This window comes from Salmo trutta, chromosome 31 (assembly GCF_901001165.1).
Source record: "Salmo trutta chromosome 31, fSalTru1.1, whole genome shotgun sequence".
In the NCBI taxonomy this organism is placed as follows: Eukaryota; Metazoa; Chordata; class Actinopteri; order Salmoniformes; family Salmonidae; genus Salmo; species Salmo trutta.
The window spans coordinates 1790555-1897316 of record NC_042987.1 but is presented as its reverse complement, the minus strand read 5'-3'; the positions used below and the strand labels follow the sequence as shown (position 1 = coordinate 1897316).

The 106762-nt window shown below is 43.9% G+C and overlaps 1 protein-coding gene and 1 long non-coding RNA gene across 2 annotated transcripts; both read right to left on the bottom strand.

Moving 5' to 3' along the window:
- Positions 1 to 25390: 25390 nt before the first annotated feature.
- svilb (supervillin b) lies at positions 25391 to 75944 on the bottom strand. Its single transcript, XM_029724823.1, has 43 exons — positions 75701 to 75944; positions 73839 to 73902; positions 71740 to 71831; positions 71487 to 71544; positions 69695 to 69849; positions 68360 to 69230; positions 67152 to 67244; positions 59893 to 61131; positions 59230 to 59409; positions 58735 to 58772; positions 58292 to 58356; positions 57914 to 58047; positions 57486 to 57581; positions 52701 to 52886; positions 52167 to 52320; positions 51522 to 51590; positions 49778 to 49998; positions 48953 to 49572; positions 47382 to 47868; positions 46207 to 46351; positions 44667 to 44723; positions 42782 to 42859; positions 41684 to 41837; positions 38569 to 38661; positions 38208 to 38294; positions 37694 to 37871; positions 37235 to 37407; positions 36979 to 37134; positions 35764 to 35900; positions 34727 to 34874; positions 34316 to 34461; positions 33327 to 33502; positions 32966 to 33113; positions 32507 to 32703; positions 32051 to 32285; positions 31678 to 31783; positions 31097 to 31304; positions 30658 to 30791; positions 30385 to 30540; positions 29971 to 30114; positions 29541 to 29662; positions 29245 to 29418; positions 25391 to 27281 (listed from the first exon to the last, which is right to left on the bottom strand). Exons 1-43 carry the CDS (start codon positions 75762 to 75764, stop codon positions 27195 to 27197), a joined length of 8325 nt encoding a protein of 2774 aa, XP_029580683.1. The 5' UTR covers positions 75765 to 75944; the 3' UTR covers positions 25391 to 27194.
- On the bottom strand, positions 39994 to 40845 carry LOC115169321 (uncharacterized). Its single transcript, XR_003870843.1, has 2 exons — positions 40532 to 40845; positions 39994 to 40495 (listed from the first exon to the last, which is right to left on the bottom strand). It is a non-coding gene; the product is annotated as an uncharacterized LOC115169321 (long non-coding RNA).
- Positions 75945 to 106762: the final 30818 nt, after the last annotated feature.

The window sequence follows — 106762 nt, the reverse complement described above, 5'->3', positions numbered from 1 at the left end:
GAATTGCTATGCTTTATCATGGCCAGGTCGCAGTTGCAAATGAGAACTTGTTCTCAACTAGCCTACCTGGTTAAATAAAGGTGAAATAAATAAATACAAATAAATATGCTGTTCTGCTATTCCAAGGATGTGTAACCGAAGTGAGATGCCACGAGTGGACACAGAACACCAACTGGGATGGATCCTGAGGCAAATGTGGCTTACCAGTGAACCTCCAGATGTTCATCATTAATACTGTGTCTCAGAAGTTTCTGTCCATGACTGATGCAACACGAAAAAGTATTAAAGGCAGAGTTAATGAGTACTTGAGGTCACTGAGAAAGTCTGGACATGGCCTGCTCTCCCTTACGTAAGGAATTGGGCACTTTACCATGTACTGTAGGCTAGGTTTACTTGTTAGACTGCACAGTAGCTTAATAAACATACAGTATCTCACAAAAGTGAGTACACCCCTCACATTTTTGTAAATATTTGAGTATATCTTTTCATGTGACAACACTGAAGAAATGACACTTTGCTACAATGTAAAGTAGTGAGTGTACAGCTTGTATAACAGTGTAAATTTGCTGTCCCCTCAAAATAACTCGACACACAGCCATTAATGTCTAAACCGCTGTCAACAAAAGTGAGTACACCCCTAAGTGAAAATGTCCAAATTGGGCCCAATTAGCCATTTTCCCTCCCCGGTGTCATGTCACTCGTTAGTGTTACAAGGTCTCAGGTGTGAATGGGGAGCAGGTGTGTGAAATTTGGTGTCATCGCTCTCACACTCCCTCATACTGACTTGTCACTGGAAGTTCAACATGGCACCTCATGGCAAAGAACTCTCGCTCTACATAAAGATGGCCTGGGCTATAAGAAGATTGCCAAGACCCTGAAACTGAGCTGCAGCACGGTGGCCAAGACCATACAGCGGTTTAACAGGACAGGTTCCACTCAGAACAGGCCTCGCCATGGTCGACCAAAGAAGTTGAGTGCACGTGCTCAGCGTCATATCCAGAGGTTGTCTTTGGGAAATAGACGTATGAGTGCTGCCAGCATTGCTGCAGAGGTTGAAGGGGTGGGGGGTCAGCCTGTCAGTGCTCAGACCATACGTCGCACACTGCATCAAATTGGTCTGCATGGCTGTCGTCCCAGAAGGAAGCCTCTTCTAAAGTTGATGCACAAGAAAGCCCACAAACAGTTTGCTGAAGACAAGCAGACTAAGGACATGGATTACTGGAACCATGTCCTGTGGTCTGATGAGACCAAGATAAACTTATTTGGATCAGATGGTGTCAAGCGTGTGTGGCGGCAACCAGGTGAGGAGTACAAAGACAAGTGTGTCTAGCCTACAGTCACGCATGGTGGTGGGAGTGTTATGGTCTGGGGCTGCATGAGTGCTGCCGGCACTGGGGAGCTACAGTTCATTGAGGGAACCATGAATGCCAACATGTACTGTGACATACTGAAGCAGAGCATGATCCCCTCCCTTCGGAGACTGGGCCGCAGGGCAGTATTCCAACATGATAACGACCCCAAACACACCTCCAAGACGACCACTGCCTTGCTAAAGAAGCTGAGGGTAAAGGTGCCATCACCTTTACCCACACCTCCAAGACGACCACTGCCTTGCTAAAGAAGCTGAGGGTAAAGGTGATGGACTGGCCAAGCATGTCTCCAGACCTAAACCCTATTGAGCATCTGTGGGGCATCCTCAAACGGAAGGTGGAGGAGTGCAAGGTCTCTAACATCCACCAGCTCCGTGATGTCGTCATGGAGGAGTGGAAGAGGACTCCAGTGGCAACCTGTGAAGCTCTGATGAACTCCATGCCCAAGAGGGTTAAGGCAGTGCTGGAAAATGATGGTGGCCACACAAAATATTGACACTTTGGGCCCAATTTTGATATTTTCACTTAGGGGTGGGTGTACTCACTTTTGTTGCCAGCGGTTTAGACATTAATGGCTGTGTGTTGTGTTACTTTGAGGGGACAGCAAATTTACACTGTTATACAAGCTGTACACTCACTACTTTACATTGTAGCAAAGTGTAATTTCTTCAGTATTGTCACATGAAAAGATATACTCAAATTTACAAAAATGTGAGGGTGTACTCACTTTTGTGAGATACTGTATATATATATATATTTTTTTTTTAAATCATCGAACTCAATAATATATTTGTACCACTATAGATGCTGTGTTTTTATTTACCGTAGTTATGTACAGCTGGAGGCATTTTTTTCACAAGTATTTGTGAACTGCAAACAACGTGTCCCCTTGATGGACTACCAGCAGGACAATAGACTCTTGCCGAGTTTAGGGACTTTAAATGTACAGTATTAATGGAGGACCGAGCACGCCCCGATTCTCATCGACGGGGCGTTAGTGGAGCAGGTTGAGAGCGTGAAGTTCCTTGTCGTCCACATCACCAACAAACTAACATGGTCCAAGCACACCAAGACAGTCGTGAAGAGGGCATGACAAAACCTATTCCCCCTCAGGAGACTGAAAAGGTTTTACAGCTGCACCATCGAGAGCATCCTGACGAGTTGCATCACTGTCTGGTATGGCAACTGCTCGGCCTCCGACCGCAAGGTACGACAGAGGGTACTGCGTACGGCCCAGTACATCACCGGGGCCAAGCTTCCTGCCATCCAGGACCTCTATACCAGTCAGTGTCAGAGGAAGGCCCTAAAAACTGTCAAAGACTCCAGCCACCCTAATCATAGATTATTCTCTCTGCTACCGCATGGCAAGCGGTACCGGAGCACCAAGTCTAGGTCCAAGAGGTTTCTAAACAGCTTCTACCCCCAACCATAAGACTCCTGAACAGCTAATCAACTGGTTACCCAGACTATTTGTATTGCCCCCCCCCCAACAATCTTCTACGCTGCTTCTACTCTCTTATCTATGTATAGTCACTTTAATAACTCTTCCTACATGTACATATTACCTCAATTACTTCGACACTGGTGCCCCCGCACATTGACTTTGTACCGGTACACTCTATATATAGCCCCGCTATTGTTATTTACTGCTGCTCTTTAATTATTTGTTATTCTTATCTCATACTTTTTGGGGGTATTTTGGTAACCCCATTGTTGGTTAAGGGCTTGTAAGTACACCCTTAGGCCGACATCGGCTTCAGTAAGAAATGCATTTCATTTTTTTGGAATAGAAACACATTGTACAGTGCCATATTTATCAGGTATGAAGGTAAGACCCAGATGCAGACGTCAAATTGACAATGGTTTAATAATCCAACAGGGGCAGGCAATAGACAGGTCAAGGCAGGCAGGGGTCACTAAACCAGAGGTGGGGCAACGGTACCGGACAGCAGGCAGGCTCAGGGTCAGGGTAGGCAGAGGTCAATAATCCAGAGGTGGGGGAAAGGTACAGGTCAGCAGGCAGGCTCAGGGGCAGGGGCAGGCAGAATGGTCAGGCAGGCGGGCTCAGAATCTGGACAGGCAAGGGTCAAAACCAGGAGGGTGAGAAAAAGAGACTGGGAAAAGCAAAAAATGCTGGTTGACTTTATAAGCAACAGACAAACAGAGAACACAGGTATAAATACACAGGGGATAATGGGGAAGATGAGCGACACCTGGAGGGGGGTGGAGACAATCACAAAGACAGGTGAAACAGATCAGGGTGTGACAATATTTTCCTAATGGAAACCCTACAGTACATCGGCTACAGTAAGAAATGCATTTCTGTTTTTCTTGGAATAGAAACACCATAATATTAAACAAATTAATTAATCTACATTTCTAAAAATATATCCCATATAGTCTGTTCTAACAAAAAAAATTCAAAGTCTAGTACAGCCAAAATTAAAAACTGTCAAATGTATTCTTTAATTAAATCGCTTTAGCTATGATTGTAAAATTAATCAAGGCTCCCTTTGTTATTTAGTTTTATAACTAAAATGCTTGACTGTATTTAAAGACATGGATGACTTGTATGCTGTGTGATGACATGCACAAATTAATGAGCGATTTAATAACTTAGCTTCTCAAAGATGCCCTCTGGTGGGCTAACTAGCCCTAACAACCATTAATGACAACAGTGGCTGTCGGCCTCCAGTCCAGAGACGGCCTCCAGTCCGGAGCCGCCAAAGTCGGCCTCCAGTCCGGAGCCGCCAGAGTCGCCCTCCAGTCCGGAGCCGCCAGAGTCGCTCTCCAGTCCGGAGCCGCCAGAGTCGCCCTCCAGTCCGGAGCAGCCAGAGTCAGTGCCCAGTCCGGGGTCGGCGGTGAGGGTCCCCGCTCCAGAGGCGCCACCGAAGTGGGCCCCGTGCCAGAGGTGGAGTGGGGTCTGCGTCCCTCACCGGAGCCGCCACCACGGAGAAAAGCCCACCCAGACACTCCCCTATAGGTTCAGGTTTTGCGGCCGGAGTCCGCACCTTTGGGGGGGGCGGGGTACTGTCACGCCTTGGCCATAGAGAGGGTTTTATTCTCTATTTTGGTTAGTCCAGGGTGTGACTAGGGTGGGCATTCTATGTTCCTTTTTCTATGTTCTTTATTTTCTATGTTTTGGTCGGGTATGGTTCTCAATTAGGGACAGCTGTCTATCGTTGTCTCTGATTGGGAACCATACTTAGGTAGCCCTTTTTCCCTCCTTGGGTTGTGGGAAGCTGACTTTGTTTAGGGCACATAGCCTTTAGCTTCACGGTTTGTTGGGTAGAGTTAATTGTTTTGTTCGGCGTCTTTCCAATAAAGAGAATATGTACACTCACCACGCTGCACCTTGGTCCTCTCCTTTCAAACGTCGTTACAGAAATAAATGATGAAGTACATCTCTGAAGAGACGGTAGTTGCAGGCTCATATCTATCAGTTTACTAATACATTAGTTCTAGTAGCTACAGTTGAAGTCGGAAGTTTACATACACTTAGGTTGGTGTCATTAAAACTAGTTTTTTAAGCACTCCACAAATTTCTTGTTAACAAACTATAGTTTTGGCAAGACAGTTAGGACATCTACTTTGTGCACGACACAAGCAATTTTCCAACAATTATTTACAGACAGATTATTTCACTTATAACTCACTGTATCACATTTCCAGTGGGTCAGAAGTTTACATACACTAAGTTGACTGTGCTTTGAAACCTCTTGTAAAATTCTAGAAAATGATGTCATGGCTTTAGAAGCTTCTGATAGGCTAATTGACATCATTTGAGTCAATTGGAGGTGTACCTGTGGATGTATTTCAAGGCCTACCTTCAAACTCAGTGCGTCTTTGCTTGACATCATGGGAAAATTTAAAATAATCAGCCAAGACCTCAGAAAGAAAATTGTAGACCTCCACAAGTCTGGTTCATCCTTGGGAGCAATTTCCAAATGCCTGAAGGTACCACGTTCATCTGTATAAACAATAGTACACAAGCATAAACACCATGGGACTACGCAGCCGTCATACCGCTCCTAGAGATGAATGTGCTTTGGTGCGAAAAGTGCAAATCAATCCCAGAACAACAGCAAAGAAACTTGTGAAGATGCTGGAGGAAACAGGTACAAAAGTATCTATATCCACAGTAAAACGAGTCCTATATCGACATAACCTGAAAAACGCTCAGCAAGGAAGAAGCCACTGCTCCAAAACCGCCATAAAAAAAGCCAGACTTCGGTTTGCAACTGCACATGGAGACAAAGATCATACTTTTTGGAGAAATGTCCACTGGTCTGATGAAACAAAAATAGAACTGTTTGGCCATAATGACCATCGTTATCTTTGGAGTAAAAAGGGGGAGGCTTGCAAGCCGAAGAACCCCATCCCAACCGTGAAGCACAGGGGTGGCAGCATCATGTTGTGGGGGTGCTTTGCTGCAGGAGGGACTGGTGCACTTCACAAAATATATGGCATCATGAGAAAGTAAAATTATATGGATATATTGAAGCGACATCTCAAGACATCAGTCAGGAAGTTAAAGCTTGGTCACAAATGGGTCTTCCAAATGGACAATGACCCCAAGCATACTTCCAAAGTTGTTTCAAAATGGCTTAAGGACAACAAAGTCAAGGTATTGGAGTGGCCATCACAAAGCCCTGACCTCAATCCTATAGAAATTTTGTGGGCAGAACTGAAAAAGCACATGCGAGCAAGGAGGCCTACAAACCTGACTCAGTTACACCAGCTCTGTCAGGAGGAATGGGCCAAAATTCACCCAACTTATTGTGGGAAGCTTGTGGAAGTTAACCCAAAACGTTTGACCCAAGTCAAACAATTTAAAGGCAATGCTACCAAATATTAATTGTGTGTATGTAAACTTCTGACCCACTGTGAATGTTATGAAAGAAATAAAAGCTGAAATAAAAGCTGAAATAAATCATTCTCTCTACTATTATTCTGACATTTCACATGCTTACAATAAAGTGGTGATCCTAACTGACCTAAGACAGGGAATTTTTACTAGGATTAAATATCAGGAATTGTGAAACTGAGTTTAAATGTATTTGGCTAAGGTGTATGTAAACTTCCGACTTCAACTGTATGTTGACTATGACGTAAGCTAATATGGTGACAACTATGTAGGCTGTGTGTAGCAGTTAGCGGTTACTGTTTGGCTTGGAGAGTTTTTTTTTTAGCCTGGTCACAGACATCTGTTGTGTTGTGTACTGAAGTCCACAAGCCAAAAGAAAATGGTGAGAAGAGGACTGCGTAGATGCGAGAAGGAATTATACAACGATTAAAGTGATGATGCTGTTTGTATGTGGCTGCAATGAAAGTGAACTTTGTATGCGGGTGGTCAGCGGTGTATTCATTCCACATATTCTGCTGAAAAACGCTTCTTAAATGGAATCAAAATGGGGATAGACCTACCTGAATTTGTCCAATAGAAACTTTTGTTATGTTGTGATCATGAGATAAATAAGTTGTGATCTTGACACAACAATGTTTTTAAAGATGTTATCATATGTCCTTTTTGGACTTCCATAAAAATCATCTAGACATTATCTCCTATTTATTTTAGAGCTGCAATTGGCTTTCAATAGCGGATATTTGTATAAACCTGTCACGACTTCCTCCGAAGTTGGTCCCTCTCCTTTTTTATTTATTTATTTTATTTCACCTTTATTTAACCAGGTAGCCAAGTTGAGAACAAGTTCTCATTTACAATTGCAACCTGGCCAAGATAAAGCAAAGCAGTTCGACACATACAACACATGGAGTAAAACAAACTTACAGTCAATTATACAGTAGAAAAATAAGTCTATATACAATGTGAGCAAATGAGGTGAGATAAGGGAGATAAAGGCAAAAAAGGCCATGGTGGCAAAGTAAATACAATATAGCAAGTAAAACACTGGAATGGTAGATTTGTAGTGGAAGAAAGTGCAAAGTAGAAATATAAATAATGGGGTGCAAAGGAGCAAAATAAATAAATACAGTAGGGCGACGTTCGGCGGTCGACGTCACCGGTCTTCTAGCCATCGCCGATCCACCTTTCATTTTCCATTTGTTTTGTCTTGTCTTCCCACACACCTGGTTTCAATTCCATCAATTACATGTTGTGTATTTAACCATCTGTTCCCCCCATGTCCTTGTCCAGTATTGTTTATTGTAAGTGCTTGTGCACGTTATGTCTGGTGTGCGTCGGGTTTTGTACCCATTTATTGATTGTTCTGTTTTCAGGTGGGTTTTTATTATCAAACTACGCCGTTGGTAACAGTTTTTGCTCTCCTGCGTCTGACTTCTCTGCCGCCATTAGGCACCCCTTACAAAACCTTGCTGTCTGTCTCTCTGACATTTGCAACATTCTTTCAGTATTGAAATTCTATCTCCAGCTCTCACATAGTAATGAACTTGTAGGAGTCGGGATGAGACAGACAGGCAGGCAGCTTTTCTCAGTCAGTCGAAATCATGAATCAGCATCATTATATATATATATACATATATATATACATATACATATATATATACATATACATATATATATACATATACATATATATATACATATACATATATATATACATATACATATATATACATACATATACATACATACATATACATACATACATACATACATATACATACATACACACACACACACACAACAGATAAATACAAAGAAATGTTAATAGAAAACACATCAAATTAACAAGTGCAGCTGGTTTGCAGGCTTTCCAGCTTCAGTTTGAAGCAATTGTGTTAGCTGTGTTGTTGGCTAGCTCCTCTGAACAACAGAACAGTGTCCTGATGAGAGAGCACACTTTCTATGCCAGGTGAAATCACGCATAGTTAGCTCATTGTTATGGATATATCCAAATAAATGTCACTAGAAAACAGCTTAAACAAATGCATGGAAGGATGAAATGGCACAAATAAATTAATCAAAATAAAGTTTGTAAGGATAATATGTAAAAAGTTATTTGAATATGTCGGTAACCCATTGTATAAAAGTGATAATGCCTTCGAAGCCAGTGTTTGGTGGATATATTGGCACGGTTTGCTTCGTCTTGGGCTTAACAACAACCGTGCCAATATATCCTCCAAACACCAGCTTCTCGGGCATTATCACTTAAATAATCTACTCCTATAACTCTTTTTCACGTTGACAAATACTGTAGTTGGTCATTTTGGGACCATTTTATACTAGTGCTGGCTAGCATTATGCGTCCAGAGGGGGAAAAGGGTGTGAGACCACCAAGAGAGAAGAGGCCTGACCCCACAAGGACCTAGTCTAAATGTGGGTTAATAACTCCAGCGTTATAGTTAGAGTGCCATCCAGCATGGAGGCAGTAGGGAAGCTATTCATCAAGTCTTTTTCTCTCATGAATCATCTACAGTGTGGTCTTTCTGAAGAAAATGATCTGTATTGCAGTGTATTTCACAGGGAGGAGAAACATCAAACCTATTGTATATAGGGATTAGGGTGCCTTTTGGGACACAGACCATGTGATCAAGCAGAAGGGAACTGTATCAGAGGACAATTAGAGATACAAGAAAGTAGCCAGACATGCAGCATGTTAGCATCAGCCAGCTACATTGATGATGTGTTTGGGTCTATACAGAAGAGCATATGGCATGTGTCACAGGACTGATGATTATTGATGTCTTTGTCATGACTTGTTATGGAAAGCAATTATGCTCATCAATCAACTCCCCCAGGTATCCGACATTAAAAATATGTTTAGAAACATAGGAGGAATGCACAATTTAGTAATAGGAAAATGTAATTAAGAAACAGTATCTTGCATATTTCCCCCAAATAAGTTGAACACATCACACTAGGCCCACACTGGTTGAATCAACGTTGTTTCCACGTCATGTCAATGAAATTATGTTGAACCAACGTGGAAAAGACGTTGAATTGACGTCTGTGCCAGTGCGATTCTTCTGTTTTATATTTTATTTCACCTTTATTTAACCAGGTAGGAGTTGAGAACAAGTTCTCATTTACAACTGCGAGCTGGCCAGGACAAAGCAAAGCAGTGTGACAAAAAACAACAGAGTTACACATAGGATAAACAAAAGTACAGTCAATAACACAGTAGGAAAATCTAGATACAGTGTGTGCAAATGGCGTGAGGAGGTAAGGCAGTAAATATGCCATAGTAGCGAAGAAATTACAATTTAGCAAATTAACAGTGGAGTGATAGATGTGCAAATGATGATGTGCAAGTTGAAATAATGGTGTGCAAAAGACCAAAAAAGTTAATTAAAACAATATGGGGATGGAGGTAGGTAGTTGGGTGGGCTATTTACAGATTGGCTAGCTGCAGCGATCGGTTAGCTGCTCAGATAGCTGATACTTAAAGTTAGTGAGGGAGATGTAAGTCCCCAACTTCAGCGATTTTTGCAATTCGTTCCAGTCATTGGCAGCAGAGAACTGGAAGGAAAGGCGGCCAAAGTGGGTGTTAGCTTTGGGGATGACCAGTGAGATATACCTGCTGGAGCGCATGCTACGGGTGGGTGTTGCTATGGTGACCAGTGAGCTGAGATAAGGCGGAGCTTTACCTAGCAAAGACTTATAGATGACCTGGAGCCAGTGGGTCTGGCGACGAATATGTAGCGAGGGCCAGCCAACGAAAGCATACAGGTTGCAGTGGTGGGTGGCATATCAAATTTATTTTGATCAAATCTAATTTATTTATAAAGCCCTTCTTACATCAGCTGATATCTCAAAGTGCTGTACAGAAACCCAGCCTAAAACCCCAAACAGCAAGCAATGCAGGTGTAGAAGCATGGGACTTTGGTTACAAAATGGATGGCACTGTGATAGACTGCATCCAGTTTGCTGAGTAGTGTTGGAGGCTATTTTGTAAATGACATCACCGACATCGAGGATCGGTAGGATAGTCAGTTTTATGAGGGTATATTTGGCAGCATGAGTGAAGGAGGCTTTGTTGCAAAATAGGGAACCGATTCTAGATTTCCTTTTGGATTGGAGATGTTTTATATGAATCTGGAAGGAGAGTTTGCAGTCTAGCCAGACACCTAGGTATTTGTAGTTGTCCACATATCCTAAGTCAGAACCGTCCAGAGTAGTGATGCTAGTCGGGCGGGCGAGTAGCGATCGGTTGAAGAGCATGCATTTAGTTTTACTAGCGTTTAAGAGCAGTTGGAGGCCACGGAAGGAGTGTTGTATGGCATTGAAGCTAGTTTGGAGGTTTGTTAACACAGTGTCCAAAGAGGGGCCAGATGTATACAGAATGGTGTCATCTGCGTAGAGGTGGATCAAGGAATCATCAGCAGCAAGAGGGACATCATTGATATATACAGAGAAGGTAGGCCAGGGTGCACAGGGTGCACAGAATTGAACCCTGTGGCACCCTCATAGAGACTGCCAGAGGTTCGAACAACAGGCCCTCCGATTTCACGCACTGAACTCTATCTGAGAAGTAGTTGGTGAACCAGGCGAGGCAGTCATTTGAGAAACCAAGGCTATTGAGTCTGCCGATAAGAATGTTGTGATTGACAGAGTCAAAAGCCTTTGCCAGGTTGATGAAGATGGCTGCACAGTACAGTCTTTTATCGATGGCGGTTATGATATCGTTTAGGACCTTGAGCGTGACTGAGGTGCACTCATGACCAGCTCGGAAACCAGATTGCATAGTGGAGAAGGTACGGTGTGATTCAAAATGGTCGGTGATCTGTTTTTTAACTTGGCTTTCGAAGACTTTAGAAAGGCAAGGCAGGATGGATATAGGTCTATAAAAGTTTGGGTCTAGAGTGTCTTCCCCTTTGAAGAGGGGGATGACCGCGTCCTCTTTCCAATCTTTGGGGATCTCAGACAATACGAAAGAGAGGTTGAACAGGCTAGTAATAGGAGTTGCAACAATTGTGGCAGATCATTTTAGAAAGAGAGGATCCAGATTGTCTAACCCAGCTGATTTGTAGGGGTCCAGATTTTGCAGCTCTTTCAGAACATCAGCTATCTGGATTTTGGTGAAGGAGAAAGGGGGCTTGGGCAAGTTGCTGCGGGGGTTGCAGAGCTGTTGGCCGGGGAGGGGTAGTCAGGTGGAAAGCATGGCCAGCCGTAGAAAAATGCTTATTGAAATTCTCGATTATCATAGATTTATCGGTGGTGACAGTGTTTCCTAGCCTCAGTGCAGTGGGCATCTGGGAGGAGGACCTCTTATTCTCTTATTCTCCACAGTGTCCCAAAACCTTTTTAAATTTGTGCTACAGGTTGCACATTTCTGTTTGAAAAAGCTAGCCTTTGCTTTCCTAACTGACTGTGTCTAGTGGTTCCTAACTTCCCTGAAAAGTTACATATCGCGGGGGCTATTCGATGCTAATGCAGAACGCCACAGGATGTTTTTATGCTGGTCAAGGGCAGTCAAGTCTGGAGTGAACCAAGGGCTATATCTGTTCTTAGTTCTACATTTTTTGAATGTGGCATGCTTATTTGAAGAATAGCCAGGCATCCTCTACGGACGGGATGAGGTCAATATCCTTCCAGGATACCCAGGCCAGGTCGATTAGAGAGGCCTGCTTGCTGAAGTGTTTTAGGGAGTGTTTGACAGTGACGAGGGGTGGTCATTTGACCGCGGACCAATTATGGACACAGACAATGAGGCAGTGATCGCTGAGATCCTGGTTGAAGACAGCAGAGGTGTATTTAGAGGGCAAGTTGGTCAGGATGATATCTATGAGGGTGCCCGTGTCCACGGATTTGGGGTTGTACCTGGTAGGTTCCTTGATAATTTGTGTGAGATTGAGGGCATCTAGCTTAGATTGTAGGACAGCCAAGGTGTTAAGCATATCCCAGTTTAGGTCACCTAACAGTACGAACTCTGAAGATAAATGGCGGGCAATCAATTCACATATGGTGTCCAGGGCACAGCTGGGGGCTGAGGGGGGTCTATAACAAGCGGCAACAGTGAGAGACTTATTTCTGGAAAGGTGGATTTTTAAAAGTAGAAGCTCTAATTGTTCGGGCACAGACTATCTCTGCAGTAGATTGCAACTCTGCCCCCTTTGGCAGTCCTATCTTGATGGAAAATGTTTTAGTTGGGGATGGAAAATTCAGAATTTTTGGTGGCCTTCCTAACCCAGGATTCAGACACGGCTAGGACATCAGGGTTGGCGGAGTGTGCTAAAGCAGTGAATAAAACAAACTTAGGGAGAAGGCTTCTGATGTTAACATGCATGAAACCAAAGCTTTAACGGTTACAGAAGTCAACAAATGAGAGCGCCTGGGGAATAGTTGTACATCACCAGAGGAACAGAGGAGGAGTAGGATAAGGGTACGGATAAAGGTTATAAGAACTGGTTGTCTAGTGCATTGGGAACAGAGAATAAAAGGAGCAGATTTCTGGGCATGGTAGAATAGATTCACATGTTAGCAAAATATTTTTTTATGCCACACAAACTACCAAAATTACAGATTATTAAGAATGGACAGAGAGATAGTCCTCGAATGTGTTCAAGTCATCATATTTCTTCAATGTCAAATCGGTGTCTTGTTTGTAACGAAACTGTGTCTCTGTTTACAAATAATTACATCTGAGACATCATCTGGGAATCTGAGCATTGTACTTTCAAAAGTTAGAGTAGGCTGTTTAACTGTCAAAAGACCGAGTAGGCTTACCAACATAGAAAAATGTAAGATTTAACTGCAGGCTACGCTTCTTCTGTGGCTTAACCCAACGAGAGAGGGTCTCAAGTGTTTCCATAAAGGCTGTCTAGGTTTAAACATCTTCTGTTGTACAGAAAGTGAATAGCTTAATCAATTGATAGTGAGAATAAGATTACTTCCCAAGCTTCTCAAATCTGGCTTATTGTGAGGTCAATAACTACATCATGGGCAAGGAAAATTGTTTTTGATCAAATCAATTATAGTAGTAGGAAGCTATCAAAGTTGACCTCCGGTCCTCCTTCTCATCTTTAAGTTCTCCTCAAACTGAACAGAACATGGGCTATAGGCTAGTCCGCATGCAGTACTTTTCGGAAGAAGCCTTTGACACTCCTCCTGAACTGCCACAGTAGGACTGCACAGCACAGCCATTGGTTAGGCAGCACACAAAAACGGTTTCGCGGAGCAGGCCAGGGCTCAGTGTTGAAATAACAATTTGCAGTGTGTAATGCGGCCTAGTTTAATTTAGACCCTCCCAGCAGCTATTTTAGAAATATAACTTTTCTTTGTGCTTCTTGAACATGCACGTTGTAGCCTATAGCCTATAGGATATGGATCATTTGATTGAGACCACACTAAATAGCCTATAGGCGCACTTGATATTGCACGCCCAGCGGGAAATCAGAAATTCACAGCATTGGGTCAGAAATGAGGGACGGCATCAGGCACACATCGATATATATAGCCTAATAAGCAAATAATTCTAAAACACTGAAAAATATTGACATTTCATCAATTACAAATTACATGACCCTCCCTTGGACCACATTTAAAAAATACGAAACCCTCCGCTTGACTGAATTGAAAAAGCACGACCCTCCCCCATTTTCCTCCAGATACCCATAATGTATATTTCAATCCATCCCCTACTCCGTCCCAACGTTGTGAATCTTCCAACCAGGATTTGTGGAAAATCTGGGAAAGTTACCAGAATTTTGCAATCGTACTCAGGAGCAGGGTCAGAGTGGTGCACTGTAACCAGCACCTCAACCGAGTCAATCCCCTTAGGCACTCCAATCCTCTCCACACAGCTATTTGTCGGTATGGCATTTTATTCTCATACATTATTCACTTACACTCACTCTCACTCAGGCGTGGTGGGGTCTTTGAAAACATGCTGGCTGCATTTCCTCTTTTCTCTCCATCACTTTGTTTGTAAATGACTCCAGTGTGGTGGTGAGATCTTTGGCAGCTGTAATGGAGTAGACTCTCGGTTGCGTCAGAAATGGCACGCTACCCTATTCCCTACATAATGCACGACTTTTGACCGTAGCCCTATGGGCCCTTGTCAGAAGTAATGCACTATATAGGGAATAGAGTACCACTGGGGACGCACTCTTGGACATGTGGATAACCTTTTAAGGGCTGCTATTTTTTGTTGCCTTCACAATTATGTATGCATGCATGGTTGCAATCTACCTGGGCCTTCTCTGTTTCCTGGCCCGGTTGAGGTGTTGGTTACAGTGTACCACTCTGACTCTGCTCAAAATGGCCAGAAACAAAGAACTATCTTCTATAACTTGTCAGTCTATTCTTGTTCTGAGAAATGAAGGCTAATCCATGCGAGAAATTGCCAAGAAACTGAAGATCACGCACAACGCTGTGTACTACTCCCTTCACAGAACAGAGCAAACTGGCTCTAACCAGAAGAGATGAGGAGTGGGAGGCCCCGGTGCACAACTGAGCAAGAGGACAAGTACATTAGAGTGCCTAGTTTGAGAAACAGAGGCCTCACAAGTCCTCAACTGGCAGCTTCATTAAATAGTACCCGCAAAACACCAGTCTCAACGTCAACAGTGAAGAGGCGACTCCGGGATGCTGGCCTTCTAGGTAGCATCCCGGAGAAGGTGGAAAGCTTCAAGTTCTCTGCGTACACATCACTGACAATCTGAAATGGTCCACCCACACTGACAGTGTGGTGAAGAAGGCACAACAGCGCCTCTTCAACCTCAGCAGGCTGAAGAAATTCAGCTTGGCCCCTAAGACCCTCACAAACCTTTACAGATGCACAATTGAGAGCATCCTGTCGGGCTGTATCACTGCCTGGTACGGCAACTGCACAGCCCGCAACCACAGGGCTCTCCAGAGGGAGGTGCGGTCTGCCCAACGCATCACCGGGGGCACACTGCCTGCCCTCCAGGACACCTACAGCACCCAGTGTCACAAGAAGGCCAAAAAGATCATCATGGACATCAACCACCCGAGCCACGGCCTGTTCACCCAGCTACCACCCATAAGGCGAGGTCAGTACAGGTGCATCAAAGCTTGGACGGAGAGACTGAAAAACAGCTTCTATCTAAAGGCCATCAGACTGTTAAATAGCCATCACTAGCCGGCTACCACCCGGTTACTCATCCCTGCACCTTAGAAGCTGCTGCCCTATATACATGGACATTGAATGACTGGTCACTTTAATAATGGAACACTAGTCACTTTAATAATGTTTACATATTATTTTACTAATTTAATGTATATGCTGTATTCTATTCTACTGTATTTTAGTAAATGCCACTCCGACATTGCTCGTTCTAATATTTATATATTTCTTTATTCCATACTTTTACTTTTAGATGTGTGTGTATTGTTGTGAATTGTTAGATACTACTGCACTGTTGGAGATATGAACACAAGCATTTTGCTACATCTGCAATAACATGTGACCAATAAAATTTGATATACATTTGAAGATGATCCCTGGACTTTGATGGACAGTAAAAGGGTTGCAGAGGAGGTGAAGGTGATCAAGCATGGTGCACAAAGACCACTATCTCACAGTCAATCCATAGCCAACCATTAAAAAAAAATCACATACAGCAAGTTTTACCATCCTAAACTGGCTCTTCCCGCATAAAAAATACTATAGTGTATAAATGGTAGGAATACTATAATATTCACTGTAGTGTTTTTACGGACATTACAGTGAATACTTTAGAATTTATGTTATTTACAGTTTACTATAATATAAATACTGTAGCAAAAAAAATGGTATATACTATAGTAATTACTGTAGTGTTTTTGAGGACTGTAGCATACTGTAGTATTTTCTGTAGTGTTTTGGTATATGGGGGAGAGGAATGGGCAGGGTATATGCAAATTAAGTACTGTAGTAAAAAAATGTTTTTCCAGACTAGTGTTTTTGCAGATATTTCTGTAGTATTTACTACAGTGGTTTTTGTGTGGATAATACTGTGGTATTTACTATAGTAGTACAACACATGATCAAGGGTGTCACGACTTCCACCGAAGGTGGTTCCTCTCCCTGTTCGGGCGGCGCACGGCGGTCGGCGGCGCCGGCCTACTAGTCATCACCGATCTCTTTTTCCTTTTCCGTTTGTTTTGTCTGTGGTGCTTTCACATCTGTTTTTCATTTGCCTTAATTTCTGTTTGTATAATTACCCGTTTGCCTGCCTAGGTGTGTGCGGGATTGTTCTTGTGATGTTGTTGGCTAACCTTATTGGTTCTTATGTACAGTGGGGGGAAAAAAGTATTTGATCCCCTGCTGATTTTGTACGTTTGCCCACATACAAAGAAATGATCAGTCTATAATTTTAAAAGTAGGTTTATTTGAACAGTGAGAGACAGAATAACAACAAAAGAATCCAGAAAAATGCATGTCAAAAATGTTATAAAATGATTTGCATTTTAATGAGGGAAATAAGTATTTGACCCCTCTGCAAAACATGACTTAGTACTTGGTGGCAAAACCCTTGTTGGCAATCACAGAGGTCAGACGTTTCTTGTAGTTGGCCACCAGGTTTGCACACATCTCAGGAGGGATTTTGTCCCACTCCTCTTTGCAGATCTTCTACAAGTCATTAAGGTTTCGAGGCTGATGTTTGGCAACTCGAACCTTCAGCTCCCTCCACAGATTTTCTATGGGATTAAGGTCTGGAGATTGGCTAGGCCACTCCAGGACCTTAATGTGCTTCTTCTTGAGCCACTCCTTTGTTGCCTTGGCCGTGTGTTTTGGGTCATGCTGGAATACCCATCCACAACCCATTTTCAATGCCCTGGCTGAGGGAAGGAGGTTCTCACCCAAGATTTGACGGTACATGGCCCCGTCCATCGTCCCTTTGATGCGGTGAAGTTGTCCTGTCCCCTTAGCAGAAAAACACCCCCAAAGCATAATGTTTCCACCTGACGGTGGAGATGGTGTTCTTGGGGTCATAGGCAACATTCCTCCTCCTCCAAACACGGCGAGTTGAGTTGATGTCAAAGAGCTCAATTTTGGTCTCATCTAACCACAACACTTTCACCAGTTGTCCTCTGAGTCATTTAGATGTTCATTGGCAAACTTCAGACGGGCATGTATATGTATTCTTGAGCAGGGGGACCTTGCGGGCACTGCAGGATTTCAGTACTTCACGGCGTAGTGTGTTACCAATTGTTTTCTTGGTGACTATGGTCCCAGCTGCCTTGAGATCATTGACAAGATCCTCCCGTGTAGTTCTGGGCTGATTCCTCACCGTTCTCATGATCATTGCAACTCCACGAGGTGAGATCTTGCATGGAGCCCCAGGCCGAGGGATATTGACAGTTCTTTTGTGTTTCTTCCATTTGCGAATAATCGCACCAACTGTTGTCACCTTCTCACCAAGCTGCTTGGCGATGGTCTTGTAGCCCATTCCAGCCTTGTGTAGGTCTACAATCTTGTCCCTGACATCCTTGGAGAGCTCTTTGGTCTTGACCATGGTGGAGAGTTTGGAATCTGATTGATTGATTGCTTCTGTGGACAGGTGTCTTTTTTACAGGTAACAAGCTGCGGTTAGGAGCACTCCCTTTAAGAGTGTGCTCCTAATCTCAGCTCATTACCTGTATAAAAGACACCTGGGAGCCAGAAATCTTTCTGATTGAGAGGGGGTCAAATACTTATTTCCCTCATTAAAATGCAAATCAATTTATAACATTTTTGACATGCATTTGTCTGGATTTTTTGTTGTTGTTATTCTGTCTCTCACTGTTCAAATAAACCTACCATTAAAATTATTATATAATTATACAATTATTTTTTTCCCCCCACTGTATTATACATAGTGTGTATAAGTTTAGGAGTGTTGTTTTTTTTGTTTCCCTCCTTCCGTGAGTAACGGGTTTTCTCTGTTGTTAAGAGCATTTGTTTTTGGTATTGTACCTGACCTTTATGTTTATGGGAATTGCCTATTAAATACGCATCTCGGACATCTCTGCTCTCCTGCGCTTGACTCCTTCACCTACCTCTACACAATCTCGTCACAGAGGGATACTACAGTGTGTAGTATAGTATGCTACATTTTACTTCAGACTTCTACAATAAGTATAAACAGAATTTATCTAGATCGTGGTTACAATGTTCTCAGAATATACAACATTCTAGACACGTTTTATGTGACGTTGCAAGAACATTTGTGTCCAGTTTTCTGAGGATTAATCCATAAGTCTATTGAATAAAAGTATGAAGGTAGTTTTGTGGCAACAAAAAGAATTGGTTAAATACTATATGTATCCAAAAAACTAAAATATTTCCTATATCTCCTAGATATCGGACAGAAACTTCAAAACGTTATTCCTTATAATTATTTTTTTGACAATTTTTTTGCCATTCATGAATGTGTTATTGAATACGTATAGGCTATAGTAATAAAGGCCAAATTGCATATTTTATCAAATAATTTATTTTGGACGGGTACCTAAAGGGTCCTAAAATTACAAATCAAATAGCTAAATGATCCATGGTCTGACCATCTTAAAACAATTCCGGATGTCAGGTCAGTAGAACCTCCCCAACCGCTTCGACTTTTAGAGGTTTAACATAGTGTTTTCAACTTAGATATTAGACACACTTGATTACATTTTGCATGTTAATTTATACAGTAATTATTAGTCAACATGTCCTTACCTGGGATATAAACTCACAACCTCTTGGTTCACAACATTCAGATCTTCCTGCTGTCACCATGTCTGCATCAGTTATTTCATTTGACTATTTCTCATCATTAACTTCATTCACTTATTTAAACAATTTAAGGGCTTTCTGTATAGTTGTCTGTTGGTGGGGCGTATTAACCTATATTAATGATACTCTTGAATCACCATGATCAATAAAAACAATTATTGAGTGTACTTTTAATAGAGCTGAGCTTTACTTGAAAATCCATTCACCCTATTCTTACACATATACCGTTTTTTCAGATCTACTCAAGTGCCTAAGGAGGAGGGGTTAGGGTTTCTTCTGGACAGGTCCTCACTATACTGGGCCAATAAGCAAACAGTATGCCCTAGAGATATCCCTTATTGAGACAGTGGTTAGGGTGTTTGACATTGGTGCTGGTAGCCTTGGCTCAAGACCTGCTAGTCTCACATTCTTGGCAATATATGTTAATGTCATTGTTTGGTAACAGTTACAAGAGACCTACAATATCTGATCTAATTCAAATTAGTTTCTCATTAAAAGATGGGAATCGGTAGAATTCTAGATAGCTGAGCATCTGAAAGTGAATTCTCTATCTTTTTTTTTTTAATCTTTTTTTTTTCACACCACATGTACCATGTAGAACAAACATGTCTCTGATTAGGAATCACATCAGCTCTCGTTATTGTGTTATCTGTAACATTTGTTGCCGAAACTTGGCCCAGGTGGTAGAGTTGCTTCTGATAGAAACACACCCAGAACATGGATGCCATATTCTCATGTGTATATTTACAGTAGCATGTCTGTACTTTTTCACATTTGCCATTTAAGCAATGATAATGCCAGTTATACCAAAACAATACACCACACGGAATTCCATCTCCAAGTTTTAATGTGGAAAAAGACATTCGGGACAAATCACAATATGTTAAAGGGGCTAGGAGGAGTTCTGAAAGACACTCATGGGGGTTTCCACTAAAAGTTGATCAGCAACAAAAAACTGGGACCTAAAAGACAACCACCATGAACACCCTCTAAATTTGCCCAAGAAGAGGCAAACAGAAAATCCCACATCAAACTTAAAGACAGGAAGCAAACCAAAAAGTGGAGCAAAACAAAAACAGGGAAGATCAGATAAAGGATTGTTTTTCAGAAATCTAAAAGGTGGTAACCCTCCACATCTCTCAAGCTAAATGGAGCACTGGGCCAGCCACTCTTAAATATCACCTGTAACAGCACAGGTGAAACACCTTCTGACTAACGAGATGACAAGCCAGCACAGGTGTAACACATACTGACTAACCAGGTGACACCAAACCAGTGTGCCCAACATGCAACCTCAAAATATAAATGGAAAAACCAAAGCCTGTAACACCTTCCCCCTTAAAACAAATATATTCCATATTTGTGTTCAACAAGTTTGCTCACAACCAACAGTAAACAACTTCCATATCCCAACATAATCAACGAATGCATCGCCTTCTCCAATATAAACATGGTGTCTACTGGCTGTCAACAATTAAATACTTGGCACAACTTTTTTATATAATGTATATATTATGTATCCTTGTAAAATTATAATTTTTACAATGTTTTTCTTATATTTTCCCCCTTTTTTGTATATAGTTTTCTTTCAATTGCTGCCTAAAACTGACGTTTTGAGAAACGGGTAAAATTAAGTATGTTTCCATAACTCTCATCCTCTTGGAACGAGCCCAACCAAAACAAAACTCATCTCGAATAGAGCAAAACTTGCAGTCAAAACAAAATTTGTGCCAGGGCTACACACAGGCTAAACGCTACACAAAGGCTTGACTGTCCACCATTGAACGACAATCAGTAACCAAGTTGTCCTTACCACGGACATGTCTGATTTCAAGGGGAAACTCCTACAAAATGAGACTCCAGCAAAGGAGTCGGTGATTCGTGGAACTCGTCTTTTGCAGGAAAACGAGAGGGTTATGATCGGTATAGACCACCAGAGGAGTAGAGTGCTGAAGAGCCAGCACCAAAGCAAGTCTCCTTCTCGATAGTCGAGTAGGGTTTTTGAGGCCAATATCTTTGAAAAGTATCCCACAGAGTGCTCAACATTGTTATGGATGACGGAAATCCGGAGCAGCTAGCACCAGTGCAGAGACCAAAAGGGTCTTAGCATTTTGTAACCTGAACGGAAACAGATTATAGTCAGGAGTTACAAAAGCAGGCAACTCATTGGCGTGCTCAGTTAGAGGGATCTGCCAATATCCCTTCAGTAGATCCAACTTGCTAACGTACATAGCAGCGCCAACGTGGTCCACACAATTGTCGACCCTTGGTAAAGGGTACGAATCCGACTTAGTAACGGCATTGAGTTTCTGAAAATCGGAAACAACCCGCAGAGACCCATCCGCCTTAGGTACTAATATACAGGGTGAACTCCACTGACATTTGCCATGCTGTGCAATGCTGTGCTCAAGCATGAACTCCACCTCACAACGGAGTTTCTTTGGGTTTTCAGGATTCACTCAATAGGCATGTTTGATTGGGGCAGAGTCCACAATGTCAATGTCATGCTCTAGTACATTTGTCTGAGTTGGCACATCTGAGAAAAAAACCCTGATATTCTAAAAGCAGAAATGTTTCCTTTTTCTGGAGATAAGTGTGCCAAAAATACATGAAGGCTTTCTAGAATCTCTGAGTTACTCAGCCGTCCCACAGGCACAGGGAGTATTGGGCTTTCTTTGCTTTCTTGAGGAAGACTATAGTCAATGGTGACAGCAGTGGCTACAGGCAGAACATCACCACCGGTTTCCCCTGACTTCTTCGCTAGCAGGTGAAGTATGGTTTCAACATGTTGACATGACACAGCCAGGTTTCTTGCGCTCCGGTGTAATCTAGATGACACATTCATTTCACTATGGGGTAAAGGCTTGAAAAGCAAGCTTGCAATGGTGACCCCAGAATGGGCAACAAAACCAGGACTTGGTCACCCACATCAAAAGTGCGGCTTCGGGTTTATCGATTGTGCCACACGTTTTTGTTCGCGCACTCTCCAGATTCTTACTGGCAAACTCACAGGCGCGGTGCAATCTGTATCGAAAAGTGCTAACATGCTCCAACAGATTTGTTTTGGTGTTTAAAGTGTCGCCCTGCAACAACCTCTTTCTCAGCAAGCTCAAAGGACCTCTAACATGATGTCCAAACACAAGCTAATTCGGACAAAACCCGAGAGATTCCCGAACAACCTCCTGCGCTGCAAACATCAAAAGAGGAACCCCTTCATCCCAATCTTTATAAAACTCGAAGCAGCAAGCTCTCAACATAGACCCTTGGTGGTAGGCACTAGAGGCAACGGGTAACGCCCAACTTTAGCAGCAATTGCTGAAATTCAAAACTTGGTCTGATTGCACTACTCACAGATGTCCAAACATTTAAAATAATTTCACCAGGGCCTTAAAAATACTGGGAACCGTGATTTTCCTCAGTGGAATGGCCTCAGGGAAACGAGTGGCAGCACACATGACGGTTAAGAGAAACTGGTTAACACTCTTATTTGGGCAAAAGAAAAACACAAGCCACTTGCGGATACAAAAAACCAGTTTTCTGCCAATCCTTATCTTTTGGCACTGTAGAAAAAGACAAACCTCAGTACAGGTGTAACTTCTCAGGATTGCTTTCACATTAGTACTTTACCGAACAATTGTCCGTAGGCATCTGGGACCAAATCATAAGCCCAAAGGATAGGAGCTTTAACAGTGTCATAATCTGAGATCATAAAATGGCTTATACTTTAAGCTTTTTCCACAAGGAGGAGCAATGACCAAATATTTTGTGGCCATTTTAGGGTGGTGGCAATCCGCTCAAACAAAGTAAAATATACGGCCTCCTCTTTTTTGTTGAAAGGTCAGTACAAGTTGGCTGTTCTGACCAAGATCAAACTCTGTTGAGGGGTGCAGGACAGCCTGACTGGATTCAGTGTTTCCAGACCCAGCTCTCTTAATCAAATGGCATGCTCACATTCCTGTTCTTGTTGTCTGTCTGCATGTTCTCTTTCCTTGTGCTCAAGCTCTAATTTCTGTTCCCATTTCGCCTTTAGTTCTACCTCTCGCAGTTGCAAATCTATGGGGTCTACTCTACACACTGTAGGACACATTGTATCATACTCCCTCTCCGGAAGGATTTCTTCCTCCACCAAAGCAGTATAGACTAACTGACTACTGCTTTCGAATCGTCATGTGCAACTTTGATGTCATAAAGCTTAGTAATGATGAACAGATTCACCTTCGTACATATAGCTAGGGTTTTCCACAAATGCTTCCAACTTAAATGATTCCAACAATCTTATAACCCCTTCGGGTGGAAGTCAGTGACAAACTAACACAAATGCGTATTTTGAAAACTCATATCTGGGCACAGCAGAGCTTCAGAGTAGGTGATTAGAGCGGCTGCCATACTCATGGGAAACAATATCCCGGACGAGACCCCCCTTTGTTACAAAAACAGAGAAGAGGATTGTTTTTTTCAGAAATCTAATCGGGAGTGCCAACTAAAGGCATTAACCCTCCACATCTCTCAAGCCAACTAGAGCACTGGGCCAGCCAGTGTTAAATATCACCTTTGACAGCACAGGTGAAACACCTTCTGACTAACGAGATGACAAGCCAGCACAGGTGTAACACATACTAACTAACGAGGTGACGCCAATCGGTGTGCCCAAAGTGTTAATGTCAACCTTAAAATATGATTGAAAAAAATAAAGCCTGTAACAATCTAAAACAACTTGATAGGTGTAAGCAATAGGGTGAATGGACTTTAAAGTAAATCTCAGTTCTGTTAAAAGTACACTCAGAAAATATTGGATTGATCATAGTGATTGAATAGTATCATTTAAACCGGTTAATATGCCCCACCAACATTAGATAACCGTACAGGAAGCTCTTAAATTGCTGAAATCTGTACATAAAATCAATAAGTGAATAGTCAGATTAACTGATGGCATAGCAGGAAGATCGGAGTACTGTGAACCAAGAGGTTGTGAGTTCAAATCACAGGTGAGGAATAATAAATCCTGATTAATTGAACATTCACAATGTAATCATATGTCAAATATGTAAATTGAAAACACTATCTTAAAAGCACGGTGTTCCCATGCGTTTGATGCCATTCCACTTGCTTAGTACCGGCCATTATTATGAGCTGTCAGCCTCCACTGGTGTAATAGTATTATTTTTTGTGACACATATTTTTTCAAAGTTCCCATTAAACGTGTCTAGAACATTAAAATCATATGTTTTGAAAACATGGCAATCATGTAATGTGTACATTTGGTGGGATGTTGATGGAATATTTTCCTAAAACATATTCCTTGCACATCACAGGAACATTCCTATGAAAACGTTAGTTAAAGACCTAATGAGACTCTTCAGGGAACGATCACTAAAGTTGTGGGAAAGTTAATTGTTAGCTGGGTCTACAGCCATACACCAACTCAACTACTTCCTGCTCTCTCCCAACAATTAACCAACATAAATACAGCATATTAGTTGCTAGGTAGATAATGAATTAACACTTGTACAATTCACAACAACTAGTTCTCCATAGTACTACACAGCAGTCACTAAGAAAATAATATCTCTCGTACAATCTTAATATGCTTGGCAAATGTATACATGACACACAGAACTGGAAACGGTTCAGAACTTAAAAGGCCAGTGCAGTCAAAAACGTGATTTTCATGTATAAAAAAATATATATATTTCCACACTACGAGGATGAAATAACACTCTGAAATTGTGAAAGTGATGATAATGGCCTTTTAGTGTAAGAGATGGAAAAAATAAACACCTGGAAGTTCAGGTGTGTTTGAGTTTTTGGCCCATAGCTTGACATCACAATCTGGTCTGATTATTCTGACCACTCATCTTTTATTTGCACATGTATCCTCCTACTTTGAAGGGGTAAGCAGGGTAGGCTCTAGACTAGAGTAGACGATCTTATTCGCCAATCAGGGCTGTGTATGTAAATATATTTCAATTTCTATCAACACGCCCACACGATCAGGAGGCAAAAGGAGGCTCAGGGAAATAAATGATACAAAATATATGTGTAGTTATTTTCATAAAATAAACATACACAGGGATTTATTAGACATACAGTGATCATTTAAAAATAAAAAAGACTGCATGGGACTTTAAGGGATGTTTGGCCTGAACGAACAAAGAGCACCATCTGCTGGGCATAAGACAAACCGCTACAAAGTCAAGCAAGTTTTAGAGTGAATCTCAATTGTATTTCCTAGGGAGAATCTCAGTTGGTTTTGCTCCAGAGGCGGTGAGGACAGGGAACGTGGAAACAAAAAAAATTAGACTCTTGCATGTCACCAGGCAAATTATGTTTACAGGGTTGGAATCGCAAAATAAACGTGTAATGTGTTAGCTAGTTGTGCGAGACATTTTATAGATTTGTTTTTTTTTTAAATGCGTGCATGCTTTTGTCTTCTGAGAAAAAACAACAGCTGATTCAAAGGGGATGTGGTGCATTGTACAACACATCCCCGCTAGGTCCTGGTGGGATTATTTTGTGCATCCTCTGCTGAACTAGGTAATAGAGGAGGGAAGCACACTCTCCGGTTCACCTACTAACGAATTGACACTCTCCTCTACCACATGGGTTTCCGGGTCACAGAGGAGAGGACGAGGGAAGAGTCGAGGAGAGGACAGACTGTTTCCCCAAATGAGAATCTCCCCTAGATTCCTTGCGTTCTCTCTTCGTCTCTTTCTCAAAACACATTGGAGGATAAGGTCAGAGGTCAGAGGTCAGAGGGGAGGAACCACAGATCTTCTACTCCAATGTGATTTTGAAAAAGTGACGAGGAGGGAGAATGTGAGTATTCAAGAAAATACAATTGAGATTCACTCAAATTAATACAAACTAACATGTATTTGGATTTTGGGATTTTCATTGTTGTTTATTTACTATTTATTTTATCACAAAGAAAGTCTTCGAAATGCAGACTAGAATTTCTGTATATAAACTGTACACAAAAGCAAGGCACTATACATTCAACATTCATCAAGGTTTTTTTCACAAAGAATTCCATGCCTTTAAAAATACAACCGTTTGTCATTTCTCAGGTACCTGTAAAGGTTAGATGTCATTATGACAGCCCCAGGCAGGTACCATATCTGAGAACGCAAAACAAAAAAGGTACATACTTGGCATGTTTACACCTTTTGACAAGGAAAAAAAAACACTCCTACTGACAGATATTACACAGTACTTTCAAGTTGAATACATTGTCCTTCTACCAGATTTTTTTTTTTTTAACATAAATACAAATTCTTCTAAATACTTCACAAACACACACACAACAGTTAAAACATCACACCCAGAGACCACATCAGTGTGTATGTCATTCATATGTCCATGACATGAAACTCTGCCCTCTTTCATTGTTCTTCTATCTGTTAAACCCTGATGAAGGCTACCGACCAATTTAAACGTGTTGGTTTATTTTAACATTAAACAAGCCTTTTTATCAACTTCCACTGTCCTCGAAGAGTTGCTGAATTTCCTCTTCACTTCATATGGCATGAGCGGTGTCATAATAAGTGGAGACTTGTAGTACAGTATGAAGCAGAGAGAGAAAGCGAGAGAGAGTGCAGGTCCTGCTTTGTACAGTACCTGATAAAGCCACTCGCATACAATGTGCTTAGCAGAATTTTCATTTTCCTACATAGTTACATAACTGAAAGGTAAAAACAATATGCTACATGACGCTAGCACACCTCAGCAGATCCTCCACCCCAGCCTCCTTTCCTTTTTCCCCCCTGTGACCCACTCAGAGAAGCTGTCCCTGAGAGTGTGTTCAGCAGAGGAAACTGGTGAGGGGTGGATATCTCATAATAATGACCGGAATGGAGTGGATGGAATTGTATCAAACGCTTGGAAACCATGAGTTTGATACTTTTCCAATGATTCCATTCAACTGAAATGATGAGCCCATCCACTGATTTAAAGTACCACCAGCCACTACTGGGGTTCAGTCACACCGCTGGGAAGGAAGTGCTGAGGGGGACAGCTTGGTGGCCTCCATCATGTCAACAGTCTCTGTGTCCTCTCTCTCCACAACCAACCTGATGAAGGCTAGGAGCCAAAACACGTTGGTTTTAACAACAAAGCAGCATTTTTATCAACTTCCACTGTCGTCCAAGAGTTGCTGAATTGAATTTCTCTCCACAATCATCATCAGCTTAACTTAACACTAAAACAGTCCTTTAGCTTTCTTTAAGTTCACTTGCTTCCACCCTGGTAATCCTTCGTACTCCTCTCGCTTCATGTCCAATGCTTTCTGCATGGGGGAAAGAAACAGCTCCAATTATTGCACTGCCAGAGTGAGAGAGGAAGAGACTCAATATGTCACCAGGGGTGGTCAATATATAGTCACATTGGCTGAATTCAAAACAAAGTAATGTCAAATAATGAACCATCATTGATTATCATGCTCTGGTCTCAGCAAAGTTCAAAGTCAAATACGTTTTACGCAGAAGTACACTCTTAGAAAAAAAGGATCTATTAGAAGTTACTAAAAGGGTTCTTCGGCTGTCCCCACAGGAAAACCCTTTTGAGTTCCAGCTAGATCCCTTTTGGGTTCCATGCAAAACCATTTCCACAGAGGGTTCTACATGGAATCCAAAAGAGTTCCAACTGGAACCAAAAAGGGTTCGCCTACGGGGACAACCGAAGAACCCTTTTGGAACCCTTTTTTCCAAGACTGCAGTAAACCGCCTGAGCCCATGCTACAAAGACGTGAAGTGATCCACTGTGCTCCACCTTGCTGTGGAGGAAGAAAGAAAAGACAGGTGGAGAAGGCAAGCAGGACAGCCCAGAGGAAGAGGGGAAAAGAAGAGTGAACAAGCGTGGTCAGAGGTTATTACCGTGAGTGAAGATGCTGTGTGCTTGAAGACAAGTAAAATCGCCAGTGCTCATTTATCATAGTCTGCGTCATAAATAACTCATCTTACCTGAATCCCCTAGAACCCAGCCTGAAAGGTGAGGGGAGAAGTTAGCCTGGACTAAGAGTTTATTACAGCGCTATTAGACATTAACAGGGAGCTGAAAGTAATGACGGTAAGATAATCACAAATTACATCAGTAGGTATCAACCATCTCAGAGTAGGAGTGCTGATCTAGGATATCTGTCCATGTAATCTTATTCACTGTGATCTAAAAGGCTAAACTGATCCTAGATCACCACTCTGAAATGCTTGATATATACAGCCCCTGGTTTCTCTGCCATTGGCATGTTACAGACCAAAGACCAAGCATCTCTCCGGGCCCTCTGTCCTCATTGTAACCATGGTCACACTATTTGAGGAGGGGAGTTGACGCCCAAGGAGAGCGAGAACTCATTTCCTGAGTACACAGAGTGAGCTCTGACGCTGGAACCACTCTGTCCTCCTCCAGTGTGTGTTCGTGTGTGTGTGTGTGTTGAATTCTGTAAATAGAGATAAACACAAACGGAGAGGGCCTCTCTCTTGTTGAATGGTGGGAGAGAAGAGGAGTGCACCCAGATTGAGGTAATGTATGAAATGGAGGGTGACCTGACTGGGCCAGTCTGTCTCTCCATCGCCAATGGCATCCTATTCCCTATATGGTGCACTCCTTTTGGCCAGGGCTCATGTCAAAAGTAGTGCACTGTAAAGGAATAGGGTGCTATTTGGGATGCACCCGCTGTCACTATCAGTACATGTACAGGACACAGTGTGACAGATACAGCTCTTATTCCAAGCCGCAGTCAGGAAGCAAGGTGCTGCTTCTCACAGGTTCTGCTTTTGTGTTGAGCTTCTTATCTGTGGAAATCCTTTTGACCTTTTCATCCATCACAAACAGAGGGGATCACACACACACCTCACACGAACGCACACACATACTGTGGTTTATGTTTAACATGGACATACTGCATGCATCAGATATGAACATGACTACACTGCATTGATTTCAACAAAACAACATTTCGAATGATTTCCCAGACAAAGATTTAGCCTAGTCCTGGACTAAAAAGCTTTCTCAATTAAGATTAGCTTTTTAGTCTGGGACTAGGCCTAACCTTTGTCTGGGAAACCAGCCCATTCAGTCTTTAATCAAGGTTTACTTTTCTCACAGGGTGTGTTGGTGCTGAATGGTGAGAGGGGTGGTCTCACCACATTGTGTATTTAATACAAACTGCAACTGGACTACTTTAATCTGTTAATATCAACTATTTTAGAGAGGGTTTGCCGTTAGATAAATAAAAACATTGGACTTAAACTCACTTCAAAGTCCTGGTCTGATAGGTAGATCTCCAGGCTGAGGGGGTCGACGCCCCCAGGTAGGGGGCGTGCCAGCAGCTCAGCCAGGGGATAGGTGTTCTGACACAGCCTGGCCAGCACATCCTCCACCAAGATGATCTGGTTACACACCTCCGCCTCCTGACTCACACACACACACTGTTATGGTCCCAAGAAAAAGGACATAAGAGCACTGCACACGTGTGTGTGTGTGTGGCCAGAGTATGTGTGTGTAATGTACAAGGGGGCTGTCAGATCAGGGTGTGTGGCGTATAACCCACCCTCTCAGTGATCTCTGCGATGTCCTCTCTGTGCTCCCAGCTGGGAAACATGTTGGTAAATGTGAGAGGCTCCAGACCAGCATGAATCAGATACGACTTCTGAGGCTTCTTCTCATTCTTCTCTGTAGGAGGAAGTCAACCCATTTAGGATGCGGCCCTAATGGCGCCCTATTCCCTATATAGTGTACTACATTTGACCATAGCCCTGAGGACATCAAAACTAGGGCACTATTTTACGGAATGGGATGCCATTTGGGACACACTTCAGTAACAAATCCTAACTAGAGAGAGGCTTGCCCTTAGTGAAAAGCGTTGCACGTTAACAGTACAATGAAACTAAATGGTCTTGAAAGATAAACACCAGAGATTACATCATATTTAAAGTGTAATATCACACTGATGTCAAACAGATGACATTATCACATTCTACCTTTGCAGTACCGCAGCACCGTTTCCATGGCGCACTTCCTGTCCATGTCCCATCGGATCCTGGCGGAGCCGGGGCTCTCGCTGTCCTGGGGCCACCAGCCCTGCCACAGGTACACCTCATGGAAGTTATCCACCAGGAACAACGCTACAGGAAGAGAAAGTCATTTTAGATCAGCTATTTCCAATAGTAAGGCCACAGTGAGAGCAGAGGGACGGTTGATTCCTCAAGATGAATGTGGACCTAACTTCATGGTACTACTGGGGAACAATCAAACAAACAGGCTCTGACATTTGATTGCAAGTAAATCAGCCTCAAGGCTGATATACAGTATTTGTGTTGTGTTGCACTGCATTGCAATGTGTTGTGTTGTACTGTATGGTATGGTATGGTACTGTATTGTATTGTAGGACTCACCAGGCTGGGAGGCTTGGTACAGATCCTCCTGAAGGAAGGGCAGAGAGCTGACCAGGTCCGGAACTCTGGAGGGGTGGTAGAACTCTATGGCTACAAACTCCCCTGAAGAACTGCTCAGCTGGAACAGCCGAGGGGTGAAGTTAAATTTACCCGGATCTGAAACAAATGAATAATAGTCAGAAGTATGATGAATAACTGGAGTGCTCTTGTGAATGAGTCATTTCACTGCAATTGTGTGTGTGTGTGTGTGTGTGTAATAGGACTATACTGTACCTTGCAACATACAGTCGTAGGCCTTCCTGTCTTTCCTACCGACCGCATCCCAGAATCCAGTGGGCTCTGATCCCTCGTCACACTCGGTGATGGTCACCTTACTGCTGCTATGGAGCCCCGCCTCCAACGGACATCTAACAGACAACACATGGTTCATATCCTCCACATACAATATACAGGTTGTCCCCCAAATTCTACCCTATTCCCCATATAGTGCCTTATGGGCCCTTGTCCAAAGTAGGGCACTATATTGGGCATAGGGTGCCATTTGGGACGCAAGCATCCCATATTACACATTTCATTATACATTTCATGACTAGGGACAAGAGTTTTTCCTGGTCAACTACTGGCATAGTAAATTATCAAGAAAAAGAGTAGGCCCTGGTCAAAAGTAGTGCACTATTTTGGCAATATGGTGCCATTTGAGACAGAGACTCACTGTTCTTTGATCCTCTGTGCGGCGGTGAGGCCCACCAGGCGTGTGCGTTGCTGGGCCTTGCAGCCGTGCCACAGGTAAATGAGGGCCTTGTTAACATTCAGGAGGATCATGGAGCTCCTGGAGCGCAGGCTGCTGCAGTGACACACTACCTCCAGGAGGTGGCCCTCTACTGGGACGTCCCCTCGCACGCAGTACAGACGCCACTCAGCTGGAATACATTAGAATAACAGTCAGGAGACCTCCCTTCTCACACAGTACAGACGCCAATCAGCTGGTAACAGACGGACACGCACGGTCAGTATGATACATACACTAGTACTACTACTCCTGATCACAGACACACAGGTACACAGTCAGAAGACCCTCTAACATGGCACACATTCACAAATATGGTTGCACAATTCCTGTAACTTTCCAACCAGGATTTCTGGGAAACCTGGGAATTTGGGGAAAGTTACTGGAATTTTGTAACTCTATTCACACAACAGCGCTCCTAATAATACAGTAGAGCTGCATCTAACTGCTTAAGCAACTGTTCTGAGGGCTATGACGTCATACTGCTAACCAGAAGAGATCCCTACTCTGTGTGTTCTCCTCTTCCTCCTCTCTCTTCCCACAGTGTATGATCATCCCCCCGTTGAAACACTGGAGGAAACAAGGGAGCTCCTTCCCCTGCTGTACCTGGACCTGTTGGGGGAGAGACAGAGGGACAACGCTCACCCAGGTCATATGCATCTAGGGCTGCTCTCAGATCAGTGACAGTAGATACATGTATGCATGGATTTAGGCTCCATCCAAAATGACACCCTTTTCCTTATATAGTGCACTACAAAAGTGTATTTTCTATATAGTGCTCTCTGGTCTGGTATGGGGGCTTAGTTTAAAAGGAGTGCAATATATAGGGAATAGGGTGCCATTTGAGATGCAGCCTTAGTATTTACAGGTTGACAGTACCTGTGCCCCTCTCTCCTCATCCAGCTCCACTGTCATCAGTGCTGACGTTCCTTTCTCGCTCACGGTGGAGTTCCGTCCCTGCCAGAAGAAGTAGCAGCACTTTTCTTTGCCAGGGCCCGCACTCCTCAGCTCTGGGTTCTGCCTCCTCCCAACTGCTGCGCTCACCATGTACTTCCACTTCACAACATACGCGTCTCCCTCATGGAACTGGCCTATACTCTGCTTGGGTAGCCGGCTGGAATAAGAAGAATATCGATTTGATTTATATGGCATTTTTCCACCGTGCGTTGCACTTTAAATAGTAAGGACCACAATGGAAATTGTGGTAGACTTGATTGTGCTTTTAATCCTAGATCATTTTAATGTATGTATTGTTGTACTCTAATGGCTGAGGTAGTTCTATATGAAATTTAAAATATGTCAAATCAAATTCATTCATTTTTGGGGGAAACTGACCTGTAGTCAAACTCCAGGATGTGCCAGACATCCACCGACACCGTGCTGATCTCTAGAGTCCTCATCCTGTCCTCTCCTTCTATAGAGCCGTGGCCTCGGCCCACGTTCATCCCATCCAGCACAGTGCTGACTGCTGTCTGGAGTACAGGCAGCATCAATGCTGCATCATACGGCCTGCACTCCCGCCCCGGCGTCTCCTGAGAGAGAAAGGGAGAGGGAGATAGAGAGGGGGGAGGGGTGTAGAGAGAGAGAGTGTAATTCAGAAAACTCTTGGGTCATGGGGTCTGATGTGAAAACAGATAGCGAAAGAAGAATGAAAGGGATAGAGAGAGAAAGAGAGAAGGCAAAGAGAAAGAAGGGTAGACAGAGAGCGAAAGAGAGAGAGAAAGAGAGACAAAGGGAGCGAGAAAGAGAAAGATCAGGAATGAGAGAGAGAAGGAGAGAGTCAGGAGGACATACCTTCTGCTCACTGACTTGCTCATTGGTGTTCTTCGGTTGTGGTTTCTTAGTGTCTGCCCAGTCCAGGAACTTCTCTTTGAACAGGGTAGTCTCATTGTGCTCTGTCAGCCGGCCGAATATGGCCCAGTCAGGACGGCCCTGGCCCTTCCTGTAGACACACACACACGCACAGAACAAGAGAGTGAGAGCACAGGCTTTAGCACAAGGCCTATACACAAAACAATCTAGGACAAACAGTCCCTGAGGTGATGATTTGAGTTGAGTAAGTGGTGGAGAGTGTGTGTGTGTGTGTGAGTGTGAGAGAGAGAGAGAGAGAGAGAGCGTGCCTGCGCGCGCGTGTGTGTGTGTGTTGGTTGCCTGCCTGGGTATGAGTGTATTGCATCCTCCAGGGTCCAGAGGGTTGATATCGCAGCAGGTGTAGTCAAAGGTTCCATTCCACAGGTGTTTAGCCAGCTGGAAGGCTACTTTCCTCTGGGCCAGAGTCACCTCCTTACCATGCCATACATACACCTCACTGCCAAAGTCAAACACCAACACCTGCAGGGGGGCACAAAAACAACAGTGTGCCAGTGTGGCATCAGAATGGGCACAGAGCAACAGCTAGGGCACAATGATGGCCATTCCGGTAAACATTTGGCTGCAATAATATGAAGTTCATTGATAGCAGAGGAGGCTGGTGGGAGGAGCTATAGGAGGACGGGCTCATTGTAATGGCTGGAATGGAATCAATGGAACGGTATCAAACTACGTCCAACATACGGAAACCAGAGCCATATATTTAGAGAGTTAGGACCATAGAATTGGGAATTAATTTAATACGATCTCCATGGTTAGGACCATAGATTTAGGAATTAGAATACTAGCATGGATATTAAGCTTCTTATGATGGGATAAAGGTCAGCCATTTTGGTCAGGGAGTTGGTCAACCATGGTTTGCCAGTGCTGTGATAAGATATTGTATAAAATAATGAAGTTGAATAATTTATCTGCACTCTATGTTTGTTATCTAGCTAGCCAGGAAGTTTTAGAGGAAGGATTCCATTGATTAAAACAATGCAGTCAATCCACAGCCACACACTGGCTGAAATCAGCTGATGACGGGACTTAGACAAGTCGTAAATGCAACAAGTACTGATATTGTATCATACAAGAGCACTCACAGCTTTCCAAGGAAACTAAAATTAAAACATGTCTGTTAACATATATTTTAGAAGCTATTTATACAGAAAAAGTGTATCAAACCCATATAAACTATATTAGAATTATATGACAATATTTTCGGTTGACAATCATTCTATTACATCATTTCTGATACATCACATGCCTTACTTGATCAGTCCAATCACGTACCTCTTTGGACTCCAGTAGATTGCTGTGAGGAACCTTCCCCCACTGGTCATCATCAGGAACCAGCTTGTCATCCAGCAGACGGAAGATACAGTTCGTCTCCACTATGGCACTCTCAAACAGCTCATCCTCCTCTGGTGGCCCGGCAGCTGTACGAGGACACACACAAACATATTAGATATCAAGATAAAGGCTTCTGATGACGCGTAGCTACATCTTTTCAATGAAGTTAGTCCCAATTCTGCACTCTTTCCCAAAGTGTGCACTTGCACACTTCCCGTCATGACTTAACAAATGGTGGAAACTCCCTCCATCCAGCGACTCCGCCAATGCTTTTCAAACAAAGTGTGCAAGTACACATTTTTGGAGGTGGAGAATTGTGACACAGCCATGGCCTCTGATGCTGTTGCTTACACTGGTAGGTTTGCTCTCCTCTCAGGATCTTCCAGAACTCTGTGGCCGCAGGGCTCTGGGGGTTGACCCCCTCTTCGATGGTCTGGATCTGGCTCGCTCTGCAGCCCAGATCCTTCTTAGTCTGGATGAACAATGCCAGCTCAGAAGCCTACAGTACGAGAGAGATACACACAACAACAGAGAACATTTCACTAACGGAAATACATACACTGTACATGTCAATACCGTACATACAGTACAATACCAATACTGTCAGCCCTGAAAGGGGCTTAGGTCAGCATTAGATTTACTTGCAAAGGCCAATGTCAGAGCCTGCTAGTTTTGTCCTACCAGTAGTATTTTATGTTATAATGATGAGGCATTGTTCATCTTGAGAGATCAAGGGTCTCCATGCTCTAACTGTGGGCGCACTGTAATTCGATGTCTGCCTAATGATACCCAAGTTGATACCAGTTAAAAATACTGTAGCCAGTAAAATAAATATCAGGGTTGAAAAAAACGATGTAGCCTAGGGGAATCAAGCTCAATTCACTGTGTGTCTGAAACGGTGTACTATACACAAACAGGACACTTTCCATAGGGAATGGGAGCTGCTGTAGGAACAGATGGGACAGCTCTCTCTTCTACAATGAGAGAACAGCACAAATGAACGGTGTGTCTGTGGCTGAATCCCAAAGGGGACCCTATTTCCTATAAACTGCACTACTTTTGACCAACGGGAAAACACGACAACACATCACCAGCTGTTGCCTGTGTGGGAGACATTAAAGTACATAAAAGCCCATCCAAAAGGCCTTATTAAACATTTGCCTGCACCCTAAAATAACCCCCAAGCTTTTAAATCACAAATTATAGCTAACCCAACCCTAGAGGACTGGGATTAACACACAAGACATTTCCTTAATCCTGGAAGTCGTTTTTCACACTGACACAGTTGGAGAGACGAGGACTCGCTTTGCCTTTCTCGCCCATCATCATGCCCACACACACACAAACACACACACACACACACGCACAGTCAGGAAACAGGGACTCACTTTGGCTTTCTCGATGACATTAGCGAACTCTCCCATCCAAACAAAGCAGTGTTGAGGAGTAACCAGGAGGAAGCAGTCGCCACTGTTCAGGGTGGAGGCTCTGGGCTCCACTAGTCTGGTCTGGACGTGACGGCGGCCTGGGTAGATAAGAGAGAGGGTGAGATTGTGTCTGAAATGGCACCCTATCCCCAATATACTGTAGTGCACTACATGGCACCATATTCCCTGACAAAAGCTTCAAGGGAATAAGGGCCCATAGGGCTCTGGGAATAGGGTGACATTTTGAACGCAACCTGAGGCTCAGGATACAATTCATTCTCTGTCATGATCCGAGCAACTCTGCTATTCTGGGCTTGATTATTTTAGTCTAGAAGGTGGACACGGTCACATCTGCACAGGAAATCACATTCTTGATTTGGTGTGAGTGTGTGTGTGCGTATGTGTGTCAACCACATGTTTTAACTATCCCAACATGACCCTCTCTTTCCAACTCTAATCTATTTCCTCCTTATCTTTCCCCTTTGCAAGACTGGCCCTAATATCTTGTGCTCTCTAGCAGGTTGAACACACACACACACACACACACACACACACACACACACACACACACACACACACACACACACACACACACACACACAAAGGTTAGCAGACAACACAGGTTAGCAGACAACACAGGTTACCAGACAACACAGGACCACAGGACCCTGCCTGCATACCAGACTCTGATGGATAATCAGAGAAAGAAATTCAGGGTGCATCTCAAATGGCATCCTATTTCCTAAAAGTGCACTACTTTTGACCAGAGCCATATGGGCCGTGGTAAAAAGAACTGAACTATGAAGGGAATAGGGTGCCGTTTGGGTACAACATCCTACTTCGATGACGCAGAGTTCTCCAGAAATAACTTCATTTGTTCTCTTTACCTGTCCTCACCTGTCCTCATTCAGGAACAACCTGGCTGTGGAATATTCTCTGTCCTGTTCATATGTTCCTATGACATTGGTCAATGTCAAAATAAATGCTGGTCTTGAATTGATACAGCTCACCTCAAAACCAAAGTTTGTCAGACGTTTTAAGACCTTAAAAGTGGGTGCGATGAGAATATATCCCATTAGGTATGAAACGAAAGAAAACTGACAGAAACAGGGAGGTACTGTATCTACATTTTGAAACAATGTGCAATAAAGCTCAGTAATGCAGTAGGCATCTCACCTTTGACCTGCATCAGCATGACGTTCTTGTAGGGCACAGCGCTGTTGTTGGACATCTGCTCTGAGATGTTGACGCTCCTCAGACTCACGTTGCTGAAGTTCTCCTTACTGGCCAGTCCAGCCAGGGCCGCGTCCGAGTACTCCGAAGTCTTATTCACTAAAACTCACAGGACAAGGAGCGTGTGAGTGCTAGACACTATGTGTGACACACAGGCACACACACACTCACTCTGACTTGCACACACACACACACTCACTCTTCTCATCCTTGATCCTCTTGCTCTCTATGAGGCCGATGTTGAGTCTCTGCTCAGTGTACTCGTGTCTGATGTCCTCCCTGGCCGCCAGCATCTTCAGAGGGTTCTTAGACGCCTGGACGTTCCTAGATGGTCTCACTGCTCGTTTGTGCTGCGCAATGGCTGAGGTCAACCTGCATAGGGAGGGACAGAGGGCAGGAAGAGAGGGGGTGAGGGAGAAAGGGACAGGAAGAGGGGCAGAGAGGACATGTAGATGTAGTGAAACTCCATGCAATGGAGCTACACCCAATGCCACATGTCTGCTCCGACCAAAGTAGGCTTGCAGAAATCCTGTAACTCCAGAATTCCTCCTGATTCCAGGAATATTAGAACCAGGATTTCTGGAAGATGTTTGGGAAAGTTAACAGAATGTTGCAACCCGAGAGCAAAGACATCATTATTTGGTAAATCATTGCTTACTTGGGCGCCTGAGTGCCGAAGATGGCATCAAAGTCCTCGTCGATCTCGATCCTGCTGGGCATGCGTGGGAAGTCAGCCACATGACGGTAGAACTTGGAGAAGATCTCATCATCCATCCTCATCACCTCCTTCACAGCCTTCTCTGTCACGGTCAGAGTGGTCTCCTGAAGACCTGCCACTAGGGGGAAACATAGTAAAGTAAGCCTTGTCCAAGCCAGAGCAGCCCATACGGCAGGAGCCCATCTGCTCCCTCTCTGTCACTGTTAGGGTGGTCTCCTGAAGACCTGCCACTGATAGAAACACAGTAAAGGTTCAATCACTACTGTAAATGACTACTGTAACAGACTTCACGATGCTTGATTAACAGAATAGCTTCCTTCCTCACAAGCCCACACTGGTATTCGATATTTGATCTTCTGTCTCACAACACTCTTGAAACATCTTTCGCCAGCTACGCCACTGTAAAGCATTTGCTGGTGTGGGTAGAGGCAACTGAAAAACTATTAGCACCAACCTTTACTGTTCAGACGTCCCAAAAATGTCTCCAATTTATCCAGCTTTTTATCCGACTCCAAGTTCATCTCTGGTCTGGCTTCGATTTCTGGTGGATAAAACACCAGACCAGACAACAGAGTTACAAATAATCCTGACAAATATACTATGGTCATGTTGTGATTGTATGTTTTCGTAGAATTGTGATTAGGGTTAAACAATTCTGGTAATGTTCTCCAAATCTCGGCTGGAAGATTCCTTGAACCAGGAGGGAATAAGCAGGAAATCCATGTATCCTCCAACCAGAATTTCAGAAAAATTGGGGGAAAGTAATTGGAATTCTGCAATCCTACATTGCATCTTTCATTAAGTGTATGACTGACCCTCCTGCGGTTTGATGACAGGCACGTTGCTCTTGAGTTTGGTGGAAACAGGAGACAGGATGGGGCTGATGGCTGAGGAGGAGGCTGCCAGACCTGCAAACACAACCACACACACACACACACACACACTCTGAGAGGAAAGAAAATCATACTATCCTCTAGGGTCCAGAAACCTTTCTTGTGATTTCACTTGTTTTTATAAACTTACCCCAAACAGCGAATCACTTTCTCATCCTTGTTGTGCAATATGGGGGCCCTGAAAAAACACGAAAAAACACCCTATACGTCCTTTTAGAAACAGCAAAGATCTCAGCATAGTGATGCAGGTCTTCAGATATTGTACAAATGAAACTGTGTCATTCTGAACTTTATCCGCAACGTTATATTCACTACTTTTGTGCGACTCGAGCCGTTTCCCCTATCCAGCTGTTCCATTCTCTGTGTAGCCTGCTGCTACAGGTAACTGCCAAAATAAAGGAAACACCAACATAAAGTGTCTTAATAGGGCTTTGGACCACCACGAGCCACCAGAATAGCTTCAATGCGCCTTGGCATATATTGTACAAATGTCTGGAACTTCCTGTGTGGATGCACTTGCTTTCAATATTCTTTGTATCCCTCATTTTCTCAAGTTCTCCTTTATTTTGGCAGTTGCCTGTAGAATGGACAGAGAGGTATCACTCGAGTTTCAACAAAATTGAATATAACCTTGCGGATAAAGTTAGGAATGGCACAATTTCATGTGTACAACATTTAAAGATCTGCATCACTATACTGAGAGATTTGACATTTCTAAACGCAATGTTTTTGGAGCCTTTGATCATGTTTTTTCAGTGGCCCCATACTGCACAACGAGGATGAGAAAGGTGAAAAAAGGTGTCTGAACCCTTCTAGAACATGCCATTTACTTCAAAAATAGAGATTTGGTTTTCTAAAAGAAAATGTCTCATTTAAGATCTATTGGTGTGTAGTTGTTGTGATCATCTCATATGTTGTTTGTTATGTATGGTGGTTATATATGTGCCATCCTGCCTATTAATTCCCCTTGTGAAATAAATAGTGTTTTGATATTATTTTTATTATATTTTTTTTATGTAGTTGGGGAGTTGGGTAGCCTCAGTGGACTTGCACATACCTTGGTTTGGCTGGCGCCTAGCCGAATTCCACTAGTGTCACGCCCTGACCATAGAGAGCCTTTTTATTCTCTATTTTGGTTAGGTCAGGGTGTGACTAGGGGGGGTGTTTCTATCTAGGTGTTTTATGTCTATGTTGGCCTGGTATGGTTCCCAATCAGAGGCAGCTGTTTATCGTTGTCTCTGATTGGGGATCATATTTAGGCAGCCATTTCCCCACTGTGTTTTGTGGGATCTTGTTTTGAGTTAGTGCATGTAGCACCGCTGATGTTACGGTTAGTTGTTTTTTTCCTTTTGTTTTGTAAGTTTCACTAAATAAAATATGTGGAACTCAGAGCACGCTGCGCCTTGGTCTGTCTCTCCACACAACCGTGACAGCTAGGCAAAACGAACAAGTGTGCTCGCATATCTTCGACCTTCACTTGAAAAACGAGAAAAAAGCTGCAATAGTACCGTTTGTCCACCTTGAGACACCGTAGCCAGTATACACTTCCTCAAAATAGTCAGAATTAATCTAAGATAACCAAGAAATCTGTCGTTCATTTAGAAGTTTTTGCCCAGGAGATCTTAGACGTGCAATTTTACATCTAACTAGGATGTTTGGTGCAGTATTCTGAAGTGAAAAAAATTGCATGAAAATGAGTCGTCTATCGTTGACAAAGACAACCTACACTTAATTGAAGAATTCCTACTGTTGCCCAATCACCGACAAAGGTGCGTAGACTTTGGCTTAGGAACTTCGGTTTGCCTCGAACATATTTTGTGTGCACGAACAGCTGAACAGCTGTACTAACCTTTCTTGACCATGCGTGCAGCCCCTGTGAACTAACCTTTCTTGACCATGCGTGCAGCCCCTGTGAACTAACCTTTCTTGACCATGCGTGCAGCCCCTGTGAACTAACCTTTCTTGACCATGCGTGCAGCCACGGTGTACTAACCTTTCTTGACCATGCGTGCAGCCCCTGTGAACTAACCTTTCTTGACCATGCGTGCAGCCCCTGTGAACTAACCTTTCTTGACCATGCGTGCAGCCCCTGTGAACTAACCTTTCTTGACCATGCGTGCAGCCACGGTGTACTAACCTTTCTTGACCATGCGTGCAGCCCCTGTGAACTAACCTTTCTTGACCATGCGTGCAGCCCCTGTGAACTAACCTTTCTTGACCATGCGTGCAGCCACAGTGTACTAACCTTTCTTGACCATGCGTGCAGCCACAGTGTACTAACCTTTCTTGACCATGCGTGCAGCCACAGTGTACTAACCTTTCTTGACCATGCGTGCAGCCACAGTGTACTAACCTTTCTTGACCATGCGTGCAGCCACAGTGTACTAACCTTTCTTGACCATGTGTGCAGCCACAGTGTACTAACCTTTCTTGACCATGCGTGCAGCCACAGTGTACTAACCTTTCTTGACCATGTGTGCAGCCACAGTGTACTAACCTTTCTTGACCATGCATGCAGCCACAGTGTACTAACCTTTCTTGACCATGCGTGCAGCCACAGTGTACTAACCTTTCTTGACCATGCGTGCAGCCACAGTGTACTAACCTTTCTTGACCATGCGTGCAGCCACAGTGTACTAACCTTTCTTGACCATGCGTGCAGCCACAGTGTACTAACCTTTCTTGACCATGCGTGCAGCCACAGAGTACTAACCTTTCTTGACCATGCGTGCAGCCACAGTGTACTAACCTTTCTTGACCATGCGTGCAGCCACAGTGTACTAACCTTTCTTGACCATGTGTGCAGCCACAGAGTACTAACCTTTCTTGACCATGTGTGCAGCCACAGAGTACTAACCTTTCTTGACCATGCGTGCAGCCACGGTGTACTAACCTTTCTTGACCATGCGTGCAGCCACAGTGTACTAACCTTTCTTGACCATGCGTGCAGCCACAGTGTACTAACCTTTCTTGACCATGCGTGCAGCCACAGTGTACTAACCTTTCTTGACCATGCGTGCAGCCACAGTGTACTAACCTTTCTTGACCATGCGTGCAGCCACAGTGTACTGGGTGGAGTCGTTGGCCACCCCCTTGCCTTTAGACACCCAGGACTCCTCCCGTGTTGAGATCATCTGCTTCCTCTCCTCTATGGACATCTGAGCCTGGTTCTCCATCTCCTCTCCCATCCTCTGAACACACACAGTTACACAATGTTACCTACTGGTTAGTACAGGGTTTCACATAGGGTTAAATGCTGTACAGTAAGGTCACCAGTGATGTATTGGTTAATAAATAGGTGGGTAAACGTTGATCACCGTTCGCTGTGACTAAAGTAACGCTCCCTATACTTTAAATGCATTTTTTCAGCAAAAGGTGGATAAATGCTCACGCAAAATAAAAAAGGTGCGTAAACAGTGTTTACCCTCCACTACACCACTGAAGGTCACTGTATCACTCTGATAATATGAGAAGAACAAAAAAAGTGGAAATCAGTAGTGGCTGGTGAACGGAGGATGACTCATAGCCATTAGGCTGGAATTGTATCAAACACGTAAAAACCATGCCGTTCCAACAATTCCATTCCAGCCATTATAATGAGTCCATCCTCCGACTTAAAGTGACACCAGCCACAACTGCTCTGATTATACGAGGACAAAACCATGGAAATGATAGCAACACAGGTCAGTAGCTTTGTCTTTGTAGGACAATCCCATAGAAGTGTAATACTACTCATGCACACAAAACAAAGAGGCAGAGTACAGTAAGTAAGTAGCAATAGGGGGAGGGGTTCTAATTGTGTGCACACTCATTAACGTAACTAAATTAGATTTTAGTGGACAGGGAAAAGACACATGCATAATCACCTAACCTTTCAATGACATGCATGAAGGGATAATGGAAGACCACCGGCTGAGTCTTAAATGACACCCTATATAATGCCCTACTTTTGAACAGGCCCCATAGGATTCTGGTCAAAAGTAGTTCCCTAAATACGGGATAGGTGACCAGAGCCCTATGTGCCCTGGTCAAAAGTAGTGCACTATATAAGGAATGGGGTGCAATTTGAGACACAGCCCAAGCTTCCAGTACAGGCAGAACAGTGAAACATGGCAGTTCCGGTGCGTGTTCTTACCTGACTATGAAGGTCAATAACTTGGCACTTATGGCCAAGGGAGATTGGAGGAAAATATGTGGAGGAAAAGACAGGCTCCTAAGGACAGAGGTGATTGGATACGTGGATAAGAGGAGAAGAGATGTGGAGGGAGGAAATAGAGAGGGATAGGGAAGAAAGTTACAATCAGGCAGACATATACAGAGGGATGCTAGAGAATAGGGTTGGGCAGCCAGGTATATGATCATACCGTATACCGGGGTATTTTGAAGGTATGAAAATCTGGATACCGCCCCAACGCTACTGGAGAAAGGATGCAAAGGAGAGAGACCATACCATTCCAAACCAGAAATGATAATTGTGACAAAGAGACCCAGAGCGAGATACTGAGAGCCACTGAGGGACAACTCACAGAGATTATTTTGGATAAATCAAGTCTGAAGTCATGATGATGTTTCCATGGCTGAAGCAGACTGAGCCGGCGTTCCCCGGTCAAACGTTTATCTGCTTCACAGTGTATTTTCCCCTTTAAACAGAGACAACATCTCCAGAGCACCATCACCTGAGCCCTCACATCCATACACTTCACATGAAATGCAAAGACATGCAACAGTGGAGTCTGGTGAGGGGAGGGGAGGACGGCTCATAGCAATGGCTGGAATGGAAAAAAATGGAACAGTATCCAACTCATGGAAACAATGTCTTTGATGTGTTTGATACCATTGCATATATTCCGTTCCATCCATTACTGTGAGCCCGTCCTCCGATTGAAAGTCCCACCAGCCACCACTGGCGTGCAAGTGTTAAGTGTTTAATCATGAACATATACAGAGGTGCTTGAATACGAATTCATCGGTAACTGGCAATGCACATTGCAGCTGCTGTACCCAATACCCATCACACAGCTGATACAAATAACCCACTCATCATCATGCTTTGATTATTTGAATCAGCTGTGGGGTGCTAGGGCAAAAAACTAAACGTGCACACAGGCGGGACCCCAGAACCGAATAAGGGAAACCCTGGTCTAGACAAGCACAGTGACTGTCTCAGTGACAATCTGTGATACAGTCATGAAGAGAGGCCAATTGTTCTGTCACTACTGACTTACAGTGGTTCTTCCTTTAAAAGTTGCGGCGTACTGCAGCACAGCTTGCGGGGTGCCGCAGAATTCTATGGCATGTCATTTAAGTGTCAGCCATTGTTGCCAGAATGACGCAATTTACCACAATCTGCCACCATCTACCACAAACGGTTGCGGCATAAGCTCAAAACGTTTAAAGGAAGAACCACTGTATGTAATGAATCTTCATTTATTTTGTTGAATCAAGTCTCTCTCCATCACTACTATGCAATGTGCAGTTCAAAAAGCAAACATTTAGAGGCGAAGAACAAGCAGTGACTGGCAGCAACGTAGTCACAAACACATCGCATCTTATCTCTGAACACTATAGCGTAGCTAGCTATATTGACTTCAAACCAAGCAAAAGTGCAAGAAGTTCAATCGAAAGCTTAGAAAAAGAAGCAGTCAAGTCCATCACCAGCATCCCATAACACAGCCACAAACCATCAGAGGTAGGATAGGATCAGACCACAGCAGCACTGAAGAGCAGTGAAAAGCAACACTGAACAACTAGAGTAGCAAATTTCTGGTAATTTGCCCAAAATTTCCAGGTTTTCCAAGGAGGGAATAAGTAGGAAAATCGGGGAATTCTTCAGCCGGGATTTCTGGAAAACCTGGGAATTTGGGGAAAGTTCAAAATATTTTGGAACCGTCATCAGACCACAGCAACACTGAACAGCAGTGAACAACAGAACAGAAGAGACTGAAAGAAGCAGCAGGCCACACACAGAGCTTAGTGGACCACCGTTGGCACTGGGGCACAGCACCGTCGTCAGGCCTTACCCACAGCTGGTCAGACACAGTGACAGCAGCGAACTCATCAATAACCATCCCTTCCTCCTGAAGACAGGGGAAACACAGAACACGTTCAAAGGGAGAAGGCTAGTGCTAGGCTAGCCTAGTAGAAAATGTGCCAAACAAGACAGAAATGTTGTCTTGTCAAATATCACGTGACATATATTTTGGAATCTTGGCTAGTAGAATGTCACCTTGGCTAGTAGAAATTGTGGTCTACTAGCCCAACTGGCTAGTGCCCAAAATCTTTCAATTACAACCCTAGCCCCAACCCATTACTGTTGCTACTGTAACATTAGGCTTAGGAGAAGTGTGATCAACGGGAGGATTTAACATGAAGTATTAAGTACACAAACAGACAGGATTTGACCCAGATTACAGCACAATGGGGTGCATCATTAACAGAAAGGAGGGGCGATTAAATTATTCCAAGAAGTCAGTGTCTCTGTTTTAGATATAATCTGAATTGAATATGCTCAGTTAAACCAGAATTTTTGTGAAGTGGCATAGAGTAGACTAAATCATTAATTCACCGTAATACTGTACCTTAAAAAGACAGTACATTAAACAATACATATAATCACATGCCATTCTGTAACCATATTGTCAAATTACATATTGGTGGCATTAGCACTAGTTTAAGTGAAACTGAATCTTCAATCAGAGTGAGCAATTTTGACTTGCTCTTGTCCCAGTGTAAAGTAGAAAATAGATTTCTCCAAAGGCCCCAGATTGCTAATTCCACAGGGAGACTTGCCCATATGTTCCATGCAGGGCTGTGTTGGCCCCAGGCACTGGTCCCATATAGCACCCTATTCCCTATATTCGTCTTTTGATCAAGGCCCATAGGGCTGTGGTCAAACTATGGTCAAAAGAAGGGCACACTAGGGAATAGGGTGCCAATTGGGACACAAGGGGGCACCAGCCCACTAAGCTGAGCTGATCTCACACTGGAGCAGATGGGGCTGATGAATGGCAAGGGGGAAATGAAAGGCACCCCTCATATAAAGACCACGAGAGGCCCCTTTAAAATGGCAACCAGGAAGAGTGCCCTAATGAACCTACATAAAGATTGTAAGCACAACAAATGTGTAGCATGTCACGAAACGGATGACGTAGTGCACAAAAAACAGGGCCCACTTTTGGAAGGTGAGCATCACTTTCGTTAACAAAAAGTGTATCTTTAACTTAAAGTATAACAAAAACAATGAGCACACGAACGGTTTATGTGAATGCATCTAAATCCATGTTACTGTAATCATTTTGTACTGTATGGGTAACGGGTTGAGTAATGATGGTTCAGTATGACAAAGTCTGGGTCGTTGAAACACATTTCATTCATTATCACATGATCTCAATAGACATTTTGTGAGGTGTGGGGATGCTGCTTGTTTTACTGTTGTACTGTTGTAGTTATAGTGCAGTACAGTGAACCTCCACAGAGTGTGTTTGTTTGTATCTCTTTGAGCCCACAATGGGGCTTCTCTTTCCAGATTCAATTTGGAGGTCCAGCTGTGTGTAGTCTCACCTTCTTCTTGTAGGTCTGCTCTGCCTCCCATCCCTGTCCTTGTACTGTGGAGTGTCTCTCAGTCACAGCCACCTTTACCACTTCCTGCTTCTTATTGATCCTGTTCCTCCAGTCCTCTTCACCACTCTTCTTCAGCAGGGCCAGCCTGACAGAGACAGGACACATAGGTACATGAAATCTTAAGCTAAAAAGTACATTTTGCATGAACTACATCATCATGCACTGACTTTTATACACAACAAGTCCGTTTGGTGGAAACATACCGCTGGTGGAAAAATGCGCATATTTTCTTTTTGCGGATTTTAGAATATTCGCATGAAAATCTGTCGCCAGTTGCATGGAAACCGAGCTACTAACAGTCTGACAGGGCCAAAATGAGAGCAGTACTGTAGAACAGTAGCTAAATCTACTGAAACAGCTTTTAATCTCTAAGGCTGCATCCCAAATGGCACCCTATTCCCTTTATAGTTCACTACGTTTTGGGGGGTAGGGGGTGGCAGAGTGGGATTTGGGATGCAGTCAGGTCATAAGTAGTGCAATATATAGGGAACAGGACACGGGTGCCATTTGGGACACAACCTAAGGATGTCTACAGACCGCAGCCTGCTCTCCGTCTCCTACGTCCCCTCTCTCCAGGAACAAAGAGGGAAAATGCACAGTGGCCAGAAATAAATCACTTTCACCTCAAAGAGAGGCAGAAACTTAGATCCCACAAGGACACAGAGGGACTCTGTGGGTGCCCCAAATGGAAGCCTATTCCCTATATAGTGCCCTTTTTCACAAGAGCCTTATGAAAGTAGTGCATTATGTAGGGAATAGACTACTATTTGGGAACAGGCAGAGGCTCATTCACCACCGCCTCATTCTGTCTCATATTCTTTACATTGTCACGTTTTACAGAGACAACAACGCAAATCAAGGTGAAATCTTTGGCAAGCCGCTATGTCGCCTGAATAATACCTGCATCTTTCACAACAGAGAGCCCATTCAGACAATTACAAAATTCCGGTAACTTTCCCATAAATATAGAAATGATGGTTGGAAGATTCCCGGCATCAGAAGGGAATAAGCAGGACATTTTCTGGAAACGTATGTACAGTACAACACCCTGCCATGTAACCACCCCCATTTGAACTACAGTTGCAATTGTTACAGAAACCCAGGCACAGACTAACCTTTCTTTGATGGACATCTGTTTGGAGGACATCTCTGAGAGTTCTGTTTCGCTGGGGGAGAGGAGGTCGGAGACACTGCGTCCTGCGATGTCGTCACTGTAGTCCAGAGGCAGGGACTGAGACTTGACCAGCGGCTGAGGGAAGGACGTGGGCTTGGGCAGAGTCTGGGGGGCGGTCTGGGGAGGAGGAGGCTGGGATAAGGACTGGGGTCTGGGTTGAGTGTGAGGGGTTAGCTGAGAGTAAGGCTTGGGTAGTGGCTGGGTGAAGCTCCTCTCCCTTTCCTGGGGCTTGGGCTGGGATTGGGCTGGAGGTTCCTGGGTGAAGTGCTGGTGAGGTTTGGAGTATGGCTGGGGCTCAGTTTGTGGGGGAGACTGGGTGAAAGACTGGATCTGCTGCTGTTTCTGCTGGCTACTGGAGGTGTGAGAGACACTCCTGGGCGCTGCCGCTGTTGTCACAGTTCTCAATGACACACTGGTGTGCTCGGTGTCTGTAGACATATAGACAGCCACAAACACGCACACATGCACACAGAAATTGCATTGTAATAAATCCACAGTGTAATCAATACTCACACGGGGGGAGAAGCAGACCTCAATAGCAGCCCCTCGTAGCACACATGCACGCATACGCACGTGCGCACACCGCGTACAGACACACATTGGCGACTGCCAAGATTTTGCATACAATCGTCATGATCAGTGTTCAGTTCACATGGTCTCTAATGCTCAGCCGTTGTCTATAATGTCCGTGCTCATTCATGCACAGACAATTGTTCTCCGTTCCTTTCAGGGTTCCTTCCCATTGTTCTCTACGAGTGTTCTCTCTCTCTCGCACGCTTTGATATAAGACGACCCTGCATCCTCTGGACACAATGTATGCTGACAGTCATCCAGACACAAGGACGGATGGGCCAGCCGTGTTACACTGTCTATCTGCACTGTCTGTCTACCCTACCGGCACGGCGGAGCACAATGCCAATGCGTAAACCAAAGCCTGCAACACTGACGTCCATCCATGACATCCACAAAAAACATATCCACACCTCAATCATACTTGATTTCCATCTGGAATCACAATTACAGACAACCTGGCAGTAAGAGTGGTCCTACATTTGCAGACAAAGGGAGCCGCGGGGACAAATGTATGTAGAAATATGCTAATTAGATTCAGCTGAAGCCGTGTCTCTAGTCTTCCTGTCTGTCAGATAGTGTCCGTGATGTGATGAGCACAGACGCATTAGGCGTTAAGACAAATCAAACCGCCGACGGAGGCAGTGTGTAGCCAATGGAAAGAGGCATGCAATTAACATACTGCATAATCCATGAGACAATAAGATATTTCCCTTGTCCTCTCTGTCTCTGGTCTGCATCCCAAATGGTGCCATATGCCCTATATAGTGCACTCTTCTGAATTGAAAAAAAACGTCTTGAGTGCATCAACCGTCCGTATAATGAATGCATAGAAATATTCCTCTAATCTACATGCATGTTTGTTTAGCATTGGTCAAAGTAGTGTGCTACGTAGGGAAAAGGATGCCTTTTGGGAGGTATACAATGGTCTGTGTTTCCTACCTGAGAGGAGTTCCCTGCTCCTGCTGCTCCGTGTGCTCTCTCTGTCTGCTGTGTGCTGCAGCTCTGTGTGTCTCTCTGAGCTGTGCGTCTCTCCCAGGTAGCTCCCGTGCTCTTTCCTCTCCAGGGTGATGCTGCTGCTACTGCCGTATTTATCTCTGTCTCTCTCTCTGTCTCTGTGCTGCCTGGGCTCCACCAGCAACTCACCCCTCCCGTGCCTCAAAGAGGGAAGCTCGATGGACTCCCGCTGGCTACTGTTGGCGTGCCGCGGCTGGGGCTGGGGCTCTGGGGCTGGGGGCTGATAGCGCTGCTGTCTGCTGTCCCTGTCGGGGGAGTGGAGCCTTCCCTTACTGCTGCTGCCTCCAGCACCACTACTACCACAGCTCTCCCTCTCCTCTCTGCTGGCCCCTCCTCCCCACACATCCTCCTCCTCCTCTCTCTCTCTGTGGCCAGTGAAGGAGCGACTGGCTCCAGGAGCTCCGCCACTGTCTCCTCCTCTCTCTCCGGCTCCTCTACCGTGAACCTGCTGCTGCGGTTGCTGCTCTGAAAGGGGAGGGCCAGGGGAGTACAGATCTGGTTCAGGGAAACTGGAGGAGTCACCGCCCTTGGTCAGGCTGAAGTACCTGAGAGAGAGGTGGGTGGGGGGGGGGACAGAGAGAGAGAGAGAGAAACAGTCAGACAGACAGACACAGACAGACAGAGAGACAGAGAGAGAATGAGAGAGACAGACAGACACAGACAGACAGACAATTCATGGTTTCAATACCAGTGAAGGCTGAATTATTTGACACCATTTTCAAATGTCATAACATGAGGAAACACACACACCTCACCCCTCCCCTCTCCTGGGTGGTGGTGGTGGTGGTGGTGGTGGTGGTGGGGGGGTGGTTGTAGGGAACGGCAGTAGATTTTCCAAGGTGGACGTTGCTGCCGCTGGAAGTCGCCGTGGTTACCGTGGCGACCGAGACCTGGGAGGTGACGGCTGCCACGGAGCGGACCAAAGAGGCAGACAGCGGCTCCAGCTTGACCCCTCCTCCTCCGTTCTGCAGCTGCAGGAAGCGAGAGAAGGGATGGAGGGATGAATGAACGAATGAATGAATGAATGAATGAATGAATGAATGAATGAATGAATGAATGAATGAATGAATGAATGAATGAATGGACGGATGAATTGAGGGGGACACGGAGGGATAAAGGGATGGAGGGATAAAGGGATGGGGAAAGGACAACATGCAGTCAGAACAGATACAGTAAGAGATGAAACCGATCAAGCAGAGCAGCTCTTCACATTTGGTCATACAAAAACACTTTTGCCAAATCTAAACAAAACATGCCTTAGACAAGGCATGGGCAGTGGTGTAAAGTACTTAAGTAAAAATACTTTAAAGTACTACTTAAGTAGTTTTTGGGGGTATCTGGTTTGGGGTATCTGGTTTGCTTAATATAAGGAATACTTTTACTTTTGATACTTAAGTATATTTTAAACCAAATACTTTTAGACTTTTACTCAAGTAGTATTTTACTGGTTGACTTTCACTTTTACTTGAGTCATTTTCTATCAAGGCATCTTTACTTTTACTCAAGTATGACAATTGGATACTTTTTCCATCACTGGGCCTGGGCCATGAGGTAATTCAGAAAACAACATATACCTGTCATACAAATAATATCCCAATTCACAAGTCATTGCCTCTGACCATATCCCATTTACCCCATTCATAATAAATGACCAATGGAAAGCACTGTAAGAGGTCATTTTCTTTAGGAGTGCATAATCATAGTATTAAAATGTTATGCATTATAATTCATCCTGCTTTTTAGGAGTGATTCTCTTCTGTGATGTTCACCTGAAAGTGAGCACTTACCCTTTACCATTCTTAAAATGACCTTCACCTTCAGTGCAACCTTAGAACCAAGCAGCATGCATGAACACAACTTCCCTACCATCTTTGATGACGGGTTGAAATGTGATGTCCTCTATCGACTTAATCAACATTAATTAAACCTATAACATTCCAGACAAATCTGTATGTATTCACCTTTACTGTACACTCAAGACAAGACAGCATTTGCACAAGAACCAACCTTGCATGCATCTGAGTCTAATACATTCCTAGAAGTATTATTACTAAAGTGTTCATGCATACTTATTCAGCCATTGGATAAGCATTTTAGAAGAGCAGAACTCTCTTGCTAACACGATACTAAAGCATCTCGTGGCAGAACATCGTTGTATTCACTAAACACTACGGCGCTTCCACGCCAAAGTTTTCTGCAAGCCAGCACAACGTAGCAGCATAATGTGACGACATACCGTAGTCCTTCGTGACTATATGAATGACGCGCGATGCGGTCACGTCATATTTTCAAAGTGAACGCCTTCATGAAAATCATGGACTCTATGAGGGCTGAGCATTCCGACATCTTCATGAACATAGCCGTAACACCAAGCCATACCGTTAACGGGGCACCAAGGCTCGCCGAACGAACGCATGCAAGCTTTTAGAATGCTATGAGCAAGGCACTACCAGTCAGCAGCAATGTTTAGGCAGGTTGCTAGGCAGGCTCCTACTTGTTCTCTCTTAGTCAACGGAGGAGGAGGAGGAGGAGGAGGAGGAGAGGTAACCATAGGATCTATCTCCTGTACGGACACAGCATTACTTCACTTACAGGGTTGTTTTATACTAGTTCGCATGAATGTTTCAGTTCAATATTAGGCTGCTTTTCTGGAATATTTTCTTGAGACTTGGATCACTTACTAATTGCGTGGTTGTGTAAGTTCTTTAGTGTTTACACAGAATGATCAACCTGGAGCTGTATCAGGGCAACGAGAAACTAGTTTGTGCATAACGACATACTACTCTCAGGAATTCCAAAAATATGGAGAATCTCCATTGGTGGTGTTTTAGTCCAGGACGAGGCTTAATTTGGGTTAGGGAAACTGGCCCTCGGTGTAAGGCTTGACACTTAGAGGCTACAGTTTTGAAGAGCAAGAGAAAGGAAGCCCATCATGTTTTGGTCCCGATTCTCCACCGTTATCCCTAGGTGTGCACTTGCACACTATCGCGCATGGATTTAACAATGGTGGAACCTCCATCCAGCCACTGCTTAAATCAATCCTATGCTTTAAAACCCATGTGCACACTTCTGGACAAGGGTGGATAAGTGAAACATGTCCATTGTCTATCTGAGTTGAGAGAGGGGCAGGACTCTATACCTGATCCACCTCTCCCTGGGTAATAGGCTGGGTCTGGAAGCGGCTGTTGGCTCTGCGCTGGCGGGTGTCGCCCCTGGAGGCCCCGGCCCCCTCTGCAGCAGGCTTTGAGGGCTGCTGGGACAGCTGGTTGAACAGGGCCATCTTCTCTGCAAGGCTGTGAGGGGAAAGGTAACATACTGTATGTCAGTGTGTGGTCTGTCACTAGGGTCTATGTCCCCATCACTTCCATTACATGTTAGCTAGCGGTAAGTAAAGTTAGCTGAGGTTTTTAGTGGCTATTTAAAGAAACATGGATTACAGTTTTTCCTGGCCCATAGACTTCTTTCAGGGTGAGGACCCATCTTAAATCAAGTTGTAAAATTTAAGACATGTTGCCATGAGTTCAAAGACAATTAAAACCAAGCTTCAATTGCAACTTATGAAGTGAATGCTGGCTTTTTGCCATTTCTTTCAATGTGATCTATTTTTGCTTCCAAACACCCTTTAATGTGTTTACATAAGAGGATAAGAGTTGAGCACATTCTCTCTTTTTACCTGAGAGTTGAAAGGTCGGGCTCATCTGGACCCAGGTCAACCATTATCTCCCCAGGCCCAGGCCCAGGCCCAGGCCCAGGCCCTGCTCCATCTCCTTTAGGCTGGGCCTCCCTCTCCCTTTCTTTCCCCCCATCCTGCTCTCCAATGCTCCGCACCATAGAGCTGTGCTGTGATGCCTCCTGCAGGCTGGGAGGAGGAAGCACACACACACACACACACACACACACACACACACACACAGGGGATGAGTGCAGATTGTGCTGCTATGGGTTAACAGCTGTAGGGCCATATGTAACACCGTATTATAATGTACCATACTGTACAATTGCCGGACAATATCTAGCAAGGGCATGTCAACATGCTAGATGATCAATTAGGTAATCAAAACACATTCTGTGAAGTAGCAATACTACATTGTTAATAGTCAGACCAATCTGAAGTTTGCATTGAGCTCAACCACATGAACGCAATAATGCTTAAGCCCTGGTGATACTTGTGATCAAACTAACTACTCATCTCCATAAAGCATGTACAGTAAGTATCCTGTGAACAGCATCACGTTAAATAATTGATATTCCTGATCAGAACATGATACCGAAACACTGCATCCCGATTCTCCACCCTTCTCTCAAAGAGTGCAATTATACACTCCCTGTCATGGATTTAAAAGCAGAGGAGAGTAGAGCACTCAGGATGGTGGATAAGGGTAGTAAGCATTGGCAAGTGCATACTTTTAGAGAAGGGTGGAGAATCAGGATGTAGCCATTGGGCGGCAACAGGAGTTATAAGTAGAGATAATCATGGTGCTCGTGCAGTCGGCCATCTGTACTACAGGATATGGACGGTTGGTTCTCTCAGCATGTTAAGTTTAACCTCAGTCGGTAAACAAACCCCGTGCTACACGCTCGCCCTACACGTGAACCTGACACACTGAGCTTTAACTGGCTTTACCTTTGACCTTTTCTCCCTCAGTCATAGCTTTAGAAGACGTGTGACACATTTCAACATAGGAACTTAAAGGGATAGTTCTCACCCGCATTACAAAATGACATGGCTAGGTAAACAAAACCAAAATTATACCCAAAACCAAAGACAGCATGGATTTCTGTCTTATCTTGTCCGCGGACTGTTTACAAGGAATCCCAGTATGTCATTTTGTAATTTAGGTGAACTATCCCTTAAAGAGTACAAACAACACTGAAAGCAGTAGGGGAGAGTGGGGTACGTTGAGCCACCCTTTCTTTCTAGGAAACCATACACAAAACGAATCACGTGACCAAATATTTAGGAAGAGGTCATCATTTCATTGTTTCCGCTAGATAGCCCAAACACAAAGTCAAAATTGGCTATTGTAAAAAGTCATGAAAACAATAATGTGCTTTTTGGTCGTAATTGAAAGTTAGCGTTAAGCATAATGTTATCAGTGCGGTTAAGGTGTGGGTTAGGTTTAAAATGTGATTTTAAGAGGACAGATTGTAGAAACAGGCAGGGTTTATGACTTCGTGACCATGTTAATTAGTGACAACCTCATTTCATGGAGTCTGTGAAGGAAGAAACCACATGGAAAAAGTATTTATTTCGATTTAAAAAAATGTAATTTGAATTAATTGTGTTATAGGTTTCATGATGCTTGTATCGAAACCAAAGTAGATCGTTGTAAGATTTGGGGTCTCTATAAGCTACAATATGAGGTCCTAAACCTAACATGAAAGTGCATCCTTGTAAGTGTGTGGGGTAATATAGTCAAAATGTTTGCCTTAGGGTAAATTGAGCCAATGGCCATGGGGTAAACTGAGCCAATGGCCACCATACTCCATACAAATGATGATAACATTTTGTCTGTTTTATGCATAATGGGGGGAATTCAGATCCGAGTTACATGTGCGTCAATTAAACTTAATTCCCTTTTTATGCATCCTTCTCTCTACAGGTACTCTGACCTTGAACTTAAGTATGGGCAAATGCATCTGTCAGCCAGGTATTTGTTTGCGGTGGAGATCACAGAAATGGAGGTGTGTCTACAGATATGCTATATTTTGACCTTGACTTAATTCCCTCATAATTCCACCATGCGCAAGGAAACCTTGAATAAAGTCGAGCAACATGCCAGATCCAAGTGGAAAAACGTCAACTTTCTTTTTTCCGATAGAATAATCTCCATGCATTGTAATTTATAAATTGATAAGAGCTAATCCGTTTGGATAAGTGGATTGTAAATGGAAATGACAATTGTTTTAGATCTAGTTTAGCTTATGATCGCTGGATGTAAATGTGAAAGCAGTCATATTTCAGTAAAACGGAAAAGCATGTCAAAATGACAGGTATTTTGGCCTCTTTTCAAGTCTGCCCAGACTTTTCTGTTATTTTTAACCATTTCTCTCATATGAATATTAGCCACTATTGGTAGCCACCGTCAGTAATACCCACCTACATAACAACAGTCACTTGTGTGAAATGACTGTTAGTTTCCTACAATTTGTAGCCTACATTTTGCATCATACCATTACATCGTTAGTTTACCTTTCTTTCCACTGTCACATCTGTGTGGTTGTTCCTGATGGTCGCTACAAATAGTGGATCAGATTAGGATAAAGTATTACAAGTTGTGCAATCATTTGGGACACGTAGCTTATTTGAATCATTATGGAACGCAGACCATACCTAGCAGTTTAAACCTGGAGCTTGGCGCACGTTTCACGACAATTGGACCTTTTGTCATCACAGTTCTGTGATTAGTGAAGATTAGGGTAGCCTTATAGGACTATTGTACACTTCTCACCTTCCAATATGTCATGGATTGAACAATTTTAATATGGCAACTTTCAGGATAAATTAAACCACTGTATTTTTTATTGACTAATATATTTTGTGTGCAAAGGCTGTCCAACTCTGTTTATGTATGATTCATAAATACTTCCTATACCCTAAATAATCTACAAGATCAGAATATTTTTTTATCTACCAATTGGTGCTGAAAAGGAGACGAATATGCAGGTATTTCGATGGCTTTCTTTCATTGATCCCAATTCTGAACATGTCCCTCGATGAACAGTATATTCTACTGAATCTGTCGAGAATTTTTTTGAAATTAAAGGTACACCATATTTAAAGGGAAGGCTTTACATAAATGTACTGAAAACCCTATTGAATAAAAACTCCACAAGAAAATCTGTTGGCTAGCAAGTGGGAGGGTTTTCAGCAGTTTAATTGAATTTATTTAGTGTGCGCAAGGGAGCCACTCCTGCAAAACCCATTACGCACATGCATACGGTAAGTCTGAATACCAACTACTAAGAAGTGCTTAAATCAAAACGTGTAAAAAAAATAAAATACATTTCCTAAGTCTGAATCGGGACCAGTATGCATAGTAATTTGCCGTGTGTCATGCATATGAACTCAGGATAGCCGTTTGTATTGTTACAGAGCAGACATCATCATGCCCCGTGTATACAAATGTAAAACAGGCAGGGGTCTAGCTCCCCTTGAGGTTCTTGAGAAAGCAGCCAAGGAAGTTTTGGATGAAAAAATAGACAATGACACTGAAGAGTTACAATGACAAAAAAAAGAAAACAAACATGTACCTGTACGAATGAGAGGCTTTGATAGAGTATCAGAGACATACAAGGTCTTATCTGACGACACGGATTCTGAGCTTGCTAATCAAGAATTTTGTGAACCAGTTGCATGGACCTCAAATGCAGAGAACTTGCCTACAAATTGTCACTTCGAAACAGCATCCATGTCCCAGACAACTGGTCAATAAATGGAAGGGTAAGTAATATTGAACAGAGAAATCTATATCTGAATATAGCATACATATTATTTAAGATATATAATATACCAAACCCCCATTCCATGAAAACTTTGTCCTAACCAGCACCATCACCCACTTACCCCAAGGTGGCTCAACATACCCTGTCCCTATGCTCAACTTACCCCATACCAGGGGGTCACTTCTTTTCAAATAAAAATGGTTATGTTTACATGAATTCTGATTATTTTCAGGGATACACAACATCCTGAAATATATGTAGAGTTCTTTGTTAGAGAGAATACTATATTTCCCTGGATGTAGTGATGCTGAATGTAAAAAAGGGCTCAACTTACCCCACTCTCCCCTAATGCTTGCAGAGTTGAAATGTACTAAAGAATCTATTGTGTTAAAACAAGTTTATTCAGCCTATAAGGTTCAACGTCACACAGCTATTCCGAGAAAACAAGCAAGCAGCATGTGAGTGGGCACTATGAACACTATAAACAGCAGAGGGCACTGTAGAGCAGATGTCTGCCTGCCAAGTACATTCCACCTGTAGCTCTAGACAACAACAACTACAGATTTTCTTTATTTTACCTTTATTTAACTAGGCAAGTCAGTTAAGAACAAATTTTTATTTTCAATGACTGCCTATGAACAGTGGGTTAACTATCAGATGAATTAATGAAGTTGCAAAATGACGGTAACTTTCCCCAAATTCCCATGTTTTCCAGAAATCCCAGTTGGAAGATTCCTTGAAACACAGGGAATAAGAAGGACATCCGGAATCATCCAACTAGGATTTCAGAAATGTACTGTAATTTTTTGAAACACTATGAATTAATCAATAATAACTTAATATCCATGCATTGCCACTCAAGAAAATGTAAAGCTAAATGGAAGATGAAAAACATCAGTCTTGCATGGAGTAAGAGAAGAGAGGAGGCATGCCAGGTTTAATTGTATATCAATTAGGTAAACCCATGGTAAGCCCATGTCTTGAGCTCACACAGACACACACACACACACACCTGTAACTGGTCGTGGTGGTGCTGACTACAGTGGGGCTGGGGATACGCGCTACTGTGGTGTGGACCGTCACCGATTGTGAGGACAGAGCAGAGACACTTTATATGTGCAGAAAAGTGTCCCACATAGACAGGGACAGTCACATAGGGAAAGGAGTCACAGAGAGATAGAGAGAGAGTGAGAAAGAGAGAGAGATAACGAGAGAGAGAGAAAGAGATAAAGCGAGAGAAGTCACAAAGCAGCAGACGAGAGAATCAGAGGGAAAAAAAGAAGTAGACAGGGGAAAAGAGTCAAACAAGAACATCACAAGAAGAGAGATTGGAAAGAGTATCTTTATATTGACCGAGTGTTGTAATTTTTTTACCCTTCCATTGTAAACAAAATGACGGCAAGGCAGCACTTAGTAATGATCAGAGAGTGACGGACGTACGTGTGAGCGATGTCCACTTCCTCATTGGTGATAGGCTGTGTGTGCGCACGGTCCTGGACTCGTCTCAGGCGCCTCTCCACGGCAGGGTTACGGGACCGCGGTTTGGGGACGCTATCTGTGGTCTTCTCCAGCTCCTGTGGAGGAGAACGAAGAGAAACATGCTTATAGTAAATCTCTGCTCATCAACAACATGCATCAAACCATGGGAATATACTATTTGCGACGGTTTCCCGACACAGATTAAGCTCAGTCCTGGACTGAAAGCATGCTCAATGGAGAATATCAATTGAACTCTTTTTAGTTCAGGACTAGGCTTAAATCTGTGTCTGGGAAACCGGCCCTCAATGTAAACAACTACACACAAGGCAGATACTGTACCCTAAATAGTGACCTCTTAGCAGCCACACTCATCTTAGCTCTCTCGTCAAGCTTCTCTTCGTCAGCTGCAAAAGGTAAGGGCGAACAATTGTCAGTCCACAACACATCCACAATACTAAGGTAAATCCACTGAGGAGTGCAATTAATGGGTTGAATTTAATTCATTTCAGAAATTACGAATTGACCCCAACCCTGGTGTGAATGTATTTCCTTGACCTCAAACACATGTTACCTAAAATCACCCTGCCTGACACAGTAAATGAATCTAGAGGAGGTTTGTTTTTTGTTCAACACCTTTCTAATCTTTGTTAACCTCAACAAATCCCTCAGACACATCCATCCATTGTGTTGTCAGATGGTGAGCATTCTGGCTAATGAATAGTTATTCAATTAAGAGTGGTGTTGGTAACTAAATAAAGCAAATAATCTCCACTGTTACTTGCCTTCTGGGTTCTGTAGCTCGGTTGGACTCAGACGAGACCTGGGGGAGAAAACAAACAACAAAACAAACAAGACATTGATCCAAATAGACTCAAGAATGGTCTTTTGCTATACGGCACAAGAGACACATTTATTGAGAGCTTAAAATCCCCATGGTCTGTACCATGTATCCCACAAACTCCAGGAGAAAAAAGAAAAGCCACTGTCCACAGTACACCCACTGGTGATCTTAGCAAATGTATTCTGTGTACCTTTTCTGAGAGACCTGTCCCCCAGGGCCTTCAATACCTATCAGACTCTGCAGAGGTTATGGACTGTCCTAAACCTCTCACCTATCAGACTCCAGCCGCTCTGCAGAGGTTATGGGCAGAGTCCTAAACCTCTCACCTATCAGACTCCAGCCGCTCTGCAGAGGTTATGGGCAGAGTCCTAAACCTCTCACCTATCAGACTCCAGCCGCTCTGCAGAGGTTATACGCAGAGTCCTAAACCTCTCACCTATCAGACTCTAGCCGCTCTGCAGTGGTTATGGGCTGCGTCCTAAATCTCTCAGAGGACTTGCGGATGTCTCCAGGGGTGATGTAGCGCCGCGGCCTCCGCGCTGTGCCACGCTCCCGATCAGCGCTCCCAGCAGCCGGATCTTCTTCCATGGCAGTAAGCTCTACTTTAGTTGGCTCTCTTTGTAGGGTCACGTGTTGGGATGGATAGAGTGATGAAGGCAACAGAAAAGGAGGATAATAGTGAGAGAACGAATGGCAAGGTCAGTTTTCTTCCACAGCAATCCAGACATCCAGGTTAGAGGTGGTGAAGTCACGCACAAGACGATCACACCGCAAAAATTAACTGTCCCCAAAATGAGGGTTTTGTCACCAACCCAATTGTGTCTGAACCCACACACAGCACAACATGCAGCAACAAACCCCTCAACTTTGCCTAACAGGCTGACAATAACAGAATATGTCCAAGCAGCTGGCTAAACAAATAATACAAACCCATACTGGTTTAGAAGATCTCTTGATATCACGTTTGATTATGCAATATACTGCACTCAAAAAACACACAAGCACAAACATCTCAAGCCTCATATTAGGATGAGAGTCTATATTAGTGTTAGGCAAAGCAAACTGATTAAAGAGTCAGTAAACATGCTGTTCCACCTACAGCTCCGGCTTCCTGTTGGCGTTCTCCAGATATGAGTGTCGGAGCTGGGCCACAGAGACCCTGGTATCCAAGGTCCCCACCTCCCCATTGGGCAGTACCCCTACTGCCACCCCTCCCTCCCTGGCCAGGTGGGCTGCCATGGTAGCCTCTCTGCTGGCGGCTGCCCTCTCCACGCTCCTATAGGCAGCTGAGCGCTGACTTACGCCGATGTCGGACATGGAGCGCGTGCGGACCTTGAGCTTGGGGGGCCCAGCCTGCCCGGCTGGCTCCATGCTCCTGTGTCTGGCCTGAGGGAGGTAGGCACCCCTCTGGAGGTAGACGGCCGAGTCACCCTGCTGCTGGTCCTGCAGGCCGTGTTGACCCTGGATTCCCTGCTGACTCTGGGGCTGCGGATGCTGCTGGAGTTGCTGGTGCTGGTGGAGAGGCTCAGGAGCCTGTTGCTGCTGGCTGGGCTTGGAGTGAGAGGTCTCCATGCAACTGGATGGACCTGTCTCCTTTGTGTCCTGGCTGTGGCTGGACCAGTGCTGCTGCTGCTCCCTGGGCCTAGTCTCCCACTCCTCCGAGTCCGCCCGACTCGTTCTCCTCCCCCTGGACCTGTAGCTCTCATACTCCATGGCGGTTGAGGTGGTGGAGTCGTCCTGGCGGCTGACTGGCCCCAGGTGGGGCTCCCCTCTCTGGGGGTCGTCCACACTCTTCTCCCTGCGGCGGATCTCTGAGGGCAGCACGGCCTTCCGGCTCTTCAGCAGCCCTTCGGTATGGACCTCCTCTCTCAGTGCCTGCCTGCCCTCCCTGTGGGTCTCCCTCTGGGTCGTGTAGATGTGGTCAGTGCTTACCCTCCTCCTTGGAGTATCCACCTCCACCACAGGGGCTCCAGGGAGCTTGGTGGCCACAGGGGCCGGCATGGCTAGGTAAGGCTGAGGGTCCATGTGGGTCCCCTGGTGACTCCCCTGATGGTCACCCTGGTGGCCCATGGCAGGGCCTGATGTGTGGGTGCGTGGTGCTGGGGCGTGGGGGTATGGGACGTGGGCGAAGGCAGGTTGGGAGGGCTGAGAGGAGGGGCCAGTCCTTTTGTAGGTGGCAGGGTCAGAGCTGTGGCCACGTTGGGGCATGTAGTGAGCTGTGGTGGTGTGAGCACGATCACGGTGTCTCTTCACTGGGGGCTCTGGAGCTGGACCCCGCTCTGCAGGGGCCCTTTGGACGCCGCTCTCATCTTTCGATAATCTCTCTCTTACTCTGATTCTTAAAGGGGGAAGAACCGATTAACGAACCATAGCACTCATTTTCAAATTGAAGACAATCAATGAGACACCCAAATAAACTACCACAGTGCCCTTGTCAAATTGATGACGTAGTGATTTGAAATATGTGTCATTAAAACTGTGTCCAAAATATAGTGCCCTGGTCAAAAGTAGTGCACTATTTCGGGAATAGGGTGCTATTTGGGATGCAAATTGAAATGCACACCAAGTCGACTATAAATGTCAAGTCAAGTGATTATTAATTAAAGAATGCCATTAATATAGGGACAACAAACAGGGATATATAAAAACTGCAGCACATGCAGTCACATTTATTTCTATAAAAAATGTATGTATGAAGAAACATCTGACTGACAGAATGGTTAAGTTCAAGTAGCGACATCATTCTTGAGTGGTAGGTAGCCTAGCGGCTAAGGTCGCTGGTTCAAATCCCTGAGCTGAATATGTGAAAAATCTGTTGATGTGCCCTTGGGCAAGGCACTTAACCCTAATTGCTTCTGTAAGTCACTCTGGACAAAAGTGTCTGCTCATATGTAAATGTATGTTCCATGTTGTGGTTCAAGACTAATCCTTGCTATATCATCTCTAGCTGACTCAAATTTCTCTATGCCAAAATGTGAGCGAGCCTAAACTATTTTTATCTATGACCCCTTGCTCTTAGCAGCAAAAGGTCACGTTAGGTTGCGTCCCAAGTGGCAGGGCTCTGGTCAAAAGTAATGCACCAAATAGGCAATAGGGTGCCATTTATGACACAGCCCACGCTAATCTCCTTGTACACCACTAAGCCACCCCTAATTGACGGGCTGACGCTTCATTTGACATGGCATGGAAGGAGTTTAAATAGTATACACGCTCCATAGAGACAACAGCACATCTCCATTGTGATCTAACACTTATTGTTACTAGGCAGACAAGGTCACACGTAGCCTGAGTGCCAATCTGTTTGTGCTACCATGCCAAGTCCTTGTCACTCATGTTGGGCTACGACAATGACAGCAATGGAGTTGGCAAAAGCACAAACAGATCTGGGATCAGGCTAGGCCACACAGGCTGCACTGCAGATCCTATGTTGGTTGGAGTGATTGCCACTTATATACCTGTTGGAAAGCTAAACATAGCTAGAACCTCTTCGTAAATTAACTGCTGTGTCTGTCAAACAGAGAGGCTATGAAATGAACCAGATAGCATTGTGTGCTAATAAATACAAGGGAACAGCCAAGCTTTACAATCTACCCCAGGTGTGTGTCCAAAATGCCACCCTATTCCCTATATTGTCCACTACTTTTGACCAGGGCTCATATAGGGCTCCGGTCAAAATGTGTGCATTACAGTATCTAGGGAATAGGACACCACTTGGAACACAACCCAGACAGGTTTCTACTGGCTTGGTGCAGGGCCTCAGTGGGCTGTGCTCGGTAGACCCACACTCACCTGTCCATACTCCTCAAAGTAAGGCTGGCCTGGCCACGGGCCCAGCACCTCTCACACTACAGCCCTGCCTTCAGCTGGCCAGTCATGCAGAGTATCTGGGCCAAACTCCGCTCCAAAAATATACCCCACTAGCCTAGCTAACACTTTCCTCACCACAAGGTCTTAAGACCGGCCAAGCCTACACAACACTCTAGTCACTCTAGTGATATCCACTGTGTAGCCTACATGTCTAGACAGAAAGTTAAAAAGACACTAATTGTAATCCTAAATAAAACATGATTTATTATAGAAAACGGGTTAGGAGAAATGCGCAATCTGATTAGCTGAAATGCCGTTAGCAGCAACTCACAATTCCCCAATATCCAGCTGACTCTTGTCAACGTGAATAATAAGGGTTTGTTTTCAGATTTACACAATCAGGTAATTTCACGGTAATTCTGACTGTGTCTCAGTGAGTGGGCAACCTATATGAGTGCAGACATACTCACTCAGCTGGCATTTTCTGACTCAGTGGACACGGCCACAAAGGCTGAGTTAGACCGAGCATCACACGCCAACACCTACAGTACTCAGTACTCACTCACACACAGCCCAACACCTACAGTACTCAGTACTCACTCACACACAGCCCAACACCTACAGTACTCAGTACTCACTCACACACAGCCCAACACCTACAGTACTCAGTACTCACTCACACACAGCCCAACACCTACAGTACTCAGTACTCACTCACACACAGCCCAATACCTACAGTACTCAGGACTCACTCACACACAGCCCAACACCTACAGTACTCAGTACTCACTCACACACAGCCCAACACCTACAGTACTCAGTACTCACTCCCACACAGCCCAACACCTACAGTACTCAGTACTCACTCACACACAGCCCAACACCTACAGTACTCAGTACTCACTCACACACAGCCCAACACCTACAGTGCTCAGTACTCACTCACACACAGCCCAACACCTACAGTGCTCAGTACTCACTCACATACAGCCCAACACCTACAGTACTCAGTACTCACTCACATAAAGCCCAACACCTACAGTACTCAGTACTCACTCACACACAGCCCAACTCCTCTGCCTATCAAACTCAGGGCACACATAGAATGTGTCCCAAATAGCACCCTATTCCCAATATAGTGCGTTACTTTTGACCAGAGCCCTTTGGTCCTGGTCAAAAGTAGTACACTATATAGGGAATAGGGTGCCATTTCGGACACAGGTAGAATCTGCTTGAACTGTGTCACACTGTCATTATGAATTGAATATATGTACATAGATATATACGTACAACATAGTACGAGAATTCCCCTGAGGGTTCAGGGAACAGAACCGAAAATGTAATTATTTGAGGGACAAAACCCAAAACGAAAACAAAAGTAATCTATACTATTCCGGAAGAGAACCGTTATTTTAAAAGCATGGGAACTGGTGAATAACTTTATTTTACATTCCAGGCATTTTTTGGGGGGATGCTACAAAAATCGCAACAAAACATTTATGCAAAGCTCTCACTCTGTCACTCAGAAACTTATTCCAGCATCTTCCTGCCAGGTGTAAATATTTGCCAGTGGGTGTGTGTGTGGGCTACAGAGTATTTGAGCGGAGCAGAGCTGGGGTGGAGCGAGGAGCAGAGCGTGCCCAATTTGACTGGAGCTTGGAGCAAGATTCCCAAAGGCTGGAGCGTTGGCCTTCTCGCCCACCCAATTTCGTTCCAGTATCGCTCCAGTAGTGCTGACTTCACGAGCTCAGGGCATGCCCGGCCCAGCATGCATTTGTAGTCTACTTGTGTGCTGCTATAGCCCCTTGCTTTAGCTACTGTCATGGAGTTTGCTAAATATTTTCATAAAGAAATGGATAAAACACACAAGGTGACATACAAGGCTAAATCAAAGTGACTTACAAAGTTGAGGACCAAGAGCAAGAGAGGGAGTGTTGTGATGTAATGTCCACAACTAAAGAATCATTGTGGAATCTGAAAAGACACTTATCCCGAAAGCATGATGGTGTAACCTACTTTTTATGTGCACATGCTAAAAGAAAGCAACGAGGTGGGTGGCTAATTAAGTGTGTCATTGTAGCAAAGTATTTATAAACTAAAACACTGATCTCTTAAACGTTTTGTTCATTTTTGTTCTATTATCTATATACAATAGGCCATAATTGACTTTGGCCCAATAGGACTGGCATGTTCACACGTTCAAGGAGCTTTCTGTTTTGATTGGGTTATTTTGCTTAAAAACCTTTAGGCCTACCTATAGAAACTTTTTAAAAACTCTGCATCTCTGCCCAGCCTGGCAAGTGTCCAAAAGGATGTTTAGCATCCCAAATGGCTTTGCAAGTGTGGACAGGATATTCTCTGCTGATGGCTGGCGTTGTGCCGAAAAGCTCCCCCCTGACAGAATCCCCCCCCCCCCCTTGCGTGAACGCGCACGCACTCAAATCTTCATTGCTGTGACTTGCTTGCTAGTTGAGATTTCTGATCACATTAGGCTGCGTTTCATTTAAATTTTTATGTTGGTTTGATCGTGGGGGAGGCACTAGTAATGTCTGCAGTTTTCAGTTTGGCTATTTGTTTCAAGTGTATTAGTCTATAAATAAATATCTTTGCCAAAATTCATCATCTCTCCCATGTCTTATTCGACTAGTAGTTGTTCTGCAGTGTTTATTGCTTGCCTACATTTAACTCCCTCTTCTATGTTTAATATAACGCGCATACATTAATTATTCATTTCAGTTGCCTATCCTTATATGACGTTTGTTCCACAGAAGCATAGGTTACTGTAGCCTACTGACGACGTTACAAGTGTAATTCAGAAATTAGGGAGAGATATTCTGTGGGCCTAATTCAGATAATGCATGTCACAGCAAGATGCCTAGCGCTTTAAGGCAAGCTTCCTCCATCCTTTCTCGCTCTCTCACCCTCAAAATGTCAGTTGCATCTAGCACCCTACACTGTGACTGGAAGCACAGTGTGTGCTTGTCCTACTACTGTATACTACATATCTGACCAATAACTAACGTGTGACCAAAGCATTCACTTCTATTACTTGTGTGCATCCAGGTTTCCATCTGATTCCCTGATGAGGAGGCTTGATGACATTTGAGAGATAACATCCTTAGAAGTTTTAAGGATAATTAAAATGGATGAGAAGACCAAACGTTAATTTGAAAAATGAGGGGGTTGGGAAGGAGAGTTAAAGAACTGCAATCCAAACCTCACACTGAGAACTAGAAAACACCAGTTAACTTGGAGATGACAAAGGGGAATAATTACTATGATTATATAGTAATATATAATACAGGATATATTATCATATAAATTATATACCGTAATTTCCGTACTATTAAGCGCACCTGAATATAAGACGCACCAACTGAATTTTTTTTAAAGTATTATTTTGAACATAAATAAGCCGCACATGTCTATAAGCCGCAGGTGCCTACAGGTACATTGAAACAAATGAACTTTACACAGGCTTTAACGAAACACGGCTTGTAACAAAAATAAATAGGCTTTAACGAAACACGGCTTGTAACAAAAATAAATAGGCTTTAACGAAACACGGCTTGTAACAAAAAATAAAAAATTAGCAGTAAACAGTAGCCTACCAAGAAAGTCATTGGTCACTATCTTCCTCCTCCTGTGCACTGAAACCACTGAAGTCCTCTCCTTCGGTGTCGGAGTTGAATAGCCTCAGAATTGCTTCATCCGATATTGGATCGTTTTCATTGTCGCTCTCGTCACTTTCATCCGGAGGCAAATCCCCCGCTGAGCCCTCTTCAACATGCAGCAGTCCAGCCTTTCGAAACCCGTTGATGATAGTGGATTTTTTGACAATGCTCCACGCTGTCAGGACCCACTGGCAGACTTGACCATAAGTTGCTCTTCGCATGCGGCCCGTTTTAGTGAAGGATTTCTCCCCACTTGTCATCCAAGCCTCCCGCTGAACACGGAGCGCCACCTTAAATGCACGATTTACACTGATGTCGAGTGGCTGCAAATACTTTGTTGTACCCCCAGGAATCAGGGTGACAAAATGCCTACCGTAATCAGAATGATGGGAAGTTTGAGAGCGCTCGATTTAATCTAAACAGTAAACCAAAAAGATGTTTGACCTTAACCCGTTCGGCAACTTCATTGGTCTAATGAAAGCTTCATGCTGCCAAAAAACTGAGCAAGTCACAGAATGTGTTTTTTTGGAGAAAAAAATTTGAAAGCGGGAAAAATCCATATATTAGCCGCGTCATTGTTTATAGTCCGGAAATTACAGTAGGTTGTCTATCTGTTGGGAGGATGTGTTAGGTAGATGTTTTGGGGTCGACACACACACATCCATACGGTACGCAGACCTGGGTTCAAATACTATTAGACATCATTTCAAATATGTGCTTGAGTGAACTTGCCTGTTGCAATAGAACCAATAATAAAGTCTCTAAATGACAAACCCCGCCGACCTGCAGGCTAAAGCAAATGTGGAAAGTATTTGAAAGATTTACAAAAAGTATTTGAACCCAGGTCTGCCCCTACAGTATGTTCCTACCACAGTACCTGGAGGGCCAACTGATGACAGACTGAGTGCCAGCAGCGTCATCTTCTGAGTCTGTCTGGAGAGACCAGTCGCTCTGAGACAACACTGCCTGGCTACAGGACCAATGTGGTGAAGATGACGACATAGCTTAGAATGGTGCTGGGTCATTAGGACTACTATAATACTGAGGTTATGTCCCAAATTGCACCCTATTCCCTATATAGTGCACTACTTTTGACCAGGGCCCATAGGGCTCTGGTCAAAAGCAGTGCACTATGTCAGAAATATCAATATTAATCAATGCTATAAGAAGACATTTAGACCCTGTCCTCTCTCTCTCTCTGGTCTGGCCAACAATGGTGGATACATGAAGATGTCTTACTCAGGCAGTTTACCATTGGAAACATTTTTCAAGGTTCCCGTCTTTGTAAGTGGGCTTTCCCTCTCTCGCGTGAGCATGCTTTCCTGCGTGAGCTTACGGTTCCTCCATAATCTCTGGCATGTTCATGCGAGAGAGTTAAGGCCCACTTACACAGACAGGATTTATTTTCAATGGGAAACTGCCCAATAACATCTGGCACTGGTATAATTATTGTCACCTCCCTGCTCACCTCACCTGACCTGCCAAGAGAAGATTAGCCAGTGAGATGTCTCGCTTTCTCTACCGTCTCTGCTCTGGCCATAGAGTTGGATAGAGGGTACAGTTGGCACAAAGCCTGTTTTTAGAGGCAAAGATGAGCACTCTATCTAACTCTATGGGTCGGCCCCCACAGGGCAAGCTGTGAAACCCAACCAACTTAACAAATCCCCCATCATAGATGGCCCCCTTACTCCCACAAAAACCCACCCTGTAGCCCCTCTGCGGCTCCTGATGAGATACCCAGGCAGGCAGAGTACCTCCTCTATGAAACCAGAATAGTCCACAGTCCAGATACAACCCCCACTGGCACCACAAAAACACCGTTACCAACAACAGCACAAGGGCAACAACATACTGCAACTACTCCTTAAAGTGGTCAGTCAATGGTGAAAGCAACCTGTTTTTTACCCAAGCCACTCCGCCCACCCCGGAGACAGTGGGAGCATTTATCAGTGTGCCAATATCTTTACATTTGTTGTTTTTGTACTCAGCACCTGCACCTATTTCATACTGAAAGCAACCTGAGCACAGAGATCAAACTCATTGGAGACAGAGTGCAGTATGACATCAAAGCTGATCTGAACTCACCCCTGTCTGCTGAGGATGGCCTGAGCCTGCTGCTTGATGAACAGGTCCCCGGGGGAGATGCCGTAGCGTGTGGAGGGCAGGGAGGCCCGGCGGGCCGTACGAGGGGAGCTGGGGATGGCCGCCACGCTGCAGGATTCTCTGGAGGAGGCCCTGGATAGAGGAGGGCTGAGCTGCTGAATGGAGGGGGCCTGGGCATGATCATGGGGCCTATTACTGGCTCCTCTGTGGCCCCCCCCTGGCATCGTCCTCTCCTGGGCCCGCCGGTAGTTCTCCAGGTTCATCATCCTCTCCCGCTCTGAGAATGTGCCGGCCCTCTCCTGGGTGGGCGGAGGGGCTTGAGTATGGGTAGGGCCTGCATGGGCTGGACCGTGACCTGGGGCAGGAGCGTGGCCAGGAGTAGGCTCAGCAGGGTGAGGCTGCATGTAGATCCTGCCCACTCCAGAGCTGTAGGGAGTTCTGCGGGAACTCTCCCGCCCTCCTCCTCCTCCTTCCTCCACCTCCTGTCTTTCTCTATCTCTGTCTCTCCTACGCTCTGTGACTGCTGGGGCCCCTCTATCCGAGGCGTCAGACTCTCTACGTGAGCACGAGTAGCGAGGACTGTAGTCCATGTCTATCTCCTGGTCCAAGAGGATGCCGTAACGCTCAGAGAGCTGGCGCCGGCGCTCTGCTTTGTAGCGGGCGATCCGCTCGGCCTTGGAACTGAGGCTGGCAGCGTCCACTGGGCCACCGGAAGGGGATAGGACAGGCTCCGCATGGGGGTGGGCGGCCGGTCCAGGACGGTCCCCCGGTCTGCCCCGGGTCCTAGACTGTCTGTCTGGGGAGGACACCGGCATCTGTGGGACCTCCACCTGCTCTCTGCTGTAACGTCTCACTGTGGAACGAGGAGGGAGACAAGCACACAGTAAGTGTGTGTCCCAAATGGCACTCTGTTCCCTTTATAGTTCACCACTAGTGCCCACCGCATGGGCACTACTATATAGGGAACAGGGTGCCATTTGGGACGTACCCTAAATCATATGAACACAACAATGTCTCAAACATGGCATGGTCTCACTGTGGAACCAGGAGAAACCCAGACGCACAGTTAAACATACAGGCAGACCTACCATGCCTCTCTCCCAAATATAATCTTTCTCCATCCCAAATTAATCAGAACCTAACAACCCATGCTCTGAATAAGGGTCTAGATGTCATATGCATTCCCCCTCACTAGCATACATTATGAGGCTTCACTTTTTCTTTACGAGGAGCTTAAAAATCTAAGTATAGTAGGCCAAGTCTACAGTATATGTTTCATACAGGGCTTGCATTGCCTTGTGTGGTCAGTATAAGTACCCATGACTGGCTCACAGGGGTCTGAAGCCCGGGTGTATCGTGGCGGGTCCTCCTCCAGCATGCGGTTGGCCACCAGGCCGGCACAGCTAGGTATCAGGGCAAGAGGAACCTCACTCTCGATACCCTCCAGGCGCCTGGCTATCCTTTCCTTCCTGCTTCATACCAGGCAGAGACAGACAGAGGGATATAGATATATTATAATATCATATATTGCAATTTTTCAAATATTTCTTTTCAAGTCTCTTTTGCAAGGGCGCCCTGCATCTCAACAAGTACACAACAATTACACAATCAAGGCAGCATAGGAGCATAGGAAATACACCAACAAAATATAACATAATCATGAAAAACAAGCACATTCCTCAGTAAAGAGGTCCTCAACAATGACTCCTGTTTATTTTTTATTTATTTATTTTATTTCACCTTTATTTAACCAGGTAGGCAAGTTGAGAACAAGTTCTCATTTACAATTGCGACCTGGCCAAGATAAAGCAAAGCAGTTCGACAACATACAACAACACAGAGTTACACATGGAGTAAAACAACATACAATCAATGATGCAGTAGAAAAAAATAAGACTATATACAATGTGAGCAAATTATGTGAGATAAGGGAGGTAAAGGCAAAAAATGCCATGGTGGCAAAGTAAATAAAGTATAGCAAGAAAAACACTGGAATGGTAGATTTGTAGTTTGAAGAAAGTTCAAAGTTAAAATATAAATAATATGGTGCAAAGGAGCAAAATAAATAAAATAAATAAATACAGTAGGGGAAGAGGTAGTAGTTTGGGCTAAATTATAGATGGGCTATGTACAGGTGCAGTGATCTGTGAGCTGCTCTGACAGCTGGTGCTTAAAGCTAGTGAGGGAGATAAGTGTTTCCAGTTTTAGAGATTTTTGTAGTTCGTTCCAGTCATTGGCAGCAGAGAACTGGAAGGAAAGACGACCAAAGGAGGAGTTGGCTTTAGGGGTGACCAGAGAGATATACCTGCTGGAGCGCGTGCTACAGGTGGGTGCTGCTATGGTGACCAGTGAGCGGAGATAAGGGGGGACTTTACCTAGCAGGGTCTTGTAGATGACCTGGAGCCAATGTGTTTGGCGACGATTATGAAGCGAAGGCCAGCCAACGAGAGCATACAGGTCGCAGTGGTGGGTAGTGTATGGGGCTTTGGTGACAAAACGGATGGCACTGTGATAGACTGCATCCAGCTTGTTGAGTAGGGTATTGGAGGCTATTTTGTAAATGACATCGCCGAAGTCGAGGATTGGTAGGATGGTCAGTTTTACGAGGGTATGTTTGGCAGCATGAGTGAAGGATGCTTTGTTGCGAAATAGGAAGCCAATTCTAGATTTCACTTTGGATTGGAGATGATTGATGTGAGTCTGGAAGGAGAGTTTACAGTCTAACCAGACACCTAGATATTTGTAGTTGTCCACAAATTCGAAGTTAGAACCGTCCAGAGAAGTTATGCTGGACGGGCGGGCAGGTGCAGGCAGCGATCGGTTGAAGAGCATGCATTTAGTTTTACTTGTTTATACAGGAGAGGTTTGCAAAATTCCAGCTTTTCCAAAAATCTCAGTTGGAACATTCCCAGAATTAGAATGGAGTAAGCAAGACATAAAGAAAACCTGGGAATGTTGGGGAAATTTCCAGAATTTTGCAGCCCTACACAGTAACAACATGAAACTGTCTGAGGTAACTACGAGAGTTGATGAGAACTGAAGGATGTATGAAAAGGAGGGACAGATGGAGGGTTGTCAAGGATTACGATTTTGACATATGCAAACATACCTGTTCATTTCTAAATCACTCGAGACAATGGTTTCAAAATGTTTCTTTAATTCTGAAACTGGGAAAAAATATATATAAAATATTACAAAACATGGCACGACAGTAATCTGTTAGTTAGTTCATTATTCCTATCGCAATAACTATGTGTGCGTCCCAAAATCCCCTACACATAGTTTACTATGTGAAAAGTAGTGCACTGTATATAGAATAGGGTGCCATTTGGGATGCTGTCTGTGTTTGGGAAGAAGCTCACCCTTGGGTAGGACTGACAGAAGATTGGCATCGATATCAGTGGCACTGTTGACCAGCTCGGTCTTGTCCCTGAAGGAAAAGTCGTTCTGAAAGCTGAAAGTAAAAGAGTTCCAAAGAATTTAGCATCTTATCATGAGACTATTGCTACTGAAGACGTACTGTATATAAGTTGTGTACCAGTCTTCAGTGAGGTGCCCACACAAATTCGTACTGGATATATCTCACATATTGGACATATTACATTTACATTTTAGTCATTTAGCAGACGCTCTTATCCAGAGCGACTTACAGTAGTGAATGCATACATTTCATACATTTGTAATTTTTTTTGGTCAAATGACAAAAAAAATGATACTATCTCATGTTTCTGTAGCGTGAGGCAGCTTGATGTACAAGTACACCCCCTGGACAGCACACTAGTCTCTCGCAGGTGCCTAATCCAACTCCTTAACGCTGAGTGCCAAGCATAGGGTTCCATTTTTAGAGTCTTTGGTATAACCCGAGCTGGGATCGAACCTCCAATCTTCCAATCTCAGAGCTGACACTCTAACCAAAATGCCACTAAGTTGCTGACTTTGATAAACCATTTTAAGATTGCGAACACACCATCATGTCTACTACTATTACTGTATTGACTGCCTTTAAGTGGATAAACATACTGTCAGTCCCCAGGGTCAGTTCGGGTAATTTTGTACTGTGCTTCGACTTCCGTGAGGGAAGAGGGATCTAGCTAAGAACTAGGTTAACCCCTAACCCTAACATGGCACACCTCCAGGAAACGATCAGGATCATGTCCTAGTGGTTTTATCCAGAGCAATCAAAAGGACACATAGCCAGGCAAGTATCTTCTAAACATCTCTGCCGTCACAATGAAACATTCAATGAAACATTCTGACCCACTTACTTGTCAATCAAAAGATCTCATAATGGTCCGATGTGAAACAGAACAACTCTATGAAACATTACTGAATGACCACATGACCATAGAAATCCTATAATTCACAAATTAAATGAATTATAGTATCTCTACTTAATGTATCTCTGATTCTCCACCCCAACTTGGCCTCAGAGCAAAACGTATTATATTTTACTAACATCCGTGCCACTCCATTTATTATGTTACTTTACTTTAGGTTACATTACATTTGTCTACCAATGTAATAGCGGTCATACAATATAATAGGAATTATAGGACGTATAGTATCCTACGTCTTGATCGCAACAGTTTGCTTTGACCCGTTTAGTATGATATATTACGTTCGACTGCTTTAGTATGATATGCCACGTTCAACTGCTTTAGTATGATATATGTAATAACATTAGATTAGTGTAAGCACTGGTAGGAAGGAATGTTTAACATTGTTAAATCCATTTCAGGAAGTGTGCAAGTGCATAATTTTGGAAAAGGGTGGAGAATATTGACATAGACTAGCTTTGAATGGGTACAGCAAATGAGCTGTCAGTTACAGAAGTACACTAATTCCATCAAGATAGGAGGGAGGGACTACTGAATGGAGGTATTACAGTTCTTCTGTTCTGCCATTTGAACAAAGTATCTTAGGATAAGCTGCTCCAAGCATGTCCAGCTTTTAATGCTTACTGGGCTAAATTTGCCCAGTAAGCATTAAAAGCTGGAGTATTTTGTTGCCCTTGTGCTGTTGTTGGTAACGGTGTTTTTGTGGTGCCAGTGGGGGTTGTATCCAGACTGTGGACTGTTCTGGTTTCATAGAGGAGGTACTCTGCCTGCCTGGGTATCTCATCAGGAGCCTAGTCTTTAACCAGTCTGAATTAGTCTTAAACCAGTCTGAAGAACCTACCCTTATCCTTGTCTATCCCTATCTTGATGATGTAGCAGATATAACAACATGGGGCCAATAGCATGTTCTTCAGGATTACAATGTGTAATGTTTGCAATAACGACCTGATCAAATTACCTTACATTTGTTAACTTTCATCTGAAGTTTAATGTTGGCTCAATCACTTTCTTTGATAAAAACTCTCTCTTTCTATTGTGCGTGCCACAACACTACTGTGAAATGGGTCTACTGTATATGTTAGAATATGACAAATGAAAAGTGCATACAAAATGGTTTCCTCCACCTTAGAGTTTCTGTTGGCAATGGGGTTGAAGTGCAGAGTTTGACATGAGCCTCAGTTCCAAAGCCTAGAGAAACAGACAGAGAAAATATGTTAGAAAAATATGTCCTACTTCTGTGTATGTTAATTGGTTTGATTTTTCCTGTCACACAGTATGGTGAAACAGTGTGGTGAAACGCGCCAAATGACTTAACTGATAAATAGGACTGATTACATAAATATAACAAAGACATATCAAGAATGTGTCAGAGTGGACCAAAAACAGGAATCCACCACATTTTACAATGACTCAATCTTCCATTGCAATCTGACGAAAAAGCATATTACGTCATCATCATAACCTAAATGGAAACATGATGGAATTACACACTGTAGATAACCAGCACCAGCTACAGTGACTAACTCTAGACTCCAGCCTAAATAAGGCATTCACTTCTTCAATATCAATCAATAACCATTGGAAAATGAGAGCGCAACAACAGCTTTTTCAATAAAAGATCTAATAATACTGCTGCTACCTTGCCCTCCAACCAAGGTCCATGAAGTGAAGAATCATTTTTTATCAACCTCCACTGTCATCTAAAATGTTTTGCTGTGAGGTGGAGGGGGGGGGTAGTTTGAATTAATGTTTTCATCTAATTAGCTAAACAAAACTTGTTTAAACAATGAAATTGTCGTGGAAAATCAGCTTTGTTTACACAGTGGGGGATGAAAATCATGTAACTTAGACTGTAATGATCTCCAAAAATGTACGCATTAGGTCATCGCACCATTGATATAGCAACGGACGCTAATAGCTTATCGAATCCCATTGTGACGCGGGGGGGATACAGGGGGATACTATTTTGCATGACAGGCCTCCAAAAGGCTAGAGTCGGCCCTGAGTATGTGTGGGTGGGTGCAGGTGTTGTCATGGGTGGTGGCCTGAGAGCAAATGTGTCAATCAGGTCATCTAAATCAGAGACAGGTCAGTCGTCCACCCATGACAATGTCCAGTTGGTTCGTGGGCAGCCGTGCGAAAAGGACATGCCAAAGACGAGCTTAGGAGACTGTCTGTCAAAAGTGAGCTCAGTGAAGAAAGGGATTTTCTATAAATACACAGAGGGAAGCACAAGGTGAAAAATAGACCCTGTTAAACAAACTGCACCTCGTCTCAAGGCAGGCAGGAATCACAGGAGCGAATAGACTTACCATGTGTCCATCCTCAGTTAAAGTCATGGAAACCACCCTCTCTATCAGCCTTCATAGTCTGATCGGACAATGAGAGAGTAGGAGTGTTGATCTAGGATCAGGTCCCCCCTCTCCATTCATTATAATATAAAAGACCTAACAGATCCTAGCGGAAATCTCAATGGATCAGCACTCCTAAGACGCTTGATACATACAAGCCCTGAAGAGCATGGATGAGAGGGGTATAATGATTTGCAGCAATACAGTAATAAAGTACCAAGGATAAAGCACCTGTTGACTACTAGGGAAGTTTGTATCAGATGAGAAGAAAGTAATAAAGAAACAGCATCAGGTACACTTCTTCAGTCCACATGGACAAATAGATACTTCATTCATTATTCAATGGTGCTACTGCAGCTGTAGCAGCCCTTGCACACACGCACGCACATACCTATACACGCACGCACATACCCATACACGCACACACGCATGCACGCACACACACACAGTCAAAGCCAGTTGAGTCCCTAAGAGAGCATGCACCAAATCAAAGTAACTCATGTCCTTGGAATCTCTCACTCACTGCACAACACAAGGACAGTTCCTTACTATGAATGGTCAATAAGTGCTAACTACTAAGTCAAAGCCTACCACACACACACACTTCAGAGTCCCCTCCTCCTCCTTGCCCTTACCTTGCCCACCGACACTGTATTTGACATGCCTCAGATAATTAGTGATCCGTGGGTTCCGGAACATGTTTGTAGGGAGGCTGAAGACAGACAGAACATACGCTGCTGACAGGCTCCCTGTTGTCCCAGGTTGTCCCACAGCTAGTGGTGCTTACAGACAGTCACAGCAACAGTGATGCAGACAAACTGACACACTGTGGCAGTGAGGTACTACACAGATAAACACACACACAGCGAGGCAAGTAGCATTAAGGCCTGACCACACTGAGTGTATCGCCAGTTCAGACCAGCAGCCTAAAAGACAGACAGACACTGTATGTGTGTGTGTGTGTGCGTGCGTGCGTGCGTGTGTGAGCTCAGCCAGGGAGATCAGCGCCAATAGAGGGACAGACAAAGAGAGAGAGAGAGAGAGGGGAAGAGAGAGGGGGAGAGAGAGAGACAGGTGTAAGCAAAAGAGAGAGAGAGAGAGAGAGAGTGGAAGAGAGAGGGGGAGAGAGAGAGACAGGTGTAAGCAAGAGAGAGAGAGAGAGAGAGGGGAAGAGAGAGGGGGAGAGAGAGAGAGAGATGAGAGGCAGGAGGCAGCGTGCTAAAGCTGCTAAGAGCCCCTAATCAGATTACAGACAGAAATTAGCTCTGATGATAAAAACGCTGAAAATGGATTGGAGGACGGTGCCAGGAGGACTGAGGAGTGTAGCAGGAAAGAGATGTAAGCGCACGCGCACGCACACACACACACACACACACACACACACACACACACACACACACACACACACACACACACACACACACACACACACACACACACACACACACACACACACACACACACACACACACACACACACACACACACACACACAGAGAGAGAGAGACCGATACATACAACCACACCCACTCACACATGTACACATAACACTGGCATAGACTTGTTGGAAACCTGGACAGGTTTCAATAATGCAGCACAATGGTGAAATAGTTCAGACAGTGCCCAATAATGGACAAGAAATACCACTTGTCTAAGTCCTCACAAATAGAGTAGGACTATAGGGAGGGGAAGCAGAAGAGAGAAGGGGCAGAGAGAGAGGCAGAGAGAGAGGCAGAAATAGCATGGAAGGAAAGAGATAGTGTGAGAGAGAGTAAGAGAGAGCGAGGCAGAGAGAGCATGGGGAGAATGAGATAGTGTGTGTGTGAGAGAGAGAGACAGAGAGGCACACAAAAAAACAATACATACCTCGGCCTAAACATCAGCGCCACAGGTAACTTCCACAAAGCTGTGAACAAGCTGAGAGACAAGGCAAGAAGGGCCTTCTATGCCATCAAAAGGAAATTAAAATTTGACATACCAGTTAGGATCTGGCCAAAAATACTTGAATCAGTTATAGAACCCATTGCCCTTTATGGTTGTGAGCCTGGGGTCCACTCACCAACCTATAATTCACAAAATGGGACAAACACCAAATTGAGACTCTGCATGCAGAATTCTGCAATAACATCCTCCATGTACAGCGTAAAACACCAAATAATGCATGCCGATACCCACTAATGATCAAAATCCAGAAAAGAGCAGTTCAATTCTACAACCACCTAAAAGGAAGCGATGCCATGGTTCCTCCTGGCACCAGAAGGCAGCAGCGATGGCCCTAGAAGCTATTATTACACTCGGGTGTTTCTATTTCCTCATTATGATTTCCCCCTTTAAAGAGGTGTGTTTGCTGTTCTCTTTGCAGAAGCTTGATTTTGGTTGCCCTGTGTGTGTTTGTCGAGTGAGTGAGTGAGTGAGTGAGTGAGTGAGTGAGTGAGTGAGTGAGTGAGTGAGTGAGTGAGTGAGTGTCTAGTGTCTAGTGTTTGTTGTTTTCTCCTGGGTTACTGTGATCCTAATGTTATCTTTTCTCAGTAAAGTATTTACGTTTATCCTTAATCATCATGATTCCTCATCTGGTCCATTCTCTGCACCTGAGTGCAACCTCACCACGCCATAGCAAGCTTCTGCCCAAACATGGACCCAGCAGAGATTACCCTGATCAGGAATGTGATAACCCAGTAAGAAGCACTGTTGGGACGGCAGCAAGGACAACTCTCTCAAATCTCAGAGACCCTCCCGGCACTTACCGATTCCCTCCAACCACGGCACGTCTCCAACCCATGAGGAGCCAATGACCAAGTCTCTTCGTCCAGTGCTACAGGCGTCCCCGTAGTTCCTCCAGGGAACCTGCACCGGGAACCCAAGATCCCAGCCCCAGAGCGGTATGACGGCCACCCGGGAGGATGCAAGGGGTTCCTCATTCAGTGTTCTCTGGTGTTCGAGATACAGCCCTCCTCGTTCCACACTGATCGGCCATGATTGCCTACATCATCTCCCTACTCTCAGGCAAAGACCTGGTGTGGGCAACGGCGGAGTGGGAACAGCAGCCACCATCCTGCAGCTCTATATTAGTCTTCACTGCCGAGCTGAGACGAGTCTTCGACCACCCAGTCGGCGGACGAGAAGAGGCCAGCCAACTGTTCAACATCTTCCAAGGGGCCAGACCAGTGGCTGACTTCGCCATTGGCTCCGGTCAAGTGGAATATTAGACCAAGCCCATTCTACTGCAGGTTGGGGTGAACCACTCAGAGAGACTTAATTTCTTTTGATCACTGCTCCAGAGAACCCCCTTATGCTAGGGTTACCACTGGCTAGCTCTACATAACCCCCTAGTCTACTGGTCCATGGGACACCTACTAGACTGGGGTAAGGACTGCCAGACTAAATTTCTTCCACCCCCACCAAGAGCCTCGCCGTGTCCTCCTGCATACATTGAAGACCAAGACTTCCCTCCCGAATACTTTGCCCTCTGGGAGGCCTTCAGTAAGAAAGAAAGCCGCCCGGCTCCACACCTCCCCGGGGCTGTCTGTACTCCCTCTCGACCCCTTAAGCAGCAGTCATGGACAATTACATCCGGGAGTCGCTGGGGGCAGGTTTCATTTGTCCCTCTACATCCCCAGCTGGTGCAGGCTTCTTCTTTGTGGGTAAGAAGGACGGAGGCCTGCGTCCTTGCATCGATTACAGAGGGCTGAACCGGATTACGATCAAGAATCGTTACCCCCAATTCTTCACCAAACTGGACCTCCTCAAGGCTTACAATCTGGTGAGAATCAGGGAGGGAGATGAGTGGAAAACTGCCTTTAACACCCCTAGTGGTCACTATGAGTATTTAGTCATGCCCTTTGGATTACCGAACTCACCGGCAGTCTTTCAAGCATTGGTCAATGACACCCTTAGGGATATGTTGAATCAGTTCGTCTTTGTTTACCTCGACGACATTCTGATCTTCTTGGAAACCCTTCCGGAACACATTCTGCACGTCCGTCAAGTCCTGAGACGCCTCCTGCAGAGTCAACTATATGTCAAGATAGAGAAGTGTGAGTTCCATGTATCCCAAGTTTCCTTCCTGGGTCACATTATCTCTACTGCAGGCATCCAAATGGACCCCATAAAGGTTGAGGCAGTCGCCGATTGGCCCAATCCCACCTCACTCAAGCAGGTCCAGCGGTTCCTCGGGTTTGACAATTTTTACAGGCGACAATATTTTACAGGCGTTTTATATGGAACTTTGGTGCGGTGGCAGTGCCTCTCACGGTTCTAACCCGCAAGTCCCAGACCCATTTTTGCTGGACTCCGGAGCAGGGACGGTTCTTTCACAGCAGAACGAGGAGGGCAAGAAACTGCACCCATTCACCTTTCTCAACATGGCGGTTCTCGACAGCGGAACGCAACAACGATGTAGACAACCGGGAGCTCTTGGCAGTTAAGTGGGCCCTTGAGGGGTGGAGACACTGGTTGGAGGGGGCACCTTATCCTTTCGTAATCTAGAAAGATCATAAGAACTTGGTCTCCATTCAAGAAGACAAGAGGTTGAACGCTCGCCAGGCTAGGTGGCCTCTGTTTCTTTAACAGGTTCCATTTCACACTAGCCTATCGCCCAGGATCCAAGAATCAGAAGGCAGACGCACTGTCTCGACAACATGATGTCTCTAACGAGGAGAGGGACCCCGAGCCCATCATCCCCAGCTCACGCATCTACTTCCATCTTTAAAACATAAAACATCAAACAGGGCAGGGACTCGGGAGGAAAGACAATACATAGTGTAACCATCATCTGTGTACATTTTGTTTATTTATTAGCCATTCTTTCTTTTTATAATCGTATTTTTATTTAATTAAATGTATCGACCGAAGATTACACAATACAACAGCAGTAGTTTTGTACTGTATACATGACTATATGTACTTATTATAATCACTACTGAAATTAACTGCATTTCATTATCCTCATTGCATTGTACTGTATTTACTGAAATGCTTTACCTCTACTGTCTGTTTCCAAAGCAGTTAGAATCTGGAGTGTCAACTATTAACACCATAACTTATACACAGACATAGGCAGCCGTACCAAACAGTAGGGCTGCATCCCAAATGCACCCTATTCAAAAGTAGTGCACTACATAGGGAATAGGGTGCCATTTGAGAAGCAGTCTTTGTTCCTGAATTAGCAGAGATGTACAGTATACCAGAGGGTCGATACCTGACAAATTAGAGCTAGCCTGTTGTGGTACCCACTGAGAGTTAATGGAGATTGGACTCACTGCAGAGAACAACACTGTACTGAGGCTTTACACTGTGAACATGAAAATAGAACCAAAGTGTAGCCATACACACACACACACACACAGACACACACACACACACACACACACACTCACACACACACACACACACACGCACCGAACATAACACTGTCAGTGTCTTTTTGGATATTGGAAATGCTTTGCATTTACAAAGACAACATGATTTGTCTCTCTTGAATGGCACCACGTGGGCTTAGATGGCAATGTTTACACATTTAACTCTGCCTCACCCTTGCCCCTCCCGAGCCCACCTGCCTCCCTCCACTCCCAGTAGTCAACCCTAATAAGGCAACGTGTTAGCTGAGTGGCTGCCTGATGGAGGGAGAGAGAGAGGTCACCCAGTGTTTACCACCAGTGTGTGTGTGTGTGTATATGTGTGTGTGTGCTCGCTTTCCCTCTCCTTCCTCTCCTCACCCACCTTCCTGGCAGCAATCACGGCAACAAACATGATCCCTATGAGTCCCCCCCCACCACGTCAACCCCTCCCCCCACCCCATCTCCCACCACCTCCCCTCCCTAGGCACATCTGGCTGTCTCTTTTCCCGAAAGGCCACAAAACCCATCACACAAACGTACAATCCAAAACAGACCCCAGTCCCCACAGCACACAGGGGCACGTCGACATAAACTCAGCAAAAAAAGGAAACGTCCTCTCTCTGTCAACTGTGTTTATTTTCAGCAAATTTAACGTGTAAATATTTGTATGAACATGACAGGATTCAACAACTGAGATATAAACTGAACAAGTTCCACAGACATGTGACAAACAGAATTGGAATAATGTGTCCCTGAACAAAGGGGGGGTCAAAATCAAAATTCATAGTGTGGCCACCAGCTGCATTAAGTACTGCAGTGCATCTCCTCCTCATGGACTGCACCAGATTTGCCAGTTCTTGCTGTGAGATGTTGCAAGTTCCTGGACATTTCTGGGGGGAATGGCCCTAGCCCTCACCCTCCGATCCAACAGGTCCCAGACGTGCTCAATGGGATTGAGATCCGGGCTCGTTGCTGGCCATGGGAGCACACTGACATTCCTGTCTTGCAGGAAATCACACACAGAACAAGCAGTATGGCTGGTGGCATTGTCATGCTGGAGGGCCATGCCAGGATGAGACTGCAGGAAGGGTACCACATGAGGGAGGAGGATGTCTTCCCTGTAATGCACAGTGTTGAGATTTCATGCAATGACAACAAGCTCAGTCCGATGATGCTGTGACACACCACCGCAGACCATGATGGACCCTCCACCTCCAAATCGATCATGCTCCAGAGTACAGGCCTCGGTGTAACGCTCATTCCTTCGACGATAAACGCGAATCCAACCATCACCCCTGCTGAGACAAAACCGCGACTCGTCAGTGAACTTTTTGACAGTCCTGTCTGGTCCAGCGACGGTGGATTTGTGCCCATAGGCAACATTGTTGCCGGTGATGTCTGGTGAGGACCTGCCTTACAACAGGCCTACAAGCCTTCAGTCCAGCCTCTCTCAACAAATTGCGGAAAGTCTGAGCACTGATGGAGCGATTGTGCGTTCCTGGTGTAACTTGGGCAGTTGTTGCCATCCTGTACCTGTCCCGCAGGTGTGATGTTCGGATGTACCAATCCTGTGCAGGTGTTGTAACACGTGGTCTGCCACTGCGAGGACAATCAGCTGTCCGTCCTGTCTCCCTGTAGCACTGTCTTAGGCGTCTCACAGTACGGACATTGCAATTTATTGTCCTGGCCACATCTGCAGTCCTCATGCCTCCTTGCAGTATGCCTAAGGCACGTTCACGCAGATGAGCAGGGACCCTGGGCATCTTTCTTTTGGTGTTTTTCAGAGTCAGTAGAAATGCCTCTTTAGTGTCCTAAGTTTTCAGAACTGTGACCTTAATTGCCTACCGTCTGTAAGCTGTTAGTGTCTTAACGACCGTTCCACAGGTGCATGTTCATTAATTGTTTATGCTTCTTTGAACAAGCATGGGAAACAGTGTTTAACCCTTTACAATGAAGATCTGTGAAGTTATTTGGATTTTTACGAATTATCTTTGAAAGACAGGGTCCTGAAAAAAGGGACGTTTCTTTTTTTGCTGAGTTTAGTTGCACGTGAAAGAACGCTACATTGTATTTGGTCCAATCAGATAACCTGGCACAAGTTAGTCCTATAACTTGTGTAAATATTACCTATAATACCTCACCAGCTGACAGTGATTATTACCTGTAACAAATTCTGCATCAGCCAATCAAAGATATTAGACCTTGTATTCACTAACCAACTGTCACGCCCTGACCTTAGAGACATTTATTTTCCTCTAGTTTGGTTAGGTCAGGGTGTGATGTGGGGTGGGCAATCTAGTTTTTCTATTTCTTTGTTTTGGCTGAGTGTGGTTTCCAATCAGAGGCAGCTGTTCATCATTGTCTCTGATCGGGAACCATACTTAGGCAGCCCTTTTTCCCTCCTTGAGTTGTGGGATCTTGTTTATGTGTAGGTGCAGGTTATGCACTCCATGACGTCACGTTCCGTTTGTTCTGTATTGTTTTTGGAGAGTTTCCTTTATTAAACATGTGGAACTCTACGCACACTGCGCCTTGGTCTCCTCATTCTTACGACGAGCGTGACAGAAGATCCCACCACAAGAAGACCAAGCAGCATGCGCCTATGGGGAAGACGAGGTGGACATGGGAGGACATCCTGGATGGCAAAGGATCCTGGACGTGGGATGAGATCCAGGCCGGAAGCGATCGCCTCCCATGGGAACAGGTGGATGCAGCGAGGGAGGAACAGCGACGAGATCGGGAGGCACGGCAACAAAGGAAGCCTGAGAGCCAGCCCCCCAAAAAAATTGTGTGGGGGGGGGGCACACAGGGAGTTTGGCAGAGTCAGGGTGGAGACCTGAGCCAACTCCCTGTGCTTGGGGAGTGAGTGACGAGGCAAGCACCGTGATATGCCGTGGGGAGCGAGTGACGAGGCAAGCACCGTGATATGCGGTGATGCGCACTGTCGCCAGTGCGCACTCACAGGCCGGTGTGATCTGTGCCCACGCCCTGCAGTTGTTGAGCTGGGTTGAGCATCCAGCAAAGACGGGTTGTGCCAGCCATACGCTCCAGACCTCCAGTGCGCCTCCACGGCCCAGTATATCCTGCGGCAGTTCTGCGCACTGTGTCGCCAGTGCGCCTGCACAGCCCAGTTCATCCTGTGCCGGCACTCCGCCCTTGCCGGGCTAAAGTAAACATCCAGCCAGGACGGGTTGTGCCAGCCTTAAGCTCCAGACCTCCAGTGCGCCTCCACGGCCCAGTATACCCTGTGCCAGCTCTGCGCACCCGGTCTCCAGTGCGTCTCCCCAGTCCGGTGAGACCTGTTCCAGCTCCACGAAAGAAGCCTCCAGTGATGATCTATGGCCCGGAGCCTCCAGTGATGATCCATGGTCCGGAGCCTCCAGTGATAATCCAAGGCACGAAGCCTCCAGTGATAATCCATGGCCCGGAGCCTGTAGGGATGATCCATGGCACAAAGCCTCCAGTGATGATCCATGGCCCGGAGCCTGTAGGGATGATCCATGCCACGAAGCCTCCAGTGATAATCCATGGCCCAGTGCTTCCAGTGATAATCCACGGCGCGAAGCCTCCAGTGATGATCCATGGTGCGGACCCTGTAGTGATGATCCATGGCAGGGAGCCTCCAGTGACGTCCCCCAGTCCGGAGCCTCCAGCAACGCCCCCCAGCCCGGAGTCTTCAGCGGCGGTCTGCATCCCGGAGTCTTCAGCGGCGGTCTGCAGCCCGGAGTCTTCAGCGGCGGTCTGCAGCCCGGAGTCTTCAGCGGCGGTTCAGAGCCTCCGGCGATGATCCATGGTCTGGTTCCTCCGGCGACACAGAAGCGGGGGGATCAGCGGAAGGAGTGGGGGCTCAGAGCCGCCGCCAAGAATAGATGCCCACCCTCCCCTATAGGTTCAGGTTTGCGGCCGGGAGTCCGTACCTTTGGGGGGGGGGGGGGGGGGTACTGTCACGCCCTGAGCTTAGAGATGTTTATTTTCCTCTAGTTTCGTTAGGTCAGGGTGTGATGTGGGGTGGGCAATCTAGTTTTTCTATTTCTTTGTTTTGGCTGAGTGTGGTTTCCAATCAGAGGCAGCTGTTCATCGTTGTCTCTGATTGGGAACCATACTTTTCCCTCCTTGAGTTGTGGGATCTTGTTTATGTGTAGGTGCAGGTTATGCACTCCATGACGTTTCGTTTGTTCTGTATTGTTTTTGGAGAGTTTCCTTTATTAACCTGTTGAGGATCTTATCCCGATCTTATCCCGGTATTGGGATTCATTGTCATGTGACCATGGCGGGGAATTCAAAACTGCAAGAGTAATCATTTCAAAAAATCAAATAATCAACTATTTTCCTCCATTTGAAAGATATATCTCCTAAATCTAACCACGCTGTCCGATTTTCAGAGGCATTACGGAGAATGCATAAAGTTAGGTTATGTGAGGAGAGTACATTGACAATAGCTGCGTGTAATGTTTAGCCAATTCAAAGAAGGGCATCAACAGACAGAAAACTAGCTAGAATTATGCACTTACCTTTGACAATCTGCATCAGATGACACTCATAGGACATTATGTTATACAATACATGCATTTTTAGTTCCATCAAGTTCATATTTATATCCAAAAACAGCATTTACAGTCGCGGTGAAATTCAGAATTTTTTTCGGCTCGAATGCACCCAGTGAATCCAGCATTACAAATCACGGAATTACTATTCGAAAACATTGGTAAATTATAATATTGTCATTCAAAGAATAATATATTATCATCTCGTAATTGCTACCGAATGGCCAGATCTCAAAATAACTTTACTGGGAAATCACATTTTGCATAAACTGGGTACTATGCTAACAACAATAAGCTATATGCTAAGCTAAGCTAAGCTATACCGTTAGCATTAGCATCATCTAATATCGATAATAACATTCTAAATATCCCCTTACCTTTGATTATCTCCATCAGAAGGCGCTGCCAGAGATCCCAGGTCCAGAACAAATGTGGTTTCTTTTGACAAAGTTCATAATTTATGTCCAAATAGTTAGCGTTCAGTAGGCTCCCACAAAATGAGGTGGGCAGTGTAAAGTCACGTCGAAAAGCTAAAGAAAACCTAGTAAATAATCTATTTACGTTTGTTTAAACATGTCAAACGTTGTTTAGCACTAATCTTTTGTTCCATTTTTAACGTGAAACATCAGTAAACATCAGTAATATTTTCACACAACCTATCAAGTGTCTAGAATAAACGATAATGACAAAGGCACTCTTCTCAGATTCATGCGCAGGCGCAAAAAATGAAGTGATGACGTGTCAACTTGTAAGCTTTCTAATTCGGTCTGTATTCATGACAGATGCTTCCAACAACTTTCTAAAGATCGTTGACATCTAGTGGAAGCAGTAGGAGTTGCGAACTGAATCCTTTCTCACTGTGGTATCTTTAAAACAATGACACTAAATAGTACAGTCACAAAATTCTCATTTTTTTTTAATCTATTTTTCACAGGTTTTTGCCTGCAATATGAGTTTTGTTATACTTACAGACACCATTCAAACTGTTTTAGAAAATTCAGAGTGTTTTCTATCCGAATGTGTTAATAATATGCATATCCTAGCTTCTGAGTTGGTGTAGGAGGCAGTTAAAAATGGGCACATATTTCTTTCAAAATTCTCAATACTGCCCCCGTGGCCCGTAGAGGCTAAACATGTGGAACTCTACGCACGCTGTGCCTTGGTCTCCTCATTCTTACGACGAGTGTGACACCAACTGCTTTTCTTAAAATAGGACAACTTGGAAGGATATTTTAAACCTCCAAATTCAAGGATTACGTTTGTTCCGCTTGGTCTGTGTAGAGTGCAATATTGGATGATGGTGTATCTTGACTAGGCTACTAGCTACTAACATTACATACAACTTAAAACATTTTTGCATATATGACAAAATCCCATGTTTTTGATAATCAGTTTCCCACATATACATGTGCTTTTACAAAAAAAGATAAAGGAGGTCTATACAACAAGTTTATTGTACATTGTAAAAAAAAAAGAGCCTTACTGACTTGTCAGAAAGCTGTCATGTACTTAGAATTGTATTCTAGTGGCAGACACTGTTAATAGTGGTTGATTCTAGAATGACAGTGCACATTAACCATGTATTTGACCCCCCCCCCCCTCGTGTCAGGATATTTTGGGGAAAACACTGTTCACTGCTGGTCCGCGAAGATCGATTAAAAAAAAAAATGCATATGTGACGAAGTAGATTATAATAATGTATACAAAACGTTGTACATGAACAGTACCAGTCAAAAGTTTGGACACGCCTACTAATTCAAGGGTTTTTCTTTACTTTTACTATTTTCTACATTGAAGAATAATAGTGAAGACATCAACACTATGAAATAACACATATGGAATCATGTAGTAAGCAGAAAAGTGTTAAAAATATAAAAATATTTTTGAGATTTGAGATTCTTCAAGTAGCCAACCTTTGCCTTGACAGCTTTGCACACTCTTGGCATTCACATGTGTCAGTTTAGTATAGGTACAACTGTCCCAGAGTCCCGGTCAGAGGACTGATAATGACCAGCAGGAGACAGGGGTACAATTCACACTTTATTTCACACCCAAGACACCCACAACTTTACAGAGGATGGAACTAGTGGTAGTGAATAGTGTATAGTGGTTGTACGGTCAGTGACTCACTAACGCACGGTTTGGAAGTCCAGGGTGGAGGCTTATCCTAGTAAGGGTCCAGTGGTGGACTGTGTTGAAGTGCTGTAGAGTTTTTCTAACCTGTTGTCTCTCTGCAGCCATGTCCAACTGTTCCCTGGCAACCTGGTCCCTAACACAAAGGTGTGAAGTGGCTTCTGCCACTGAACAATAGGGTCAGGCTGAGGCAGGGGAAGGTAGTCTACCTCAGCAGTAAAAGGCTTCAACGTTTGTCTTTTCAGTCACAGAGCCAGGGAGAGGGTTTGAATGGTTAATGTCTGAGTGTTTAATGATCAAAGTTAGAGGGTTTGTACAAGAAGGTGGCCCTCATACCCCTCCCCCTCAGCCCAGTCCAAGCTCTTTCCTGTCCTGGCACCCCAATGGTGGAACAAGTTGAAGCTAGGACAGCATAGTCCTGGCCCACCTTCCAAAAACATCTGAAGCCCTACCTTCAAAACATTATCTTAAATAATCCTCCTTCTAACCTCGACCCCCCCCCCCCACCCCACCCCACCCCACCCCCCTTCTAGCTCTGACAACTTTCTATGTGATATGTATGTTGCCCCACCTGAATGCACTAATTGTAAGTCAATTTTGGATAAGAGAATCTGCTACATGACAAAAAATGTGTTTATGTTAGGCTACTAAGACAGCCGTCAGCAGATCATTTACATTTTAGTCATTCAGCAGACGCTCTTATCCAGAGCAACTTACAGTAGTGAATGCATACATTTCATAAATTTTTCTCCGTACTGGTCCCCCGTGGGAATCAAACCCACAACCCTGGCGTTGCAAACACCATGCTCTACCAACTGAGCCACACGGGACCGTGTGTGTATGGTTTACATGCTGTCTCTACGAGTTGGCCTCAAGGAGCCTGTTGCACAATTTCTAACCTGTGTAGGTCTCAAAGGCAGTATTTATTCATCTTTGTATAGTACTGCAATACTTGGACCAGGACAGATATGGTCAGTAACCCTAAATGTACTTAGTCAGATTATATAATTACACTGTGTGTGTGTGTGTGTGTGTGTGTGTGTGTGTGTGTGTGTGTGTGTGTGTGTGTCACAATGCTGCATCATCCATCATGACTAAACACATTTTAAGGACAGGAGCTTCCCTGAACACATCACCCTCCTCTGCTCCGAAAGTCTGTCCTCTCTGTTGATGTTCCACAGAACTTAGTGCGTCTCTCCACCTCTTCAACTCAATCCTCCGCTCATCGATACCCATATAAGACCAGGGAGAATTCTGCACTGACGCCCCAAAAATGTCAGCTCCAATGACACAAGCCAGGAATGAACGCAGGAACGTGGCTCTCATGTGGAAGCCAGAGTAAACGTTCTGAAGGAGCAGGATGGGCCTCTATCTGGCTCTGGCTGGCTGTGTGGAGCTGCCTGGCCCTGGCCAGGCTCAGCTCAGAGCAGCACATTGCTAACCTAAACACACAGCCTGCCTGCCTGCCACTGTCTCCTAATAAAGGCAGGATGGAGAGACAGCGGGATAGGGCAGGGTAGGGTTGGGCCTTATTCCATGAGACTGCTACTTCTGCGGCTGCACCGAGTGGGAGGGGTCGTTACAGGTAAGGTAGCTACTTAAAAAGATAAAAGAGCTTTAAGGAGAGTCTTGGGTTGCCCGTAGCGCTCTGGTCAAAAGTAGTGCAGTACAGGGAATAGAGTTCCATGTGGGACAGTATCTTGTTGACTGGGATTGTGGAAGAAGAGATTCCTCACACACTAGGTCCATCTGAGGCCCAAAGAGCATTATGCTACTATAGGCGTACAGTATGCTCTATATCAAGAAACCACAGCATGTTTGTAGACCACATTTACAACGCCTCGTCATCCTGTGGGTGGTTCCAAATCAAATCAAATGTTACGTCACACGCGCCGAATACAACAGGGGTAGACCTCACCGTGAAATGCTTACTTAAGGTTGCTGTGTACTGCTGAACAAGTAATCAGTACAACAGAGCATCTCTCACACACACACACACACACACACACACACACACACACACACACACACACACACACACACACACACACACACACACACACACACACACACACACACTGAACACCAGATCAATTGATGGTTGTACCATGGTGTTGGTTTTACAGAGTTCAGTGTAGTGTAGGGCCTAGCCTATGTGAAGTATTTTCCCCAATTGTTACCCACTGTTATGACCTAGTATCAATTTTAGATAAATATGCATCTGTGTTGGTAACTTTTGTAATATGCGCTATAGCAAATCATGAACTCAGGAAGCCCTTGTAGTGAAGAGTACAGGTATAAAGCATATCCGATGTATGCAAGCATAGTACCTGACCACAGGAATCAATTGAACTGCACAGGGTCAAACTTCAAAGCCTGAAATATGTTCAGTGATCACACACTGTGGGGGGGGGGAGTCCCCCAATAATCTATATTTTGTGGGTCTGTGTGCTTGCATGCGGGAGTGTGTGTTTCGTACAAAGGGGGGGGTAGTGGAAGAGTAGCAGTAAACCTGTCTGTTTATAGTGATGGAGGTGACAGGTGTGAGAAAGGGACACTAAACAGCTGCAATATCCAGACTTAGTTCCTTCCAGCAGGCCCTCACACACACACACACACACACACACACACACACACACGCACACACACACACACACACACACACACACACACACACACACACACTATAACAAAAACAACATGGGAAACTGAAGGCTGGACCCACTGGACAGCACTGAAACACACACACACACACAGACAGGAACAACAAACTGGTCAAACACATTCCTATCAGCCTTATTCAAGTCAGCTGAAATCAAAACCAATAGTGTTTTCTGGGAGGAAAGCAAAAAGGGGGCACACACACACACACGTCCAAAAGAGAGTAAATATACCCACGGATTACTTCCAGACAAACTAACTAATACGTAGGGATGTAACCATTTAACCAATACGATTCGGTCCCCTATTCAAATGTTAAAGATACTACTGTGTCGTTCCACGGACCCAAAACCGATCCAAATGTAGCAAGCATCTCAAATTCACGATATTTGGTTGTTGCTCATATTACTTTATTTTTACTTTCCAAAAATACCTAATATTATGTGACAACTGATTAGTCCTCTCCTTCAGTGTCAAACTAAACATTTAACTGTGTTGACAATCATTGATCTACAAGCGTGGCAGAGGTGTTACTAGCCTCTGCCCAATACCATGCCCTGAAGTTTCATCACTGTTACTAGCCAACTAACTACCCTGCACCTTAGAGATCGCTGCCCTATGTACATAGTCATAGAACACTGGTCACTTTAAAATTGTTTACATACTGTTTAACCCACTTCATACGTATATACTGTATTATTTTCAAGGCTCATCCTATAGAACTACTGCTGTACATACCTTTTAATATTAATATACTGTCTGTACTGTCTAGATACACCAGTATATACAGTATAATATTCAATATACACAGAGTGTACAAAACATTAATAAATACCATGGTTGAACATTTAGGGCTCCCGAGTGGCTGAGTGGTCTAAGGCACTGCATCTCAGTGCTAGAGGCATCACTACAGACCCTGGTTCGATTCCAGGCTGTATCACAACTGGCCATAATTGGGAGTCCCATGGGGTGGCACACACAATTGGCCCAGTGTCGTCTGGGTTTGGCTGGGGTAGGGCATCATTGTAAATAAGAATTTGTTCTTAACTGACTTGCCTAGTTAAATACATTTTAAAAACATGCCCAATGGTACAACTACCTGGGACTAAAAATCAGTGTCTTTGGTGTATTTGGTCTGGCAGTGAATGCACTAAAATAAATGGGCCACAAATCATTTTACTCAATAAAAAGACAATTCTCAAAAATATATATTTCTATCCAAATCTGGAGCAAAATATTCAATAAAAAAAGCAAAAAAACGAATTGGCTTTGTACCCAAACACAGAGCCACACACACTAATAAACCAGCATGCTCATCAGAAAAGCAAAGCAAAAGTATTTACATGTTTTGTTGATTTTAAGAATGCTTTTGATTCCACATGACATTATATTACAAAACCCTCCAAAGCAGCGTTGCGGTAAAGTACGACATCATAAAATCTATTTACTCGAACAACACATGTAGTATTAAACTGAAAAATAAAATAACAGAGTTTTTTGCACAAGGGCCGGGGGTGAGACAAGGGTGCATTTTAAGTCCAACACTGTTCAAAGTCTACCGATCTGCAGCCTCTGGACTCACCCTCAAAGATGAGGAGGTCAGATTCCTGCTCTATGCAGATTACCTTGTCCTACTGTTACCAACAGAGCAAGATCTATAGGAACAACTGAACATTCTTTGGGAATACAGCGTCAACTGGGCAATCAAAATCAACTTTCAAAAAACCTAAGTGGTGATTTTCTAGAAAAAGGACAGGAATCTGAGCACCAGATACTCCTTCAAATTAGGAAATACCATGGTTGAACATGCCCAACTACCGGGGACCAAAACATCTCTGGTGGATTTGGTCTGGCAGTGAATGCACTAAAAGAAAAAGCCTACAAAGCAAAGCATTTTACTCCATAAAAAGAAAATTCTCAAAAATCAATATTCCTATCCAAATCTGGTGCAAATTTGACCAATTGCACTGTATGTAAGCATTGGGAGCAAAACCCAATAGAAAATCTACATACAGAATTCTGCAGATATATCCTAAATATCCAGAAGAAAGTACCAAATAATACATGCAGAGTGGAACTCGGAAGATTCCCTTTAATTGTAAATATTTTAAAAAGGATACGAAAATTTGGCACCATTTGAAATTAAGCCCCAAAACATCCTTACAATTAAAAGCACTGGAAACCCAAGAGCTGAACCCTGAAAAGAGTCAGCTGTTAAAAACACTAAACAACCCTATTATCCAAACACAAAGGGAAATCAATCAAATTTTTACAGAAATGAAAACCTCCTATTTTACAAATTTAGAAAATGAAACAAAAACACAGAATAAAATTAATTGCTATTTGGCTTCAAAAGAGAATAGAAATTGGCAGAAATGTGCAGAATATCTCTACTCTGTCAGCAATACAGGGTCGGCAGTTAGCCTAGTGGTTGGAGTGTTGGCCTAGTAACCGAAAGGTTGCTGGATTGAATCCCCGAGCTGACAAGGTACAAATCTGTCATTCTGTTCATGAACAAGGCAGTTAACCCACTGTTCCCTGGTAGGCTGTCATTGTAAATAAGAATTTGTTATTAACTGACTTGCCTAGTTAAATAAAGGTTAAATTAAAATAATTGTACTGTATTTACTGAAATGCTTTACCACTATACTGCTTTGGCAATATCTACTGTCTGTTTCCAAAGCAGTTAGAATCTGGAGTGTCAACTACTTACACACAGACATAGGCAGCTGTACCAAACAGTAGGGCTGCATCACAAATGCACCCTATTCCCTATATAGGGAGTGTGCAAAACATTAGGAACCCCTGCTCTTTCCATGCCCTAGACAGACCAGGTGAATCCCGGTGAAAGCTATGATCCCTTATTGATGTCACTTGTTCAATCCACTTCAATCAGTCTAGATGAAGGGGAGACAGGATAAAGAAGGATTTTTGACAATTGAGACATGGATTGTGCGTGTGTGCCGTTCAGAGGGTGAATGGGTAAGACAAAAGATTTAAGTGCCTTTGAACGGGGTATGGTAGTAGGTGCCAACCACACGGGTTTGTGTCAAGAACTGCTCGTTATTTTAAGCTCAACCGTTTCCTGTGTGGATAAAGAAACTGAATTAGTCAGGTGTTCCTCATTTTTTGTACACTCAGTGTATGTAGGCTATATTTATATTCCAGACTCTGACAAGCTGATTCCGATATTTCTTCATTTCTTTCTTTTAATTTTGGGGATTTGTGTGTATTGTATTGTATTGTATAGTTAGGTATTACTGCACTGTTGTAGCTAGAAACATGAGCACTTCCCTGCACCTGCAATAACATCTGAAAAATACTGTACAGTATGTGTACGTGACCAATAAAATTTGATTTGAAGTCATTTTGCATGCCGAACAAACCTAGGGAATATCAGTAGCCTAGTCAAACTGTCCAGTTTCGCTAGCTGACAAATGCGAGTTCAGTGTGTCAAATCAGAGGGCCTGTTGTCCGGACCTCTGCAGTCTCTATGGGGGTGCCACATGGTTCAATTCTCGGGCCGACTCTCTTCTCTGTTTATATCAATGATGTCGCTCTTGCTGCTGGTGATTCTCTGATCCATCTCTACGCAGACGACACCATTCTGTATACTTCTGGCCCTTCTTTGGATACTGTGTTAACAAACCTCCAGACGAGCTTCAATGCCATACAACACTCTTTCCGTGGCCTCCAACTGCTCTTAAATGCAAGTAAAACTAAATGCATGCTCTTCAAACATTCGCTGCCTGTGCCCGCCTGTCTAGCATCACTACTCTGGACGCTTCTGACTTACAAATACCTAGGTGTCTGGTTAGACTGTAAACTCTCCTTCCAGACTCACATTAAGCATCTCCAATCCAAAATTAAATATAGAATCAACTTCCAATTCCGCAACAAAGCATCCTTCACTCATGCTGCCAAACATACCCTCGTAAAACTGACTATCCTACCGATCCTTGACTTCGGCGATGTCATTTACAAAATAGCCTCCAACACTCTACTCAGCAAATTGGATGTAGTCTATCACAGTACCATCCGTTTTGTCACCAAAGCCCCATATACTACCCACCACTGCGACCTGTATGGTCTCGTTGGCTGGCACTCGCTTCTTATTCATCGCCAAACCCACTGGCTCCAGGTCATCTATAAGTCTTTGCTAGGTAAAGCCCCGCCTTATCTCAGCTCACTGGTCACCATAGCAGCACCCAACCGTAGCACGCGCTCCAGTAGGTATATTTCACTGGTCATCCCCAAAGCCAACTCCTCCTTTGGCCGCCTTTCCTTACAGTTCTCTGCTGTCAATGACTGGAACGAATTGCAAAAATCACTGAAGCTGGAGTCTTATATCTCCCTCACTAACTTTAAGCATCAGCTGCCTGAGCAGCGTACCGATCATTGCACCTGTACACAGCCCATCTGTAAATAGCCCAGCCAACTACCTCATCCCCATATTGTTATTTATTTTTTTGCTCCTTTGCACCTCAGTATCTCTACTTGCACATCTATCACTCCAGTGTTAATGCTACATTGTAATTATTTCACCTCCATAGCCTATTTATTGCCTTACCTATCACTCTTCTACATTTGCACACACTGTACATAGATTTTTCTATTGTGTTATTGACTGTACGTTTGTTTATGTGTAACTCTGTTGTTGTTTTTTGTCGCACTGCTTTTCTTTATCTTGGCCAGGTCGCAGTTGTGAATGACAACTTGTTCTCAACTGGCCTAACTGGTTAAATAAAGGTGAAATAAAAAAAATATTTAAAAAATGGGCAGGAACAATGTCCTACTCTTTTTGACCAGACAGCTTCAGATAGATGGGCTACAAATACAGAGACAGAGGGGCGCTGTTTCGCTCACTCGGATGCTTTATCCGATGAGATACATTCAGCCTCTTGTGAATTGAAGGAAAATCATGAAACACAGAGAAACGATACATAAATAATCGTTTCTTTTTTTCTTCAATTTTTTGGGGGGGAAGCCTGGCTTCCCTTGACATCCATGAATGCACGCTATTGCTATACAGGGATCTGGTCAAAAGTAGTGCACTACATAGGGCTCTGGTCAAAATGATTGTACTATATAGGGTTCTGGTCAAACGTAGAGCACTATATAGGGAATAGGGTGCCATCTGAGATGCAGTCCATGAGTCTCACCATGAAGGCGTTGACCATAGATCCCAGTATGGCCTGGAGCAGGAGCAGCATGGTTCCCACTGGACACTGGTCAGTGATGACACGGTAGCCGTAACCGATGGTGGTCTCTGTCTCGATGGAGAAGGGGAGCCCATCTGTAAATAGCCCACCCAACTACCTCATCCCCATATTGTTATTTATTTTTTGCTCCTTTGCACCCCAGTATCTCTACTTGCACATTCAGCTTCTGCACATCTATCACTCCAGTGTTTAATTGCTAAATTGTAGTTATTTCGTCACTATGGCCTATTTATTGCCTTACCTCCCTAATCTTACTACATTTACACACACTGTATATAGATTTTTCTATTGTGTTATTGACTGTACGTTTGTTTATCCCATGTGTAACTCTGTTTTGTTTGTGTCGCACTGCTTTGCTTTATCTTGACCAGGTCGCAGTTGTAAATGAGAATTTGTTCTCAACTGGCCTACCTGGTTAAATAAAGGTGAAATAAAAAAATACATAAAAAAATGCGAGGTATGCGGCCTGTTACTGTAAGTTTCGACCAGAAGTGATGCCTCCTTCTCTTCGCTCCAAAAGATTGGCCGCTTCGTGGGCATAGGCGTGAACCTATTCAAGTAAGTGAATACATTTTGAAAATTTTAAAAAACAATGTATTATTAGCTAGCTACAGCAGGCCACTGTGTGTAGGATAATGAGCTGCTTGTTAGCTAACTAGACAACTTTACATACTATAGCTCAGTGAAATATCATCAGCTAGTTAACTTATCTTGATGTAGGCCTTTTTAAGATTTTTTAACGCTCCAAATGCATTTGTAGATAACAGCAATGTTATTCTGCTCCAGCTGTCAGAAAAGGGAGTAGGTGTACTAGTTAGATAGGGCAGGTTGTGGGATGACATTTTGAAAATATTCTCCAGTTTTAATACCTAGAGAGGAAAACTATGAAGACAGACAGAAAGATAATAGTCAGGTCTGTCTAACTGTAATATAATGAAGCCTGTTTCTTTGTGATGTCTGTCCTCAGATATGGAGAGTTGTGAAAGCCTGTCTGCAGATGAAGAGGTCTCAGTGAATGTCCCAAGTGACTGCTGGCACATCCTTGTATGCCATGGGTTGTATGTGTACTTATGTTAGCAAATGTTGTATACAACAATACAGATAAAAGGCTTCTGTTCCAGGCTTCTGTTCCAGCCCAGCACTAACACACCTGATTCAACTTGTAAAACTTAAGTTGATAATAATGTGTATTATTGCTGGGCTGGAATAGAAGTCTGCTCATACAGTAGATCAGGGAGTGGAGCAAGGTTGGCCACCTCTGGTATGGACTTTTTTGTTCACCCGAAAGTATGCTTCAGTAATAATAGCCTACTCACTAAGATGTAATACAATCACAAACAAATTATATTATTTGTACATTTTGAAATTATATGCTGATTAATTCAATGTTGATTCATTGAAGTGAAGTGTTTAAAGTTGTGTTAACTGTTAACTTTAAAACATTTTTCGAGATGAACTAGTGTCAATGTTCATTCATCACAGATCACAATTCTTCAATAAAAATGTGTGAATGGGATCTGTCTCTAATTTGTCTGTGTTTCTGTGTTGCTTTCTCAAATTAACATCAGCTTTTTGTCCAGTTGTGAGCTCTCCTATCGGTTTTATTTGATTGTCACTCTGTCTCAGGATATCAGCCATGTGAACACATTTTGCAGCTTGTCATAATGGCATGCGTCCCCAATGCAGCCATAGGCCTACAGTATGATGGCATGACTGTCATATACAGTACAAGTCAAAAGTTTGGACACAAATACTCATTTTCTACATTGTAGAATAATAGTGAAGACATCAAAACTATGAAATAACAAATATGGAATCATGTAGTAAGCAAAAAGTGTTAAACAAATCTAAATATATTTTATATTTGAGATTCTTCAAAGTAGCCACCCTCTGCCTTGATTACAGCTTTTCACACTTTTGGCATTCTCTCAACCAGCTTCACCTAGAATGCTTTTCCAACAGTCTTGAAGGAGTTTCCACATATGCTGAGCACTTGTTGGCTGCTTTTCCTTCACTCTGCGGTCCAACTTATCCCAAACCATTTCAACTGAGGTCAGGTGATTGTGGAGGCCAGGTCATCTGATGCAGCACTCCATCACACTCCTTCTTGGTCAAATAGCCCTTACACAGCCTGGAGGTAAGTTGGGTCATTGTCCTGTTGAAAAACAAATAACAGTCCCACTAAGCGCAAACCAGATGGGATGGTGTATCGCTGCAGAATGCTGTGGTAGCCATGCTGGTTAAGTGTGCCTTGAATTCTAAAAACAATCACCAGCAAAGTACCCCCACACCATAACACCCCCACCTCCATGCTTCACGGTGGGAACCACACACGCAGAGATCATCCGTTGACCTACTCTGCGTCTCACAAACTCATAGGGGTTGGAACCAAAAATCTAAAATTTGGTCTCATCAGACCAAAGGACAGATTTCCACCAGTCTAATGTCCATTGCTCAGGTTTCTTGGCCCAAGCAAGTTTCTTCTTCTTATTGGTGTCCTTTAGTGGTGGTTTCTTTGCAGCAAATCGACCATGAAGGCCTGATTCACACAGTCTCCTCTGAACAGCTGATGTTGAGATCTGTCTGTTCCTTGAACTCTGTGAATCATTTATTTGGTCTTCAATTTCTGAGGCTGGTAACTCTAATGAACTTATCCTCTGCAGCAGAGGTAACTCTGGGTCTTCCTTTCCTGTGGCGGTCCTCATGAGAGCAAGTTTCATCACATCGCTTGATGGTTTTTACTACTGTACTTGAGGAAACTTTCAAAGTTCTTGAGATTTTCCCAGATTGACTGACCTTCATGTCTTAAAGTAATGATGGACTGTCGTTTATCTTTGCTTATTTGAGCTGTTCTTGTCATAATACGGACTTGGTCTTTTACCAAATAGGGCTACCTTCTGTATACCACCCCTACCTTTTCACAACACAACTGATTGGCTCAAATGCAATAATAAGGACATAAATTCAACAGATGAACTTTTAACAAGGCACACCTGTTAATTTAAATTAATTGACTAGCTCATGAAGCTGGTTGAGAGAATGCCAAGAGTGTGCAAAGCTGTCATCAAGGCAAAGGGTGGCTACTTTGAAGAATCTTAAATATAAAATATATTTTGATGTATTTAACACTTTTTTGGTTACTACACGATTCCATATGTCTTCACTATTATTCTACAATGTAGAAAATATTAAAAAATAAAGAAAAACCCTGGAATGAGTATGTGTATCCAAACTTTGACTGGTTGTGTATGTTCTCAATTTAAAATGATACTATTAGATAATGTATATGAGGCTAACCATAAGGCACATTTTCAACATTATTTTGCTGACATTAAATGGTTTAGTGCAAATCCAACCCTTGTATTCTAGGTATAGTACTGTATGTGAAAATAAGGAGCTGGCAACTTGTAGGCTAATTAAAAATATAAAAAAGGAAAATAATGTGGCGTGGGAAGCATTTTAAATCTACCTCGTTCATTTGCTGAAAATGATTTTAGAATTCAGAGACAAAATCAGAAGGTCAATGGCATGGGGGCAGATTGCAGAGATGTTGGTGTTGATGAGGGGTAAAGACAGATTTGCACAACAATGTTTGCAAGTCAAAGCCCCAATTTCCATTACCCAAAGTACCCATTTATGTGCATGTAGGCCTATGCATTTTACAGGAAGTAAGCTATAATGATCAATGTCATGACACAAGTATAATTAAAGAGCCATAAGCTATTATATTTGAGAATCACTTACTTTACCATATGGTAAAATCATTCTTAGTGTATAATTTACTATGTTATACTGCGTGTTACTGGTGAGTTCTATCCTTTGGTGGACAAATTTCACAATTTGGTGGCTTTGATCAGTTTTTAGGCTGCTTGACGTTCATAGCTAACTAGCAGCACAAACAAACAAACTCTGCAATCCTCTTCCATGCCATTGACCTTATGATTTTGTCTCTGTATTGTACCAGAGCAAAATCAAACAGAATGGAAAACCAGACACAGCGATGATTGGCTTTCCTCCATCTTTTTTGGTTGTCCTTGCCTGGAACTAATGACAGGCAGAAACTATAGTATGTTCCATAAAGGAAGATTTTGAAAACATTTGCTTCTCACCGGATTGGTTAACGGCAGCGGTGCAATAGAGCAGAGCAGAACTTTTTCTATCGCTCCACTAGCAGGGTTCGCGCCGCTCACCTTCCCACGATCCCCTGCGCATTGCTCCGCGTTCTCCCGTGGAAAATGTATGTGGGCGGTACTTCGTCTGGCTAATTCGGAAGTGGTGGAAATCCTACATTACTGATCTTGCACATCTACGCGGCACCTTCAGCATTCAAACGCTAAAATGGCTTGCGTGATATTAGGCTTTATTAGTTGAGTGACAACCTATGTAATTTGCTAGGTTATTGTTTTCTATGTGCTGTTGAAAATTGTGTTTTAGGGTTATCAGACACAAGTCTCTTCTGGCTATACCTGCTGAATGGGGTTTATGGTCAAAACCATTTGATTTTGAGATGGGGTGAAATCCAAAGGTGTGCTATATAGTCATTGTTTACGTCATATCTAATTTATAAACGGTAAATATTGATACATTACTAGCGCAAGCACTTAATCTGCAAAAATTACAAATTCATTAGCAGGTGATGATGGTGATTTCAGAACCAACGTGGGGGGACAAAACATAGGCTACATTACCCCCCCCCCCCCCCCCCCTTAATCAGATAGTGATAGTGGGGTGGTAGATGCCTAGTCTCCTTTATTCCTCAAATCAGGTGCCTAAATAGTATGCGCCATAGACATACATAATTTAAACACAAACGTGTCAGCTCAGAGAGGCCCAGCTCATGAGCTCCATCAGATTGAAAAATGAATATGTTTATGCAGCAAATGTTAGTTAGTGCATTGAATCGTATCGCATCAAACCAAATCGATTCATTCTCTAATAAACCAAATCGCACCGAATTGTTTCAAACTATGACACATCGTTCCTGTATCATATCGGAGCCCATGTATCGAATCACCTTGAAAGGGAAAGATGCCGATCCCTACGAGTACACGACAGCAGCAAATAGATTTACAGCAAATCCTGTTTCTGTCTGAGATTTACAACAAACCACAGGCTGTATATCTAGACGTAGTCAGGGGATATACTGAGACTATAGCCCAGAGATTCAGGAGGTGACTGATGACATTTTAGCCAACATAACATCTATTTTGATGCCTTCTGAGGTAGGGCATGACTGAGGTAAGGCATGACTGAGGTAAGGCACGACTCCCCATACAGTGGGTTTGGGGTTTACAGTGGTGTGATCTGCGGTCTGCAGTAGACAGTAGTGTTCCCTTTTATCTTCACCTCAGGCTAAATGGAAGAGCACTTAAATACGACAAGATAGTACTTTACTAATCCCCCAAAGGGGAAATTTGATTGCGTAGGTCCTATGAATGACTCAATACATATCTATAATCACACATATTCACATCAACATTGAAAGATGAATACCACAAACTAACAGACTAGCAAGTCTTAATAAACAATAAGAGGAAGGAAGTAAATTCACTTACTTTTCCTTGGTTCCAACTACATTCAAACTCTCAGCAGGTGATCGATATGGTGGCGCAACACCACAATAGTGAAGTCCACCTGTCCTGAAAAAAACAACAAATTCAGGGTTTTGAAGCCAAGGAAGGAAAAGATTCTTATTAGTCCTGGGAGGCCAGTAGTCTTATCAGTGGTGAGGAGGCTGGAGGTGGTGCAGGTGTGACAGGGTTAGGGTTAGGGTTCACACCTTCCCAAAGGAGCACCAGGATTCAGCCTCATCCACGATGGAGAAGATAGCTTCAGCAGCCGACAAATATAGAACAGTGCATTCCAGACCGCTCTGGAAAAAGCTGTGCCAAATAAATCAGTCCAAGAAGTAGATACAGCAGAGAAAAGACGAGAGGGAAGAGAGGGGTAAGGAGAGGTGGGCAGGGAATGGGGTTAGGGAGGGAGTGAAAGAGGACGAGAGGGGAGACAGAAAACAAACAGGGGTAGTAAAAAAGAAGCAATAGTCCACAGGTGGTTCTTCTTAAAACTATTCCAAAAGTTCTCAATTCTAACTTCCTTCGATTCTACTCTAAACTAGTCCAGCAATCCATCAACCGGTCCGCTGTGCCTGCCTGTCGGATTTTCAAAATGTCCATTCTAACAACTAACATTAGGCCTCTGACAGTCTCACACTAAGAAGCAGTGAGATGCCGGCCTTGCGCGCTTCCACGACTGTGCTGAGGAGGACTGTGTGCCAAAAGCGGCGTGGTGGTAACTTCATACAGGAGCAACCATGTATGGGCTGAAGAGAGGAGCTTTGATAGCGGGGAATCTGCCATAAATAGCCAGGGAGACGGCTAGCTCAGAGGGAGAGAGGGATCGAATCAGCTGTTGGAACAACAATTTAGTCTTCCACTGCAGCTCCAGCAGTCCACACACACAGGGCTCCGCTTTCACCATGCTAGGAAGAGCAGAGCTAACGAACGCCATAGATCTATAACACAAAGGAGTGCAGCATAGCTGACACATAAGGTGTTTCTCGACCAGGGTTGGGGTCAATTTGAATTGAATGCAGTCAATTCAGGAAGTAAACGCAATAATTCAATAATTGAAAAAATGACGTGTATTTTTCAATTACTTCTCAATAAACTGAAAAGAAGAGGCTATTAAAGTTTTTCAATTCAAATCACTTCCTAAATTGACTGCCTTCAATTTGAGTTGACCCCAACTCTGTTCTCGACAGAACAACACAAAGCATAAGCTGACTCACACCCTTTAATAGATACAGAGGTGCTGACTAACGGAAAGGTAAACTTATAACACTTTGTAGGTAACTGACAAAATAAAGGAAACACTAGAGTAAATGAGGGATACAAAGAATACTGAAAGCAGGTGCTCCACACAGGTGTGGTTCCTGAGTTAATTAAGCAATTAACATACCATCATGCATTTAACGTGTGCATGTTTTTCTCTTCTGATAAAACAAAAGCTGATTCAAAGAGGGTGTGGCAGATTTCAAAACTCTTCCATGGTAGGATACACCTGAATATCCTCGATAAAAGGTGGCTGTTAAGGAGGGGAGGACACTTCTGTTTGCCTACTAACGAATTGACACACTCCTCGACCACTTATCGGTTTCCGGGTCACGGAGGAGTCACATACTTTTATCTAAACTAGAAAACCCTTTTGATACTTATGTGTATCCTAATGTGGAAGTGTTTTGAAATCTGCCACACCCAGAGTGGGTAGCAAGGGAATATTTCTAAAACTAAATGCATTGTATTTGGAACAAAACACTCATTAAACCCTAAACCTCAACTAAATCTTGTAATAAATAATGTGGAAATTGAGCAAGTTGAGATGACTAAACTGCTTGGAGTAACCCTAGATTGTAAACTGTCATGGTCAAAACATATTGATGCAGTAGTAGCTAAAATGGGGAGAAGTCTGTCTATACTAAAGCAATGCTCTGCCTTCTTAACAACACTATCAACAAGGCAGGTCCTGCAGGTCCTAGATTTGTCGCACCTTTACTACTGTTCAGTCGTGTGGTCAGGTGCCACAAAAAAGGACTGGCCCTTGAATGTACACAGAGAGCTAATATTAATAATATGCATGTCAATCTCAGAGATTGACATCATAACTACTTTTATTGAAGAAAGGTAGTGACATGTTGAATGCACCGAGCTATCTGTCTAAACTACTGGCACACAGCTCAGACACCCATGCATACCCCACAAGACAAGCCACAAGAGGTCTCTTCACAGTCCCAAAGTCCAGAACAGACAATGGGAGGCACACAGTACTACAAAGAGCCATGACTACATGGAACTCTATTCCACATCAAGTAACTCACGCCAGCAGTAAAATTAGATTTAAAAACAGATTAAAAAACACCTTATGGAACAGCAGGGACTGTGAAGCAACACAAACATTGGCAGAGACACATGCATACACACACACACACGATAACATACGCACTATACATACACATGGATTTAGTACTGTAGATATGTGGTAGTGGTGGAGTAGGGGCCTGAGGGCACACAGTGTGTTGTGAAATCTGTGAATGTATTGTAATGTTTTTAAAATTGTATAAACTGCCTTAATTTTGCTGGACCCCAGGAAGAGTGGCTGCTGCTTTGGCAGCAGCTAATGGGGATCAATAATAAATTCAAATACAAAATACACTCCCTTTGAATCAGATTTTTTGTCAGAGGAGAAAAACAAGTTTAAAAACAATATGTTTTATCTATGAAATGTCTTGCACAACTAACATTAGTTTGGATTACTTTACACATTTATTTTGGGATCCACCCCTGTAAACGTAATTATCCTAATGACGTGCAAGTGGAGAAGGACCGTCTCATTTCAAGCAAGTGCTTTCCCATCCATGTTTACTCTCCTTGCCGATTCTCCTCGATTAACTGTGACCTTTTATAAAAGAGGCAAGAGGACAGAGTAGAGAAGACACAGGAGGTGAGCAAATCTACAGTGCATTCAAAAAGTATTCACACCCCTTACTTTTTTCACATTTTGTTGTGTTACAGCCTAAATTTGAAATGGATTACATCTAGATTTTTTTTCTCACTGGTTTACACACAATACCCCATAATGTCAAAGTGGAATTATGTTTTTAGAAATGTTTACAAATTAATAAAAAATGAAAATATGAAATGCCTTGAGTCAATAAGTATTCAACCCCTTTGTTATGGCAAGCCTAAATAAGTTCAGGAGTAAAAATCTGCTTAACAAGTCACATAAAAAGTTGCACGGACTCACTCTGTGTGCATTAATACTGTTAAAAAATATTTTTGAATGACTACCTCATCTCTGTACCACATACATTTATCTGTAAGGTCCTTCAGTCGAGCAATGCATTTCAAACACAGATTAAACCACAAAGACCAGGGAGGTTTTCCAATGCCTCACAAAGAAGGGTACCTATTGGTAGATGGGTAAAAATAAGAAAAAAGCATACATTGAATATGCCTTTAAACATGGTCGTTATTAATTGCACTTTGGATGATGTATCAATACACGCAGTCACTACAAAGACACAGGCCTCCTTCCTAACTCAGTTGCCGGAGAGGAAGGAAACCGCTCAGGGATTTCACGATGAGGCCAATGGTGACTTTAAAACAGTTACAGAGTTTAATGGCTGTGATAGGAGAAAACTGAGGATGGATCAACAACATTGTAGTTACTCCCTAATACTAACCTAATTGACAGAGTGAAAAGAAGTAAGCTTATTCAAAAACATACATCCTTTTGCAACAAGGCACTAAAATAATACTGCAAAAAATTAAGCAAAGCAATTCACTTCATGTCCTGTGTCAAGAGCAGTAGGCTAAGGCCCAGTTGTCTGTGACACAGGTCATGGGTTGTAAGGCCCCACTTGCATACATCCACGCACACACTCATAAAGACGTTTCACACATGGAGCACAAAGAAGAAGGAACATTAACAGAGAATTGATATTGGTTAAAGAGAAGAACAAAAATAAGAAGAAATTAATTGGGACTGGGGAATTTATTAAAATAATAATTAAAGGTTAAATATGTTAACTGTTAGTATAGAGTGGGAGAAATTTAAGGGTGATTAAAGTAATTTCAGTAATAGTTAACAATGTTATAATGTTGTTTGCTTTAAGGTACTGTGTGATGCATATAGACTATGTTTATTAGGCTTCAATGACAAGGCCTTAGCAGGTTGATAATGAGATGTTATAATGATGAAATGTTATAATGTTGAAGTGTTTAAAATGTTGGATGTTTAGGATGTAATGTGAGTAATAAATTAGGTTGGAGTGAAATTGGAATTAGGTGGAGTAAGAAAGGATAATGTTTAAAAATAAATGTTTTAAAAATGGAGTGTACTAAGGGTGCTAGCTTGCCCTGGAAATCCCCAGGTCAGAGCTGCTAGGAGGAGGCATCCTGTCGAAACAAACATCCTGTCTAGGCGAGAAAAGGTGGGGGCTAGTGAGTGCTGGAAAAGAACCTTTTGAGAAATGACCGCATTAGGTGTCAACCACTGAATGAATAATCTGGCCAGGTGTTAGCCACGATGAGTTAGCAGAAGATGAGGATTAGGGTATAAAAGAGGCAGGATTTTTGGGAGAGGTGGGACTCTCTTTGAGCGTGCTAGAAGAAACTGTCATCTGCTGAAGGAAGATTGATTTGTGATTGATTGATTGATCTATCTGGGATTTTTTTATGCCTGTTTATGGATTTAGATTAAACTTGCTTTATTGTTCTGTGTCATCAAAGAGTCATGCAAGCAATGTTCTCTCTAAACTGCATGCGCGCAGCTCCCCATGGACTGCCACACAGGAAAAGCAGCCCACAGAGCACGAGATTGAACTTCACTCAACTTTCTAGAGCAGTGGTCACCAACAAATTCAGCTGCCCTGCGCGCCGGGTAGACAAACTGTTGCCATTTTGAACCATTTCATGTGTCTGAAGGTACAACCTCTGCCTTCCCGGTGGGCCCAGAGAGCAAATCAAGTGCACTATAGGCCTACCGCTGGCCAATCGGATGGCTCAGATTACTTGTCTGCTGTAATATAGCAGGCATAAAAGAAAGCTACAGCAGAGTTGATACTGTGAGATTTGAAAACATTCAAAACCATGACTGGAGAGAGACTGTCAATGAATACAGCAAAGAGCTGCTTACTCTGCACTGTCAACACTTTGTATTCAACACTTTTATAAGCCATAAAATGCTTGTTCTTCCTATTTCCACTCAATGCTAAAACAAGCACTGCAGCCATAATGAATGAGTAGGAAAGTGTATCTATAGGCTTGCGTTGTTGTTATTACTAGCGGCTTGGGTCTTTTTTATACTTAAGGAATATTTAACTTTCTCTGTTCATAGAAGTAACAAAATAAATTTGTGAAGAAATAATGCAGTGCGACTCGAGTTTTGCCAACAACTGGAAGACGGTGTCCCTTTTTGGTCAGTGGAGGAAAGGGAGAGCAGAGGGATGTTGAGAGGTGGACCCTCAGTCTGCTGCTCTCACCCTCCGCTGAGACTGACCATCAGATGCAGGCATCATCTGTCACGACTTCCTCCGAAGTCGGTTCCTCTTTCATTTTCCATTTGTTTTGTCTTGTCTTCCCACACACCTGGTTTCAATTCCATCAATTACATGTTGTGTATTTAACCCTCTGTTCCCCCCATGTCCTTGTCTGGTATTGTTTATTGTAAGTGCTTGTGCACGTTATGTCTGGTGTGCGTCGGGTTTTGTACCCATTTATTGATTGTTATGTTTTCCGGTGGTTTTTATTATTAAACTGCGCCTTTGGAAATACAGTTTTTGCTCTCCTGCGTCTGACTTCTCTGCCGCCAGTACGCACCCCTTACACCATCAGCCCAGTAAAACGAAAATAAAAAGCACATTATTTAAATGCATGCTTACTCAGATGTGCTTCACAACTAATACAACAACGGATTTATTACCGGTGTGGTCATGTAGCCTACCTCAAATTTTGAAATAGAATTTTAAAACATGGCCCGAACAACAATGCATTGGCAGGCCAATATGCGATGATAATGTACTGGGCATTGCTTACTGCACAAACCTTATTGCTACAGTTTTGAAATGGTTAATGTTGGTTTACGTTTTTTAAATCATGCTTGCATTTTGACTCAAAGTGATCTTGACTCAGAAAAGGTTGGTGACCACTGTTTTCCTGTTAACACTATCAACGTTTCCCTTTACTGTGGCAATTGTGATCGAATCAACGCAATTAGCAACTTTCTATGCAACATGCTGAAAC

What these genes read in the sequence shown, in the direction of transcription:
- svilb (XM_029724823.1), bottom strand. Translation starts at nt 75,764, where the DNA reads ATGTTCCGGAACCCACGGATCACTAATTATCTGAGGCATGTCAAATAC. An exon ending in GAGCGGCTAGAGTCTGATAG is followed by an intron (nt 58,773 to 59,229) that starts GTGAGAGGTTTA and finishes TTTCTCCCCCAG; the next exon opens with GTCTCGTCTGAGTCCAACCG. An exon ending in ATGTCATCGAGAAAGCCAAA is followed by an intron (nt 34,875 to 35,763) that starts GTGAGTCCCTGT and finishes CTCGTACTGTAG; the next exon opens with GCTTCTGAGCTGGCATTGTT.